The following is a 121,896-nucleotide window of genomic DNA, read 5'->3' as shown; positions in this document are numbered from 1 at the left end:
TGAAATATATGTATGAAATTCCTCAATGAAACAGTAACTTTTATGCCAACTAAAAAATATACCCCATCAGGGGACTAGGGAAAGGGCATAGAAGGAGAAGAGGGAGGGTAGGTGGGACTGGGAGGAGACAAGGAAGGGGGCTGCAGTGAGGCTACAAAGTGAGTAGATAGATAGATAGATAGATAGATAGATAGATAGATAGATAGATAGATAAAAAAAAATACAATAAAAACTTAAGGCAGATTCTGAAGGACATTTTTTTTCTTTTTTTCCAGAGCTGAGGACTGAAACCAGGGCCTTGCACTTGCTAGGTGAGTGCTCTGCTGGATTTCCAAATCTTGATGGACTGGGAACCCACTGCCCCAACTGTTGGGTTTATGCACATAGTATCTTATATAATGACACATGTTCCTCCCTTGTGCTGCTATCAGAATATTGAAGGCAATAAGAGGAGGAGGGGGAAAAGATAAGGAGGAGGAGGGGGGAGAAGAAGAGGAAGGAGAGGAGAATCTTGTGACCTCTGTCCTTGGGAGTGTTACACATTCTGCAGTGAAAACGGTGTACCTACACAGTGAATCTATCTAGGAATCCTCCTCTCTACTCATTCACAGAGAGGCAGCATGGTGCAGTGGTTTTAAGAAACCAAAGGCTGGGGGCTTGGGCTTGGGTTCTGCATGGCTGAACATACCAAGAAGGTCGGGTCGTCGGGAAATATGGGACCAGCTATAGTATCTCCCTCCGGAAGACAGTGAAGAAGACTAAAAGCAGCCAGCACGCCAAGTACACTTGCTCTGTCTATGGCAAGACCAAGATGAAGAGGCAAGCTGTTGGCATCTGGCACTGTGGATCCTGCATGAAAACAGTGGCTGGTGGGGCCTGGACCTACAACACCAATTCTGCAGTCACAGTGAAGTCTCCATCAGAAGACTCAAGGGACTGAAAGACCAGTAGAAGCGTTACAGTTTGAGACTTGCCTAGCCTGCAATAAATGCGTTAATTTGTGTTTAAAAAAAATAGAAAAGAGAAGGAAGGAAGGAAGGAAGGAAGGAAGGAAGGAAGGAAGGAAGGAAGGAAAGAAACCAGAGGTCCACACCCAGTGTTCAAGTTCTAGCTCTCTATGCTGTCTAGGATTAAGTCAGGCATAAGCCTAAATCTTTATGCACCCCAGTTTTCTCATCTGAAAAAGACATGAACAGTGGTATATTTGGTTTTTGCCCTAAGGCAACAAAATGTTATGGGCTGAGTGACAAATTTAAGAAATTCATTTTCTTACCACTGGGGCATCTTGAAACCTGAGCTCATCAAAGAGTGATCACAGTGGGTTTTGTCCAGTCTGGCCTAATGGTGGCCATCTCCCTGTGTTACACCGTGTTGTCTCTGTGTGCCCATGTCAAGTGTTCTAGATGTGTAAGAACCCCAAACAGATGAAATCAGTACTCTTCCTATGGACCCCATTTGACCTCTTTAAAGGCTCTGTCTCCAAACACAGTCAGCCCTGAGTCACTGTGGCCCAAAGTAAAAATTTTCAACTTAACAACAGTGTCCAATTAACATGTATTCAATAGAAATCGTATGTTGAATTGCTGTGCTTTTCCAAGCTAGCAATATGTGACTTGATTCTCTCTCATAGAGCAGACAGCAACAATGAGCCAAAACTTCCAGACATCCTGGAGATCAGGCACGTGACCAGCCCACACTCCACCATGCGCTGGGTTGCTGTGTATAACGTTGGTAGATTAAGGGTACTACACCCATATTTGACTGACAGTATTTTCAACTTGAGATTGTTACATAACCTCGTCATAAGTCAAAAGGCATCTGCACTGTCACATTCTGAGTTATTGATAGTCAGGATTGCAACACGTGAATGGAGGAGGGGCACCTCAGGCACGAAACAAATGGTGTGATCCAACAGAGTTATAGAAAGACATAATATAGGTGATTGACACACAGTAAGTGTTTAACAAATAGCTAATGTTAGCCAGTCAGTCAAACCAGGCAGCTGTTACATGTGATGCGGTGAAGCTTATACACAGAGATTTGGAGTACAACAAGCTGTAAGGTCTCTGCCCTCTGAAGACTTAGTTCTAATGGGCACAGGCAAAACAACTCAATGAAAATGAAGACAGCAGAAAGTGCAACATGATGGAGCAGAAGTGGGCATGCTTAGGTTTTCGGTTCAATAGGCTGCCGCTAGTCAACAATGCCACTTTATGAAGAGCAGTCAGAGACACTGCACAAGCCATTAAGCATGGTTATCCTCCAATAAACCTTTATTTAAGTTTTGTGTAATTTTATTTCTTTAACCATCTCTGAAAGGGAAAATCGTTCTGAGCTCATAGGCCACAGAAAAATACGTCCTAGTTTATGAGCCCTTGCTCTAGAAAGCTGATGCTGTCACGGATGAAAACTTTTCCCTTCTGCCCATTTAGGGTTAGTGCTCGGGGACTGTGAATTAAACTGACAAAGGAAATTCTAATGAGAAAGCAGATAAAATTTTCATTAATATATGTGTGTTGGAGCATAGAAAGGAAAACGAAGAAGAGAGGAGAATGGGTAATGACCATGGGAGAAAATGTTGAGTAGTCCTTAAAATAGATGGTCCATTGGATAGCGTGTGACAATGCCATGAGATCTTTCGTCCTGGTGCTGACTTCTCAGTGGCTGGAACAAGAGTCAGTCTTCTCTGTTTCAGAAGCATCTGAAGAAGTGTACAGTGACAGAGCTCCTTTTGGAGGCCCTACGTTTAAACAGCTAGGGAAGTCCTGGCCTCTGTTGATTCTCCAATGTCTTCAGTTCCAATAAAACCTCTGCTGCGGTGCTACGTCTTCTGCCCCTTCAGCACTAGAGATAAGATGATGCCATCCTCCAGATCCCGGACTCATCTGGAGAGCCTCAAGGGGCAGGTACCAATAATCTGTGTCCTGAGCTTGTATGTGGCTTCCAGGTAGGCTAATCGCTGCATCAGGAACCATGGAATACATGTGATATTTAAAATATGACCCTTCCCTCCGACCCTCACACTGCACCACCTACACACAAGTCTGGAAGGCTCCTACAGTTTAAAAAATGAGAAGAATGTAATGTTTTCAATCTAAACTGTACCCACCATAGACTGTGGTTTGGAACACTTCTTCCCCAGGTGATGGTACTACTTTGAAGGTTGTGTAGCCATTAGAAGGGGTGGGGTGGGGGGAGTAGCTGGCAGAAATAGCTCACTAGGGTCAGGCCTTTGAAAGTTATATCCTAGCCCCATACCCCCAATTCTGTCACCCAGAATTTGAGGAAACTCTCCCATACAGTCATCTGCCATAAACACTGTCAGACCTTCCACACCGTGATAAACTGAAATTCTGAACTAGAATAAACCTTTCCCCTATTCCTCCTTTCAAGTACTTTGGTCACAAAATACACACACACACACACACACACACACACACACACACACAAAGCAACTAGTACTGAGAGGACTAGGTATACATGCTACTGATGGTTGAATGGCCCCTTTACAGCTGCTTTGACTCCCAGGGGTGGGACACACAGCTTTGATCTGTCAAGCTTCTCCTGACTAGGAATATATAGGCTGTATAGTCACAAGGTGACCTCCATTGGCATGCCAGGTAGAGCTTGGACATGTCACCCACATATTGCAGTGTGTTACCCAGACTCATAAAGACCCTCTGGATAAGCATGTCAGGTCAGGAAATCACCACACCCAGCATTTGTTGAAGATGATGGGCAGTTTTCAAAAAGGTGAATCCTTGTGCAAGCAAGGGAGGTTAGGGCCGGGCAGGAAAAAGGAAACGGGCAAGGAACTACCGGATGTCCAGATTCCACGTGAGGCTCCTGTCACGGGTCTGAGAATCTGCTGTTCTGCACATGTGGTTCACCTGTCTTTGCAGATTTTTTCCAAGAAGAAAATTTTAACCTGCCATTCAGATTACTGAATGAAATTTTGATTGTCTCCAGCTTGTATGGACTATCCCTCCTTTCTGTGGTGCCACATATAATTGATTTAGCCAAGCCTAGACTATTGAGAAATCTGTGACCGGCAGGTCAGGACTCACTCAAAAATAGGGAGAGTCAATCAACACAGTCAGGACCCAAATAACGTGAACCCCAGTCTTGAGGGGGAAGAGTACCATCGCATACATTCTTGACAAATGCAGTAGAAAACAATAAACTTCTTTTCGGTAAAGTTTTGTTAGAGTCTCCTGCCTTTCACCTACCTTGATTTTGGTGCCATTCTGTGATAGCTCTTGATTTAAAGACTGGCCTTTGTACTTAGTATCATATATTCCGTGTTGTGAAATAAGTTAAACAATGGAGAAATGATCTGTTAAAGCAACAGTTGCTTCCCTTCAGAACAGATAATGAATCTAAGTGTCAAGAAATGGTCAACATACAAGCAGAGGCTCAAAACAGCTTTTATCTTATAAGAATTGAAATGTGTGTCCATTTCATTCATTCAGTCAGTCACAACAGAGTTATCAAAGCCAATTGTGTTGCAAGCATTGTGTTAGCGGGGTGCATTGGTAAACAACACCAATCATGAGGAAAGAGACTAGGTTACCACAGGGAAAGAGGAGAGGGATTCCTTGGGTTTTGTTTTTTAATTAGTTGAAAGCTGGCTCTGGTAATCAAGAATGACCTCTGTGAGGTTTTCTATGACATTTAAGCCGAAACCTGAAACAAATGCAAAGTCCTCAACTGACAAAGGGTAAGAAAAAGGACAACAGCATCACAGCATCATGATGCAGGAAGAGGAAGCAGGTCATGGACGGAGATGCAGACAGCTTTCGAGGGGTGACAGTGGTCAGAGTGATTTGAAATGGAGTTCATAGGGCTTGAAAATATCTTGATATAGGAATGGGATTGAGGGTAAGATGGAACTTTCAAGCACTCCTATACATTGTTAGTCTATTTTGGGGGCACTTATCGTAATTGAAGCAATTTAAACTATTACATTGTTACATCATTTATTATTTATTTATCACTCTGCCCATCGACACTAGTGTTGATTAATAGAAAAGCAATTCAAGCTTATATTTATAATTTAAATAGGCCGATAGCCATATTTAAAAGGCTATTTTTTTTTTTTTAATGGATGAACCTAAATGTGAACTGTGTTCTGGGAGCAAATCTCAGCTCAGACAGACCATACACCAATCCATAACCACCTGGGACTATGCCTGCATCCTACACAAAGCAGGGCCAGAACTGGGGAATCACTTGGAGTGAGAGAGCCTCTCGAGGGGGGGGGGGGAGATGCTGAGGGTAGTGAACCGTTTAGGGTAGGGCTACTCCGTCTGGCTCATTGTCCTACCTCTAGGACTTAAAGCAATGGTTTGGGGAGTCAAAACAACCCGGAGAGAAGTGGATCAAAGCTTTCATTTTGGACTAGCTAAGACTGAGGTCTCTAGGAGACATCTAATATGAACATGTCAGGAAAGGAAGCGGGTGAGCCCAGGACTATGAAGGAAGGTGGAGGAGGTCAGACAGTGAGCTGTAAACTTGGCGCATTGCTGATATCAAAACCCAAGAAAATCATGGAGTCACTGAGAAAGGATGCAAAGTAACAGAAAAGGAAGGAGCTTGGGAGTCTCCTTCCGAGACAGCAAGTCATGGCTGCATTTAAGATTTATTTGCATTACTTTAAAGCCAAGAGAGATCATTTTTAATACCAAGAAACATGATCCTCAAAGATGACGAAGCCCAACTAGCTTATGGATGAACTGGATGTAGAACCCCAAACTCCCAGAGACTTTGTAAAGAACATGGTTTAAGGTATGGAGACTAAAAAAAAAAGGTATGGAGACTATCAAGGAACGTGGTTTGTAGAAAGCACGTGGCCATTCCTGATTTCTCCCAGCCTGAGTGGAGCAAGGGTATGCCTCCAGCTGGCAACAGCTTTCAGAACTAGACCAGGACATGTGGGGTTTCATCCAAATACCCTGGCCCCTCTCTGCCCTTCCTTTATGACACTGGACTCCATTTCTCTACATATGTCGTTAACCTTAATATAAATGAACACCTTTATCCAAATATTTATTAGATGGATTGATACAAGCAAGTTAGGCTTTCTCTGCTGACCTTCCAAAACAGAGTTAACTGGGATTACACAGTCTGGACTCTGGTTAAGTAGCTGTGTAACCTTGGGCAAGCTTGCTCCTCCCATAAAGCTTCTCAGTTCTTATCATCAGAACCTACAAGGTGACCTCTGACTCTTAAGAGTAACTTCTGGCTCACAGGTTTTCTTAAGGCTCAATCCATCTCTGTATTTAACTTCAAATTCCTTCAGGATGAGAAAGCCATCCTACCGCACTTTTGAAAACAAATAAGTAAAACAAGAATGAGCTTCTTGTTCAGTACTGGAAAGCTAAGAATTGTGGAATAAGAAATCGCCTGGCTTCTCCGTCTTCTTCAGAGAGTGAAGGTGTCTATACGGAACGAAGAGAGGATGTTTTGAATACCAGATCTACCACTCCCCAGCCAAGACAGGCTGAGTCCCAGTCATGCGACATGGGAGTCTATGACCTATTGCATCTGGGCAGTAAATGGCCAGTTTGGGTTACGAGATCATATAGAAATGCACTGAAAAGAAAGTGGGAAGGAGGATGGAGGAAGGGTGTGTGAGGTGGTTGCTGGGAGGCAGGCGAGGGGGGCTGTGATCCGGATGTAAAGTGAATAAATGAGTAAGTGGAGGAAAAGAAAGAAAGAAAGTGGGAAGGAGAGGATTTTTAGGTAGAAGTGGAAGAAAGGGGACCAGGCAGTTAGGAAAACAAAAGGTGGGTTAAGTGGAATTACAAGGTGAGGAGGGGCAGTGGATATCTAAAAAGGAGTGACAGGAGCCAGTCAGACTGGGGGCGGAGGTGGCTGGCTGCTGACTAGCGAAGCAGGCACCAGGTGGAGGAGGGGAGCTGGAGGGAGGGACTTGGCGAAGGGCAAAGGCAGGCAACACTTAAAAAGGGAGTGACTCTAGATGGTTAACGCCACCAGTGACCCGCAACGCCCAAAGCAGGAGGCTTTAGGAGGGAAAAAAAAAATCTTTAGTGTCCCAGGCTCGGAAGGGAAGCACACAGACCACCATGTGTGAGCTGTACAGCAAGCAGGACACCCTGGCGCTGCGGGGAAAACACATCGGGTAAGCGCCCGAGGGCAGAAAGGGACGGAGGGCAAACAGCTGGAGCCGGGTGGGAGAGATGGAGCGCCACATCCACCGGCTGCCTGTGGGGACCAGCGAGCACCTGGAAGCCCTGCGGCCGGAGGAGATGGCTCCTGAGCTCTGTGTCCCGCAAGAGAGTGTCCGGCCGTGGGAAATGAGCACCGGGAGAGAGATGAGGAGCGTGCCCTCTATGCCCATCAACTCCACAGCTGAACCTCTGGGTTCTGAATCATTTGCATGACGGCTCCGAACAAACTCATCCGGACAACTTTTGTTGAAAGTGAACTTTTTCCCTTTTGTGCCTCCCGGTGAGGCTATCGAGGGTTTAAGGAGCTAGTGGGAAAACTTTATAAACAGCTGTGTAAGAGGCAGGGGTTTTCAGGGACAGTTAAACTTCGTTGCTGTGGTTTCCCAAGCTATGTTCTCAGGTCGATTTTTAAATGCTGTGCGCTCCTCGTGTTTGTTTGGTCCGTGTGGTGTGTTAGTAATAGAACACTGTATATAACAGACTGGCCTGAACTCTGGTCCTATTTAGGAATCATGTTACCTATGTCACTCCTGTCAAATCATATTAATAACATCCTAGGAACAAATAAGAATGAGTGAGTTAATATTTTGTTTGTGTCTGGGTTTTTAAAAGACAGAATAAACGTTGCATGAAAAATGACTGTGCCCTAACCCTGAAGAGCAGCTGCTGTCTACAGTGGGCGCATACAGCCCAAGGGATAAGGGAAAGAACAGCACAGGCAGAAACGCTGAGCAGGTTCTAGTTTGGAAGGTCTGCACATGCACCAGGAAGGTTCTAGAAGGTTGAGGAGACTAAGACCTCTCTCACAGTGGCCCAAATTCCTCCCAGCCACTGACCACCACCTTTACTGACTGGATTGCTTTGGAAACGTAACCTTTGAGGGAAAAGTGGCAATGTTTGTGAAGGGAGCAATGTAGTCTGGATGGACCATCGGGATGAGGGAGAAAGTCTGATAGCCAAAGTGGAGAGTAAAGTCTGGTAGCTAAAGTTGACAGCATGTTTAAAAGTCAAGGAGCCTTCTGTAGCCTGCAGCTGACAGTCAGACCCCAGGGTTGCTGTGTGGCTCTTAACTTGTAGCTACGAACTAACTGTTGAGTTTCAGCCAACAAGAAATTCTCATAATGTGTTGTTTTGGTTTTTTAGCTAAGGCTTAAAAACTACAAACTAGGAAATAGGTATAGCTCTCTGGTGGAATGCTTGTGTAACAAGCCCTGGGAGCCAATCCTTCAAACTGCACAAAAACCTCTATCAGCCTATACCATAAGCCATAAGTCTCTTTAAACTTTGAGGTCACTGACTGCTCTCAATAATCAGAGCGCTTTCTAAATAGTTACATATCACCTTAATAAGTAAGTATTAAATCTCCACAAACCCCTTCGAGCAGTGTCTCTCAACCTTCCTAATGCTGTGACCCTTTAATACAGGTCCTCATGTTGCGGTCACCCCCAACCATAACCTTATTTTCATTGCTACTTCATAACTGTAATTGTACTACTGTTATGAATAATTTGTAAATATCTGATACAGGGTATCTGATATGTGACCTCTGTGAAAGGGTTGTTCAGCCCCAAAGGAGTGGAAACACACAAGTAGAGAACCATTGTTCTAGAAATGTATGAAGAATTTTTTTTTTTAATATATGCAACAACAGCAAAATAAAAGCCTACCTTTAGCCAGGGAGTGGTAGCTCATGCCTTTAATCCCAGTACTCCAGGCAGCAGTAGGCAGATCTCTGTAAATTCGAATCCAGCCTGGTCTACAGAGCAAGTTCTAGGACAGCCAAGGCTACACAGACAAATCCAAGAAATGAAAATACAAAGAAACAAACAAACAAACAAACAAAAATACACATTGTTTTAGTTTTGGGCCTTAAACGTCCATTGAGCCAAGATCAGTAACCTCGGTAATATTTGTGCGTTGCTAAATTTCATGCCATAAATGTTCATGGAAATAACCAAAAATAACAGGAATTTCTTATTTTGCTTACCGAAGAACTCCGTAACCAATGAATTTTGAACTGAATTTAAATATTAGGGTAAGCAGGGAGTGGTGGCACACACCTGTAATCCCAGCCCTCAGGGAGGCAAAGATAGGCTGGTTACTGTGAGTTTGAGGCCAGGTTAGTCTACAAAGTGAGTGTAGGACGTCCTAGCCAAGGCTACACAGAGAAACCCTGTCTTGAAAAACCAAATAGAGAGAGAGAGAGAGAGACTAAGGTAATACAGGACAAGTGCTACACAAAATACATGAAAATCCCTTTTGTAACTAACCTCTAAGTTAGTTATTATTAACTATTAATTTTCTTATAAAGTAATTTGGAGAGAGGAGGAGGGGAAAATACATGAGAGAATAATAATTAAAATATATAGCAGTTTCTGACATATCGGAAACCCCATATCGGTGGTCATTTTTTTTTCCAGTAGAATAAAATTTCCCAAAGGGGAGAAAAATGAGTTTTAAGTAAACTGATTCATGTGACTCTAAACAGAGCTGTGGAACTGTGAAAAGTTTAACATAGCAATGTGAGCAGTGACGTCAACCTTGGATTAAGATGAAGGAATCCAAGCTAATATAAAATGAAAAAATAACGCGGTCACGAGGGCTGTGTTTTCCCTTTCCCTTATGAAATTGTGATTTTCCCCTGACAGTTGCCCTCCATTGGGAAGGAAAAATACGGAGCTGTCTGACCAAACCAAAGTATTTCCTTTGTCTGTTTCTAGGCCCTCGTGCAAAGTTTTCTTTGCTGCGGATCCCATCAAAATAATACGAGCCCAGGGGCAGTACATGTTTGATGAGAAAGGAGAACGGTACTTGGACTGCATCAACAACGTGGCTCACGGTAAGAGCCCCGAGCGCAGCGCGTTGCAGGAAACGACTTGCAGAGCCCAGTTCATCATGACCTCTGTCCCTCTGCCCTTAGGTAGAAGTGGGGAGAAAGGAGCCCAAGCCCTTTTCTTTCGCTTCAGAACTTCCCTCTCCTCCAACGCTCTTAGAATTGTAACTTACTCCTTTCTCTGCTGCGTTTCAGTGGGACACTGCCACCCACAAGTGGTCAAGGCCGCCGCGAAACAGATGGAATTACTAAATACGAATTCTCGCTTCCTCCATGACAACATCGTAGAGTTTGCCAGGCGCCTTTCAGCCACCCTGCCTCAGAAGCTCTCCGTCTGCTACTTTACGAACTCCGGGTATGTGGAAAGATTTAAGGAAATTCTTGAACACTCACTAAGTTGCCTTCATTTAGGAGCAAACCTTTCTGTATCTTCTACTTTATTCCATGACTCTGAGCCTGGTGGGATCCTGCCATCTTATCACACAGTAAAGTGTGTAATGAAAACAGAGAGCTCACATAGTACTTTTTTAATTCGTAAATACAGATTTCAGCAAACAAATGACCCCACTATTCAAGCTGTGGTTTCACAAAAATTCTTGCTGACATGCTTTTCTACAAAAATTGAGCATATTTTCCCAACACAAACACAAGAAAAATCCAAGTGAAGATACATTCCAACTTTTAAATTCCGTGAGCACAAATGGCAATGTATCCATTCATTCTGTGGACAACTATACAGATATTGAAAAGTGTGATTTGCAAATGCATGCCCAAAGATGTGTGAAGCTGAAAGTGTGATGTTATGTTTGGGGAAAGCTGTGTGCTGCTTTCCTATTTTTAAAGTGATGTATGTGTTGAATTTGATATTTAGAAAGCTATAATGTCTGCTCAAATGACTTTCTGTGACTCACTTTTCCACAAGGTATCCTATAATGAGCGCGTCATTGTTTTGTTTTGTTTTGTATAGAACTAAGGAGGTATTTGAGGGTCCTCCCTGTGTCGTTACAAATCATCCTTCTTGCCTTTTAGACATGAAATAGAACATCTAACTTTCATTTCTAGAGAATTCTACTCTACCAAAGAGGGACGAGTTAAAAGCAGCTCTGTCTTTAGAGAATGGATGATCACATACCTATTGCAAAAAAAAAAAAAAAAAAAAATAGTAGTCTCAAAGTCTGTCTAAATCCAGGCTAAGTCTCCAATTAACTGTAAATCTTGCTTAGCCTCTCTGAGGTTGCTGTCATGCCCATAGAAAAGGAGATGGCAATAATTACCTTGCAACATCCCCATGACAATAAATAGGCAAACACATCACAAGGATCCCTAGAGTGATCTATCGCTGTCTCCATTTAAGGAGAGTGGATTTAGACTCTCTGAGCTAGGGAGGAAAACATATGATCTTAATCTTACGGATAACGAAACCAAGAATTGAGTCAATACAAAATGATTTGGAAGCTAGGTTAAAGGGCGGTCATCCCTCCTGAGATAGGGTTAGGTGGGTTTCTTAGTGTGCCTAAAGTTAGTCGTCACTGATGCAGCTGTGTGAACAGGGGAGCACAGCTGTCGTTCTTTTGTTGGTTTGTTTGTTTGTTTGTTTATCTCACTCCCTAACGGCCGTGTCCTGTGTGTTAGAAAGTGACACTGACAGTTTAGGTGGGGCAAGGTGGAGCGGGAAAGAGGGCCTCAATTCTACATCATGCATTTCTGAATACATGTCAACTTACAGTTTCTGTAACTAACCCTGAGCCATTTCAAAAAGAGATTGTCACTTTGTCCCCTCTCCGTGTCATATCTACAGATCTGAAGCCAACGACTTAGCCTTACGCCTGGCACGGCAGTTCCGAGGTCACCAAGACGTGATCACTCTTGACCAGTAAGTCTTAGCACAAGGTTTCTGAGGGAGAAGCCCCTTCAGACTGAAAAGTGTATCAGTCTACACCAAACTCATCTGTTCTAAGACTACAGGCACTTAACAGAAGAGGGTGGACACGTGGAACAGTATTTTGAAATTACACAATAAGATGTCAAGTCTAGCTTAAATCCAGTGGCTAATTCACTCTTTCTAAGCACCTGAACACGGGGGGTGACTTTCCTGGGTGCCTTGACGGCTGCAGCCTATGGGCTTTATGTGAATCCTGGCTGACATCTTACTCAGTAACTCCACTTTGTACCTACTGCTGTCTGTACATAACTCAGTTGTTTCCAACATGTATAACAACATATTTTTAAAATCCAAACATTTGCTTCACAGTTGCAATTATCTACTGTACTAATATTAAATATAGCAATTTTAGCAAATTTAAAACCTTAGTACTTTTTGACTATGAATGGTCACATTCATTGACTCTTACCTCCCAAACATGATTTTATTAATTTTCAACAAGAAATTTACCTTCAAAGTCAGCCATCACCTTCTAGAGCATTTTCTTCTCTCCTCACGCCTCCATCTTTGCTTAGCAGGCTCCTGCCTCCTGCTCTTGTTTTTAGGACATTTTTATGACTATATTGGATCCACCCAAGCACTTCAGAATAATCCCTTTATTGAATGGTCCTAAATTTAATATACCTGAAAAAAAAAATCACCTTTGCTCTGAAACATATTCTTAGGTTCTGAATGTTAGGAAGTAAACATACATAGTTGAGGTGGGGCATTTTCTTTTTAAATTCTCATCCTCCATCACCTACGGACAACTATAATAATGTATTTGCATATATTTTATGGACCTATGGACAACTTAATAATATATTTAATATATTATACATACTTAGATGCTCTTTATCCTATTTGAAATGTTTAACTAGTATGTATTAATTGTATATAATAACTGATTTAATTGACATTTTCATCTACATGCACAACGTTTTCTGATTGTATTTACCACCGTTGTCCTGGCTTTTGTACCTCCCACTTCTGCTAATCCCTTCCTTCCTCCTGACTAACTTTGAATTTACTTTTATGTCATTTTACTTTTTATATCATGTAAAATGTGCATTGTCTTATGTGCATCTGCTTTACCAAAGTTACTGTAGATCTCTTTGTTTTCATATTTCATCCCACACAGAATTCTTGAAATGTGTTCCATTTCTCTAACTCACTTCTGACCAGCAGAAACATAATGTGAGCCATATATGGGATTTTAAATGTTCCATGGTTTAGGGTAGCCAACAAGTTGTCGTCTTAATATTTAGTCAACATGAAATATTTTGACAGATCTTACATTCCTTTTTCTTTTCACTGAGTATCAGAAGTTCCACGTCTGTTTGGACATTATCAGATGAGACTAATAAATGCCCATAGCTCCAAGTGGGGAGTTGCTGCCATATTGGATTACAGGGTTGTTCTCTCTGTACAACATTCCCCCCAGTGACAGGCACTGACTACATCTGTTCTTAGCACAGGCAGAGATCCTTCTGCATAGTCCTCCATAGGACATTCTAAAAATCCCTCAGGGATAAATTCCAGAAACAAGATGGATGGGCAGCAGAGTATACTAAGGTGCTGCTAATTTAACTCAGTGCAGCCAAATTTGTCTCCAGTGTGATTGCTAACACCAGACACAGCACATCAAAGGGCCCCTGCCATAGCCTGACCAAATTTAATACTAGCGAGCTTTCTGCTTTCTTCTAATTGCTGTTAATCTGTTGGGTATAACATATTTTAATTTGCATTGTTTAATTGGCATTGCTGAACGGAGAACCTTCTCACATAAACCTTACGCTTTTGTCATCTCTTAGGGTTGTCTTTGCATATCCTTTACCATTTTTTCAGTTAGAATTCTCATCCTTCTGTTGCTGGTTTGTAGTGTCCTGTACCATCTAGGCCAAAGAACCTCTATTTGGGATCATCTGCGGATGGGCCTTTTAGACTTTTCTCTCCACCGCTGCTGATTACATTTCTGGGCAAGAAATAGAAAGAGGAATATCATCACCCTTTATGTGTTCAGTGAGAGAAAAGAATTTTAATTCTGTAGCTACTCAAGTCATCTCTCAGTCCAAGTTTTTCTTCCAGAACAATTTAGTGTTACTGAATGTCTCCACCCTGGCATCCTTTAGACAGCACCCCAATCAGAAACCCATGTCTATAAAATTGTTTTACAGACTTTTACTACTCAGGCTTGGTGGCACACGCCTGTAGTCCCAGCTGAGGCAGAAGAATCATGGGAGGCCAGGAATTTAAGGCCAGACAGAGCAGTACGTGAGGCCAATTTTTGCAAATTTAGGTTGTTAAGATGGCTCGGCAGGTACTTGCTTGCCAAGCTGGCAGCCTGAGTCTGATGCCCCGGAACCACATGGCAGAAGAAGAGCTCCAGCTCCTGGCAGGTGTGCCATGCTGCCCATGCGCACACGCAGTCAATAAATCGATGTAAGAAATGTTTGAGAACGTAGAAAACTCAACTCCCAGGATTGCAGGAATATATAAAAATGGTCGCATTGAGAGAGTCTGATTTGGCAACATGACTCAAAGAAATAACGTTTGCTTTTCCTACTGTAATAAAAACTGTGGGGACTTTTCAGGTACTTCATTACATGTGTCAGGGGAAATAGACAAATCAAATGCCAGTGCTCTCATGAAAAGACTAGATCTGGTTTTACAGCTCAGTGTGGTACCAGCACTGAATTCTCCCCAGACGACTAATACTGAACGGTATACAACACTGCTTTTTCACATCCTGGAAAAACACCTTTCTCGGAACTATTGGTGTAATTTTTCTTTTTCATTTCAGTGCTTACCATGGTCACCTGTCGTCATTAATTGAGATAAGCCCTTACAAGTTTCAGAAGGGCACGGATGTCAAGAAGGAATTTGTACATGTGGTAAGTATCTCTGAGTCCTATAATCTGAATGGTGGGGCTAGAAGAATGTCTATCATAATCCAGCCCAACCATCAAAGCAGAGTGGAATCATGGGAAAGAAACTAAGATTTAGAGCAGTGATATGAGGTGCTGAGCTCAGAGGGCCACACACTGGGAGCATGTGGCTCAAGGTGAGAACTGTGGAAGGAGAGTTTAGTGGGTAGAGCTGGTAGTTTTTAATAGCTATCATTTCATTCTTGTGCCTACTCATCTTCAGTTGCTTTTCCGATCACTAGTACTAGATCAATACTCAGAGCTCAATGAGCTCCTGTGAGTATGACAAAAGTGATTTACATAAAACATAATTATGTAAATCATGTGAGTTACATCAAATGCAGGAGCCAGGCAAGTTGTTGAAACTATGAAATTCATTTCATATGGTTGTGTTAACTGAGGGTTGTGCTAACTTAGTCCTCACTGCTTTATTGCAAGACTTTAAGCTCTAAAGCACTTGCGTTTCCTAAGTGACATAACTGTGATATAATTAATAGTATGAGATTGTTTTATACATGGTCATTAATGCAGTCTCCACTTGTTATTTTTATATAACGTAATTGTACTTGTCCTTCTGAATTTGCTTTCTGTGTGAATAAGGAGGGAGCTTGATTTAGTGGGGCTGGCATTTCTGAGCTGCAGCTCACAGTTCACAGGTCTTCAGAGCATTCAAAAATGGATGGGAAGATAAAAAGCACTGGGGATATTTGGGCCATCAGGACTACCATCCAACATGCTCTGTGGGGTGGGGAAAAGGGGGATAGATGTTCCCTTGGTTTTCTAAGTGTGGCCAAGAGGCAAATAATGAGAAACTGTATCATCTGATGTGTTAGGCTCCAGCTCCAGATACGTACAGAGGGAAATACAGAGAGGACCATGAAGACCCAGCCACAGCATATGCGGACGAAGTGAAGAAAATCATTGAAGAAGCTCACAGCAATGGAAGAAAGGTTGGCATTGTAGAAAATACTTTCAAAGTCTTTTATGGAAATAGTTACAACAGTTGGAAATCTCTACAGAGAAGAAAACTGATTTAATCTGAAATTCCTTTCTGTTCTTTGCTGATTACATTTTCAATTCTTTTTTTTGTTTGTTTGTTTGTTTCAAAAGTACATTGTCATAGTAAGTTTGTATTTATCTTAGAAATATAATCACTACACCTCTTCAGTGCTGGTTTCTCAGGTACTGCGCAGGGTCTGGCCCAGGTGGTCAGACTCTTGCAACTGTGAGCATCATAGGGGAAGCAAAGAGGCAGAGAGGTTCCAGTGTCAGGACCAGTCAAAGCTCTCAAATCCTTAGGAGAGCTGTGGTGCTGCCCAGAGCTATTGGGCCTCCTGGAAGCACAGAGCTGAGGCTCAGCTTCTCACTAAGCGACGGCAGAAAAACAGCCTTTCGACCTGGGCCTTGATTATCATGAGCAGGAAAGAGGCTCATGTTTTCAGTCTTCACTCTACTGTCCTCAGATTCGCCTCCACCCATCACAGGGTTACTCAGGTGCAGATTAAATGCAACCTGACAACACTCAGCCTTTAAACTGGTTTGTGGCACAGGCGTGACAATACAAATAGTTCATTAAATAAAAACTATTTGCCTTTTCCAGTAAATTACAGTGTTTTTTGCCCTCATGACAGGAGAGCCAGTCTTGTTTCTAGAGTGTCTCTCCCAGGCCCTACCCCTATTTCCACTCCCACTCCAACCCCTGCTTTGCCTCTGTGTCCTCTATAACATGTCTGGGCAGATAAGCCTAAAGCTCAATCTGTTTTAAGATTTTTGAAGCCTCCCTTCTGCAGTTTCAGATGGTAAAATAGTACTTTCAGAAAATATTCTTTACCTTAACAAGATTGTATGGACTCTGTTGCTAATGGATGGTCCAGGTGATTTTTTTTTTAACATTATCAACACTTAACAGTTTGGGGATTGATGCCACCATGTTATCCACACTGAAAGCTGTGAAGAAATAAATATGGGGCAGGCGCTTCTAAATGTCAGTTGTGCTTACAAAGTCATGGAAGATTAGAACAGGAATCCCAGGTCCAGTGGGATTTTATAGCTAGGACACAAAATAACTCTGGGGTGAAGAATTTAACTCAGGTTAAGGCAGCTGCTAAGAAGTCTGGAGCCAGACTTGACTCTCTGGATTGCTTTTCTCATGACTTTCATGAGCTTTCTCTTCTTCCTTCAATGGTTGCCATTTTGAACTTCTTCTCCCATTGTCTCTGGCTTGTTTCCCCTATAGTTTCTGTTGAGATGCCTCCCTTTGAGGAAAGCATGTTCTGATGCCAGACCTAGACGTACAGCAATGTAGCCCTCAGGTGTGGCCACAGCTGCCCACCTACTTCTGTGGGCTGACTCTAGGCTCAAGCATTCTTATTTTATTAACTTGGGAATGGGCATCAAGGTTAAGTCTTTTGAACCTAGTTCAATTTTCAGAGGTTCATATCACCAACGTCAACCCATTGCTTTTACACAACACAACCTGACAAAAAAGATTGCTCGTTAATTATGAAGTCCCCTTCTCGTAACCTCCATTCCCCTTGGTGGCTTTTCTGGCATCCCAGGACTTCATTTAGATTGGTGCTCTTTTGGCACAGACAGCTTTTATTTTTAACCAACAGCCCATTTAGCACTTACCATGGGTCTGTTTCTAGCCATTTTAAACCTACTCTAAGGGCTGAGAAGATGGCTCAGCAGTCAAAAACACAATGCTGCTCTTGCAGTATTGGCTCCCAGCACCGATGTCAGGTGGCTCACAATGATTTATAACTCCAGCTCGAGGGGTCCATGCCTTCACACATGGACACATACGTGCAGAGGGAGGTACACACACACATAAAATTAAAAATAAAGGTAAATCTTCTTTAAAGTGGCATGCTCTTGAGGCTGGAGAAATAGCTTAGCTGTTAAGAGCAGTTGTTTTCACAGTGTTCGCTTCCCAGCACCTACATGTCAGCTGAGAACCATCTGTGAGTCCAGTGGCAGTGGATCCAATGCCCTCTTCCAGCCTCCTTGGGCACTGAATGTACGTGGTGCAGAGACGGGCATGCACACAAAACATGCTGTATGCAAAGTTCTCCTTCTCAGGGGTAGGAGGGGAGGCTACCGTGTACGGATTTTGACCCCATCTTCTCTTGTATAGATTGCTGCCTTTATTGCTGAATCCATGCAGAGTTGTGGTGGACAAATTATTCCTCCAGCAGGCTACTTCCAGAAAGTGGCTGAGTATGTACTTGACTTGGGTATCCTTGGTCAAGCTGAGGGCACTATGACAAGTCTATAAGGTCATACTTCCAGATTAGCTGGTTAAAAATAATAATAATGATGATGATGATAAGAATAAAAAGCTGAAGCTGCTCCTGACTGTCTGCAACCTCAGGACTCTGGGATATGGCCTGATCTTTCCTGTCCAGCCAATAAAGGGTTTAACCCTTTATGGTCCAGCCTCCAGAAATGTACTCCAGCTCCTGCTGGGCATCCTGTCTCTTGTTCCGTCCCTACACCTTGCCAATCAGTAACCATGTAAAGATCAACCCTGGTAAGAGCCACCTGTCCAGCTCTCTTCCCAGGTGAAATGTTACAGTACAATTTACTCTAAGCAACACACACACCTCCAGGCAGCATGGGGTAAATCTCATCTAGAAATCCTATGATTACCCTGTGACAGCTCTACAAGGTTTTGAGTCCTAGAATGTTTTTTAATACAAATGGAGGCTTCAAGTTAACATTTTTTTTTCTGACTTCAGTAGTCTTTTCGGGTAATTCTGGGGACACTCGGTGGTCCGAGGGCATCAGCACAGATCCTTGCTTTTCAGACACGTTCGAAGAGCAGGGGGCGTGTTCATTGCTGACGAAGTTCAAGTGGGCTTTGGCAGAGTTGGGAGGCATTTCTGGAGTTTCCAGATGCACGGAGAAGACTTCGTTCCGGACATCGTCACCATGGGGAAACCTATGGGCAACGGTCACCCAGTATCCTGTGTGGTGACAACCAAAGACATTGCAGAAGCTTTCAGCAGCTCAGGCATGGAGTATTTCAATACTGTAAGTTTTGCTTCACAGATTTAATCCTAAGGGGAAAATAATGCACGTTCTTAGACTTTTTTTTTTCAACACAGTAAAGAAAAGGGGTCTGTGTTAGAGGCAAACCACTCTAATGTTCTTGTCATGCTCTACTCAGTCCAGGCTTTATTCTTCTTATATTTTTCTTCCGTTTTTCCTCTTCCTGTAACAGTCTTGCTAGGTTTTCCTAAACTTTAGTGCTCATTTTATTAGCAGTGTGATCTGCTTTGTTTCCCCAAACATTTAAAAGCATTTAGTTGCTTTGGTACCATGAATGTTAGTCAACTCCTATAAGAGAAACTAGATGTTTGTCTTTAAAAAGCTTTATTTCTTGGCTTTATTCCCCAAGCTAATAAGCTTTGGCCCTAGAAGAGTTCCCATAGTGTGCGCAGCAGCGGCAAGTGTTGCGGACAAAAGCAAGAGTCAAATCTCAATGTATTTTCAGAGAAACTATTGCTTGGCTCTTATCACTTGGGTCTTTAAGGTCAGAAACACTTATTTCCCTTGCTGAACCAACACTTCAGAATCTCACCATATAGTACTTGCTTCTGTTGTTTAGATGAACAAGTAAGTTCCTTATAATCCCTGATAGTAGCTGCACATCCTGGAGAATATAACCAGGAGTGAATTTTCACTCAATCCCAAGAAATAAAGCCATCTGTCTTCTAAGTCTGAAAAGATTTGTATTACAAAAAAAAAAAAAATCATACTTTTTACATATGTGTTAGACATATCTTTGATAACATATACTTTTGTGGGGACTAGTGAAGATATTAAAATATTTTTTGGTCTTCCAGACCTATGTTGAGTGCCAAATTTCTCATGAATGAGCAATACCACTAATTCCATCGTTGTTTTCTCATCTCTGTCTGTAGTATGGAGGAAATCCCGTGTCTTGTGCTGTTGGTTTAGCTGTGCTGGATATAATCGAGAATGAAAACCTTCAAGGAAATGCTGTCAGAGTGGGAGATTATCTCACTGAGTTGCTGAATGAGCAGAAGGCCAAGCATCCTTTGATAGGTGATGTCAGGTGTGTTGACCGAGCATCAGGTACTCATTTGTTTTTCCCCCCGAGCAAAACAGCTCGTATTTCACCTTGCAAACTTGAACCAAAATACGCAAAACACTGAGAAGTAGAGAGAGCAAAGATCACTTTTAGTCCAGGACTCAGGAACTACCCTAGTAACATTTGTCCCGTTTGTAGGTTTTCTTCTGCAGGATCGTTTTAAGTCCAAGAGATAGAAAGAAGGAAAATAAGATGACTCTCAATGACTTGCGGATAATGTGGGAAAATGATATCTCAACAGCGGGTATTTTTCATAGACAGTTATTGAAAACTTGCAGTCATGAATACCCTGATAGATTAAATGGTATCAAGCGTTGTTTGGAGAGCTGGGGAGATTGCTCAGCGGGGAAAGAGTTTTTGTCGAGGGAGCACAAAGACCTGACTTGGTCTTTGGAACCTGCATGAAGCCAGGAGCAGCGGTGCTCACGTGCAGTCACTGCACTGGGCAGATCGCCCCAACCAGCAAGTTTCAGGCCAGGGAGAGGCGCTGGGTGAACATAAGAGGGATGACGCCTGACCAACACCACTGAGGTTGGTCTCTTCCCGCCAGGGGCGCATGTCCACATGTGCCTGTGCACATATGTGTTTCCTACTCACACATACATGCGTGTGACCGCGTTAAAGTACTATTCTCTTATAAAATCAAGTGACGGGGGAGGAATCCTTGATGAAAAAGCCTGTTTCAAACATTTAATGCAACTGGCTTGACATCCTGACTTAGTTAAAAATCAGTAGCGTTTCCACTCAAACGACGTCACACTCAGCTTCCTGTTAAATGTCGTTTGGTGACAGTGCCAGGCACAGAGCGTACATGTGGACTCTCTCCTCTTCCTCAGGGGTGCTGGCCTCTTCATCGGCATTGATTTGGTGAAGGACCAGGAGAAAAGAACACCTGCAACAGCTGAAGCACAGCACATCATCTACAAGTAAGCTCACCTCACCTGTCTTCGCCGCCCTGGCCCCTCGAGCACCTGATTCGCACCCTCTCATCCTCTCTGAAATGGACACCCTAAGACTTTTCCTGGCCTTTTCTGGTGCAGACACATGAGTGTGCTATGTGTTCACAGCCCTTTGTGTGTGCTCATGGCCTTTCATTTCCTGCACTGATTAGGATGAAAGATAAAGGAGTACTTCTCAGCGCCGACGGCCCTCATAGGAATGTGCTAAAAATAAAACCACCCATGTGCTTCACAGAAGAAGACGCCAAGTTCATGGTGGGCCACCTTGATGCCATTTTAACAGGTTGGTCCACAATCTCAAAGATGCCTCTCCCTTTTCTCCCAAGCTCCCCCCATGTCATTCCCTGGCACCCTATTCACCAGGGACATGGAGCACGGGGGGAAAAAATGGATAACTTTCCCTTCTTTTTCAGAGAGCTGCAAAAATAAACTACATGAACTCTTAGTTAAATCAAAATTTTTTATTTATATTCACACAACACCAAACATAAGTTTTTAGTAAATTAGCACATTGCTGTTATTGCTTAGTTGGCAAGGGGTGTTTGTTGTTTGTTTTGCTTTTTAGACAAGGTCTTGCTGTGTAGCCAAGACTTGCCTTACATTCAAGAGCTGCTTCATCCTTGCAAATACTGAGATTACAGATGTATACCATCACACCTATTTCACCCTGCTTGGTTAGTCACCTCTCTGCCCTTTAGACAATAACTAGGGTTTTTAAAAAAACTGTATGTCTATACTGTGCCTCCCACCACTAACTCTACATAATTTCAGCCTTGAGCCATTCAGATAATGTGTCAACCTGCTCTGGGAGTGTACAGCCATGAGCCTAGCTACTGTTCAGGTGACAAAGCATAAGAACAGATTCAATGTCAGCCTGCGCTTCACAGCAAGACCTTGACTCAAACAAAACAAAACCAAGGAGACAAAAGATATCTGAAATGTTTTTTTAATAAAAACTTCAAGATACAGATGAATAGTTTTTGATCATATGCTGAAATATTTCACTTTGGATTTTTTTCCTTTACATTTTCAAGAGCACATCAAATATTAAAGTGGTTTCTTTTCTTTTCTTTTTTCAAGACTAGGTTTCTCTGTGTAGTTTTGACTGTCCTGGACTTATTTTGTAGACTAGGCTGGCCTTCAACTCACAGAGATCCACCCGCGTCTGCCACCCAGAGTGCTGGGATTACAGGCTTGCGCCACCGTGTCAGGTTTATTAATGTATTTATTATCTATTTATGTAACTGACTATGTGAACCAGACACAATTAACACAGGCTTGGTGCCACGAACAAATGTAAACTACAGCTGGGGAGATGGCTCAGCAGTAAAGAGCACCAACCTCTTTTCCAAGGGATCAGGGTTCAATTCCCAGCACCTACACAGTAGCTTATAACCATCTGTAACTCCAGTTCCACCATCACCCTCTGGCCTCTGAGGACACCAGGCATGCACATGGTACAAAGACATACATGCAAGAAAAACACCCACACACATAAATGGTAATAAACAAATTCTGGAAAAATGCAAGTTCACAGTAATATTTGTTAAAGACATTACACGCCGTTTTTTTTCCTAGTCCTTATGAAGGATATTCCTAGACACTATTTTTTTTTAATTATGTTGGTCTAACTTCTCTATATCTTCTTTGATTTAGTTTTAGAAGTCTTGGAATCCAAGAGTGACAGTCTGATCTCTGAGAACCCAGCTTGCAGAACAAAGGTGAGAGGGGGCGACTTAGCATGTAGGGGAAAAGCGTCAAGCATTGGGGATTACATTGTTTTAATGTACAGTGACCTTTAGAACAAAAGCAGCTTGTGCTAAGGTTGGATTATCATCACAATTTTGAGTTTACAATTAAATTTCCAGAGCTGGTAGCATATCATTTGCAAGAAATAAAACCAAATATACATTCTCACTGGTTTATGCTCATAAAAATATAAATAAGAGCAAAGGGTTTCTCTCTGAGTGTAAAGACAGCATTCAAATATGGGAGAGACTAAGAAATGACCTAAGCTTTCTCTTGTTGGCTCAGAAAGCCATCTGCAGTCACTTCTGGTTCCCACAATGCACTTCAGCTCCCACTATGCTCTTCACCATCTATAGAAGCCTTAGCAACATGATTCTCTGAAACATCAAAAATTGTTTCTGAAATGAGCTAACATGGAAGCTTCCACAGCAGCCAGTGGCCTGGGGAATCACTGCAGTGAGTGGCCTAGTTTCTATTCTTGATGCCCTTCCAGCAGAGGGCTTTTCCATTCTCTTCCTGAGCCTCCCATGGTGTGAGAAAGAGCACCCTGGCCTGGAAATAGAAAAGTAAAACCTTGTTGCATAATTCGGTATTTGTTTCTAGCTTAGATGGCAAGGGAACATTCAGTGCCCAGAGCCTGCTGAACACCCAGTGCAGTCAGCAAAGTCCTTTTCAGGGTTTAAAACAAAATAAAACCAAAAACAACAACAATAAAAAAAAGGGGGGGTGTTTGAATAAGAACAAATTATTTCTAACAAGATGCCCTCTGTCTCTTCACACAACACAATCCAGTCATAGGGATCCATTATTATCAAAAGGGCAGGAATAGTTTATCAAATCTGGGTCAGAATCACAGCTACAACAAAATGGAGTCACACAGCACTGACCAGGATCTTGCAAAACCAAGAGTTCACTGCAGGGAATCACCATCCTGACATTGGTTGAGTTGTTACACAGGTATAAAATTTTGCCCCGGAGTCTCAGAGCTCATATTGACATCACGTTTCAAATGCCTGGTGTTTTCTTGGGGGTGGGGTGTCCTATTGGGTCAGAACGAGGTTGGGTGATTAAAAAGGTGGACATCCACGGGAGTTTTGTGACCCTGTCTTTGCAGATGTCTAAGGAAGTTCACATGGACTTACCCAACCATAGCGCCACGGAGTCTAGAGAAAGCCACAGCAGAAAGAGAAATGGTGTATGCTCAGATCAGCATGCGCTGCTCAGCAAACGACTCAAGACATGAAAGATGAATGTTAGACAGCAGAAAAATACCCAGGGATAAAAAGAGCGAGTGGACGCATCTCACCTCTTAGTGATCCTTTAAATTAGAATTATTTCATCTGCCCAACTTGTACATTAAAAGTTAGATTAGTAATATCGTTAAACTATGTCAACATTATTAATTCAACCTCTTGCCTAGTAATTCCTTGCCTGCGATTCTGAGGTTATTTATTCTACCATCACTGAGTTTTCAAATGCAAGAATGAAGCTGTGTGCTTCACTTCTCATGTTGTAATGTTTGAAATTAGAGAAGCAAGTGAAGCCTGTGCCTTAACTTCAGGGAGCTAGCATATTAAAGTATTTTTAATCATAAGAAATATTCTAAAATGGTTAAATATATAAACTTTATTTATGGATTTTAATAAAAGATGATATAAACAAAAAATGATGACTATAAAATGCAGAGAGCGTTGTAGGTTATTGTGGTGAACTCTAAGTCATTCCAAAAGGAAATCACTGAGCGCAAAGGCAAAGGTGAAAGAGTGGGGTTGGGTAGAAGCCTGGTTACTTCCTGCCCTGTGGGATCTGAAAGAGAACGTGTATACACAGAAACACTTGCATGACAATGTCTCTAGAACAGCATCAACAGCCAAAGCCCAGCTTTCAGAGTCAGAAACTTCAGTTCTGGCTACCCACAGGCCATGCCACCTCAACCAAGTTGCTTATCTACCTGGTAAAATGATCTCTTCCCTACCATCTTATCTTCCCAAAGTTCATTATCACCAGCACCCCAAATATACTAAATTACCTTTGTTTGACCTGCATCTCTCCTTTTCCCTTCTAATCGTTATTAAATTCGCCATAAATAAGAAACAGTAACTTTTTCTATGCCTGTTTACTGTTAACTAAGAGAGATTTCTTCATGGGAGCATGAGCCTGTTCTTTGAATGATAGTATTTTATGGCACCTTTGCCTATGTGTTGCACATGCAGTGTGGTGCTGAGGGTCTAGTTTTTTGTTGTTGTTTGGTTGTTTTTGTTTTTTAAAAATGCAAACGGAACAACCATAAGGTCTCTATTCCTAAAGGAATAAACCCACAAGGGTGGAATAAAAGGGGCCTTTGAAGTCAGCTTTCCATAAAGTAGATGATTGGTTTCTTAAAGGAATAGGGTCATATCAGGGGCTCAACACTGGATTCTGCTTCAATCAGCCTGGGTATCAACCAGGGCATTATGAAATTGGCCATGATCAGTAGAAACCTAGGCTTCTGGCCCACATGTTGCCTTCATCACCACCATTGTGTACCCTCTGCTCATGGCTCCATTATTATTTGCTTGCTTGGATGGCCAGTGTTGCCTCTGTTGTAGATGCTTTTGGTAGGCACTAAAAGCATGTACAAAAAATCTTAACATGAAGTATTTACATAATATAGCCATTTATATGCTTGTACCCCATATCTCTCTTGTTCTAGAATGTTCAAATTTCTGGACAACTAGCTAGACCATTTCCAGCTACTTAGGCACTCCCATCATTTCTTCCATGCAAGGTAGATACCCAGGCATGGCACACAGAGATCTGCCTCAGAAAACTTCCACTGCCACTCTTTCAAGACCCCATTGAGAACATCTATAAAACAGCCAACAGCTGGTGTACAGAAATAGTGGGTTTTTGAATCCTCGTGGAGCTTATCCCCTGTCCTCTTGAGCACATGCATCTTTTCAATGTTCCAAGATCCAAGGAGCATCTCTGGCACCTCCAGCTACAGCATCTTAGGGTCATCAGTGCAGTGGATCACAGGATTTCTGCGAGGTACTCAGATGTTAAAAAAAAAAAATGGTTCCATTATACACCTGTGATCCGTTAGATGAAGAGGTAGACACAGAAAAACTCCTGGGGCTCACTGGCTAGCAAGTCTAGCTGAATTGGTGAACTCGAGATTCAGTCAGAGACTCAGGTTTGGTTTTCAGCAACCACGTAAGAGCTCACAACAACCTGTAACTTCAGTTCCAGGAATGCAATGCCTTCTGGCCTCCAAGGGCGTTCCATGCTTGTAGTGCATTTGTATATATGCAAGTATGTACACACACACACATAAAATAAAAATAAACAAATCTTTGACAAAAACTAAGGTGAGGAACAAATGGAAAAGATACTTGGCATCAAATTCTGTCCTACTCTTTCTCTCCTTTGGATTTTTAAGAAGAACATTAATTGCTGCCACCCTGCCCTAGAATGGACATTATCTTTCTTTTCTTTCTTTTTCTTTTTAATGTTGGCTCAGTAAAGGAAGAATGTTTGTAAAGGGAAGGCCTCAGGGGCTCCCCACTGGCCTTCTGCACTATAGACACTTGTATTCCACAAGTCAAGAAAATCATGGTCAACACACACACAAACTGTCAGGTAAGATAAAATTTACTATATAGCCACTTGTACTTCTCTGTAGCAAGGCCTTACATTATAAAGTCAACCAATTTTTCACTATAATGTGCTCTGCATGCTATTACTCTTTGAAATTTTTAAAGCATGATATATGGCCCAGTTTATGCTCTGTTTTATTTTTTTAATGCTACATAAATTTTAAAAATATGTAAATTCTGAGCTACTCTAAATAAAACATAGAAGCCAAGTTTTATAAACAAGTTTGTAGTTTGTCAGGTTTATAGTGAAGGTTTTGATCATGTTTAAATCTTGTTTTTCTATTGAAAAATATTTGCTTGTTCTATCAATTATTGAGCTGTGAATAAAATATTCCCACAATACATGTGAGTTTCCTATTTCTTTATAAGTGTATCAGTGTCTAATTTCCATAAATCAAAGTACATTATAAAGTGTATGAAAATCTACGATGATAAAAATATTCCTGAGAGGGCCGGAGAGATGGCTCAGTGGATAAGAGCACTGTCTGCTTCCCCAGAGGTCCTGAGTTCAATTCCCAGCAATCACATGGTGGCTCACAACCATCTATACTGAAATCTGATGTCCTCTTCAGATAGAACACTGATACATAAAATAAATAAATAAAATATTAAAAAAAATATTCCTGAGAAAGCCTTTGTCAATCTTATTTCTAATCTTCTGTTCCATAATTTTTGGATGTTCCTCTTGTAAACACATAGAGCTATTATTCAGTCTGAAAGTCTTTGCCTTCTCATTAGAGCACTTATTGTACCTCTGATGTATAGTTTTAAATATATATTTTTCTATTAATGATCCTTTCTTCCTTTCTTCATTCTTGCTTTCTTTAAAATATATTTGAGTAGTGCTTTGTTATGCCATACACTCACTCCAAACACACAAACTTACAAGTCACATGCATCTTCTCTTCTTTTAGGAGCTTCCCTGCAAATTACAAGACCCTTTTTCTGGTCAGTGCAAAAAGTTCAGAATACTTTTGTTTCCTTTGCCGTATCCCATTTAGAATATCATAGTTGTATATAGCTGTATCTGACAGTTATTTTATATAATCAGTGTTAAATTATGACTACATATATTATAATTGCTTTTATGTTTGTTTCCATTACTCTTCATTTCTTCTTTCCATCTGGAATTACTTTCGTTTTATCTTGAAGAATGTCCTTTCTTCACTGTAGGTCACTGCCCAAGTTCTTACTGGACAGATGGGTAAGCTGGAGACTTGTAGACATTAAAAGGCTGACTGTAGTGTCCCATGTCCTCAGAAGCAAGGCAAGGACTGGTGCCTAGTGACTGTGACTTCTGGCCAGTGCCTTTTCTTCTATAACCTTTAAAAATGTCAGAATCATCAGAGAATGAGCAATTGACATGGGTCATCAAAACTATTAATGAAATAGCATAATATTATAATACTTGGATTTTAACCACCAAAAAGCAAAACATCAGTGACACTAAAATATTAATTTTAAAAAATGAGATAAAATAGTAAAAAACACATAACAATTCCCTTAAATAACGTTGACCTGAACATATAAAGCATGGTCCCCAACTTCTGACTTAAGCATCCTTGTTTCTTTTTCTGTCAACAGGATTATCATCTATGACCTGAAATAAATAGCTACTCAAGTAGAAATTCAGAATTCATTTTTCATACTTAGGAGAAAAGAAAATAGCAATAACTGCATAGGTTTGTAGCAGAAAGCAAGAATGGATTATAAACATCTGTAGTTCTTTAATCCTGCGGGACCTCTTATATGCCTCACCCAAATGTGCTTTCAGTATGGTAGAAACTTTTCAAAGAAGATAGAGATTTGAAGGGTAAAAGTAACTCATGTTTTCATTCAAGAACATGAACATGATAATTTGCTTTTTTTTTTCATGGTCCCTCAAATAGTATTCTGTTCTGTTACTGAGATTCTTAACCTAGTATTTCTTAAAATATCCAAAATTTCTTCTCTTTTTCACACTGCTTGAGCCACTGTCTTACTCAAGTTCTCTTTAAAAAGAATTTCTGCCCAATAGTGGTGGCACAGGGAAGTTAGAGGCAGGCAGATGTCTTGTGAGTTCAAGCTCAGCCTAGTCTACTGAGTGAGTTATAGGACAGCCAGGGCCACACAACCAAACCATAACAACAACCAATAATAATTAGAATTGTTATTATAATAATTATTATGAAAAACCAAACAACAACAGTAATAATTTCCTGTTTTAAAAACAAAATCCCAATCATTTGATTTTACCAATGAAGACTCAGTAGCCATATACAGACATGAAAATTTGCTAGCTCAGAAAGACAATGAAAGCACTCAGTTGACACTCCAGAAGGAAAAATTTCATTTTCCTTCTGCATGCCCTCTTAGAAACACTTCAAACTGAACATCCCTCCTTTCTACTTCCTGTGTTTCTCTCCTTCGGACTTCCTCTCATTCTCTGGTTTTTAGGGGGTTTTTTTGTTTTGTTTTCCTCATGTTCATTTCCTATCAACTGGTTGCTTCCCTCTTGACTTAAGGTTAACTTTATTCAATCGTGTTTACAGAAAGTCCTTAGATTAAAGGTGGTGCAGCCAAGACTACACAGAGAAACCCCGTCTCAAAAAACAAAACAAAATAAATCAAAACAAACAAAAAAATAAATAAAGGTGTGTGCTAGGTCTGAGCCACAACACAACCGTTTGTTTATTTACAATAAACAGAAAATTTTTGGATTAAAGGTGTGTGCTAGGGCTGAGCCACAACACAAGAAATAGGCTTGTCCAGCTCATAATCCCTGGCTTTACAATGGGATCAAATATCCTAAACAATTTCCAAACCTAATACTGTTATTCTACTAAAGGAATATAACGATAAAATTACTCCTACACCCATGTATAGATCAATGCCTTGCTTAACCCACATCAGAGAAGTTTCTTGTGGTGGAAGGGAATTAATACAGAGACTCACAACTGAACAATATACAGAGAGTGTTGGAGCACTCAGTCCTAAATGTCTTCACCAAATCACTACCCTGAAGGCTCAGGGATCTATGGAGAAGAGGAGGCAGAAAGACTATAAAAGCGAGTGGTGGTGGATAACTCTAAGGAAACAAGGTCTTCCAGATACAGGAGCCACTGATGCACATATGAGCTCATAAAGATTGTGGCAGCATGTACAAGACCTGCACAGTTTCAAGCCAGAAAGTTCACTGAGGAGGGAAATAGACACAGGATCCCATCCCTAACCAAGAAGCTATCTGCAATTGATAACCACTAGAAAAGGGGACATCAGTTTCTTCCTGCAGAGTGTCATTGGTATTAATCACAATATCACTGTCTAGGGCAGGCCCATGCCCAGGAGTAGCTGACCAAACACAAAATGAACTTAGTGGTACTTGAGGCCCTTTTGTTTCATTTTGCTTTGTTTTGGATTTTTCCCCCTTATTGATCTCTTGCTAGTTTATTTTGATTTTCATATTTGTTGGGAGGGGATATGGTTGTTTGTTTTTGTTTATTGTATTTATTTCCTGTATGGGAGGGAGAGAGAGAAAAATATAGAAAGTTGTATGGTAAGGAATGTGAGGAGGATCTGAGGGGAGTTGGGAGGGGGAAAAACATGAACAAAATATAAGTAAAATAATTTTAATTAAAAATATTTTTAAAGAATTTTCACCATATGGACTGCTTTTCTAGACACAAGAGTTTTTCGGTGTTCCAAACCAGTAATTTGGGCACTCTTAACTCTTATCATTGCCCAGTAGATTCATGAACATAGTAATTACAGGGTTGAAGGATATATGTGGACTAAGCATTATGGATTTTTACTCACTAAAGTCAACACTGCTATAGCTAGCAATGTTAAGAGTTTAATGCTAAGCCCCTGTCTGACATAGTTCCCAGAGTGCTAGACAGATCCCTAGTAGTGGGTTGATTTAGTAGGTTCACTCCTCCAATTGAAGCAAGAGTAGTATTTTGTTTTATTTAAGGAGACAGTTACTCTAGCTATGACCTTTCTTTCCCTGCCTGCAAATCTTCCACTATAACTATCATTCATAGATACCACTGGCATGGCCTCTCTGTACTATTTATAGCTAAGGAGTTACTTGGTCACAGCAAGTGACCTGTCTTCCCTTGTTCCCCATCACTCAGAAATACCAGCTTGAAAGTACAATGAAAGGGACTTTTGAAGATTCCCTTGTAGTGTCAGCTAGAGGACAACAACTTTCAAAGCAGAGGAAATACCTTCTAGGACTTAGAGTATGACCTAACTCAGTAACCAGTATATGGTGTCTTGATTCCTCCTCTATGATTCATGGAGGTGGGTATCAAGAGGTCAAAGTACAATGGCTCTTCTCACTATTAACCCCAGTGATCAACTAGAAAACATCTGTATTCTATCACTACAACTTTGGGCTCTGCTAATACAGAAGTCTCGGTCCCCAGGTAATAAATAGCATTCCTACTGTGGGGAAGGCAGGGCACAACAATGGTTCCATTGAACGGAAAGTTGGGATTGCTAAGTAGCCACCTAAGGACTTCTGTCACTGAATTAACAGGGAAAATTTTGTTGATTCAATGGCTAAAGAATTAATTTATTTTCTTGATATCCCCACATCCCTCCCTTTCAGAACGAGAACGTTTACTTCATGCTAACACACATCAGTAGGATGTAACTAACTGATTTTATTTGACAAGTTGCTCATAGCTAAGGTATTGATCAAAGCTCAGAAGAGATTTTTGGGTCTGTGTTTTTAAACAGTGCTAGCTAGAACTGTTAAGAATTTTGGGAGTTTTAGAGATGAGCTAAATGTGTTTTGCTATATGGGTAGATGTGTGAGCTAAATGTGTTTTGCTATATGGGTAGATGTGAGGTGTTAGGGCCCAGGTATGGAATTTTAAAATTTAAAGTGATATATTTGAGTGTTTAATCTTTATTTTCAGCTTGAATGTGTCTAGAATCACCTAGGAGACACATCAATAAGTATGTCTAGAAGGGTATTTCTAGAGAAATTTAACTGTGGAAAAGATATACCCTGAGTATGGGCAAAAATGAGTTCTCAAAGGGAATTAAAATGTAGAGGCAGGAAAGAGCCAACTGAATTCCAGCATTCATCTCCTTGTATGTCCTGTGACCAGCTGCCTCACAATACACTGCCATGACTTTACCAGCATGCCAGACTGTGTCACCTTAAACCATAAGCCAAAAAATTTATTTTTTTCTGTAAGTAGCTTTTGTTGAATATTTTTTGGTTTCAGTTACTGTAAAAGCAACTAACACATTAGGTGTCTGAACCAACAAGATTCTTACTCAGCATTTCAAAAGTAAAGAGAAAAGAGGAGAAAAACCTAACTAGAAACAAGGACTTACCTCTAGCCACTAACAGTGTATCGCCCTACCACAAGGGTAGACCAGTACACCAGTGGGATAGGATAAAGAGCTCAGCAGTAGATTCATATTCATGTCAGTAATTGGATCTGTGAGAAATAAAAAATTATTGGTTGAGGGGAGATGGTATTTATTTATTTTTTACAGAAGCTATAGTAAAAACAAATGTTCTTTACATCTGAATTCCTGAGTATCTCTTAGGTTTACTTTTGACATTCAAGTATCTGGATCCTTAACCATCACCCTGTATAACTTGCTTGATATTTTTATAAATGCCAGGTTAAAGACATAGAAAAAGAGGATTGTTTGTGTGTCAAAGGAAGCTGCCAGGAAAGGATAGTGGTTTGGTTGCCCAGTTTTTTTTGTAGCAGAGTAAACCTTAGAATTATGAGCCATTGGGAAAGTTACTCTTTTTTGTATATTTAGTCTATATTACTTCCAAGAATGTATGTTTACCCTTAGGAAATAGATATGATTGTGTGTGAATATGTGCTTATTTTCTAGTGTGCATCGACTGCTCACTTAAACGAATAAACACACATTTCTGCAAAAGTCAGTCTGGAGTTTTGAAAAAGACTAGACTTGGGCAGACCAACAACCTCCTTCAGGAATTATGCCAAAACGCTTTGCACACCAACCCACACTCAAGTAAATGCCTCAAGGTTGGGCCTATTTCCTCCCCTCCCCCATACCAAATGCAAAGATACAAACCAACTATAAAGGATGGGTAAGAAATGGACATTTGGATTTAAAGCATGAAGCTACTTCTACCTTTGTCTTTCTAAATTAGATAAACCCAACAATTTCAGGATTTTCTTGCGAAAATTACTTCCCAAACACTGATCTTTTTTTTTTTTTTCATTTATCCAGGTTTATTGAAGTGTAAATTATATAGAAGAAAACCTACTCTCTTTGGGGTTTGACAGTTATATATATATATATAAATTTGGGAAGCAACCCAAACCTTTTCATGCTGGTCTGTTGTCCCTACATGTTTGATTCCAATAAGTATGTCAGGAGAATTATAAGTCAGAAAGATCCAAGGGTAAAGTAAAGAGTCCTTTGCCTACTCTAGTAGTACCTGCGTGTTGGCTCGGGCTGCCAAAATACCACAGGCTGGGAGCCCAATTACCAACAGTTAATTGGCTCACAGTTCTGAGTTGCTAGAAGTTTAAGATCAGTATGTGCCAGAAAGATCTGCTTCCGGTGGAGGACCTCTCCTCTGCCCTGTGCTCATTCAAACAGTGTCAGCAAGCTCTGCTACGAGGGTACTGATCTCTTCATAGGGGCCCCACATTCCTGATGCTATCTAGACCCACCTATCTCCTAGAGTTCTCACAAATACTGTAACTTTAGAAACTGGGGCTCTATATAAAATCAGATGTGGACTCCTGTCATGACAGGAGTCTACTGAGTGCATCTGAAAGACTCTAACTAGCAGTGTTTTCAAAGCAAAGACTCATGACCAAACCTTTGGCAGAGTACAGGGAATCATAAGAAAGAAGGGGAGTTAGTCTGATGGGGAAAGGATAGGAGCTCCACAAGGACCAAATATATCTGGGCACAGGGTCTTTTCTGAGACTGACATTCAACCAAGGACCATGTATGGATATAACCTAGAACCTCCACTCAGATGTAGCCTGTGGTAGCTCAGTAACCAATTGGTTTCCCAAAGTGAGGGGAACAGGGACTATTTCTAACAGGAACTCAATGACTGGCTCTTTGGTCTCCCCACCCCCGAAGGGAGGAGCAGTCCTGTTAGGCCACAGAGGAGGGCTTTGCAGCCAGTCCTGAAGATACCTGATAAAATAGGATCAGATGAATGGGGAGGAGGTCCCCCCTATCAGTGGACTTGTAAAGGGGCATGGTGGAGATGAGGGAGGGAGGGAGGGAGGGACTGGGAGAGAATGAGGGATCGGGACACGGCTGGGATACAGAGTTAATAAAATGTAACTGATAAAAAAAAATCAGATGTGATGCTTAATTCAGTCCATTATGTTCACAAAATGTATTTCTGCCTCAAACCTTCAGACCTCTGCATAGGCTATGAAGGGTTGAGGCAGTGGATCCTCCCCCCCCCCACCCCCATTAGCACAGAAGCATTCAGGAGCTTCTCCTCATAATTGTTCCTCACAGGAGCCATTCTCTGGCAATTCGAAGCTGGGTGTTCTTTTTCATCCTGTTCAGGCCAAAGGAAGCCACTGGAGAGTCCAAGTTTTTCTTCAGTCCCATCCTTCATGAGCCAAAAGTCAAAGTTCTATCCTTTAGGGAGGTCAGGCCATCCCAGCATTTCAAGTTCACAGTCTGCCTGATAACTCAAGGCTAATTTAATCTCTACATTCTAACCAATGAGGTCCTGCCAAAGCTAATTTGAAAGGAAGGTCAGGTTAATGAATTTTCTCTGATAATCAAAGTTAAAAACAAAAACATAGAAAAGACAAGACCAGGCTGGTGGATTAAAAGAAAGCCTAAACTGTTGGTAGTGGGTAATGTACTTGAGGTCTGTCTCGAGGTCTGTCTCGACAGCAAAATATGAAAACTCACCATTGTTAACAAGAACTGCTGTGGAGATCCTTGGACAAAAGAATTAATCTGTGTTTTCAGTAGGAAAAAATGTCCTGTGAAAGATACAAAATTCTAACTGAACCCTCAAACTAGGTCATTCTGTTTCTGTCCAAAACTATACAATATAATAAATCTATAGCTTTGAAAATGAAACTCAAGATTTTTTTCCTAAAATCCTCTATTATGATGGGATCCAACTATAATTTGAATAAATATGCATTGCTCAAAAAGACATAAAGTCTTTCTCTTTCAATTGTTTCCATGTGTCTTTCGAAAGTTTCACCAGTTGATCCAAGAGTGAAATAAAATAATCTCCCCCTCCCCCTGCCTATAGCATGCTTGTATCACATCGTCCCAAACTGTTCTGTCTGATCTTGAGTCTCTGGGAGTGCAGACAATGGAAATGGTCCCTGGAGAGGGAGAGGCTGCCAGTCAGGGGGAAAAGAAGCAAGGATATCCAGGTGATTAAGACAGACTGTGAGACTCCAAATGATGGTAGAGCAGAAACCTTTCTTCTCTGTGTCCTATAATCAAGTTGCAAAAGTATTGATTTTCCTTAACGAGCAGCCATGTGTTTTAAACTGTCTAGGCTGACTCAAAAGCCTATCCTGAGGCCAAGACCTGGGGCAGAGGGTTTGCTTTGGATATAATCCTAGGAAACAGAAGTTTGGAAGTAAAGAGAGTGAGGCGGGGAAGGAAGGGACTTATGGGGGGAGAAGACCACTTGGGCACTGAGGCTCTCTAAGGAATTTTGTGGAGTTGAGCCACTACGGGAGAGAGAAAGTAGAGAATGCCTTTACTCCCCAAACCCCACCTCCAGACTCTTCCCCTCCACTCCCTCATCTCCCTTAACTGATTGAGAGTTGCCTTGAGGATGTCTAGCCCTTCCCCCCCCACACACCTCCTCACTGGATCTTCTTGCATTGGAGCAGGCTCCCAAGGCCCACATGTGCAGTCCTGGGTCATACATTGCCAACCAGATAAAAGGAACGTCTTTGATGAAACCAAGTCTGCTTCTGTAGGTGAGACTGATACTGTTGTCACAGCCATGCCTCCTGGAGGCCTGAAACTCAACCATATTTGTAACTTTTATGAGAACAGAAGCCTCTGCAGTGTCCTTAACAGCCAGGTAGGGATCCAGACAGTATCACGGACACTGCCAATAGTGGAAACCCATTTGAGCTCCTGCCCTGGGGCTAGGGCTAAAGAAAGATGGAAGATAGAAAGAGTTGTGTGTAGTCATTCTGGGACCTGCACAAGAAGTAAATAAAGCTTGAGCCTTGAAACCTGCTGCCCAGGCCTTGTTCAGTGTATCACAATAAAACTAGCAAGTTTTCTCTCTCTTCTGATGTCCATCCCCTTTGCCTTTATGAGTGAGGATTGATCATCTTACCCTGAGTCCTCCTTCCTGCTTAGCTTCTTTAGGTGTACAGATTTTAGGATATTTATCCTATATCATATGTCTAATATCCACTTATAAGTGAGTATATACCATGTGTGTCTTTCTGCTTCTGGGATACCTCACTCAGGATGACCTTTTCTAGTTCCCACCATTTGCCTGCAAAGTTCATGATTTCCTTGCATTTAATTGTTGAGTAGTATTCCATTGTATAAATGTACCACAATTTCTGCATCTTTTCCTCAGTTGAGGGGCGTCTGGGTTGTTCCCAGGTTCTGGCTATATCAAATAAAGCTGCTATGAACATCGTTGAACAAATGTCCTTGAAACGGGATGGACATCGGAAAAGGGAGAAAACAGGAAACAGGACAGGTGCCTACCACAGAGGGCCTCTGAAAGACTCTACCCAGCAGAGTATCAAAGCAGATGCTGAGGCTCATAGCCAAAGTTTGGGCAGAGTACAGAGAATCTTATGAAAGAACGGGGAGATAGAAAGACCTGGAGGGGACAGGAACTCCACAAGGAGAGCAACAGAACCAAGAAATCTGGGCCCAGGGGTCTTTTCTGAGACTGATACTCCAACCAAGGACCATGAATAGAGATAACCTAGAACCCCTGCTCAGATGTAGCTCATGGCAGCTTAGAATCCAAGTGTATTCCCTAGTAAGGAGAACAGGGACAGGAACTCAGTAGCTGGCTCTTTTATCACCTCCCCCTGAGGGGGATGCTACCTTGCCAGGTCACAGAGGAAGACAGTGCAGCCACTCCTGATGAGACCTGATAGGCTATGGTAGATGGAAGAGGAGGAGGACCTCCCCTATCAGTGGACTTGGAGAAGGGCATGGGAGGAGATGAAGGAGGGAGGGTGTGGATGGGAGGAGATGAGGGAGGGGGTTACTGCTGGGATACAAAGTGAATACACTATAATTAATATAAAAAAATAAAAATAAACCCAGCAAGTAAGAGTTTTTATAAAGTTTTTCCTCAAAGACTGTGTAAGTTTAACATTGACAAACCTGGATGTGTAATGAAGCACCTGCTTGCATGATTTGGAAACCCATCATGATAAATAGTCTTTCATTTAATAATGTTCCCTTTTGTTGTTAGAGTTCTCTACTCCAGGCTTGCCTCAACGCCCTCTACAGGTACAGATGTTCTTGAACTTCTGTTCCTACTGACTCCATCCCCCAGTCCTGGAATTACACATGCCCTCACACACCTAGTTTCCTGTGGGGTTAGGGACAGAAGCCAGGGCTTTGAGCAGGCTAGGCAGGGACTCTGACAACTGAGCTATATCCCAGCACAGACTTTTCCCTTTTGATGATGGGCTGGACGTAAAGATGGCTGAGACAAAAGAGTGATGACAGAGACAATCCCTATGGCCAGAGTAAAGAAAAAGGGGGTTGGAGTCTTGAAAATTAAAATCATGATGATGATAAAAACTAAATGTTCACTTTGACTTTTATGCTTTGAAATGCTCGTATCTTCACTGTTAAAACTCTTAACAAGTGAGCAAGTGCTGTGCTTACAACCAGTGCCTGCCTGAGTCTCCTGAGATACCCTTGGAGCCTATTCTCTAGATGTAAATGTGAGACTGAGATGCGGGCCAGTTTAGTGAAAGGCAACCCTGAGAAACATTTCAAAGCCCAACTCCATAATGTTAGAGGCGGAGAGGAAGAATGGTGTGGCTTTCTAGAAACCTGGAGACAAGATGGGGTGACATGGGATGATGATCCAAACCTTCAACAAATACTGATTGGACCCTTGCAGAGTCGCAGCTCCTGCCAGGAGAAACAGATGGACACAGCATGGTGGCAGCACAGAGTGGCACACGCCATCAAGATGTTATATAAACTTTGAAAAGGGAACAAGTAACTCCATCCAGGACAGAGCTGAAGTCTTCATAGTCCAGGAGAAGTCGGGAATAAGAGAATTTAACCAAATAGAAAGAATAAGCACCCCTTCTAGACCAGAATAGTGGTTACACAAAGCTCAAGGTCTTGAATGTGAATCAAAGGAAGGATAACAGGAAAAAAAGGGGGGTGGGAAGCAGGCTAAGAGAGGATAAGAGTTAGAGAGAAAAGGCCATTTGTGGCAGCTTTTGGACAGGTTAGGGACTTGTGAGGGGCTTTGAGTAGACACATGTGCATTGTGGACAGATTGCTCTGCTGCAGTTGCCGAGCACAGAGCCAAATCCTGAGCCCAGAAGTGGCACAGTGATTCTGTTAGTGCCCTGTGCTCCTGTCACAAATGACCACAAGCTTGGGAGCTTAAAAACAACACAGATTCATTCTGTGAGCATTCATGAGGTCAGAAGTCTGCAGGGGATCCTACAGGGTTAAGAAAGCAAGGAATTACCAGGACTGCTGACGTGTGGAGGCCCAAAGGGAGAATTGGTTTCCTGGTCTTTTCCAGAATTGAGAGACCACCTGAGTAGCTTGGCTTATGGTCCACTCCCTCCATCTCCAAAGGTCATTGCTCCAGTTCCCTGTCCATCATTCCAGCTCCTCCTTTTGGCCTTCCTGCCTCACCTTAAAAAAAGGTCCCTGACTACACTGGCCCTAGGTGTTTAATCCAAGATAATCTCAAGACCCTTAATTGAGTCACATCTGCAAATACCTTTGCCTTATAATGTAATATTCACAGTTTGGGGGTTCCAAACAATGATGTCTCTGGGGAAGCATTATCCAGCCTACCACAATGATAACGTCCAACTAACAGACAAGTCAAATGAATGCCCCTCCCCCTCAAAAAAATAAAACACAAATAACTCGCTTGAAATAAGAGAACCCTAGGAAGGGAGAATATATTTCTTTTGGTTTTTCTACATGCAGCATGAGAAGCTTGTCAGGAATGAAGTTAACAAATACTCTCTGGTAAAAGGAATTAGCATTCCGGATGCTTTGGGGGTTTTCTCTGCTTTAACCAATGCTTTGGTACATTTATTGTGTTCCTTCCCCCCCCCATTACATAAGTGCTGTCATTCCAAGGTTGCAGTGGCCATGGAGTTCTTTAGAGCACAACAATGCTCTCTTTCATGAAGCTTTGATTACAGCATCGAAGTTAGGTAATGCTGGAGGGCATGCACTGTTGTCCGGGCACTCGGGGAATCTCAAACTTTCTGTTTGAGGCTTTAGGAACAGGAGGTGCTCTGAGTCACGTTTTTATCTCTCCTACAGAAGAAGCCACATTCTCCAGGGCTGTTTGCTGTCTGCTGACCCAGTACGCCTTCCTCCTTCCACTTCCTGAAAGTGTTAGACCTCACCATCAAGACCTTCCAGCCCTTTCCCTCCCTCCCTCCCTTTCCTCGCTCAGCACTTTCCATTCCTTGCAACATAGTGCACAGGCCACTGACCTCACCTGGTCCAAGCCAAGAGAGCGAGGCACAATAAGAGCTCCCATGATTGGGGGACTGGGAGAGGTATCTGTCACTTCCACAGACAGAGAACAAGAAGACTAAGACAATGCTTCTACAAAGAAAAGCGCATTGCTGAAAAAAATTCAATCCTAAAACCTGCCCTTTGTCTGGACTTTGCAGTTACATGAGCCAATGAGTGTCGTATTTGCTAAGCCAGTAGCAAATGGATTCTTCATGTTTACACAGCAGGAATTCCTAATAGGTGCCCACTTGGCTGTCACTGTGTGAATGTGAGTGAAGAAATGAATAAGAAGCACATTATAATATTATTTTCTTAATGTTTCTTGGAACATTCTTGAAGTAACAATTTTAACCTCATCCAGGTATCTGCTTTTCTTTGCTGAACTTTGGCATAAGTTAGGAAAATCTGGTAGCAATCTTAAGGTTATCAGTATCAAATAGAGATATTAGGGAAGTGATCTTTTATGTGGAAGGCTGACAGGACAGGACTCTGCTCATCAGATTGTGAGACTCAGGTCTTGGTCTTCGGCAAATATAGCCTCTTTTTTACTTTAGCTTTTATGTGTTTGAAGATTGGCTTTGGGGGTACTGATAAAGCTACAGCCACTTTCAGTATCTTCCTTGGTTCATAAATTGACTTAAAATTGTTTGATATAAGTAAGCGAAAAGTGGTTGGATCAGTTGTAGAATTCAAAATTCCCAATCTCACTTCATAATTCTGTTAGTAGTCAAAGGGAGGCATCTTTAAAGAAAGAAAGTGTGGAGGCAGTCTGTCCATTTCTGTACCCAACACCCCCTCACAGCACTAAGCCAGTGAGATTCCATCACCTGCAAAACAACAGCCATGGACTAAGCCACCTGCACAATGACCTAAGAAAGTCTCTACAAAAGTCCTGAAGATTTAAATTATTTGCTAATTTATTCTTAGTTCCCCTCTGCATTTCCTCATCAGAAGCATAATTTCATAACTCTAAATATACCAAGAATGTTAGAAAGCTGCTTCCCAAATATTTAATACGCTGCACATATAAACCTGACTTTGACTCTCATTGGGACAATTAAAATCGAGCATCCAAAATCCCAGCATGGATGAGGCCCCACCCCTAGCTGAGACACTCTGGGCACAGGATGGTTTCTGGGGGACGGAGAGTCAGTTCTCTACAGAGGTGTGGCCTGTAAGAGTCTACCTGTGGCCAGGACATGGCCCTGTACACATGCAGGCATCATGAAGTGAACTCAGTGGGTTCAAAAATGAAACACATGAATTTAGGATGGAAGGTGGGGGGGGCATGGAGGAGGTATTAGAGAGGAGGGAGTGAGGGGTGGATCTGATCAAAGCACATTGTATGCGTGTATGAAATTCTTAATGAAAAGGAACAAAGGGGGGGCTGGAGAGATGGGAGCTAGAAAGATGATTCAGCAGTTAAGAGCACGGGCTGCTCTTGTAGAGGACCTGGGATTCATTCCCAGCACCCACATGGCAGCTCACAACCATCTGTAACTCCATTTCCTGGGGATCTGATGCCCTCTTCTCTCTTTTAAAAGAGCAAACTGCAAGATAATTAAGTAAATAAATATAAATATATGCAAAAAAGATTACAAATAGGGCTTGCTCATCTAGCTTTCAAACTGCTCAGAATTGTTATATTGTTTCTTCATGGTGTTGAGAGAACTTCAAAGTCTCCTGGAGAAAAATAAAAGAAGATATTCAGGCCACGCCTTATACCAGATGAAATTCCCTTACATAAAAATTAAATGTTTGAGGGAAACGAAAGAAAGAAAAGAGAAAAAGAAACAGACAAAGAAAAAAACAAACAGACGTGTTTATGTGTTTTCAGTGTTAGAGATTGAACTTTGGGTCTTGTGTGACAGGCAAGTGCTCTGATAGGAAGCTATATCCCATCTGAAAACTCTTCCCAAATGTGATCATAATTGCAGATAATTAGAAGCCAGAAAGGAAAAGTGTGAGAAATTTACAATGTGAAAATTCACTTGTGAAAACTCTTAGATACTATTCTGAATAATTATTAGTAAGCGATGATTATTGTGACATCATTTACATATTAAATATTTTATGTATTTGCATACCCATTAGGGTGTGGATGGTCCTCGGAGCAAGTCCTTTCTTTCTGCAGCCTCGTCCTGGTTTTCATCCTGACTTTCTGAGAAGTCTCACTCCCCTCCTCTATGAGGGGTCAGCAGGAAAAACATCTAAGGGGCTGACCCATAAAGAGAGAGCAGGGTGTGCGTGAAAGCTCTCTGCCGTGGGAATCTAGAGAACTGACAGCCTCGCTGTAACCTAGCCAGACACCTGCAGCTCTCTTCATGAGCCCTCAGATAAAGGTCTTCATACACAAAAGCCCTACTGCATCTGATGGCTTGAGAAGATGGGAAGACAGTTGTAAAAATAGAAAGTGTTCTGAAAGCATGGCGTTTTTAGTCTTAACAATTACTATCAGATGAGGCTTGTAAAATGGGTGTTTGTCCAGTCATGTCAAGATAGATTCTCTGTCTCCCAGGGGATCTTGGGATAATTCTGAGATATTGCAGTGTTTGACTTTCTGATGTCAAAGGCCAGTTTGTTCTGCTGAAAAAAAAAAAAATCCTTTGGCAGTAGCGGGAGAAGCTGGAAGTGACCCCAGAGCCCTGAGAAGTTGGAGCCATCTAGATTCCTCAATCTACATGCAGCTTCAAAGCCCTGCTTATTCTCTGGACACAGCTAAGGTGTGTAAGCAGCCCCAGAGAGAAGTGACCTTGACCACATACCACAACAACCTAAGGCACGCTAGGGCATGAAAGTGGGGAAAAGGGTGGAACTCAGATCATTTATTCATTCTCTGCCTGTTTCTATCACCGAAGGTGAAGTTCATCAGTAAAGCAAATGAGCCGTCTATCGCTGGCAGGTAAAGTATGCACACAGCCAGGGAGGGAAACGGGTCTATTCTTCTCTGGTCGTGTGCCTCCCTTCTGTAGGGCTTCAGCAATTTCTCCCTTGTATGGAGGTTGAAAGAGACAGAGTGGCTCAAACTGGGCCCCCTGGGCCACTCTGCCACCTCCCTGACCCCCTGGGCAGTGCCTGTTTTCCAGGATCCATACAGGCCAAGTCAACTGGAGAGGGAAGAGTCTTAGAAACACCGCAGCAGTTCTGCAAAATGCCCAACCAGAGATGCAGTTGGGCTCTACTAATGCCACAGAATGTGAAAAGGAGGAAAACTGGGCTCAGAAAGGTTCAAACTGAAGCAGTAGTTGACCAATTTTTTTTTTTTTAGTCCTAACCGTAGGAGACAGAGGAAACAAGTAGAGATCCAGGGAAGCAAAGTGGCATTCCCAAGGTCATAGGTTCCCCTTTGAAGGTCACACCGTTTTCGTGATCTGTAACACACTAACTACTTTGCCTTAACCTTCTGTGAACTCTTTCCTTGTCTCAGTTGCACCTGCGTTTTAAGACATAATCAGATGTGAAATAGTCAAGGGACAGGTCACACGCAGGGTCCCAGAGCCCTGCCTCCAACAGTGGCAAGCTCCAGAGTGCTAACAAAGGCCTGAGCATGTGCGTTCAGCTTGAACAATCGAACTGCATGTGTCTCCTTGTGATTTCAGAGTCAGAAAATAAGACTTTGTGGTCATAATGCCAAGGGTACTCATTTTTAAGAAACAGACTTGTTTTAAATTAAGTTTCTGTTTTCTCCACAACCGTTAATGAAGCCGCAAAGAATGTCACAGGTCAGAGATATCTTCTATTAAAGCATGTTGGAGTCAAAACAGCAGACTTTGGAATCAAACAAATCTAGATTTAACCGTATGTTTTTTCTCTTGTATTTAATCTCAGATTGTGACATGACATTCAGTATCAAAAGGAGGGTCTTCCAATATCTGAAGATAGGTATGCCCCTTGTATTGTTGTTGTTGTTGATTGTTTTGGTTTTTTGACACAAGATTTCTCTGTGTATTCTTGGCAATCCTGAAACCCTCTCTGTAGAGCAGGCTGGCCTCAAACTGAAAGATCCGCCTGCCTCTGCAGACTCCAGAGTGCTAGGATTAAAGGCATGCACCATCACACCTGCCCTTTGTACTTATATGTAACCTACATATGTCCTATTGCTTACTGAAAACCATCTCAAGATTATTTGTGACTCCTAATATAATGTAAAACTATACTTACATATAACTAAGTAGCTAGTTGTTACATTGCATTGTTTAGGAAATCTGTCAGGAGCAAAGTTTAAACATGCTCAGCGCAGACCCAGTCTTTTCTAAATTGTGTTCCATCTATGATCAGTTGAATCCATGGGTGTGAAACCTGTAGGTAGAGAGGACCACCTGTACACACATACCTAGATGTAGGGAGCCATTGGAATCCTGAATGAATGTGTATTGTTTGACAGGGGCATAGCCATGTCAAGGACCCCCAGTGCCATAGATCCACGGGAAACAGCAAGGCCTTCCTCTGGTCTATGTGCAAACGTTGATAGTGTGTGCAGAAAATGTCCACTGAAGTTTTCTTCTCCCAGATGTTTAAGGCCTGAACACTGCTCCCTAGAAAGTCTGCTCCCACAGAGAGCAGCTAACCCTGCCTCCTTGTTCAGTTGTATGCTATAACGCCATCTCCTCATTCAATAAACACTCTGAGCTTTCCAGGGTGCTGTGGCTTCTCCATCAGACCACTGATTCCAGCTTTTTGAGGGTGTGGGGGGGATGGCACAGGGTTTTGGTACCCAAGCCCTGCAAGGACACAGCACCTAGACACATGAACACATACATACAAGTCTATCTGTGAAAGCTGGTGTCTGAGATCAAACTCTGTAAGCAAGCGTGCTGCCATGGAGCTACACCCACAGCCTTTCCAGTGTATTTTCTAAAAATCTTACAGCATTTCACATTCAGATATGTATAACATCTAAAACTGACTTTTGCACATTGGGTTTTTTTTTTCCCATGTGAGTTGTCCAAGCAACATTTATGACAAGTCCTCTTCTCTCTGGTGTTCTGCAGTGTCATGTCAAACATGAATATTAGTAGGTCTGCTTTGGACCCTACCCTGTTGCACTGGGCTCTTTGCACAGCCCTAAGGCAATGCCACACATTCTTGGTAATTCTTGTAATTTTCTACATCACCTAACCAATTCTCTGCCCTTTGCATCTTCGTAAACATTTTACAGTCACCTTGTCAACATGCCTATCATTGGGGTTTTTGCTTTGAATGTATAAAACTGCTTTCAGAAAAACAGAAAATGTGCATGCATGAGTGTGTGTTCATATACAGTATGAGCCTATTTATATAAGGGTGACAAAACTAATCTATTTATATTTAGGGGTTCACTGCATCCAGCATGGCTTAGGCCTGAAAACCTGACTTGTGTAGCAAAGGAATGAAGACAAAACAGACACACGGACACAGAAAAGCTGGTCTGCGATTACCTACTGTCCAACAACAGCCTGGAACCTCGGTGTGTTTAAGTACCACACAAGGAGAGGGAGTTAGCTATTCTTGGTAGGGACTCCATCTCTGCCTCCTGGAATGGGCTGCCACCATGCCTACCTGGCTCTTATGTGGGTTTGGATTGCAGTTATCTGTGTGGAAGACACTGCAGTTTACTCGTTTCTGCATACACTGGTCAATTGTCCTTCATAAACACTCATACTTAGACCAGAGGAAATGCTTTGCTGTCCCCATGAGTCCAAGGCATTGGTCCTTGACATGGCCGTACCCATATCAACCATACACATTCACTCAGGATTTCATCTGCTCCTTACACATCTGCTCAGAGCTTCCTTGGCTTCTCACAGGGGTTCATAAATTTTAATGCAGTAAGGAATTGGCAGCTACAAGGCAAAGGGGTGGTCACCTCTAAGGGGAGGTAAGAAATCATAATTTGGAGGACTACAAAGGAGATAAAGAGCCTTTGCTTAATTTCTTTGTCTGGTTGTAGTTAGGTGGCTGTCTGCTAGGAATTATTTATTAGGATGTAGATTGACATTTTATATGATTTCAAGGATTTGTTTTCATGTGTGTGCATATTTATTTTCATGTATGTGCACATGAGTGTTTACATGTGTGTTTGTGCAGACATGTGGAGGCCCCAAGTTCACATTGGGTGTCTTTGTCAATCACTCCCCACCAAATTTATTGAGACAAGACCTCTCAGTTGAACTAGAACTGGCCCACCAGCCAGTCTAGCTGGCTACCTTGTTCCAGGAATTCTGTTTCTGCCTCCTGAATGCTGGAAATACAGGCTGCCACCATGCCTACCTGGCTGCCACCAGGCCTACCTGGCTCTTACACTGGTTCTGTTGATCTGAAGTCACTGAGTTTGCCCAGTGAGCGCTTCATCCACTGAACTATCTCCCTAACCCCTTATCTAAGGTTTGTATGTACTTGTTACGTTAGTCAGTCTCTCCCTGAGCCAAGCTTCAACTTTCCCACGTGGAACTGGAGCTGATGCCTGCGTTATAGACACGGATTTGTCTCCTACACAACTTGGCAAACAGCACATGATTCAGTGTTTGCCTGTGATAGATGATCAGAAAATGCTGATTTCTTTCCTCCTCTCCAATAGCCGGAGCCAGAGGAGACAGACAACGCCTAGGACAGTTGTTTGTGTACTCACACTCTGTCCTGTACAAAAGCAATATTGACCATCAGAGGGGTTATGTCCTGCCATCTGTTGGTTTCATCACTGTAGGTGTAGGGCAAAGTGAAGTTTTTTCAGTGCTTATCTCCTAACCAGCCTGCTACCAGAGTCACACACCGGCAAAGGGCTTTCTCGCCTTCCTTGTCCTTGAGTCTAAAGAAAGTGAACCTGTAGCCTGTGGCTTCAGTGTGCCCTGCCAGATGGTAATAAATGAAGAAAAAAGCTTTGAAAAAAAGAAAGAATTCATCCTCAATAGGAGATCCCTTTATAAAAAGGCCATAAGAAAGCCTTTGTCAAAGCTAACATTGGGGACCAAGTTGGCTAAAACTAAAAGAGAAAAGCAAAGATATCTTTGAGTATTTGTGAACTCTCCTGGGCATCTTTCTAAGTACTTCAGGGTTATTGGTTTTTTGTACTCAAATGATACGCATTATATTATCCACATTTAGGTTGTGATGTTCCTTACTCCAATTAGTAAACCATGGAAATATCTACAGTATCTAAACTTGTATAGGTCCACAGTACGGATTTAAAATGTGAGTAGATGCAGTGGTGGCACACGCCTGCACTCAGGAGGCAGAAGCAGGTGACTCTCTGAGTTTAGGACCAGCCTGGTCTACAGAGTGAGTTTCGGGGCAGCCAGAGCTACACAGAGAAACCCTGTCTCAAAAAACAAAACAAAACAAAAATGTGAATAGACATGTGTTCATGCATACACAGGCTTGTACACCATGCCTTATAGCTAGGTCATGAATGTTACAATAGAAGGCCATCCAGTCTGAGAAATTTATCTATGGCTGAAAGGTACCTTTCAGAATGGACAAGTAATGATTCCCCAATTGATGGGCATTAATTTATCACCACAAAAGTGAGACGTTGGAATTGGAGAGATGGCTCAGTGGTCAAGAGCACTTGTTCTTGCAGAGGACCCAGATTTGATTCCCAGCAGCCACTTGACAGCTCACACCTCTCTATAACTCTAGTCCCAGGGGACCTTACAACCTCTTCTGGACTCTGTGGTGCCAGGCATAAGTCATGTGCACAGACACACATGCAGGCAAAACACCCATACACATAAAATGAAAATGGCATGTTGGAGGAAAGAGAGCACATAACGCATAACACAGGCTGTCACATGAACATTTTATAGCCCACGGGTCCCACCATCTGAAGGAAATGAAACAACACCCTGGAGCTGGTTAGACCTTAGAGAGACCTACCAATGGCTGCAAGAGATGCCTGGCCTGAGGCTCTTAAGATCTTCTGTCGAAAAACTTGAAAAGGAACATGGAGTAGTTTGAGGAGCTTGAATCTCTTTGTATAATGGGAAATTTAGTGCTTGGGAGCTCTGAAGAAGCAGCAACCTGTGCTGTGCCCAAGGAGCCTGTTTAGCAAAGGAACGGCAGAAGGACGAAATGCGAAGCCCAGGAGAAAAGAGCTACGAGGCTTCACTCTGCCTCCGGGGGTTCACGATGACTGCCCTGAAGTCTCTGTCACCTCCTCAAACTACAGTATAGATGAGGGAGTAAAAGGCAAGCCTCCTCCTCTCCCAGAGGTAAGTCAGTATTTGCTTGCCAGTCCTACAGCAAAGGCTTCTCCACCCTGGGCACATTCACCCCACTCTGTGTAGGCCCCCCCCCAGCGTCCATCCTTACCAAATGCCGCTCTGTCACAGGTCTCCCCAGGTCTTTCAGCAGCCTCATACGCAGGTGCGCTAGTGCCTGTTTTATAATCAACAGGGTGCACACTAGACTCGTCCTCTTTAAAAACAAAGGATAAGTGGGTGCGTTGGTGCACACCTGTCATTCCAGCACTCAGGAGGCTGACTGAGGCAGGAGGATTGTTGGGAGTTAAAGGTCAGCCTGGGATGTGCATGGAGTAGCAGGCCAGCCAGAGCTACATCTAAAGACCCCATCTTAATGAAAACAAAAGCATACAAAAAGCAAGAGGGAAGACCACCTTTGGAATGGCTAGAGTAGCTGCATGCTCTCTTCCTCTGAGAGGAAACCAAAAACCAAAACCAAAACAAAACAAAATAAAAACCATAAACACTGATACACAACCATGTTATTCGATATACAGAGACACAGAGAGGCACAAAATGAATGCTTTGAGTGGGTCTTCCCTCCTGGATGAATCTTCTCTGGAAACTCTCAGCTGTATCTCCTAGGGGATGCCAATCCCGACACATTAATAATGAAGATAAACTATCACCCACACAAAATCACAGAGGATCAAGTCTCCAGTTAGCCAGCGTTCAGCTGTGGTTAACAATGGCACAATCCAAAAAGAAGGGTCCACACACTAAGATCAGGTCATAAGTAGAGTGGCAAGGGCAAACGAGTTCTGAAGACGAAGCGAGTCTCCCCACAGAGGGAGGAGGCTAGCAGTAGAAATTAGATATTCCTTAAATTGCACACTTCAGGTCACCGTGACAACACAAGAGTGATGACTCAGACTCAAAAGAGGAGCCCCCGATTTGGGGAGTTCCACCTGTTGCCCACGGGCATGTAGTGGCTAGGAAGCAAAAGGAAAAAGTAATGAAGGGACCTTATTCCCAAAGCTGCCTTCAAAGACACGCATCTTTCACAATGACCCCAGGTAAAATTTCTACATCTTCCCACCAGTACATGAGCTGGTAAAATGAGCCTTTAATGTGTGATCATTGGGGAGATACAAACTGTAGCACTATCCAAAATAAGAGTCATACATGAAACAGTTGTAAGTTCTAAGACCCAGTACAGTACACCACACTTTGTCCAACCACACGGAGGGCCAGTGATGGGATCTGAACAGTCCCTCAGAGCTTGTTTACCACCAAGGGCAGAATTGTATCGGAATATTGACAAGGGGCCAAGGCTCACCTCTTCCTGCTTCTCCTTCCTCCCTAGTTCTCCACCATCAACATAAATTGCTTGTCATGCTGAGTGAAAACAGCTGACCAGAGATCCAAAGCTATAATAGCAGGGAACGCTCCCTCAGACAGCCAAAAACCTACATAGATCAACTGGCCCGTCATAAATGTTTAATAGGTGTTTGTTGAGTGGATGAACAAACAAATAAATGAGTAAATGAAAGAAGCATTAACCTAAAGATTGCCTGAAAACAATATAAGTAATGTGATACAGAGGTCTGGGGGACGGAGAATGCTTGGCATCACCTCAGAAATACTTCAGTAGTTGCTCAATAAAAGACCATCTTCCCACAGGAGGATGTACTAAAGTGGATTTATTCCAACCCCTGGGGCCTCATTTCCAAGATCTCCCTCCTACTAGAAACGTCTGGAGTTCTTTTGGCCCTGAAACAGAACTCTCGAGCTGTGATTGACAGCTGAGGCATTGGCACTGGCAGCACAGTCCCCTCCCCCCCTCCCTCCTCCCCCCCCCGCCCCACCCCAACCCACCATGGCTGAGTACCTCTCTCGCCAAGTCCTCACAAGCACATTTCCCGGGCTTGATGCTGAGTTTTCTGCAGTTGTTATGGTGCTCCAGAGAACTTGGGAGCTTTTCATCCCCAGTTTTGGTGAAAACTGAAAATAAACCCCTTTCTCTTTACCAATTCCTGTCTCCTGGTTTTCCTTTGACAAGGCAGGGAGCAGGGACCTTGGGACCTCCAGTCCTTTGGGTTCGATTGATATTAAAAATAACCCCTACTATCCTAGCTAGGGATGAGACACTGTGACCATGAGCAAGTTGGGGAGGAAAGGGTTTCTTCGGCTTATTTATGCTTCCATATCACTGCTCATCACTGAAGAAAGTCAGGACAGGAACTCAAACAGGACAGAAACCTTGGTGCTGATGGATTGGCACAGATGGATGCCGTTTACTAGTTTGCTCCCTATGGTTTGCTCAGTCTGCTCTCTGATATAAAACCCAGGACCACCAGCCCAGGGATATCACCACCTACAATATCCTGGGCCCTCCCCCACTGATCACTAATTAAGGAAATGCCCTACATGCTTGCTTACAGCCCATTCATATGGAACCATCTTCACACATTCATAGCGACATGACATTACAAGCATTCAAGGTTTCAAAAGTGCCACAGTCATTAAGAATTCAGTCTCTTTAAAACATCCAGTCTCACTTAAAATCCAAAGTCTCTGGGCTGGAGAGACAGCTCAGTGGTTAAGGGCATTTGGCTGCTTGCCCTGAGTTCAAGTCCCTACATCCACCGAGTGGCTCCCAACCATCTGTAACTGTAGTACCATGGGATCCAATGCCCTCTTCTGGTATGCACATGTACATTCAAACAAAACACCCATTTACATAAAAATATACATTTTTAAAGATTTTCTAAATAAATAAATAATAAATAAAATCCAAGCTGGATGTAATGGCACATGCCTTTAATCCTAGCATTTGGGAGGCCAGAGGCAGGCAGATCTGAGTTTGAAAGCAGAGCGAGTTCCAAGACAGCCAGGGCTACACAGAAAAACCCTGTCTCAAAAAACCGAACCTAAATAAATAAATAAATAAATAAAATCCAAAGTCTTTTAAAATACGATGTCTCTCAACTATGGGTTTGTATAAAATAAAAAAAATAAGCTAAATACTTTCTTACTTGAAGCGGGAAGAACCAGAGCATAGTCACAATCAAATCAAATCAAAACCAAACTCCAAACTGTAAGTTTTTCACCATCTAATGTCTGAGGTCTACTCACCCTCTTCTCTCAGGTTCCTCCAAAGGGCTTGGGTCACTTCTCTGGTTCCTCCCTCTGCTGCACATACAGACTGTCTCCACGCCACACCTGTTGCTGTCCTTGGTGGTCATCCCATCGTACTCCCATTTCAAAAATGCCATGATCTTCTGCAACAACTTTGCTGCACTTTCACCAGTAGCCTCTCCTGGGCTCTATTCAGGACTCTGCCCCCGCCACACAGTGCCAAGCCTCAGCTGCTCTCCATGGTCCCTTTATGCCTTCAAAACCAGTATCACCTAGGTGATTCTTATACTACCAAGTTCAGCTGTCAGCACAAGGTACACCCTCGGCCTTTCCGAAACACAGCTTCTGTGTGCTGACCCTGGGGAAACACTTCCCAGACTATCTCATTTCAATGATGCTGGCTTCTTCTTAATCAGAGCTGATTCTTCAGGCCCAGCTGACGAACATCCATTGTCCCAGCAAAACAATTTTTCTTTACTGCTTCTGCGCTCTTGTCAGTCAAAGCTGATTCTTCAGCTCCAGCTGACCAGACATCACAGACTCTTCACACAAAAGGCCTGGCAGAGTCTTTGCTTCCCTCTGAAACTTACAAGACAAGCCTCCATCACCTGCACTGCTCTCCAAGTTTCTACAGAACATCCCACTGAGGCCTCAACACTCGATGGCTTTTCTATCCCCAAAGTTCCAAAGTCCTTTCACAATCCTCCCGAAACCAACTTGGTCAGGTCTGTCACAGCAATACCCCTCTATCCTGGTACCAACGTCTACCTAGTTAGAGTTATCATTGCATGACCAAAACAAATTGGCGAGAAAAGGGTTTATTCATCTTACACTTTCACACTGTAGTCTATCACTGAAGGAAGTCAGGACAGGAACTCAAATGGGACAGGAACATGGAAGCAGAAACTGATGCAGAGGCCATGAAGGAACGTTGTTTACTGGCTTGCTTTTCAGGGCTTGCTCATCCTGCTTTCTTAGAGCACCTAAGACCAGCAGCCTAGGAGTGGTGTTGTTGAATATTAATATTCACTATTGATTAACTTTTAGTTGAGCAGCGGTCATTCCTAAGCCAGCTGTATACCCCAATCACCACACAGAGACTAGGATTTATTTAATTAACTTAGAGCACAGTGCTGGACAATAGTCACTCCATCCTAAACCTCCAAGCCCGCATAGTTTCCTCCCATTCAGATTTCCCACATTATACTTGCTTTTGTCATATCTTAGGTCCGGTTCATCTCTCCTCATGGTTTGAAGTCCCCTCCTGCTGATCTCACTCTCCTCCTTCCCCTCAAGTCCTTCTCCTCCCTTCCGACCAGGATGTCCCATCCTAATCTCTCCATGGCTCAGCATTGCGGATAGTTGTTTTATTAACAATACAGAGAACAAATGGTGGCATGTTTACACAAACCTGAGACAGGTGATACTTAGAATAAGCATCACAATGCAATGTCTGGATGAAATCAGAGAGTAGGGTAAAGAAATTAGCATTTGAATGAACAAGGGTAAATTGTATACATTCCAAAAAAACATTATACCAACAGAGTGACCCCACCCACAATAGGCTGAGCCCTTCCCCATGGATCAGTAGTTAAGAAAATGCCCTACATGCTCTCCTACACCCAATCTTAAGGAGACATTTTCTCAACTAAGCCTCCCCCCTCTCCAATGATTCTGGCTTGTATCAAGTTTAAATAAAACTAACTAACCCCTGACGTGAACACTCTGTTATCAAGATCTGTGGCAAAGTCTAAAAAAAATCTATATTTGCAAACATATACATATGTGTATATTCCCATATCTATACATAGATACAGATACAGATATAAATATATTCCCATACATATATTTCCAAATACACCACAGCCAAGGTGGTAAGGCCCTTTCCTGTTTTTCCTGTTTGATGACACCTGACCTGTTCTTCCTTTCAACAGATACCAAGCTTCTTTCTGCTCACTCTGTATTAGTCACAGAGTTAGATGCTGGCCAACCAACATGACCAGGAAAGTCAATGTCTCTGTTCCTTGCGGCTGGACCTGGGGAAATTTGAAAGGTATTTGCTCGTGACTGAAACCTACCTTTATGAGGCAGGAGGCCACGGTTAGAATTCAGAGAGGTGTCAGGATGTGAGCCAATGCCTGTTTTCACCCCAGCACTGAGTGTGGGGGTGGAGGCGTGGACTGAAAAGGGTAGATTCTCTGGTTTGTCAGCACATGGAAGTCTTGAGGGGTCCAGAGTACTTCTCCCTCCTGACCTCCACAACTGAAATGAGTCTTGCCCCAGGGCCTGTGGGACTCAATTTGCTGAAGACTTTCCAGGAAATAAAAGTTGTAATTACTGCAATGGGTGAGTGAGGCTTTCATTGCTGTCAGAATAGCATTTGCTGTGAAAGCCTCCCCCCGGGGGAGAATGGGGGAGCTGGGGGCGAGTGTTTCCATCTTTCTCACTAGAAGAAAGTGAATGGTTACTGGCTGGAGTGCAAAAGGCACCAGTGTTGGATTTATGGAGAAATCATTGGAATCTCTCCTTCTCCGCTTATTGCACTAGTCAAAGGAAATCCTTGGTTTTGGATTTCTTGTCTATCAGGCTCACTGGAGGCATTAAATGACCAAAAAAAAAAGTCAAGTGATCAGCAGAATCTTACTAGACCATAGTAGGCAGAGATCAATAAGTCATTGCTATTAATCGCATTGATACACCAAAAAAAAAAAAAAAAAAAAGTAGCAAAGATATATTTCTACCTAAATCTATAGATAGTCATTTGCATGGCCAATATCTTGACAAGATTTCTACCACAGAATCCTAGGATTTGTACTCTGTCTGTATTTTCTTTTTTAAAATTATTTTTATTATTTATGTGTGTATGAGTATATACACACGAATATGTATGCACGTGCCCTTCGAGGCCAGAAAAGGGCTTTGGATACTTTGAAGCTGAAATTATAGGCGTTTGTGAACCAGTGAACATAGGTGCCAGGATCCAAACCCCAGTTCTCAGAATAAAGAAACAATCACTCTTAACTGCTGGACTATCTGTCTAGCCCATACCATATATATATATATATATTTTTTTTTTTTTTACTTTTAAATTCATTTATCTAGTTGTTCACCTGACATCCCAGTTGTAGTCCCCATCCTCCTCTTTTCCTGATTTCATCCTTCCTTCCCTTTTTCTCCCTTCCCCCATCCCCTACTCCTCTGAAAGGCCCCCACTCCCACCACCCCCTGCCACTAACCCACCCAGTCACACTAGGACTGAGCACACCCTCTTCCATGGTAGCCTGACAAGGCAGCCCCACCAGGACGAAGTGATCAAAGAGCATGCAACAGGAGACCAGTTCAGAAACAGCGCTCCCATCCTCACCCTGCACACATGCGCCTGCCTGCTTTTTTCCCTTATGGAGACCCACAAGAAGACCAAGTTGCCTATCAAGTATATATGTTTAGGGGGTCTAGATCCAGTCTATGCATGGTCCTTGGTTGGTACTTCAGTCTCTGCAAGGACCCATGGGCCCAGGTTGGTTAGCTCCCTTAGCTAATTCTTTAAAGCTTTCTTCATGAGCTAGGAATGTGGCTCAGTGCCTTGGCAGGCAGGAGTTCTGTGATTCTCTCCCAACACCCGAAGAACAAACAAACACACACACATAAACAGACAATCAAAAACACCTTTTCTCATTCAAAGGCTGTAATAGAGAAGGCCAACTGGGTAAGACGTCAACAAACAAGAAGGATCTCCTAGAAACATGGCTTCCATGCCCTGTTTGCTGCAAAAAAAGAAAATAATGAATCCTTTTTATTTTCTTTTTGCACCTGAGCCTTGGTGGGAATAATTGTTTTGGTATGCAGGCTTGGGGGGGCGGTTCTAGGGGGCTAAAGAACAGACCATTAATAGTTTTGATTCTTTAGGCAACAAGAGAATAGAAAGACTGAGGGCTGGTGAGTCGAGAGGACAAACTTAAAGATGCTTTAGTGACTGGAGAGCACCTCTCATGAGCCGGGGCCATGGGGAAAGTGGTGGGAGAATGGCCAAGGAAAGTCCAGGAGGAAGAAAAGGTGATGAAAGTGAAAGTAGAACATTTCGTCAGGTCCTGCAGCACTGTTTTGGTTACTTTCTCACTGCTGTGACCAAATGCCTGACAGCACAACTTAAGGGAGGAAGGGTTTATTTTGGCTCCCCATTTCAGGGGATCCCATCTCTTCATGTCCCAGAGGTCACAGGAGCTGGGCCACCTCCATCTCTAGATTCGGAAGCATGCAGCAGCAACTCCTCACATCCCGGTAGATTAGAAAGTAGAGAGCACCAGCCAGAGCCAGAAGCCGACATCACCACCAAGGGCCCAGCCCCACAGATCCACTCCTGTTAGCTAAGCCAAAGTCACAAACACTTAACTTCCCCAAACAGTGCTGCCAGCTGGGGAACACAGGCTCAAACTCATGAGCCTGGAGGTGAATGTTTCAGACTCAGCCATTAAAAAACAAAACAAAACAACAACAACAAAAAAAAAAAAAACAAAACACTTCAAGCATTGCCTACATCTCATCTCTGCGTTGCATCATGCCAGGCTGTTTAGTTATTGGTTCATTCATTTATTGATTCAGCAGAGATTTTGCTTCTCTTGTGTGTCTTCTCATTTCTATATGAATGAATGATCTGAAATATTAGACCAACTTTGGGCATGCTGCTTTAGCTCCATGCCTTCATTCATTAATTGGCACCAGAGAGTGGGGGTTCTTACGTCATAGGCAGGAGGACTGAATGACCACATGGAGAGAGTGCCTGGAAAACAATAAATTCTTAGTCAATGTTAGCTGCTGTTTTTTAATGAACAGTGATTTGTGTGTCAAACTATGAGTAGGGTTTTGGGGGATTTTGGGGGGGACTGGTTTGATTTTGGGTTTTTGGTTTGTTTGGGATTTTGTTTGTTTTGGTTTGTGGAAGTTGTTTTTGATTGATGATTGATTGATTGAAGATAGGTTTTCTCCATGTAGCCCTGGCTGTCTTAGTACTCATTCTATAGTCCAGACTGGCCTTGAACTCACAGAGATCCACCTGTCTCTGCCTCTGGAGGGCTGGGATTAAAGGTGGGCACCACCACTGGCTGGCCTGAGTGGGGTTTTTAGAAAGTTATCATTTCTCTCCAAGCCTCCTCTTTCCAACACAAACTCGCTCCAATTCAAGGCCACATGATTTCCAGTGAGCACAAGCTTTCCCGGAGTCCATGATATCTGAGTTCCGTACTTCCTTTGTGTAAGATCCTCCTCCGGCCTTGCCTCATTTTGACTCCTTTCTTTCATTTTAACCACCAAAGAATTCTAACCTCGTTCATCATCTGCATATCGTTCTTCTGATTCTTGCCCTCACTACAGGAATGAGTCCTGGATTCTCCAATACCTATACATAGACAATTTTTAAAGCCCTAACAGAAAGCGCTCTCTAGATTTTATTTTCCTTTCCCTTCATTCTCACCATTTCTTCTCACATGATTTTCTGGTTTTGAACTCTCTGATACAGGTTAAAAACGGCTGGTTCATCTTGAGGTGATTAATAAACTTGAATTCATTCTTATATTCCAAGCTGATGGCTCTCACAGGATTCAACACAAGATTTATTTATATTTGAGCTATGTCTACAATTTCCCTCAAATCTCCCTGTCTCCATTTGCCTACTGTAGAGAATGGAAATCTCATCAAATTCTTGCCGACCCCACAAGGGTAATATAAAGGTTAATGAGGCAATTTCCCAGCAGTTCCTGGAGTGCTGAGAGTGTATGAATACTGTTATTGCATGATTACCGAGGACTTTCTGTGCAGACATTTCCCTGTAGATAAGAACTCTTAGTTTTGATTTCTCAGATCAAAATTGTTGAATTTAGTTCCTTTCAACTTCACCATTTTTGGTAAGCATTTTGTTGATTCTGATGAATGGAATTCTGAAAGACTCATGTAAGTTAGAATAAACACAACTATTTATATACATGTAAGGGGTTATTTTATTTACCACAACAAGGATTCTATATTCATTTCTAAAAGTGCTTTCTAGACACAAGTTTCTAGAAATTTTCAAAAATTTGATAGCAGAACGCTTAGCTATTCCTCCATCCTCATTCCTGTATTTGGGTACCATCTAAGATATCCTCAGCAACTGTTACTCCATCTCTACCTGCATTTCCTCTTGTTCATTCCTAAATCCTTAGCAACTGTTACTCCATCTCTATCTGCATTTCCTCTTGTTCATTCCTAAATCCTCATAACCAGTAGGAAAAGGCTCTGTGATGTCAACTCCTTCCGTCTGTGATTCCGGTCTTCCTTCATTCTTCGGAGCAGACACACTCACTTCCTGCTTTCCTGAAGAAATACAAGTAGTCAAAGGGGACCTCCATGATCTCCCACCACCATGAACTCTGCCCCTATTCCTCCTTCTGTTGACAGATGAGCCATTTGTGCTTTCCTGTCCCATGCCTTAAGACACTGGGCCAGCCTTCTTATTGTCACCTGTCTCATCTGACCATCCCCTCACACATGCATGTTGCTTGGTTTTCCACCCATAAGTAATCCTTTAAATCCCACTTGTTCCTCAAACTGACACTCATTTCTCTGAATCATTTTGCAGAAGTCCTTGACAGCGTTTTGTAGAGCCATGGATCCAGGCTCTCCTCCCATTCCATCACTCCGTGCATTACATCCACGCCCAAGCCTCCATGATTCCTCTGGAACTGCCCGTTTTAAGGTCATCATTGATTGCATCTTTGATAAGCCTCGTGATTTCTCAGAATTTATGGTGCTCCACCTGGCAGGAGAGGTGACACAAGTGGCTTGCTCCATCCTCCCTACACACTTTCTTCACTTGGCTTCCAAAACAATACAATTACCTAGGTGTCCTCCAGATTTTCTAGCTATTTAATCTCGGTCTCTTTTATTGCTTCTTTTCTTTCTACTATAGATCACTTCCATTCTGCCTCACCACCTCCAGCCTTGTCTTGGTTCCTATCAGCTTTCACCTCTGTTATTGCCACCATTCTTCCAGGATATTCTCAGCACAGCAGTCTATTCAGTGCTATGAGGCTGTAAGCTGAGTTGTTCTGCTCAAACATTCCCAGGCTCCCCTCACACTTGAAGCAAGAACCAGTCATTGCTGTATTCTGCCAGGCCACTCTGACAGAGCCTGGGTTCCCTCTCCTGTTACTCACCACCTTGTTCTCCAGCCATGCTGACCTCCTCACAGCTCCTTGGCTTGTTCCTACCAGGCCGCATTGATTCCAGGAAATTTATCCTTGTTCCTCCTTCTGCTTCACTCCCGAATAGCTCCAAGCCAAGCTAGCTCCCTTGTTTGTCCACTCCCTTACACTGGACAACCCTCCTCAGTAAGGCTGCCATGGACATTATCATAAGCCCAACCCTTCCTCAAGCCCTTTTCTACTTTATTCCATAGCACTTATCATACCTGCTCAAGGTTAATTCTTTTATTGTTTGTCTTTGCACTAGAATGTAAGTTTCATGAAAACAGCATTTTTTTTCTGTGTGTGCACACACATGTGTGCATGTATGAAGAAAACCAGGTATCATCTTCAAGAATGTCATCAGCAGCTGGGCATGGTGGTGAACACCAGTAATCCCAGCACTTGGGGAGGCAAAGGCAGGTAGATTTCTGTGAGTTTGAGGCCAGATTGGTCTACAGAGTGAGTCCAGGGCAGCCAAGGCTACACAGAGAAACCCTGTCTCAAAAAACAAAAAACAAACAAACAAAAAGAATCTGCTTCTTTTGGAACAGAATCTCTCATTGGCCTAGAGATCAGCAATTAGGCTAGTCTGGCTGGCCAGGGAGTCTTGGAGGCCATCTGTCTGTCTCCACAGCACTGATAGAGGTGTGCACCACACATGGCCTCTTTACCTTGGCTCTGGAGGTTGAACTCCACGTCCTCATGCTTGCAGTGTAAGCAGTTTATGAACTGAGCTGTCTCTCCAGCCCAATAACAGTAAACACTCAGTATGCATGTCTGCTAAATAAGTGAGTGACTACGGGGAATTGTATAATAATTGTTTTGTATAGAAATCTCATGTTGGCATTGAAGTCTGTCTTTGCTGTGGGTTAGGTCACCTCCGAGGCCTGCAGGTTTACAGTGTTGCTGAAACTAGGTGTCCCTCTGTCCAGCCTCGTGTGCTGACAATATCTTCTCTGCAGAAGCCTCGGATGTGCTCAGGGAAGCCTGGCTCTCCACCAGTTGTGTGCCAATCTCACTGTTAACTAATTGACAGAAGCAAATAGGATTTTGTCCTTTTTTGACACTCAACAACATCGTCAGATGTCAGTTCAATTGGCTTTTGCCTCTTTGTTTTGTACCCAAATCCAGTTGATCAACAACTGGTCATTTCAATTTAGAGTTCATCAAATCTTAAGAAACCAGCTGTTCCATGAATCTCTGTTCTCACAGTTTGTCTCTTAGGGTCAGCGTGAGCATAACCATTTAAGTTACATATCATTCAACAATCAATAAACATTTAGAAAACTACATGGTCCCATGCACAGTGTGATAGGTACACGCCTTGTACAAGGCCCAGGCTTTGTCTCTGAAGACATCAAAGTCTAGAAGGGTACACAGACTTGCCGATTGACCCAACACGATATCGCAAGCCCACTGACGGGCAAGCAGTAATGAGAACACCGAGCAGAGAGTAATGAGATGGGTGGGGAGAAACGTGTTTTTAAGAACGACAAACTGCTTTCTGAAGTTGTGGTCCAGGATCCTCAAAACGGCTGCACAGCTGCTTCTGCTTCCAGGGTCCTTAGTCACCAACCCAACTGGGAGCTGTTCATCGATTGCCTTGAACTTGAGCAATGTTCCAAAGCTCTGGTGAAGACTTGGCTTTTTTTTTTTTTATATATAAACTTTATATAATGCTCCCCTACGGTAGTCCCTGGCTGGGCTACAGTAACTCAGCATACCTTGTTGTTAGGTTTTTCTTCTAGATGGTTGTCACTGGGGCTTCAGAGTGTACACTTGATCTTCTACATCGCTGAGGAGGCCACAGGCCTGGGAACATGGCTGCCCTTCCTAGGTGTGCTGGCTGACTCAGGTCACCCTGTCTTTCAACAGGTCCTAATTGGAAAACATATCAAGCAAATGCATCAGTCTCTACAGTTCATTCCTTGCAGAACACAAGCCAGTCTTACTTTCCTCCAGGCTAGAACTGGGCAACACAGCTCTATTGTGGCCCATCCTCCTCCCTTGTGAGTTCAATTACAAAGGGTCTATGCATCCAGGAGAAACCAGTGCCAGGACCCTGAGCTGGACACTCTTGTGGAAAGCAGTCTTGGAGACAGCCTTAAGCCTTTCGTTTAAAGAGGCTCCAGCGCAGCTTCCCGGGCTCTGAATCAAACCTGAAACCTAAATCTGCGGGAGTGCTCAATGGTAGTAACCTCTCATCCCTGGGGGCTACTACAATCCTCCAGGCTAGTCCTCTCTGAACCAGGTTCGGTGTTTGTCCTGACCTAGAACAAAGGACATAGAAATAACGACACATTCTCTGCTCTGCTCTTGTCCTTGACCTGACCTGACTGTGAGGACATGTTCAGTCAGGTGTAGACCATCTTCATCCACACCGGATGATTTGGCTCTTTCATTCTCCATGATCAAGTTACCTTGATTACATTGCCAAGGGGAGGGGAGGAAGTGTTCTTAGCAGCCAACTCTGTCAGCCCTGAGCAGTGTCTTGGGATGGTCATGGTAGGCTGGTCCTTTAGCCATTTCTGCTGTCACCTCCTCTGTCCCTCCTCTGAACCTGTAGCTTCTGTGAACAGTATCTCTGCCCCTCTCACTGCTGCTGCCAGTTGCCACTAAAAACATGCACGGTTGAATTGTTTTTCACAGCTGAATGTGTTCTGTTTCTGGCAGCCTTGATAAACGCTGCCTGCCTGCAGAGCTGCCCTGGGCCAAGACAGCCTCTGCAGATGGATTCAGAGAATAGCAGCCGAGCTACAGGATTCAGAGCATGGAGACTCAGCTCTGATCGCTTCCCTCAGAAGGCAGCATGTCAGTGAAAGCCCAAACAATTTATCTAGGACACAGCTCCAAACTCTTTGGTCTCTTTGAATCTTTCCATGAGGAACAACATTCCTGAGAAACATCACGTAGAGAACAAGGGTTCTGGACAGGTGTAACGTAAGCAAAGCTCCCCTCTTTTCAAGATCTCTTTTTACACCCTGGGTTTAAAATATTTGACCTGAGGAATCCTTTGAAGGATTTAAAAGCGCTCCACCTAAGTGTGACATCAAATCACAACTTGACATAAATGTTCCTTAATGTCCTGTGAAATAGATCATCACTGATACCAAGCTTGCCAGGGAGGTACTCCTCCTAAGGAGTAGCCAAGGGTGGACACTCCTTGGTCTCAGACAAACCAGAACAGTGCCCTGTCACAAGCGTTGTCACAAGCTTTACCTGTAGGGGGCCTGTGACCGCCATTTCCTCACCCCGGTTCGTTTTTTTCTTCATGTTTTTCTGCGTCACATTATATACCAATTTGAGAGACATCCCCCCTTCTCGAATATGATCTCTATAAAGACAAGGATTTATATTTTTACAGTCCTATCACCAGCGTCTGAAGGATACTTCACAGTGAATAGAAGTCTTTTCAAGAGATAAACTTACTCCCCTGAGCACTCTGACACATGCGCTACAAAGCATCCCTCATCGCACGGAGGGAAGCAATGTGGGTGCTCAAGTAAACTGCCCAGAAAACAGAGCAAGTCAGTGGTGAGGGGCACGATAAAACTCAGTAACCTCAGGCTCTCCGTACGCATTGTAGTTATTCGTTTATCCCAAACCAATCAGTGTATATTGATTGCATATGTGGTATATCTTATGCTGATCAAAGGGATAGGTGTCACCATTATAAAAAAAAGAGAAAATGGAAGGGAATGGAGGTGATTTACTTAAATTCCCACATTAGAAAAAGGACGCGGGCAGGGACTTGAGCCTGCCTGGGCTGGTTTCTAAGAGTGAACTAGTGTCAAGGCTAATTATCTGAACATAATAAGGAAAGACAACAGCTGTGGGCTCCGAGTAGCCCTGCGCTTTCTCGCCAGGAGTGTGAAGCCATGGCTGCTCTTTTCCCACCCAGGCCATGTCTCAGGGTTGTGTTTGCAGCCTACCACGCTGAGGAATGCAATAACATCCCCTTGCTGACAAAGGGCAGGTTTGCCCCCTCGCCTTCCGTTCACTCTAAAACAGCGCATCACAAATTTCAGCGCTCTGCAGCTGTGACCCAGCCTCCCATGTGCGCAGCATCTACCTCAACCTTGTAGGGCTAGGAGGGTGCTGTTTCCAAGAAACCCATGCTGCTCATTCCACGGTAACAAAGTCCTTTGTCTTTGACCCACAAGTCTCAACTTTTCTGCCAATGTCCATGAAACAGTAACAGGCCAGCTTATTAACTGGCAAGCAGGGTGCAGGTCCAGAGCCTGCCTCTGTTAGCTTTCAGAAGTTACCCAGGTTACAAAACAGAACAAACCACAGATGGTGACCAAAATCACCGTGTCAATCAATTCACTAAAAGTTCATGGAACTCGAGTGACATAGAAGATGGTCAGTTAGCCGGAAACTTGTTTAATGCGAAATAAAACTTTATGTGACACAGCATTTTGGATGAAGAATGAAGGCCTTGCCCAGTGATGTGTGTGTATTGCCATGGCCTTTCTACCGATTGTACTCGTCCAAATAGAGCAAACGGCGAAAACACATGAGAGCACCTAGAGAAAAATCAGAAGAATGACGTGGGCAGATCAAATCAAGGATGTCCGTACTCAGAGTCAGTTCAGGAATTTATGTGTAAACTGGCTGAGCACCCTCCTAGCATGTCGGGTCCCAGGTTCAACCGCCAGCATTCAATGAGGTAGGTGCTAACTTCAAGTAAGAAATTCATCAATGAGGAAAGTAGAAATGATGCCAACTAGCCTGAGCATCACTCAACAAATTAACCAGTTCTTGTGTGTGTTTTCCAGGGGAGTTTTATGTAGCCATGCACTGAATAGTTTCTGTGCTGTGTCCCACACAGTAGGCTGCACCTTTGATTTCATGTAGTTCAGGTTCTAATCTAGACAAACAGGATAAATAAGTCAATTGCGTAGTGAATTAAAGAGTCGCAAATGCTCTGGAGAGAAACAGTGTCGTCTTCATTTTCTTTCTTTTTTTTTAAAGATTGATTGATTGATTTTATATAAGTGCTCTATCTGTATGTACACTTGCATTCCAGAAGAGGGCATCAGATCCCATTACAGATGGTTGGGAGCCACCATGTGGTTGTTAGGAATTGAACTCAGGACCTCTGAAAGAGCAGACAGTGTGCTTAACCACTGAGCCACGAGCCAGCCTTGAGTCTTGATTTTCTTTTTTTTTTTTTTTTTTTTGTTTTTTTGTTTTTTGTTTTTAATAATTTTTTTTATTTTTTTTATCAGTTACATTTTATTAACTGTATCCCAGCCGTGTCCCGATCCCTCATTCTCTCCCAGTCCCTCCCTCCCTCCCTCATCTCCACCATGCCCCTTTACAAGTCCACTGATAGGGGGGACCTCCTCCCCATTCATCTGATCCTATTTTATCAGGTATCTTCAGGACTGGCTGCAAAGCCCTCCTCTGTGGCCTAACAGGACTGCTCCTCCCTTCGGGGGTGGGGAGACCAAAGAGCCAGTCATTGAGTTCCTGTTAGAAATAGTCCCTGTTCCCCTCACTTTGGGAAACCAATTGGTTACTGAGCTACCACAGGCTACATCTGAGTGGAGGTTCTAGGTTATATCCATACATGGTCCTTGGTTGAATGTCAGTCTCAGAAAAGACCCTGTGCCCAGATATATTTGGTCCTTGTGGAGCTCCTATCCTTTCCCCATCAGACTAACTCCCCTTCTTTCTTATGATTCCCTGTACTCTGCCAAAGGTTTGGTCATGAGTCTTTGCTTTGAAAACACTGCTAGTTAGAGTCTTTCAGATGAGCTCAGTAGACTCCTGTCATACGTTCAATGCACATCCCATCTGTCTTTCTAAATGAGGATTGATCATCTTACCCCATGTCCGCTCAATTGATTATCTTTTTTAGGTGTATAGATTTCATTATGTTTATCATATCTTATAGGTCTATATAAGTGAGTATATCCCATGTTTGTCTTTCTCCTTCTGGGATATTTCACTCAGAATGATCTTTTCTAGATCCCACCATTTGCCTGCAAATTTCATGATTTCCTCCTTTTTGATTGGAGTCTTGATTTTCAATAAGAGATAAAGGAAGGCCTCGTTGAGAAACTACTTTTTTGAACAAATATTTGAAAGAGGAAAGGGAATGAGCCAACCAGGTAGAGAGAACAAGGCCCCCAAACTGAGACTGTGAGCATCTTGACCAGAGGACAGCGGTGTTGGGTGAATGGAGCAAACCCAGTGGACCAGGAGGTGAGGTCAACACTAAAAGAGGACAGAGGGGCTCTTCAAAGGGGCCACATAGGTCCCCGTGGGACCACCACGAGAACTTGGGCTTGTATCCCGTGGTTTATCTGAAGAATTTTAACCAGAGGTATGAAATCTTAACCAGTCAAATGCAATATCCTTGGTGAGTCCAGTTGAAAGGCTGGGAGTTGGATGAGTCTATCGGTGTTTGAGATTTGTTTTTCCTTCCCTGAAAACACCTTACCAAGCAGGTCTTCTGGCTACTTGCCCTGCAAGGGTGGAATCCTTGGCCTGAGAGATTTTTATTTTTTCTCACAGTCCAAGAAGACCCGCCCCATCTAGTTCTGGTTCACCTGTGGACCACCTGCCATCGGCATAAACACATCTCCCGAGCTCACACCCAAGCAGAGCTGGGCGTTCCCAAACAGATCATTAGAGCTTTGGCCTATCATCTAAAGTGGTGATGATCTCAGTGGCAGGGCTCTCATTATTTAATGAAAAGGTTCTCATTTTTAGGTTCACAGCAACTTCTTGGCTGAAGACATGAACTGCCTCTGTGAACATACTGTTTTATTTGTGTCTCTACTTATTAAAATCAATATAGATGCTACATTATGTAAAGGAAGCCAAGTATGTAAATGTAATCTTCTATACACAATTCAGGTAGAATCAAAGAAATGTGCTTTCAGAAGAAAATCGTATGGAAACATTTTTCTAAATTTCAATGAGATAAAGCCCGTGTTAAATATAACTGGTTCTGAGGACTCATGGGCATACACTTTGTTAATTCTGTGACCTTCTGCATTAGCTATTCTACTCAAATGCCCAAATGCCCATTAAGGTGCAGGAGATATGTGCATCACACTCTACATTAAGCCTTGTGTGTGTGTTTAGAAGGCAAAGATGAGTAAGACCAAAATGATAAAATACAGTAACAACTACAGTGTGTAAACGTGAAAATGTAGCTACAAGTGAGCTGTGAGAAATGTCGTAAAAATGTAAATGAAAAACAAAGTCAGACACTGAACTTTCCATCCTAGTGGTCTTTTAAAAAAATCAGTAGTGGCCAAGCAGTGGTAGTGTATGCCTTTAATCCCAGCCCTTGTGAGGCAGAGGCAGGTGGATCTGAGTTCGAGGCCAGCCTGGACCACAGAATGAGTTCCAGAACAGCCAGGGCTACACAAAGAAACTCTGTCTTGAAAAACCAATATAAGTAAGTAAGTAAATAAATAAATAAATAAATAAATATCAGTACTGAAGCCATCGTGGCAGCTCACACCTTTAGTCCCAGCACTTGGGAGGCAGAGCACTGGTGAGTTCAAGGCCTGGTCTACACAGCAAGTTCCAGGCTAGCCAAGGCTACATAAAGAGACCCTATTAAAAAAAAACAACTAACAATAAATAAAAATAAGAATTAGTATAGAAAGATGCCTCATCCCTTGAGGCCAAGTGAAGGCCACCACTTTCGGTGAATAGCAAGGACTCTGGATTCAGACTGTGGCTGGCCACCTGGTACCACAAAGCCTGTCTGCACCTCACTTCCTCATCTGTGAAATGGGATAAGAACCCTTCAGAAAGGTTCTGGAAGAGTGATTTGAGGTGATACATGAGAGGATGCCTGGAACACTGTCTAACACACAATATCCTCTCAATAAACTTTAGCTATTCGATTACCAGCGCTTCCTTAGAGTCTGTGCCGGGTAGTTTTACGTCAACTCGACACAAGCTAGAATAATCAGAGAGGACAGAACCTCAATTGAAAAAAATGCCTCTGTAAGATTGGGCTGTAGGCAAGGCTGTAGGGCATTTTCTTAATTAGCCATTGAGGGGGGACGCCCCTGCCCATTGTGGGTTGCTGTCACCCTGGAGTAAGGGGTCCAGGTTCTATAAGAAAGCAGGCTGAACAAGCCTTGAGAGACTGACCAATAAGCTGCATGCCTCCATGGCCTCTGTATCAGCTCCTGCCTCCAGGTTCCTGCCCTGTTTGAGTTCCTGTCCTGACTTCCTTTGATGATTAAATATGATGTGGAAGCCAAATAACCCCTCTCCTTCCCAAGTTTCTTTGATTGTGGCATTCCCACCACAGCAATTGTAACCCTAACTAAGATGGAGTTCAAAGCTTTTCAGCAAGAAAGCCTTTGAAAGAGAAGATTTAGGCATTTAGTGTGTTGAAAGTTCCACCAGACAGAAGACTGGTGGCTTTGCTCTCTGGTCACCCCTGTGGTTCAGAAACCCTCATTAACATACCCCAGGAAAGAAGTCCCACACAAATTTGACTGAGGAAAGCAATCAGCCTTCTTGAGGATGTTTGCTTATTAAAGTTTTACTTTTGTAACAACTGGATATGTGGCATTTTCTCAGAGGACCCCACAGAGCGTGGAGAAAGAAAATGCAAGCCTGCCCGTACAGATAGACATTCAGTCTTTGCTGACACCGTAAGCCCTTCGCCTCAAAGCACTGACCGGGTGCACGGCTCAACTATGGACATGAAGCCACTGGGTCCAGACATGATGAGTGTGTTGAAACGACCTGCACAGGTTACTTTCGACCTCTGGACACCACAGTGAGACACAGACATCCTGGGAAACCTGATGTGTCCAAGTTGGGAAAGTCGGACCCATAGTTAGTCCATGCCCTGGCTCTGAGGGGAACCTTAAGTATTTGACTTGGCTTTCATTTGGTTGTTGAAACACTGTGATGTGGTTCTGGAAGCATCAGTGCAGTTTTTGGGGCACTTATTAGTGATCCTAAACAGAAATACAGCCCACATCTTATAACTGAAGGTCGCCGTCTGTGACGAATAACGATCAACACTGGAGAGCCACAGGGAACACTGAGAAAAGCCGAGGAAATGGAGTTCGAGGATTGTTAAACACCTGTTTTGAAGCAGTCTATAATGTACCTGTGGAGAGGGTGATTAGAATCCATTTAAGATAAAAATCTGTAAGTATTTTAATTTTACATGTGATTTTACAGTGTGCCGGCTTTCCATGGCTCCTGTATCCTGTTTATGATCATTATAGCCTTAATAAGATGTATTTTCCAGGCCTTAAGCTCTCCAGATCAGAAAAATGAGCTCCTTCTCTTGGGATATCTTGGAATGCAAGAGCCAGTAAATCAGATTGACAGTTAGCACTGGGACATATCTCCGTCACTGTCGGCTTTGCTCACCACAGGGAGGCGTTTCTGCTAACAGTGTCACTGAAATCCTCCCAAAATCAATCATTCGACATGGGCCTAAGAACATAATTACATAAATATAAACCCGCTGAAGGATCATGCCTAGGCCAAAGTCTAATTAATGTGAACAATAAGCAATCAGTAACCGCCTCTTCTAACTAAGAAACCATTGATGTGTCCATAGAGCTCAAATCCTGTTTGGATGTCAAGAGCCCCATCTGCTGGTGGAATGTGACTGAGCCGCAGCCTCCAGACTGATGGAAAAACAGATGCATCAGAAGAGTAGAAAATGAACCACAGTTTCTGTATCCATTCCTCTGTTAAGGGACATCGGGATTGTTTCCAGGTTCTGGCTATTATGAATAAAGCTGCTACAAACATGGTTGAGCAAATGTCCTTGTTGTGTACTTGAGCATATTTTGAATATATGCCTAGGAGTGGTATAGCTGGATCTCGAGGAAGTGCAATTCCTAAATGTCTGAGAAAGTGCTAGATTGATTTCCAAACTGGTTATACAAGTTTACATTCCCACCAGCAAAGGAGGAGGGTTGCTCTTTCTCCACAATCTTTCCAGCATGTATTGTCACTTGAGTTTTTAATCTTAGCCATTTTGATGGGTCATTTTGATTTGCATCTCCCTGAAGGCTAAGGATGTTGAGTATTTCTTTAAATGTTTCTCTACCATTCTGTATTCCTCTATTGAGAATTCTCTGTTTAGCTCTGTACCCCATTTTAATTGGATTATTTGATTTTGTTGCTTTAACTTCTTTAGTTCTTTATATATTCTGGATATCAGCCCTCTGTCAGATATAGGGTTGGTGAAGATCCTTTCCCAGTCTCTAGACACAATGGAATACTAGTCAGCAATTAAAAAGCAAGGAAATCATGAAATTTTCAGGCAAATGGGGATCTAGAAAAGATCATCCTGAGTGAAGTATCCCAGAAGCAGAAAGACACACACAGCATATACTCACTTATAAGTGGACACTAGACTTATAATATAGGATAAACATTCTAAAATCTGTACACCTAAAGAAGCTAAACAAGAATGAGGACCCTGGGTAAGATGTTCAATCCTTACTCAGAAAGACAAACGAGAAGGACTTTGTAATTAGGAGAAAACAGGAAACAGAACAGGAGCCTATCATAAAAGGCCTCTGAAAGACTCTACCCAGCAAGGTATCAAAGCAGATGCTGAGACTCATACCCAAACTTTGGGCAGAGTGCAGGAAATCATATGAAAGAAGGGGGAATTAGTAAGACCTAGAGGGGACAGGAGCTCCACAAGGACCAAATATATCTGGGCACAGGGGTCTTTTCTGAGACTGATTCTCCAACCAAGGACCATGCATGGAGATAACCTAAAACCCCTGCTCATGTAGCCCATGGCAGCTCAGTATCCAAGTGTGTTCCCTAATAATGGTAACAGAGATTGTCTCTGACATGAAATCAGTGGCTGGCTCTTTGATCACCTCTCCCTGATGTGGGAGCAGCCTTGCCAGGCCACAGAGGGTGACATTGCAGCCAGTCCTGATTAGACCTGGTAAGCTAGGGTCAGATGGAAGGGGAGGAGGACCTCCCCTATCAGTGGACTTGGAGAGGGACATGGGTGGAGATGAGGGAGGAAGGGTGGGATTGGGGGGGAATGAGGAAAGGGCTACAGCTGGGATACAAAGCAAATAAAATATAAATCATGTAAAAAAATAAAAATTTAATTAAAAAAAGAAGAGTAGAAAAGATTATAAGGTTTGGGAGGGGATGAGGAAGGGGAATACAAAGTGAAAAAACTGTAATTTATAAAAAAGTAAATAAAATTTTAAAAAAGGACTATAAAAGACAAATGGGGCATTAGACACTGTCCAAGCCAATACACTGATTTCACAAGTGAACAAAATTATTACAGTACTTGCATATTCCCAGCACAAAGAATGAAGAAACTCAGTTTATCAAGAGGCAAGAGGCAGAAGACACCAGATCTGATATATATATATATATATATATATATATATATATATATATTCTCCAGCACTGACAGTTTCACTTCTGTTACCTTCTACTGATCAAATGTTACATATCAGCCTGGTATCACACCTCTAGTCTTGAAAATATTGATATAATACAGATAATGGCCTTGAAATTTTGTAAGATGAAAGAAAGTATCAGCTTATGAAAGATGTTTTTCGGGTTTAAAATTGCTGTCTCCTCTTGCTAAAATGCTCAGTCCCTATCCAGAAAAGCAAAGAAGAAGGAGAAAAGAAGGAACAAGTCAGGAGCCTGCCACAGAGGACCTCTGAAAGGCTCTGCCCTGCAGACTACCAGTGCAGATGCTGAGACTTATGGCAAACTTTGGGCAGAGTGCAGGGAATCTTATGAAAGAAGTGGGAAATAATAAGACCTGGAGACAACAGGAGCTCCACAAGGAGAGCAACAGAACCAAAAAAATCTGAGCACAGGGGTCTTTCCTGAGACTGATACTCCAACCAAGGACCATGCATGGAGATAACCTAGGACCCCTGCACAGATGTAGCCCGTGGCAGTTCAGTGTCCAAGTGGGTTCCCTAGTAATGGGAACAGGGACTGTCTCTGACATGAACTGATTGGCCTGCTCTTTGATCACCTCCCCCTGAGAGTGGAACAGCCTTACCAGGCCACAGAGGAAGACAATGCAGCCACTCCTGATGAGACCTGATAGACTAGGATCAGAAGGAAGGAAAAGAAGACCTCCCCTATCAGTGGACTTGGGGAGGGGCATGCGTGCAGAGAGGGGAGGAAGGGAGGGATTGGAACGGGAGGAGGGAGGGAACCACAGGGGGGGATACAAAGTGAATAAAGTGTAATTAATAAAGAATTTTTAAAAATTGGTGTCTCCTTAGAGCAAAGGGTGATGTAAAGTTTGGACAAGGAGTGACAGGAAGGATTCAATGGTGTCTTCACCATGGCTAACATTTGTGTCTCTGGCTTCACACACTCCTTTTCACAGTTGTGATATTTCACCGTGCAGAGGGGAGAAGCCACTGAAAGCATGAAGCCAGGCAATGATAGGAATCCTAAAACTGGAGAGGAAGGAAGGATGTGTTCAATATCGTGAACCAACAATGTCTCTCCTACTATACCAGGATGAAAAGAACTGAGCCAACATATAGCTAAGTTCTTCATAAACTGAAAAAGACTAAGAAACTAGAACTCAAGAGCTGTCCTGAGCTGGACACATGATGGTCCAGCTCATGTGCCAAACCAACAGTTACAGCAAAATTTAACAAGAAAGTCTTTTTTTAAAAGAGTAAGAAAATGTTCTCAGGTAAGCTAATTTCAAAATTAGCATGAATGTTAGTGCAGCTAAAAAATAGCTGAAAGAATGTTCTCTACTATTTCCTCTACATTCGGGAATCGGGCAATCCTTCCTTTAACTCATCTCTCTCCTCAAATTCCACCAGATTCAACTATGAGAAAGTTAACCTTCATGCTTTCGGCCAGAGAATCTCCTCTATTGGGCCCATGAGTTCATTCTGATCTGTGTTCTACACTGGCAAAGCATTAGCAAAACATTCACCCTTACACAACAAGGGTCTCGGCTTCCAGCCTCCAAGGTCATTTCCTTTAGGGTCTTCAAGCCTTGTGCTCCCTCTAGGTCTTCCCATGTAGCTGCTGGTATCCTGGAAACCCTTCCCATTCACTTTTCACCTCCATCACAAGATCCTGCCACTTGATAGCCACCGCTTGGTCCCAAAGCCAAAGCAGAGTTTTCATCTTATCTTTCACTACGTAAGAGCCTTCCCCAAACCTAGCAGTGCAGGGAAACAAGTTTAGCCCTAGCTCCCAAGCACTGTAAGCCCGCTGGGCTCCACTAGGCATTCCTCCCTTGGGTATTCTCACAGAGCTACAGTTGGAGGGCAGCGGGATCTGGGCACCCCAGCCCAGCAGCTGATATAGTGGTAAGCTCCAAGTTCAGCTGGTGTTGACAGGAGCAGCTACAGATGGCTTCTCATGTGGTTTGGGATTCGTATGATCTTGAAGCTGGGTTTTCAGAGGGCACATCCCAAGAGCCAGCTTTCTAAGAGACAGGAAGCAGAAGCTGCCAGGCCCGCTAAACTATCCAGGACTGGCACCCTGGCACCGTGACACTTCTGCCATCTTCTGATCAAACAGTCACAGGGTGAGCACATGTCACTAGCTAGGGAAACGATGCCCATTTCTTGATGGGGAGTGAGACAGTTGCTTTGCAGAAAACACACGGGTAAGAGCTATTGTGAACGTCCTGTTTGGAAACAATAATCATCTGGTCAAAATAAAACTGAGTTACAGCTTCCCCGGATGCACTTATGGGGTCATACCCTGAGTGCTGTTCAGACTGGTACACACACACACACACACACACTAAGACTACGATCTGCAGTGGACCAGTGGCGCAAGCACTTACTGGCATTTGTGAAGGTTCATCCTTGACAGAGGGCTCTGAAGACAGACTCTGTGAAGAGAGCTGCCATCCGTTACAGCAGGCCGCTCCTTGGCCTTCAGCCAAGTGGTGCCGCACTGCTTAGAAAATCCTCCCACCCTGTGCAAATCTCAAAAACATTGTTAAGTGGACATCAAAATAAGAGCAGGCATTGCGTAGTCCATCATGTTTATCACACATGCCTGCCTGCGCACATTTCCATCACCCCTCCCCCCCAGAGGAGAACGTATAACCACATATTAAATAAAAGGATGGCCATTAGGGGAAGCCTAACTCAGAAGAAGCTCAGAACCCACCTACCGCAGAGCATCGAAAGCACTGGCTCCCAACCTTCCTAGTGCTGTGACCCTTTAATGCAGCTCCTCATATGGTGACCCCCAACCATAAAATTACTTTTGCTCCTACTCCATGGCTGTAATCTTGTTGCTGTTACGCATCGTAATGTAAATATCTGATGTGTAAGATATGTGATAGAGGACCCCCGTGAAAGGGATCAGGGCCCAGAGGTTGAGAACCCCTGATCAAAAGCAACCAGGAACCGTGGGCTGCTTCATCGAATTCTTAGAGCACCCAATGAAATAGGCATTGCTGCCTTCAGTTTCCTAAGAGGAAACGAGGCTTGGGGGACAGAAGAATCTTGCTGAAGGTGGCACAGCTGGTCCCTGGAAGAGCTGAGATACAGGGCCACTGACTAAGAACTTGTAATGAAGAGTCTAAGTACATAAGAAAAGCAAGTAGCTTTTGGCAATTGTTTTAATACTCAGAACTTCAGGGCTGGAGAGATAGTTCAGTGGTTAAGACCACTGGCTGCTCTATCCAGAGGAACCGGGTCAACTCCCAGTCCATACATGGCAGCTCACCACTGTGACTGTCTGTAACTCCAGTTCCAGAGGGTCTGATACCCTCACACAGACATACATGTAGGCCAAACACCAAATGTACATAAATTAATGAATTGATTGATTAATTAAAAACCCTCCAAACTTTAAGTCAGAGACTGTGAAGTCTGCTGAGCAGGTGACTGAAGTGCTAACCGAGCAGGCACCCACGTCATAGACTTTTTTGACTCAATAAGCGTATAGTTCTTGCTTCTCTGTGCAGATTGATCTCCTGCACTAGGACAGTTACAGCATGCCACAGAAACGACCATCCTGCTACTTAGAGCAGCTCCACTGCCATCTGAACAAATCTTCCAACTTCGCCCTTCAGTCACAAGCAGTTAAGGGAACACCTGAGTTACTTCGCATTTTATAACTCAAACAAACACCAACAGTGATCGCAACCGTCTTCTTTTTCTCACTTCTTGTTTTTGTTTTTCTAGTTTTTTGTTGCCTTGGGGAGGAGGAGGGTGTCTGTTGTTTTGAGACAGGGGCTTGCTAAGTTACCCAGGCTGGTCTTGAACTTGCTTCAGTCCTTCTGCCTCCATGTCCTGCGTGCTGAGATGACAGGCACAAGCCACGCCTGGCTCTCGTGTATAATCCTGCAGAGAGGGCATCTTTTTGATAAATCTGAACTAGTTAACCTCAATTGTCAGTTTGAGGAGATCTCAAACTGCCTAGGTGTGCCTAGGCGAGATTATCTCGATTATGTGAGGTTGGGAGAGCTGCCGCAGTGTGGCACAACTCTGTGGGCGGGTCCCGGACCACACAGAAAGAAGAAAGCTGGCTGAGCAGGGGAAAGCTGGCTGAGCAGCCACAGCCGCGGGAACTCAACGCTCTCTGCTTTGTTCCTGCGATGTGACTGCTTCAAGCTTCCACTGGCCTGACTTCCCCACCATAGCGTGCCACTGAACTGTGAACCAGAGTACGTTCCTTTTCCTGCCAACCAACAAGAGAGATACGACAAATCATTCCAAAGCAGCCTGCATGTGTCCCTCAGCCCTCCCTTGAAAGGCCTCTCTGCAGAGTGTGGCAAGTTGGCAACTCCAGTTGTGAGCTTTCATCAGGTTGAGCCCAACTTCACACACAAACTATGCCAATCTTGAGGTGGCCTCCAACCCATGATGTCACAACATGGCAGACCAGCGTCTAGCCACTTCCATACTACCCTGACAGGCAAGCTTTGTTCTGGAGCCAAGGCCTGACAGCTCGTGGTGGCTCGGCGTGACCTGCCAGCTGATCCTTCCTTTTCCTTTCAGACGAGTTATGCTTCACCAGACCACTTTATACTTTTCGGCACCCTCTCCCAGGAGAGCCATGTGATGAATCAAAGAGGAGTTTGTATCCCATCGACAGGCAAGTCATTTTACACTCAGCTACCTAGTGAATAATGCTTTGCTGTTTTCCTGTGCACTGTGATATTGGTTCATGCCCCCGAAGACCCTAGAATGGGTAATCTTTTCCTCACATAAACATTGCACTTTTTACCAACAAAATATTTTATATAATTGATCATATAGTTCAAAATATTATTGATTTAAATATTAAACTAATTAATATTTCACTGATTGAACTGGGTAAAGAAATGATTGACCAAAAAAAGTGCTTAAAGTTTTCTGCAATAAAAACATACCATTAGTGTAGCACCACCTAGTGGTACATAGTAGGAACTAACACCACCCCATCAGAAGAGGAAAGGGGAACCTTGCTGTATTGCTGTTGCTTTTGTCCACGGAGCTTATGCTCCTGAACCAGGTGTGGTGGTGCACACTTTTAATCCCAGCACTCAGGGAGGCAGAGGCAGGTGGATTTCTGTGAGTTTGAGGGCAGCCTGGTCCACAAAGTGAATCCAGGACAGCCAAGGCTACACAGAGAAATCCTGTCACACATACACACACACACGCAAAGATGCTCCAAAGTCAAACAGAAACTATTTGTACTGAATCGGGCCTTGAATTCTGATGGATAGCTATGGGCCATCTCTCCTTTTCAGAGATTAAAGCGCAGCCACCCCTTTCCTGTGGGTCACTGGTACACATTGCTCATTTTGCTGCTGCATCTGAGTATCTGACAGCTTATGAACATTTTGATCTAGTGACGACTGAATGCCGGCTCTGGAGGACAAAGCCTTTGTTCATCCTATTCATCCAGTGCTCAAAGCTCTCTGTGTAAATGAATGAGCCTTTACTGAGGAGCCACTAATGATCACCCTTGGAAGTGAAGGCATAGGAGATGCAACCGAGGGAGGAGTCATACTGTAAACATAAATTTCATGATTAGACTTAGTTGATCTATGAAAGGCCCTGGCCTTCAGAGAACAGAAAGGCCTAACCAGAACTTTACAACCAGACTGATCTAGAAATGTGTTCAGAACATGTTGTTCCTGAAAACAAACCTACCAGTCACAGCTCAAGCACACAACATGCACTATGCTTGCATTTTCTACAGGAATGTTTCCTAGGGAAGCACCCTAATGCTCGTATTCGAGGGCCACAGTAAAGAAACTGACTTGACCACTCATGTATGGTTAAGGTCTTGATTGTGAATAAGAGAAAATGTCCAGAGGCATCTGGAGGCGACCAGGGCAAAGAGAAGAGAAACAGACTGGACATCGTGAGGGCTAGGGAAGCAGACAGAGGGAGAGAATAGTGAAGACAGCAAGAGACAGAATAGAACATAGCAAGAGAGAATTGAGATGATGAGAATGGGGGAGATTAGGGTGAGAACTTTTGAAATGTGTAACAAGTACTAGTGAATAGAGACCAAGAGAGCCTGGAGGCCAGCATGGGCTTTGAAATGCAGCCACAAGTATATGTCAATGGCTCTGTATGTCCTTCTGCCACAGGTAACAGAAATGGCTCCTTTTGACAGGTGGGAACACATTTCCTGACTTCCTGAGGAATGCTGGCTTTTATCTAACTGCCAGAAATCATTGTATAGTCCAGATTGATCTGAGCTTAAATGAATTTTGGACAAGTCAGTGGGCCTGCCCATTTGGTAGAGAGAAGGATACTCTTTGGACTGAGACACCTAACAATGTAGTTGGAGATCTTGGTGTGCCTACGAAATGTCACAAGATGGGACTCACTGACTTCACAGATCAAAAAGTTAATTCAGTTAAGCTGGTTCTGGTGGCACACACCTTTGATCCCATCACTCAGGAAGCAGAGGCAGGTGGATCTCTTGAGAGTTCAAGACCAGCCTGGTCTACACAGTAAATTCCAGGTGAGACAGAACAGAGTAAAATCCTGTCTCAAAAACAAAATAAGACCCCCACACTATAAAATGTTACTTAGAAAAATCATTTATTTCTGCTCCTTTCATACATCACGTTGTATAGGAAACGGTCTCCTATATGTGTCTGAAGTTGCAGAGTCCCACACACACCACTTAAAGACAAAGCACCGCGGCAGGGACTGGCCAGTCGTCCAAATGTCTCAGCTCTCAAAATATACTTCCCGATTTGCATTAACTTCTGAAAATCAGAAATATCATGTCCAAAAAATGATGAGGGGACTGTAAAAAATAATCACTTTATTCAATACCAAAGTTTTAGAAGTGGAGTATGTTTTCGTTAAGAAATAAAAAACTAAGAAGAAAATGCCATTTGACATAGCTGGTAAACTGGACTAGATCATCAGGAAAAATACTGTAATGAACATGTCTCTGATACCATGAATTCCAGTCCTAGCTTTCATATGCTTGCTAGGGTGTCACTCAATGCTGCTTTTATGCTGCTTTTCATTCGTTTCCACATTGCACATGGGAGTGGTTCAGCCTTCAAAGCTTTATTAATGGGAGCAGATCGGGATCCACTGATTTCTCCTCAAGACGCACTAGCCCATCAGGTAGCCCCTGTAGAGACAGAATTCATAAACACAAACCATTAACAGAAGCCACAGTTCAAAAGTGCCCACTTACCATGAATCAAATGACAATCCCAGGCGTTACTGCTATTGCTCATCACCCTTGGTTCATGCCGATAAATCACGAGGCTTCCTGTTCCGCTTCCCTCTCAAAGTAGAACATCACAAAGCAATATGCAGACTAGCATACAATTACACACTAAGAGGCAGAAAAATGAAAAGGCTATTCTAAACTAACGTTAACAGAATCAATCTTTGGACTAAGTTATAACAAAAATCAGAGCTTTTTATGGAGACTAGCTTGGATTCCTACGAACCTCATCAACAGTAGAGGAGGCACTGGCAGAGTGAGGAATAGCATGCTGAGCCTCTGAGGCCCCAAACTGCAGAGGTGTCTGCTCCTGAGAGAATGTTCAGAAAGCTGTTCCAGACTTCCGCTGCGCTCATGGATGACACCAAAGTTTAAGCTGCTCAGATAATAGTTCCTATCAATGAAGGTGTAACCAGGCCCTAAAGCCCCTTTAAGGACCTGAATGTGGTACTCAGGGCCCAACCCTTCTCTCCTGAAATGAGCACCTGAGCTCTACACCAAGAGATGTACAGGATCAGAACAAAACTCTAAAAAATGTCGTACAACTCACACCACCAAGTGAAAACCCCTTGGCCTCAAAAACATAGCCCCTTTGTGACTCATTGAAAAAAAAAGAACTTTTTCAGCCTCTGAAACACAGTTTAATATGCTAACCCTTATTTGTTCTGAGCTCATAAATGGCTGGTTCAACTCAGCTGTTCTGGCTCAAACTCTTCCAGCTGACTTACTCAATCTGGCCTCTCTCTCAGCCCCTGAATTACTCTGCTTGGCTTCAAACTAACTCAAGCAATCTGCTTTAATCTTCTGGCTCCTTCTCCTTCTCTGGCTCACTCGGTCGGTCTTCACCTGAATCTAGCTTGTTCTCTCTCTGCAACCTGTCTCTCTATCACTGTCCTGGTAAAACTGCCTCCTCTCTTCCTCTGCATTGCCCCTTAAATAACTTCCCTTTCCTCTCTCTCCTCGTGAGAGTTGGGTGTATCCTATTCTGTCAAATCTTTCTCTGATACATCAGTTTTTCTGCCGCTCAATTAGACATCACTTTCAAACATGGGTGCTTCCTTCTACAAACTTACTTAACCTCCATTGTTTAGGAATAAAGACGTGGACCACCACACCTGGACCTACACTTATCTTTACCTGAAACTTGCTCTATGCCAGGCTGGCCTTAAACTCAGATCTGCTGGACTCCGTCTCCTAGATTAAAGGCATGTTTTTATTCCAGCCAGATCACACAGACCTAGAAGATCTTTGGATGTGAACTCTTGTCAGAACAGCCACATCCTGAATTAAAATTCCTCTACAACATGCCCTTACCACCCACTGAGTTAGCCTGGGCAAACCTCACTCCATTTCCTCACTTATAAAGTGGAGTTACTGCATGAGGCCTGAGGATTCTCTCACAATGCTCTTATACAGCACACGTTATTCCTGGTAACAGGCTGCTAGAAACAAGCACATGAAGATTTTTCACCAGTAAAGTGGGAATTAGATCTCACCAGGGCTTACTACAATGGAACACAACCAACACTTAAGGGTTTGATTTTCCTCCTTTCCAGCTTCTAGACCCTTGATGACTGAAACTCAATGTGTAGCCTGCAAGTTGCCCACACTTCACCCTTTCCTCCTGTGGTATCTGCCCAGCAATCTACTCTGAGAACTTTGTTCTGACTCCAGCTGCCCTCCCCACACATGCTCAGGCTGAACACATAAAAATAGCCCTAAGTATGTACACACACTGACTTAGAAGATCCCAAAGAAATCCACTACCATAAGATCTGATGTACTCAAACAAAAACAAAACAAAAAAGTAATTTTCACAGCACAAAAAAGGCTCCAGATGATCTTCAGCATGAGTCCACATCAGGACCAAGGCACTTGGCACCTGCTTACAGTAGGAGGGCTCTTTAGAGACTGGTTCCTGTCATCCCACTGTGTGATATGAACACGCACTTCAAAGCCCCATCTGACAACAGTTAAACGTTGTGATATTCCTTCCTGAAATCAGTGTGTGACCCACACTTAGAGACTAAGAAACACTGTGGTGTGGGGACTGGACTGGAGAGATGTCTCAGCAGTGAAGAGCACTGACTGCTCTTGTAGATGACCTGAGTTTGATTTCTAGCACCTACAAGGTGGTTCACAACTGCCACAGAACTCCAGTTTCAGGTAATCAAATGCCTTACTCTGGCCTCACAGGCATCAGGCATATGGTGCAGATACATCCGTACACATAAAATAAAATAATACATTTTTAATTAAAAAAAAAAACCACAAATACCTTACAATGCATTTATTATGGCCAATGTTAGAATCATTGGGCCCTTTCTTATAGACCAAATTTATAATCCATAGATATTTATTTAGGCTAATGAGAATTCTATAGATAACTACAATCAAAGTAAACTAACTACTCAAAAACACCTAGGGACAGCAAAATAGTAGGTAAGACTGCTTGCTGCCCTGAGTGCATCTGAGTTCAATCCCAGAGACCAACATGGTAGAAGAGGAGAACCGACTCCACAAACTATCTTCTGACCTACACACGTGCCATGGCACATGCTCCCCTACACACACACACACACACACAGATTTAATTTTAAAAAACAAAATCCTACAGATAGAAGCCATGACGTATTGTTTGTCTCTTCAGGTAGCCATTACTTGACAATCACTAGGCCCCTTCTACGTATATTAAGGCTGGCACTGTGCTTGGGTAGCACTATCAGGAGTTTCTTAAGAGTATGACCTAATTACATTCAATCCTTGCAATAGTCATAATGGGGTGTTGGGCTTGGGGTGTCGACCAGTGGATAGTGTCTACATGAGTGAGGTTTTGCGCTCCAGTCCAACACTGCCAAAAAGAAGACAAAAGCATGTGTGAAATAACCATGGTCCTAGAAACAACCCCACTTCTCTTTAGAAGCAGTAACAGTTTATTTCTCTCTTTTGACACTGTGGTCAAGCTCCCACTTGAAAACAACTTTTAGGGTTGTTCCCAAACACAAAACATTTTATACTCGGTGGCACATAAACACTTTCTCCCTTAACCTGCCAGTACAGTACTAACTTACTAAGTAGATCTAAATCTTAAACAAGTTCATAGACTGATCGAAGTCTGAGTGCAACTGGATGCTAATTCTCCAGCCTCGCACGCCCTCTACTTTACATAGTCCCAAAAAGCTATGCAAATGTTGTCACTGGTGTCTCTCTCATTTGAAAAACAGCACTGGACTCAAGAGTCTACCCCCTGAAATGGCCGCCACCTGGCAGGCTCTTTATAGCTTTAGTCTTTTGGAACATAGCTCTAATTGTGGAAGCAAATGAAACGGACCCTCAAATACCCAAAAGGCTGGCTACAGAACCATCAAGCTATCTTTAGTCCAGGACTAAACTGAAAGGCATTCTGAATGGTGTGGGTGATGAATTGTTGGGGAATACAGCTAGTAAGCACAAAGGGGCAACTGGACAACTCCTAACAATCCTCAGCACATATGTGTGTATGTGTTTGTCACTGTGTTCTATATATGTAAAACTACTATATCTCAATTAAAATAAAGCTTTTAGGTGAGCCAGTGGAGGCACAGTCCTTTAATTCCAGAGGCAGAAGCAGGTAGATCTCTGAGTACAAGGCCTCTGGTCTCCAGAGTGAGTTCCAGGATAGCCAGATAGCCAGGGCTACACAGAGAAACCCTGTCTCAAAAAACAAAAACAAAAATAAAATAAAATAAAATAGTACTTTTATTTTAAAGGGGTTATCTATTTCCTCAAATTACAGAATAACCATCCAAGCTGAAAGAGGAAAAACAAAGTCTAAAATTAAAATAGGCATACACTGATAACCAAGAGAGGTGACAGTTACATTGAAGCCAAAAGAAAAGAAAAAAAAAAAAAAACCTTAAAAAGTAATGCTATGTATAAATACAAATAGAAATCACCCTAAGGGGCACAAAGGCAAAGTTATACTTCATGCTCACACTGTCCTGTTGCTAACAGGTATAAACTGGGCATGGTAGCAGGTGCCAGTCCTCTGGGTAAGTCAGAACCCTAAGGCAGGAGGACCACTTAAGCTCACGAGCTTATAACCAACTTGGTTAACACACTGAGATTATAGCCCAGAAATGAAAAAATATATATATTTGCTGAGTGTAAATGTTTATGGTGACAATAAAATTTAAGTACTTTAGAGAGGACTTTAAGGGATTTTGCCGTTTTTTTGAAACATGGTCCCAGGTAGCCCAGGTGATCCTCAAACTTGCTATAGCAGACGCTTCCAGGCTTTGGCGAATTAGTAATTTCTAGAATTAATTATTTCTAACAGGAGCAGAGAAAAGAACAAAAAGCTGGAGTGCCCAGCTGTTCATACAAGGGTAGTGGCAAATGTTCCCTCCAAGAAGAGATAGAAGCCTGCAGGGACTACACAACTACACGAACACTTAGCTGACACCAGGCCCTCGTGAGACCTTCCTGCCATGCCAGGATTAAGATGGATAGAAGGCTTCAGGATCAGAAGCCTCACTAACAGGCATTTTCTAGGCAGTGCACAGATTAAGCCACAGGACAAGTGAGCACTAAGAAATTAGTATGGCTGATACATGATTCTGTGAAGGTTTGCATGACAAATGTCCCCCATAGTTTTGGGCATTTGAACACTTTGGTTCCCAAAAGATGTTTGGGACATGTGACCTTGTTGAAAGAGGGCTGGCTGTGAAAGTTTAGAGACCCATGCCATTTCAGGCTGCTCATTCTATTTTGTGCTTGTAGTTCAACATCTGTTTGAGCTCTGAGCTTCTCACTCCAGCCACCATGCTGTGCCATCATGGACTTTTAACACTCTGGCTACCTTGGTCATGGTGTTTTATCACAATAAAACAGGAACTAATACAGATGATTAATAGAGCTATTTTAAATAATAAATTACTACATTAATCTTTACATTTGGCTTGCCAAATAAAAAAAAAATTCTATCACCATCAAATTAAACTGGAACTACTTGTTTTTTTTTCTAGCAAACATTTCTAAATTTCAAGTTAACAACCTTAATTGGAACTATATATTTCTACAAAACCAATTTATCTTTCTTTTAAAAATATTTAAAATTTTGTTACAGTAATCTTTATGGCCTCCAGTTTACTGTTTTTGTGGGACTCTTGAGTGTGTGAGTCTGATTCTTGTGCCTTCTCTTGGGCTCTTTTCTTTCTGTTGATTTGTCCCGTACAACTTCAGAGTGATGATTTTTAATCTTACTATACTTTATTTTAATATTATCTCTTAGAAGTCTGTTCTTTTCTAATGAGAGGCAAAAGAAGGGTGGAGATCTGGATAGGAGGGAACTGGAGAGGAACTGAGAGAAACAGAGGGAGGGAAACTATTACCAGGATATATAACATGAGAAAAGAACCTATTTTCAACAAAAAGGAAAAAATCTTTAAATAATATTACATTAAAAAATACAATTCAAGTCAGGTATGGTAGTGCACACTTTTAATCTCAGCACTCAGGAGGCAGAGACAGGCAGATCTCTGTGACTGCAAGGTCAGCCTGGTCTACAGAGAGAGTTCCAGGATAGCCAGGGCTACAAAGAGCAGCTCTGTCTCAAAAACAAAAACAAAAAAGCAACAACAAAGAAAACAAAACCAAAATCTTTTCTTCTATGTTATGAGATAATACTTCTTTCCTATCTAAGGCTTAATGGGTTTTCTACATGGAGGCTGAAATCTGTATCCAAAATGCCTGGGATCAGAAGTGTTTGGTATTTTTTTCCTTTTGTTTGGTGTGTGTATGGCATGCGTGTACATCTGTTTGTGTGTGTGCATGCACATGTAACAGTGGATACACAACTCAGAAAGGCCGGCTGGCCAGTGAGCTCCAGGGATCAGCCCGTCTCTGCCTCTCTAGCATGAGAATTAGACATGCACCTTCATTTACATGGTGACTGGGACTATAAAATCAGGTCCCCACCCTTGTGCAGCAAGCACTTTACTTATTGAGCCACTTCCCCAGTAGAGATTTCATTATCTTCTAATATTTGTGTACATAATGAAACATCTTAGGGATAGAGCATATTTATATTTATAAAATTTGTATTTATAAAATTTATTTACTGAGGGTGTAGCTCGGTAGTAGTAAACTTGCTTGTTCTGACTAGCTTTATGTCAACTTGACACATCTTGAATAAATTAACTGAAAAAAGGGAACTTCAATTGAAAAAATGCTTCAATAAGGTTAGGCTATAGGGAAGCCTATATTTTCTTAATCACCATCTTAATTAATTAGTAACCAATTATTAATAATCATCTTAGTAACTAATGTGGGAGAGCACAGCCCACTGTGGGTGGGGCCATTTCTGGGTTGGTGGTCTTGGGTTCTATAAAAAAACAAGCTAAGCCACACCCCTCTGTGACCTCTGTATCAGCTCCTGCCTCTGGGCTCCTGCATAGTTTGAGTTAGTTTCCCTCAAAGAACTGTGAACCTTTCCTCTCTGTTGGGGGTTGGTCTGATGCTTGTGTATTAATGCTGGTCACTGGCCCTCAAGATCTAGTTACTGCCTGCATACACCTATCCTCACTGTGTAAACCTACCTGCCTGGCTGATTAAGCAGCCTATTCCTGGGCAGGGCAGAATGGGGTAGGTGTGGCTAAGGTTCCCAGGCTTCAGAGGACAGAAGAATCATGGGAAAGGGCTAGACTGGCAGAGAGGAGGAAGGAAGACACCACAATGGGTCTGCGGTGGAGCAGAAACCATGTGGGCCAGGAAGAATGACTCCATTTATGGTGTGGAAAGGCCCAAATGAAGAATACAATCAAGTATCTTGGGATTATGGATGGAAGGTAGCCCAGACAGGAATGATTAAGGCAGATGGCATTGGATGGGGGCTGGGAGATGGATGGTGAGATTATGAGACAGCATAGGTAGAATTATCTGCCCAGTCCCAGGTAATAAGGCAATTATAAAATCTAACAGGTGTCTACCTTACTATTTGTGATAGGCTGATAACAAACATGACATAGTCCAACACCATTTTTATTTGCTACAACACCTCTCCATGTTCTTTGGTCACGTTTCGTCACAGTCATAGTAACGATAAGACAATGTCTAACTTGAACAATGGCCCTGAATTTGATCTCTAGCACTGGAAAAATTTAAACCCAAACCAAACCAAACCAAACCAAACATTTATGTCTTATATATCATATCCATGTATCCCAAAGGTTAACTTCTTAAAAGAAATTGTTTTTAATTCTGTACATGAAACAAAGGTTTCATGGTATGGCATTTTCCACTGGTGGCATAATGCTAGCTGTCAAAAATTTTAGCTTTTCAGGTTAGGAATGAACAACTTATACCAAAAATGAAAGAGCAACAGCAGCCCATGGCTTGAAAACTCTTCTTTACTGTCACTATTATTACTGGAATCTCACATAGTAACCAAAAGGTGCATTACAAAAGACTAGCTACCTCCAGCCAGTGAGGCTGAGGCATCAGAACTAAACTCTCGAGAATGCATGGGGATAAAGCCAACAAGACCTACTTGTCTCAATTTTTTTATAATTATAGCAATAACTTGAGGCAAGTAAAGAATTTCTCCAGTTCTTATTTTTCACATTTAAATAAATGTTTAATTAAATCTATGAACTTATGTTGTCCAAGTAATTATTATACCAACTCATAACAAAAGTTAAATTGCTTATCATTAATTACTTTACTTACGGCAATTTCATTCTCATGAATACTCTAGCCATGAAGAAACTCAGTAGGACACAGACGAAGCCAATGAAAAGAAGAAGAAACCTATTGAGTTTTGGAATATTTGGTGCATTGGATCGGTCCAGGATTATGAAACCTAAGCCTCCCATTGTAAACAAAAAGCTAGATGCAAGTCCTTCCATAATATACTGTCCATTAACTCTGAAAAAGAAAAACACAGGAAAGCAAAGAAATGTTACTAGGAAATTAATGTTTTTCCCTTTAGGTTGAAATCCTTGTTTCTGCTTTATGATAAAACAGTTATGAAGACATTTTACTCTTACCCTTACAACTACTTATTATGCCTTTCGCTAGTCACCTTTTCATTAATTCAGCAGATATTTATTGAGAGGTTATATCACATATCAAGTATAAAAATACGGCAATGAACAAAAACAGATAAGAACTTATCTTGGCTGAGAATGTAGTTCAATGGCAGAACATGCACAAACACATTCAAGGTTTAGCCCAAGCGCCACAGAAAAAAATAAACAAGATAAAACAAAAACAAAAAACAAAGCTTGGTCAGCACATAGCTTACTTTAAAAAAAGTGTTAAAGCATCAACTAAAAAAAAAAAAAAAGTCTGAAAAATCAATACATGGTTATTTTAAAAGTCGAACATCTTGCCTGGCTTAGTGGTGCACCCCTTTAATCCCAGCACTAAAGAGGCAGAGGCAGACGAATCTCTGTGAGTTCAAGGCCAGCCTGGACTACAAAGTGGGTTCCAGGACAGCCAGGGCTGTTACACAGAAATCCTATCTCAAGAGGAAAAAAAAAAAAAAACAAAAAAAACACATCAACATCTTATACATATATGAATGTTAAAATTATGTTATTTAAATTTCTATCATAACTCTTTTTAAAAGACAAGGTCTCACTACGTAGCTCTACCTTGGAGCTCATTCTGTAGACCAAGAAGGCCTTGAACTCAAAAGATACGCAAGCCTCCACCTCCCAAGAACTGGGATTAAGGGGGACTAAGGTGTGCACAACTTTATCTGGCTCTATCATACCTCTAGTCCTCGCTCTTAGGAGGTAGAGGCTGGTGGGTCTCTGAATTTGAGGCCAGCCAGAGCTACATAGTGAGCCCTACCTATAAATAAATAAATAAACAATATTCTATCGGCTGCAAATAAATTTGAACTAGCTGTGTTTCTTGAAGTGATAATTAATACATTTCTCATTTCAAAGTGAAGTATTTTTAGAGCATGCATTCTTAACTAAGGGCCCAAGACCCCAATATCTCTAGTGATAAAACTGTATGTGCAAATTTATGTATATGCTTGTACCTGATTTTTCTTTTCTTTTAATCTTATTAATTTTTATTGTTTTATGTGTTTGGGGAGGCACATCTGCCATAGCATGCATATGGAATCAGAGGACAACTTGAAGTCAGTTCTCTCCTACCATCTGGGTCCTGGGGACTGAACTCAGGCTTTCAAGACTGGCAGCAAGTGCCTTTCCCTACTGAGCCATCTCAACAGCCCATGTCTGATTTTTCAGGAATACAGTATGTCGAATTCTTAGAGAAAGCAAACTTCTGTCAAAGAAATGGTTATCAACAGGTATTAATAAAGAAGGCATATGATATTCGCTGCCATGCCTGAAGACCTGAGTTCAATCCCCAGAATTCACAAGGTGGAAGGCAAGAACAAACTTGCAGGTTCTGACCTACACTGCATGGTGTACACACACATTAAATAAATAAATATAATTTTTAAATTTTTAAAGAAATGAAAAAGATATAAGAAGTTTCCCTAAGATCTGATTTGCCAGTTTAACTCCCATCCCAGAGAACCACAATAAATCTTCCCAGGAACATTCACGCATATAATAATCTAAGTATAAATACACCCTGGTCTAGGTGGCCACATATCAAGTGGACTCTAACCATGCTAGAATGCTGTTTTCTTGATGAAATTCAGAAGATCTCAAAATCGTTTCTTATTTAACAGAATATCAGGGGTCCATAATTTTTTTTCTAGAGTGTCCACATAGTTATCATAAACGAAATTTCCTGTCTACACATGAAGCCCCAGAGTTGATCTGCAGCACCTAAAGAAGCAAATACCTTAGGCCTGTAGAATATACTTACTCAGCTCAGCCCAAGAGCAGCTTAAGAGTAAATTAGGCACTCCAGTGGTGCAATAAATTAGTGGGTGCTCTTCATATGGTAATGTGAATGGAACTGCTAATTCCAATAAAATGTTACCAAAAATGACTGTAGTGTGCTGACCTCAGAAGAATCTGTCATCTTAATTTTAAATCAGCCATTAGATTGGGGATATTCCAATCACTAAAATATTCCTTACTGTCTAATGAATTTATAGTATAGTTCTACTTTTGGTATGTTCTTGCCTTGTTTTATCTTAAGAATTCCACATTTTGGGGCTGGAGAGATGGCTCAGAGGTAAAGGGCACTGGCTGCTCTTCCAGAGGTCCTGAGTTCAATTTCCAGCAACCACATGATGGCTCATAACCATCTATAATGAGATCTGATGCCCTCTTCTGGAGTACATGCTGACAGAACACTGTATACATAATAAATAAATAAATCTTAAAAAAAATTCCATATTTTAAAACATATGGTTCTAAACACAGAGAAGTCCCTCAGCATTTTTACTGCATTTCATTTACTTTTGTTTTTTGAGAGCTAGAGTCTCACTACTGGCCTCAAGATAACTATGTAGAGAAGACTGCCGGAAACCAGAGGCCCTCCTGCTGGAGTTGCAAGCATGTGCCACCTCGCTCAGCTTCCTAGCTTTGAATAACTAGGCATGATCCAACCTTCGTCCCCTTCACCAACTTGTACAAAACAGTATCTTTTACCTGTAAGCCAAGAAAGCTACTGGTCTCTGATGCCCATGTTCATCCGTCATTGAGCCAACACTTGGAGGTTCAACGATAACATCATAGATTATTCCTAAATAAAAGACAACAGTACAAATTAGGTGTCTCAGTTTGAAAAATAGAACTCCAGTTTCACTGCCTCTATTTACATTTAAACGGGACTTACTTACATATAAACAGGGCTGCTTTAATTATTATTATCAAATCAGAGCTAATCTTCTGATCTTTGCATAAACCACTTTAGAATGACATCTAAACAATATTATCTCTCATAGAGGTGCCATTTTCAAAGGAAACTTAGTAACAGAAGCCAACAGTCTAGAACAGTGGTTCTCAATATCAGATATCTTGCATATCAGATGTTTACACTTTGATTCATAGCAACAGCAAAGTTATGAAGTAGTAGTAAAATAATTTTATGGTGGGGGGCCACCACAACATGAGGAACTATATTAAAGGGTCACAACATTAGGAAGATTGAGAGCCACTGTTTTAGAATGACTCCACAAGAGAAATTTAATACTAAAGATGTATTTTTAGCACACAAAATAAAGCCACTTATCCTTGACTCTATTGCTGAAAATTGAGAGAGGCCTAAGGAAATTGTCTTACTCTTTTTTTCTAGTTGGTTGAGAGGGGTTCTCACTCTGTAGCAGAAGCTGGCATAGAACTCACTATGTAGCCTGGGCTGCCTCAGCCTCCTGAGTGCTGGGATGATAGACCTCCTCAGCCAATAAAAACTAATGCTATCCCCATCATTGCACAATTTAATCACAATCATTTATGTCCAGCAATATTCTCAACTTTCACTGTGTGTATACAATATCTTACCTTCCCACTTTTTCTTTTTTCTAAGACAGGGTTTCTCTGTGTATCCCTGGCTGTCCTGGAACTCCCCATGTAGACCAGGCTGGCCTGGAACTCTGGCTCCAGAGTGCTGGGATTAAAGGCCACCACCACCTGGCTCCCCCTTAACTCCAGCTTTTCTTATTCAAGAGCAGGCCTGGCTCCTTCACTCTAGCCTGGCAAAAGAGTCAAAGAATTCCTTACCTTGTCCCTGCCAAATCCACCAAACCTGGCACCTACATTCACTTACCCCCTTCACTCAATTACAGGAGTCCAAGTTCCTCCTCTTGACTCTAGCCCAATTGCCTTCTCAGGAACCTCATTCCTTTGGAAAACTCTTCTCAGTCCTGTCTTTTCAAGCTCTTTTCCTGTACCAAACCTTCCTTCCTTCAGAGCCTAGCATTCTGTTTCTGCTTTTCTTAAACACATAGTCCTGGAAAGAATTGAGAAAACTAGCCCTGCATCCATCCCTAGCTTCTGCCACCCTCAGCAGTGCTAAGGCGACCCATGACCTCCAGGTTGCCAAAGTCAAAGGCTACTGTCCAGTCTGCCTTCCCAGAAACACCTGCTCCAGTTTACAACTTCATTTCCTAAAAAGCAAACAAAACAAACTAAACAGACAAAAGACTAATTGAAACGATTGCAACCCAGCCTAGCATTATAACCTAAGCCACGGCTTAAGTTGCAGACTGTAACGGGTCTGACACAATTAAGTGTGGAGACTGAGGAAAAAAATGCCACTAGCAAAAGGCTTACAAACATGCAAACTGGAAAATTAATTCTAAACTGTATGTGTGCTCCTCTATGATGCAATTCGAGGCTTTAATACAACCTGAACACAGCACACTCCCTTTACACTGAGCATATTCCACACTATGAAATGCCTGAAGCATCTGAGTTAGGTCTCCAGACTACTGTATACTATGAAATATGGTTGCTTTTACTATACATTACTATACACATGTATAGTGTATATATATATATATAGTATGTAGTATACTATATATAGTATTATATATAATACTTTTCAAATTGCTGTTTGAGTTTCTTTAAAATTTGTTATATGAATTTTAGCTTCGAATTAGGGCAGAATTTCTAACAATTTCTGAGATGGTCCTAAACATGTTTCCTGCTTCACACTATATGTATATATTATATATTATATATACGCGCACACACACATATATATATACACGTTCCGAAGACCCCGGTCAAACAATGTACATATACACATATATACACACATACATATATATGTATATATGTGTGTGGGAAGCAATGTTCTCAGTATTTGTAATTATAAACCCAAAAAACCAACTCTGAAGAACTGAGGAGCTCTTCATCCATCCTGTAGTATCAAATAGTCAACTGAGAATTCTATTCTTTATGAGAAGTAAATAGACACTTTTATTTCCTTAGTATGTGAATTTGCTTTCAGCTTTAAGAAATACTACAATTGTATGTCTACCAAATTATTGTTGTAAATTTATTAGTTACCAGAAGTGTGATATGTGTATCTATTTTATATACCTATTTACCCAGAGCTGTGTAAAAACTTCTCATGAAAAAACTGGGTCACAAAGGAGGAAACGTTTAAGAAGCCCTGATCTAAGAAAACAAAAACCACTTCACTGGTCTCCTGGTCCCACATTTGTCCAGACTTTTTTTTTTCTTTCTTTCTTTCCTAGTATAACCTTCTAACCATCAAACTCAGATTTACAGGTCATTTCTTTAGGAAACACACTGTAATGGAAACGATGCTTCCAACCCTTTCTTCTGTGTAGCAGAAAGCTATTATGTGGTATTTAACCTGTCTCTACCACTTTCTAAGGAAGGCAGAGTAATTATATTTTGTTTGATGTTATCCCAGCACTGAGTTAATAGAAACTCAGTAACGTTTGCCATTCTCAGCAACACTGCTTATGTATAAAGTTGGACTCCATTTTTAGAAGACTGTCCTTTCCAGGGACCAAACAGTAAATGTACAAGATGTGGCCTTCCACTTTGATCCAGTGGTTGGAGCAGAGAATTCCCCACAATGCCATTAAAAAAAAAAGATGGCCCAGTGGAAAGCTGAGGCTTCCAGCAAAAATTGTCTCCAAAGGAAGTAAAAGTTATGAAACAAATCGGCAAGAAAGGGCACTAACTTTTCAAAGACAAATGTGTTTTAAGTTTCATATTCATTCCTTAATGTGCTGAGCCCGGTTAATGTTAGTGCCACACCAGAAGTTTAAAGTGGCATTTTGCATTTCTGTTCATGTAAACTAGGTAGTGTCAACTCTACAGTTAACGACTCTTCTGCCTCTTCAAATAGGCCGAGTAGTCTCACAAAACATCTAGGCAACAGCAATAATAAGGCTACACGACCTCCCAAAAACTTGAACTACTCTTCCTAACGTAAGATCTTTTTAACTTTTTGAATTAAGCACACTACTTCCTAAATTCCAAAAGCACAATCCTGAGTAAACACTGGACCTGGCGCTCCCAAGGGTGCTCTCTTAAGAGTGCAGATGGCCTGCCAACTCACCAGTAGCGAGGCCACACCCCTTTGCATTTTCCACTTCGGAGGGGAATTCGGTGACAGATAAAAGAAAAGCACCGCTTTCCTTGTATTTTCTGAGTCCCACCTTCTGCCCTCTAAGACACGCCACCTTTTTGCAAGCCTCAACTCCAACCTCACGCACTTCTCAAAGACCGTGGTTTCGGGGAGTTCCTTTTTCATTCCTGTGATTGGACATAAAGCAACCCAAGACCCTGGGTCTGAGCTAACAAACTCAACGGTTGTCAGATCTCTTCCAAGGTTCCGGGGACCACAGAAACAAGTTTAACAGTCCCACACCCTCTCGACCAACCACAGAAACACAGCGAACAGAAAACGATGTTCCCGAGACCCCAGTCAAACAATGTACGGCAAGTAATAAGGACTAGCTGGGCTTGACAGGTCCATTCAGCTCGGCTCTCGAAGGCGAGGGCGGGCCGAGAGGGCGAGACCAGTTCTCTCCGGGGCAGGGCGTGAGCCGAGCTCCCTGCGGACCCACGCGGGCTCAGCGGCCGGGAGCCCCCGGAGCGAGCCGCCCGCGCGCCCACCCGACCCATCACAGCCGAGTTACCTCCGGTGATGAGGAAGTAAGACACCACCACCAAGGCGTACACCGTCATGGCCGACGGCATGTGCACCCAAGGCGGCTTCTTCAGCTTCAAGTTGGGGCACTCGAGCACTAAGAACGGGACCCGATACAGGTTCTCCATGTCGGCGGCGGTAGGGCCGGCCCTCTGGCCTCCGGCCTCCCGCGCCGCCCGGAAACACTCCCGCCTCCCCCAGCTCGCGCGCATGCGTGAGGCGAAGGCCGCAGGTCCGTAAGGGTCAGAAGTAGACAAGACATGCACTGAAGAAAAAGAGAAGCCACATTGCACTATTACAGGTTATCCTCAGGATATATACAATAAAAAGCATCTCTCAAGCTTTGCTGGAGATCACAGTTTCGATTTTCGTGCTGAGAAATAGATCTGATGTTATGCTCCTTCCAGGACCTGCACGGCGTCCTACGTGGCCAAGCCAGAGAAGCGGAGCGAGTAGCATCCCACTGCACCGCCCACTTGCTTACGCAACACACTTGGGGGCTGATTGGATGCTGGGAGCTCTAGGTTCGGAGAATGAATGGGAAAGTTTTAAAATATGCTCTATTTGAACATTGTTAAGTTTTCCCCCAGGACTTGAGAAGGCTCTAACTCGCTGAGCTTTGTCCTTACGCTGTGTAGCAGTGCTATCAACAGTAACAATTGTGAATAATTTCTAAAGTAATCTAAATCTATTAAAAAACAAACAAACAAACAAAACAGTCCTTGTCTGCCAGAAACCATGGCAGAACAAAATATTATTCTAAAAGATTTGTAGTTCTCTCAGCTTTGTCTCTTCTCAGTCACCTGTGTGTTGGTAAAAATCACTCAGGCCAAAAATCTTGAAGTTCTGGCTTCTCACCTTAATAACCTGCTTAGCAGGACGCTGGCTTCAGCAGCATAAATGCTAAAATTGGAAAGAAAACTACTGCTATCTGGCTACTTTGGGTGTCCTCCTGCCAGGAAATCAAATGTAAATAAGAGAGTATTTTACTAGCTAGAGGCAGTAATCCTGATCAATCGAGGAAAAAAAAAAAAAAAAAAAAACCCACCAGATTGCTTTTATAAAATAGCCAGGAGGAAAAATGTATTTGGAATACAGAAGCTCCACCGCGGTGCCTCTTGGGATTCTCATATTCTATGATAAAAAGCCTGAAGAACACAACAAGCCAACAGAGGCAGAAATGTTAGTAGCTGGGACAATTCAGATTTTAAGATTTGGGCCACAGCAGGGGCCAGAGAACTAAAAGCAGCTACTATTAGTTTTGCTATGATCAACAAGAGTATGAAGTGTGGACTGACAGATGTAGTAATAAATATTATCTGTAACCGTTGGCCAGCCAGAGAAACGAGCACCTCAAGAATTATAACTATTTCCTTATTTTAATGTGAATATTTTATGCTGCAGTTGTATTTTTCTCTGTCTCCTACAACTCTGCAACATGTAAAATAAAATTTACTAATAGCATTTAACCTTTCACTACTTGTTAGATAACAAAGAAGAAAAAGAAATGATTATCACCCAAAAAGTGACAGAAGGAGTTTGTTTCCACTTTAAGGGGAGAAAGCACATTTGCATTTTTTTAAAGGTGGGGGCTTGCATTTCTAGGCAAAGCATGATGTTGTTGTAAAAATTAAGTATTGTTCAAAAACATATATATGGATGCCAAGTCAGGCTGTATCATACTTGTATTTCATTAACTCACGAAGCTGGAATTACATTGCCTAGATCCTTTTCACCACATAATTATTTCTATTTTTCTTTCTCTTTTTTATTAGGTGCGGGATTGAACCTAACGCTTGCATATGTTAGGCTGAGTCAAAATGACAGCCCACCGAAAAGTTCTCCCCTTGACTGTTCTGAACTCACTTTGTAGACCAAGGGACCCTCGAACTCACAGAGATCTGCCTGCCTCTACCTCCCCAGTGCCGGGATTACAGGCATGTGCCCCAAAACTCAGCTCACTGAAAAGTTCTTAACTGGAAGAAACATCATTAGTTTTAAGAGACATTATTTTTTCAAGTAAGAAATAAACTCCAGTCGATCTTTATTTCTAAAACTTTAAAAATACTACATTGAAAATGGATGGATTTAATAAAATGAAACAAACCATCTCAGAAAATGGATGGATGAAAAACGTATATTGTGAAGCATGAATACAGTGAAGTGCTATAGAGTCTCTACACATGATGCCAGAGAAGTCTGTTTTTCCTGAAACGGATAGATTTGAATAGATTTGAAATGAATATAAGCAGGAATACAAAAGGTATGTGGAGAATAGGCTCATTTCATTGTGTGAATTTTCAGTCATTGTGCATTAAAAAAAAAAAAAAAAAAAAGCCTAAAGGAACATAAAAGCAAATGTGTGTGATGAAATTATAGATTATGCTTTTTTCCAATATTGCAAGTATTACCAGTTACATATAAGCAATATTTGTATGGAATATGGATGTGTACATATTTAATAATTTATTTTATTTTATTTTATGTGCCTTGGTGTGAAGGTGTCAGATCCCTTGGAATTGGCATTGCAGACAGTTGTGAGCTGCCATGTGCATGCTGGGAATTGAACCCAGGTCCTTTGGAAGAGCAGACAGCGCTCTTAACCACTCAGCCATCTCTCAGCCACTGTATATGCAAAATTTTATGACTAACTTTCTCAAATAGTTCCCTCCTATCACATGGCAGTTGCTTTCTGGTCTCAATACCAGCACATCTACCGGAGAGTACAGTGCCGTGTTCTATAAGGATTAGGTGGGCTCTTGTATAGATACAAGTGAAGGTGGAGACTTATCATGATTAGAAACTCAGTGTCATAAGTTTGGGGACATTGTCTACTTTATTACTGAATTCTCTGAACTTTTCACAGGCTGGCGCATAGTAGGACTTATTAACTATGTGTTGAATGGATCAGTGAGTGGGCCTCTTCTGTAACCTCTGACCCTTCAATGTGTCATCTAACAATTGTCTTTGGTTTGTTCCTTGCTCTGCATCTCTAGTCCAGAGACCTCATCTCCTGCCTCTGGATAACCCCATATTTTATCCAGGGTGCTGTTCCTAAGAAACTAAACAGATTTCATAGATACTCATTGAGAGACCATCGTTACTGCTAGCTTCAGAGAAGAAAGCAGCTAGAGGCAAACATTAAATTGCTTTGTGCTCATTCCTCTCCATTTCCTTATTCCTTCTTTTCTTATTTTGATGCTTGCTTTGTGTTAATTTGAGCATGCTCTGAAGATATCTGTCTGACCTCACACACTTTCCTGCCTATCCATGCAGACCCTGGGGTCATTGGGGTTCAGGGACGTGCTGGTATTCTTCACCACTTGCTCCTCCATCTTGTCCCCAAATATTTGTGGGGTCGGTAGCAGAGACATGCTCTCTCCTGTGTGTTGGTGGCTTCAAGATAAGCAATACATGACTCTCACTCTCAAGAGAGTTTTGCAGCCAGCTTCAGTTGCACAGGCCTCAGCTCTTGGCACTCCAGAGGCTCAAGCCTGAGAATCATGAGTCTGTGGGAGCTTTATACTAGCACAGGAAGAAATTCACATATAGTTGATGCATCTGAGTGTACTCTGGAGTCGGTGTGGGATGGAGCATTGTTTTGTTTTGTTCATTGAATTAATTTTCTTTTCTAGTTTTTTGTTTGTTTGTTTAGTTGTTTGTTTGTTTGGTTTGGGTTTTTTTTGTTTTTTTGTTTTTGTTGTTGTTGTTGTTCTTTTTAGACAGGGTTTCTCTGTGTAGCCCTGGCTGTCCTGGAACGCTGTGTAGACCAGAATGGCCTCGAACTCAGGGGATCTTCCTGTCTCCTCCTCTAGTGCTGGGACTAAAGGCACACACCACCACACTGAGCTGGGGGTGTTTGTTTGTTTTTAAGGGTCTTTTTTTTTTAATGTATGTATTTTGGTTTTTTGGAGGGTCATGGGACTCCTCTGTGAAGCTGGTTTAAAAAAAAATCAAACAACTATAAACTCTCTCCCCAGAAAAAAAAAAAATGCCCACATATATCCACCCAATGAAGAGCATAATTGTAGGAAGTTCACAGACCAAAGTTAAAAGAGAAGGAAGAGAGCCGCGGATGGATGCCTAGGGATTCACCCACACGTCGAGGAGGATACTACAAAGTAAATATAGAAGATCAAAGATGCAGACGGAGCAGACACAGAAATTGCAGAAGAGGGTATCCACATGTCAGATAAAGCATAAGAGGAAACCACTGCATTCGACAAATGGCCCTTGGTGATTGTTAGTCGTTGAACATGTCAAGTGCACAGTGTTGCAATGGTGAGAGAACAGATCTCAGTCCTCACTAGGCACCCTGTGCTCACAAATATTTGGTAAATTAATTCACAGCACAGATCACAAAAGGAGGAAAAGTGGAACTTTAAAAATAATGATAGCGAGCTGGTGACACACACCTTTAATCCCAGCACTTAAAAGGCGAAGACAGGCAGATCCCTGAGTTCGAGGCCAGCCTGGTCTACAAAGCAAGTTCCTGGACAGCCAGGTTACATAGAGAAACCCTGTCTAGAGAAAACAACACAGTAATAATGATGGTGGGATGGATGTGGGTGGCAAGTACCTGTACTCCCAGCACTTGCAAGGCTAAGACAGATCCACTCAAAAGTTCAAAGTCAGCCTGAGCTAGAAAAGAAGACCCTGTCTCAGAGACAAACAAAAATATAATCAATTAAAGATGGATTTTTTTCACTCATCGCAGTTGGAAATGTATATGTATATGAAATATATGTATGTATATATGAATAAATGAAGTGGTAGCAGAGATAGCTAAGGATGGAACGCTTGGGCATGTGTCTATAAAATTAAGGAAAAAGATCACAGGGGAAAAAAAAAACAAAACTAAAAGACTAAAAGATGCCAGGGGGAAGGAGGAAGGTTAAATAGCTGAACATTGCCAGGGCAATGGTCGGAGTGTGGGGTACAGTCCAGTAGAGGAATTTATCTTAGAAAAAGATTTTTTTCCCTTTTTCAGTAACATGGCCAGGGAACGTTATACACATGCTAGAGAGGGTCTCTACCACTGAGATTACATCTCTACAGTGGTGTGTGTGTGTGTGTGTGTGTGTGTGTGCATTCCGTGTGCCTTTACCCACTGCACCATCTTTCTGGTCCATCTTTAACATTTTAAAAAAAATATTTATTTTATGTGTATGTGTCTTTGTCCTGCCTATATGTGTGTGCCTTGGATCACAAGGCACAAGATATGGACAGTTGCCAGGACTGACCTTGAATTTTTGAACTACCTGCTAAGTAGCTGAGGTTCCAGATATGTGTTCCCTGCTGTGGATATAAACACGTTTTTGTTTCTGTCCCGGGTGTGGAATGTGGGGATGATTCAGATGGTCCACAGCAGCAGACTATTTGCCTTCTGCGGGCTCTGAGAGGAGCTCTTTGCCAGCTGCAGATAGTTTAGATCTGAGGACTCTGGAGAGAGAATAAATGCCAGAGCCCAGAGTGTGTGGAGCTCCGAGAAAGAACAAGGCTGCTCCTGGTCCTTCTTGCTGCTCCTGGTTGCTATTGTGAGACAAGAAGTTGGAGATCTCCTGAACCGAGGATTGCACTGGCTCCAAGGAACCGACGACCCTAACCAGCCGGAAGCATCTAAGAGAACTGCGCCCTCTTTCCCACTAACCCTTTCTGTCTCCAAACTGGTGTTAAAGTGCTGGAAGGGATTGAGGTGGAGTCGGGAGGAAAAGATATAAGAAATGTAAACAAGAGTTTTTTAAAAGTATGCCAACAGCTACCACATAGACCTGACTTAGAAAAAGAAAAAGCAAAAAAATCAGAGGTATTAGATTACCAGTATTTATGTCTACTGTCCATAAGAATGCTGCTGTGCCATCTTTTTGTTTTGTTCTTGTTGTCCAAGAAAGGATTTGTCTGTGTAAGCCTGGCTGTCCTGGAATTCGCTCTGTAGGCCAGACTGGCATCGAGCCCACAGACATCCGCCAGCCTCTGCCTCCGGAATGCTGGGACTGAAGGCGTACATCACCACCGCTTGTCCTGGTGTGTCTTCTTATCCCAGCCAGCCACTGATTCTCTGGAGTAGATGGTAACTTTACTTTTCAGATGCAAGATTTCTAACCTATTAAGACGGTCAAAAGGCTGACGCTGATGCGGCCAGAAAATGGCTGAAGCCGGGAGGCTGCGGAAGTACAGGGCTGAGTTTCTGTGTGTTCAAGTGTTAGGTGGCCGCTGAGAGTGAATGAGGAGCGGACTGTCAAGAGAGAAAAGGATTTGTACTTAGCATTGAGTCTAGATTAAAGTATACTCATACATAAACACAAACATATAGACATTTTTTTAATATAGAAAAACAACTATACGCATTTGAAATAAACTACTCCCTGCAAAGCTGTTGAACCTCCCCTTTGTACTTCCTCCCTGCGGCCACAGGGGGGCGGGCGTTCTCTTTTTCCAGTCCTTGGTCGAGCATAGTTTTTTACTCTGGCCAAAATGTATTTTTGATAACCTGAGATTTGTCAACTATGTTCACAAGGATAGTAAAAAGGCAAACTTGTTTTTTTAAAAAACTTGCCTCGATGCAATGATCAAATAAGTGCAATTAAATATAACATGAATCGAAAGGGCTGCTTCCTGGAGCACTCAAGCGGATCTTTAAAATGCAAATGGTTTACTCCTTTAAAGATGAAAGAAAAATCTCCTGAAAGCATCATTTTCAGATGAATAAAATATCAAACCCAGGGTTTTTTTTTTAATATATCTAGTTGCCTTAAAAACCATATAGATTTATAAAACTTTAAAAATGGGTTTGGCAAATTTTGTCCAACTGGATTTTTTTTTTTTACAAAGAATAATTCTATTAATCTTCTAACACAATACAGCCTTCTAATTAATGTACAGGACCCCATAGGGCAGAAGGAGGGAGCTGACTCCCACAAGTTGTCTTTTGACATCCATGCGTGTGCTGCGGCACGAAAGTGCTCGCAGGCACACACACAGACACACAATACATGTTCTTAAAAGTCAGCACACAGGATGAAAACCGGAAGAGCAAACGCCATCTCCTATCATCTGTTCCCCCTCTCTACGCCTTTTTATTTTTTCATGTAACTAATATTAATGGATTCTTTTGACTGAAGACTATCTTTCCCAGGCACACTTTACCCCAAGGGTAGGAACAGCATCTAAAAGAACAGACTTTAATCTTTTCAAAGGATCTGAACTGAAACCCAGATTGCTGTTTCCCCCGCACATGTGAAATATGGCAGCGACTTCAGAACTAAAAGGTCCTTGCACACGGGCGGCCGCGCCACAGCCATCCTCATCAACAGCTTTCAGAGCTGCTGGGAAATCAAAGAACCTCCTCACCCCCAGAAATCATCTTTCCAGAGGTAAGTATTTGGGGTACAGCTGAACAGCTGCCTATGCTGCCCAGGGCCAGAAGCCTCAAGGAAAGACCGTGTCTCCAGAGCTGTCAGCCAGGCCTTCCAGACACACCCAAGTCTGCGTGACAACACAGGGAAACAAAACAATACTCAGGCTGAAATGACAGAGGACCCTGTAAGGCATTGATTTGGCTGTATTTGTGCGCACTGAAAAGAAAAAGTATGTTTTATATATATTAAATGAAATATCTAAGTTTTTAAGAATGCTGTAAAATATTTCCATATGTACATTATATCAAAGTACTTTCCCTGAAGTTCAGTTGAAAGGAAATACGCAGAACATTAGGCCCATCAGAATAGATGTCTCCAGTTGTGGCTTTCAGATGCCCTAATGCGCTTCTGCCCAGAACTAATCAAATACAGCTTGGCACTTCAAAAGTGTGTGTGTGTGTGTGTGTGTGTGTGTGTGTGTGTGTGTGTGTGCGCGCGCGCGCAAGTGTGCATTTCCATAATTCCTGAAAAAGACACATACACACCAAAACAAAACAAAACAAAACAAAAAAACCATTTTGGATGGTATCAGTTGGCATGGTTTTTTGTTGTTTTTGTTTGTTTGTTTGTTTTGTTTTTGTTTTTGTTTTTTCTCATTTCTAACATGGTCACTTTTCTTTAATCATTCAAAGAGAACCGTTGACCACACAAACTCAGGCATGGACAGCAGAGGCCATTTCACTGAAATCCTCATTATCTTCTCCATATTAATAGGTCAGATGGCTGAGACCAGGAGAAGCTTTAAACAAAAACGTTTTCAGAACATCTAAGGATGACGAAAATCTTTTCCATCAAACAAATTGTACATTCTCTCTGTAAAAGGACAGTCTAGGATCCAGGTTGGTGAGAGTGGGTTTAAAATGTACATTTAGGGCCGAAATTTTAGAGATTCTGATTGAGGGGCCTTTACCTGAGCTCAGGAGTCTATTTTCCTTTTTTTTTTTTTTTTTTGAGACAGGGTTTCTTTGTGTAGCCCTGGCTGTCCTGGCACTTGCTCTGTAGACCATGCTGGCTTCGAACTCAGAGATCCACCTGCCTCTGCTTTCGAAGTGTTGGGGTTAAAAGTGTGTGCCACCATGCCCAGCTTGGAATGTGATTTCTTTTTAACTATGATTTTTTTTTTAATTGAGTTCGTTCTTTAGCAGTTTCATCAGTTTCATAGGTGTGTGTGATACCTTCTGGTCACTCTCACCATCAAGCTTCTGTTCCCTCCCACCACTGTCAATCTCCTCTTCCCTATCACCCCCCCTTCTTACATTCATGCATTTGTGTTGTGTTGTGACCCACCGAGTTGAACCAGGGCCTTCTATGGACTGTGGGTTTGACACTGTCCGTGGGTGCCTGATGGGCTTGCCTATGAATACATTGCTGAAGGCAATGACTGTCCGTCCTCCAGAATCCGCCAGTAGCCAACAGTTCAGCAGGGAGAGGTATGGCTGCACAAGCTCTTCTAAGACTAGTGGCTGGCTAGGCAAGGCCACCTCATGGGCTCTGGGCTCATGATCACAATGGCTACGTTATGCCACACATAGCTTTTCACAGCCTCCTTCCCCCCTCTTTCCATCCCCTCTTCCATGGTGCTCCCTGAGCCTTAGGGAGCCTGACATAGGTAAGTCCTGTTTGGGGCTACATGCTCACCCATCTTTTATGGAATAGTTTCCCCAGCAATTCCCTAAAGTGAATCTTAAGTGTGAGACCATGGACTATTGGTCAGGCTCATATTTTTGAAATAGAAAAGGGAGTTCAGGTGGTGGCCCTCCTGAACTTAGAATCCCAATGTCTACTTTTAAAAAAGATTTTTTTATTCCCATTTTTTTTATGTGTATGAGTATTTTGCCTGTATGTATATTTACCATAGAGACTAGGAAACCGGGTCAGATCCCCTGAAACCAGAGCCACAGACATGCATTTGGTCACTGTGTGAACGCTTTTATCTACTGGGCCCCTGCTGTTTATATTTAAAGAGTCCCGTCGTGGTCTTGAGTGCTCACCTCTCCTTTACATTGCGCTCCATTGAACAGGCGGTGAACAGGTTGATTTGAACCAGCCTCACCTGCTCTGCATTTCTTTAGCAGGAACTCATCTTCCACCTCACCATGAGAAATTCTGTAACTAGAAATATGAATAAGTCCTCAAGGAAACACATTGGCTCATACTCACACGCTTGATGGCAGGCGTGTTCTGCATTTAGGTTTTTGAAGAGAGATGAAAAGGGAACCAGAAGTAACATATATTAATTCTCAACTAAGTGGCAGGTATGTCTAGTCTTATGACAACCTTGAAAAAAAATTTATTTTCATTTAGGCTTTTCATCAAACACTAACTTGAAGTGACTTCTCAAGGCCTAACGAATAAGCAAAAAGAGTCTTCGCTCTATCCTCTGCACCATTCCCCACACCGTGTGTGTGGAAACAGAGCGCTATAGAGACCTGGGAGAGGTGGGAGCCTTCCTGTGCCTCAGAAATTCTCCTCAGAGGCAGCGTCAGCACAGTGCCTAGTACACACAGGGTATGCAGTCACTGTTTGCTGAATGAATGAATGTGGGTACTTCAAGGCATCAAAGGAGCTTTCTAAATCCTAATGGGCTTAAGCCCTTTGATGTTTTCCAGTTGCCAACGGTAGAGGTTCACAAACTTGTAAGAAAGCAAAGAACTCAGGAGGTCATGATGCTCTTGGCAGAACATGATAGACTTTTGTATAATGCTACAAACTAATTCATCATTAATCAGATTTTGTCCAAACAATATCTAGCAGCAAAGATTTTTTTAAAATGTAAATCAGCAAGCTTACGCACACATTTTTATTTTTATTTTATTTTATTTTACACTTGGGAATCTCAGATTACCTGGCAAGAGATCAAAGTTTTATGGACGATTACCCTTTTCCCCAAATGTTAGATTTCCCCCAATTAATGGTTAGAAGAAAATATAATCTCTCCTAGTTTAACATAGTGGCTGCATTCTTTGAAATGTAGGTATTTATTAAAGCCATTCTGAAAATGCTTTGTGTGTCTTTATTGACATGGAGTCTACCAAGGTCTGGATAATAAGCTACAAACAGAAGCTAATTGGATGTTGGAAAGTCATGGACTCAGGGCCATTTGGGTAGCAGGGCTGACCTGTACATTCTATAAGATGATATAAATTTCAATAATGTGTCACAGGTGCCATCCTAGCTTGAACCATGGCTAAGCTAATATGCCGAGAGCTAGACCAGAACTCCCAGGGGGCACTGGTGCTATCGTATCACCCCTTAGAGCCCCTTGTAGCACTTGGAACACAGCAGATGCCCAAATTCACCATCAAGGCAGCAAAATTAATCAGTGGATGCACAGATGGGAAATTTTGGAGATCACAAAGCCAAACTCCCAGGACAAGTGACTTACCCAAGCAGACAGAAACAGTGGCTGAACCAACACTGTATTCCAGGCCTTTCAGCAGGGAGTAAACACTATCTCTGTTCTACCTTTGCAAGGTTACCTAAGGATGGCCCAAGGGGCCTTAAAGGACTGTCAGTTTTAATGAAAGCGATTTCTAGATTTTCAAATTCCACATACTGTTTCTGAAATTTGATTTCCCCAAAGAAGATGTCACGTTAATTCTCCTTTCCATCCCATGGTTTACAAGTGTTCCACGTTTCTTCCATTTTACAGAAGAAAGGAAACCACAAACCCATCTGATGCTCCGTGGTGAATTGACTGGAGACACAGAGTTTGAAGGGAGTACATGAATAATTTTGCATCTAGGATCAGCACAGCTGCTTTCAAGCACTGTAGCTCTGATGGTTTCCCATCCACTCAGAAGCCAGAAACCCAGAATTGCCTTGACATTTGTAGGAATCAGAGCAAGGAAATACAGGACAACACTTTATGGCAAATGCTTACATAAATCATAGAAATCATGCCAACAAATAGTTCAGAAAGATATGTTCCATCCTACCGGTTGGACAAACATAGGTGTTTAAGGTGGGTCTGACATAACATTCCTAGAACTCTTCAGATTTCTTTGGCTAAACGCGTTGTTACAGGTATAGCTTCTTTCCTGGTTAGCCCTGAATTTTGCAGACCTCTGTCTCCCTATTTCTACCTCGAAGGGCCTCGTTTGCAGGTGTGTGGATAGTTTTACACACACCCACACTCTTCTAACCCCTCCAACGCCCACAGGCAGTCTTTGGAGGAAGCACAAAACTGACACAGTCCTCTCTTGAGAAATGCTCCAGAGAAGAGGGGTTCTAAGGCCCCAGGTTTTGGGAGCCCAGGGCAGGAGTTTCTGAGATAATGTCTAGACACAGTAACCTGAGGTATCCTGGATTCTGATGGTTGGATGAAATGTTTCCACGAGGAAGCTAGAGCAGTGCCCTCTAAAGCATGGGGCCCAGAGGAAAGGCGCTCTTGCCCAGGACTGGTGGCCATATACGTCCTAACAGGGAACCATAAGGACCAACACAATTCAACAGCCCATGAACTCTGTCACCTCAGAGTGTTCTCTCCCTCTGCTGCAGCCATCCTGTCCCTAACAGCTCTCTAGTTGGGAGAACTGGGGCTCCTCCTTCACAGCCAGCAGGTTGGATACACCTCTCTCAGGTAGACCCGCTTAAATTGCAACTGTATCCTTGCACCTTTTGTTTTCTGTCCTTTGGCTGCTTCATTTTTTGCCACAGCATTTGTTGCATGTTTTATTTATCCCATGTTTTCAGCCATTGTCACTTGTCAGTGGAATGAGATCTCTGCTGAGGAGATTTTTGTTTGTCTATGTGGTTAATCCTAGCACCTCCAAGGGGACCTTTACACCCACAATGAGTCTGAGCCTGAGGGACTGTGAAGAAAGAAAAATTGACTGGTAGAACTGTTTTTTTCCCTGTCCGACACAGAAGAGAAGCACGTGGCACTGCAGCAGGCCGTTCTGGCCCACACTGAGGATCCTTGGAGCTCAGAAGAGATTAGAATGGGGTAGAGGGATTATGATAATTTTCATTTAATATCCTCACTCTTCTCACCATCTCAAATTGCAAAGGAATTTATCATTCTGAGGAGTTCCTTGAGATTGAAGCAAACAGAATCCAATCCAAGAGGCAATGATTCGTTTATTCTGTCTGTGAGACCAGTGTGGACAAGGCTCTGTGATTCTCCTTTTGGCTCTTTCCTTCTCATAGGCCTGTGACAATTACTGACAAACACCATATCATGCCAGCTAACATGCCGTGGGGAAAATGCCACGGAGGTATGTGTGGGAAAAGGAAATGATACACAACTTTCAACTGTCCACTTCTCTCTTTTAAAATAGCCACTATGTAGCTCTAATCACTCTATTAAAAGTTTGGTGGGGTGGCTAGAGAGATGGCTCCGTGGTTAAGAGCACTGTCTGCTCTTCCAAAGGATCTGGGTTCGATTCCCAGAACCCACATGGCAGCTAACTCTGTAACCCCAATTCCAAAGGATCTGACACTTTCACATTAATGCACATAAAATGAAATAAATTAAAATTATATAAAAAAAAGTTTGGTGGGGTGGTTTATTTAAAAATTATTCAAACGTTCGCTCTGTTGGAAATGACGTTCTGCACGATGGTTTAAAATCCTAGTGAGACATTGTAAGGAATGCGCAAGCAAGAGGGAGTCCTGGTCACCGCACTGTCTGCCTGTTTTAGTGATGTGGTGTCCTGGAACTGATCGCCGCAAAATTAAGGGAAAACAAGAAGTCCTTTCATTTTCTTCTTACCATCCACACACTGACGAGATCCAACAACAAAACGAGTCACTGGTCTTACTTGAAATTACGCAGCTGCAATCAGATGGTAGCTGAGGCTAGAGGTAGAATCAGAGTACGGGGTCCAGATGCTACGACTAGAGGGCCAAATCTGACACTTTTGTTTTTTTTAATAAAGATTTATTGGAACACAGCTATGCCCGTTCATTGGTGCATTTATCTGTGGGTACTTCCACTCTTGGACGGAAGAGTTGGCAAGCGTGACAGACACCATATGTCCTACAGTCTTTGCTTGTCTAATACTCAGATGCAGTAAATATCTGAATTTTCTTCAAGACCATTTGTTCTTTGGGCATGTCAAGCTGTAAGCTTACTTTCAACCCTAGGGAGAGTTAAGAAAGCAGAGCCCTCGGGCTGTTTGCGCAGGCCACAGAATATAGAAGCAGGGTAAGTATCGGGGGAATTCAGTCAATACATTTGATCCTTTCCCTCCTTAATAGCATAGTAGGCCACTGTGTAAAGTACCTAGGGCTTTTTGTAATTTAAATATTCTGTAATGCAAGGGGTCTTTCATCCTTGCTGAAGTAAGCAGTATAGAAAGCTTTTCTTTCACTGATGTCCTTCAGATGGAAAAAGCATTACAGATGTGGGCCCTATATTAAAATCTGTATGGTGACAGGGATGTTCCTTAGTGACTGGGAATGTTCACATGTTCCAGGCTTGGGGGCTGTAAATACTGAGAGAGAAAGGCATTGCATTGAATTAACTGTATCTTTATGCAAGCTGTTTCTTGACTCCTGGTATCTGTCTAGGTCAGTTCCTTTGTCTGGAATGTTCTGCTTACCGAGTCTGGTTGGCTTTGCTTACTACTGTACCAGTATTTTACCCAGCAGCACTTCTTGGCACCGTTGTTATGTCAGTTGCATGAATAAATGAATGGATGAATGAATGAAAGCGAGCTCTAAGGTCACAACAAGAATGCAAATGAATGGGGAAACTGTGCAGTCTTTCTTGTTCACCAGAATAACACAGGAAAGCCCACTGATAACAGGCCACTGGGATGTGGGGGGCCAGAAGCATTTTTTGATACAGTATTGTAAATCTGAACTTGGGAAGACTATCGGCTGACGTATCTATGTGTCCTCACCATGGACTTCCAAAGGGAGGTCACAGGACCTAGGGCTTTGGCAGAGAAATACAGATAAGACTGATGATGAGGACAAGCCCGTGCCTCTATATAAAGAAAGAAATACGGCAAAAAGATGGCCACTAACAAACTAGAAAGACAGTGTCGCAAGACTCTGAATCTGCTGCCACCCTGGACTCCCTAGCCTCAACTGTAAATATTTGTTGTTTAAGCTGTCCAGTATAGTAAATGGTTACAGCAGCCTAAACAAGTAAGAAACAGAGACAAGGTGAACTTTTCTATTCCTGACTTTTAACACAAGACTGAACACACTGAATTTTCATTGTTTAAAGAGAAGTTTAAGACTTTTCAATGTGCCCTACATCTACACCTACAGAACTGGATTCAACAAATGGTTTATTTGGGACATTTCAAAATTAGCCAGGTGTGGTGGTGCACCCCTTTAATTCCAGCTCTTGGGAGGCAGAGGCAGGAGGATATCTGTGAGTTTGGGGTCAACCTGATCTATATAGCGAATTCCAGGATAGCTAGCCACATAGGGAGACCCTGTCTCAACAACAACAACAAAAAAAAACCTCTGCCTCTCTCCCCCCAAAAAAACACCCAACAGAAAACCCAAACCTAAACCTAGAGATTTACAGACTCTATTAGTAACTATTTATGATTTTTAAAAGTGCAGGCCTCTATCAAATAAGTGCCAAATAAACAGAGCTCCTGACACCCGTTGAACCCTGTGTAAACTCTGGTAACAGACACGTGACACATGACAGTGGGGTCCGCGGACGCTCTCCACCCAGCTCCATGGAGAAAAGGGCTGTTTTGTGTGCCATTCTCTAGGTCCAATACACTGCAGTTCAGCGCTGCACAGACACGGACAACTGCTTTCCCAAGCCAAGGTGAGGTAGCGGTGATGCCGTCATTATAAAATAATGATCGCCAGCACTGAGTAAAGAAGCCTAGAGAAAAACTAACATTCACAAACCAGGTACCATCTTAACCCACAGACCCACTTCAGTTGGAAAATGCATAGTTACGCCTGGAGGTAGCCATTTGCAGGCTAGTTATCAGGCTGGCAACGGTATGCTAATAATACTTAGCTGCTGAAAACAAACTTGATTTGCTTAAGCATATGGAGATTTTTCTGCCTTTATGGGAAAAAGACCCCCTTCAACATTCTGATGGAATTTATAAGAAATTCAATGGAAAGAGAAATACTAGACTTTAAAAAGAAAGCCACTGACTATATTCACAGGTCCCTTTAGGGACCTGTCAGGACTGCTTTGTCACACACAGAACTGGATTCAATAAAAACTTGATTTCCAACCCCCGCGCCCCTGTGAAATCGAAACAGCATTTACAGAACCCAGTTGGGTGACTTGGATAGAGCTGTTGCTACATTCACACCATGATATTGTATGTATGGTACTTCAAGCAGGAAAGCCAAATAAGGATTTTTAAGAGAGAAAACTGGAACTAGCTTGAATTTTCAAAGGAAAGGGAGTATTTAAATTAAAGCCCTACCAAGACACTAAACATGTATTTCAAAAAAGTTATCTCAGGGGTTCTGTGTGGGAAAGAACTGAAAAATTACAAATATACTATATTTTCAAATTTGTCATTATCTTCTTTGCCTTACAAACAAAATGGAGGGAAAATATCCACTATTAATATTCTAAGTAGTGAAATAAAGATTTTTTCCCATACTTTCCAAATTGTCTACAAAGACATTTTAAAGAAAAGTACACTTTTAACTTAGAAAAGTTTAAATGAATTACTTGTAAAATATGTCATTTTAATACAGTAGCTTTCTTAAAGCTCAGTTAAACTGTTTTTCAGGATCGACTAAGAGTTGGTACTGCTCTTTCAGAAGACCTAAGTTTGATTCCCAACACCCAACACCACCTGTGTTAACTCCTATGCTTGTGGCCTCTGAGGGCACCTGAACACATGTACATACCCCTGCCCTCACTGACATATCATTAAGAATAAAATATTTTTAAAAAGAGTAAACTACCTTTTCTTTGCCGGATGTAGTTGTCATCTTGAAGGATCCCTGAAGAATAAGCTTACCCTTTCTAGCGCGTTCTGAACTCAACTCAGCCGTTCTGGCAAGCTGACTGATTCAAACTGACTTCTCTCACTTCTGACTGAATTGCTCTGCTCAGCCTCAAACTCTAGCAATCAATTCCAGTCTTCTGGCTCATTCTCATTCTCTGGCTTGTTCTCTCCTCAACCTGTCTCTGTAAAATTGCCCCAGTAGAAACTGCCTCTGAATTCCGTAAACTGAGACTCAACTCCACTGCACAGCCTCTCAGCTGACTCCCAACTCTCTAAACTCTCTCACTGAGGTACTCTTAAACAGCTTTTTTCCTTACTGTTCTTATCTGAGTTGGACGTATCCCATCCTGTCAAATCTTTCTCTGATTTGTCTTTGTCTGTCCCTCAATTAGACATCATTGTTTTGGATTAAAAGTGTGTACTAAAGGGGTGTCTTTATTCCTGTCAGAGGGATTAATTAATCCACATTAATTAATACAGATCCTGTCTGTATTCCAGCAGGATCACACAGACCTAGATTTTTGGATGTGATCAGTGAGCAGCCATCTTCCTAGATTAAAATTCCTCCACAAAAAAAGCCTGTGTTCAGTCAAGTTGCTCAACCTAATATGGAATAGTGGGGCCTGGACAGCAGGAATTCATTAAAAGCTGCAAACTGAGGCTTTCCCTTATAGTGTTTATATACCTTTGGTTTCAAGCTTTTAAAAACTAGCCTGTGGATCAAGAGTAATCAAGTGTAAGTTAGAAACATTATTTGAGCACGTTACAGTACAACTTATTAACCTGTCATGGGAAGGAGCTAATTGAAGAAGCCAAGGCTAGTTGGTCATATTTTCATTTATGTTTTCTTGTGTGTACACTTTTAGGCCAGAGGTCATAGAAGACAGGATCACGTACGAAATGTGGAACCTGTTTTGACAACACTGGCTGGCCAGCATCTTTCTCTCCACGCCCTCCCACATTGACTACAACTGGGGCTGCAGAAATGTGTTGTCCGGCTTTTAGAGGTACTTAAGATTCTAACTCAATGCCAGGCTTGCAGTTCATTTCCTGACCTACCTTTCAGACTATGAAAATATTCTAATATTGTGGCAGCTATTAACTGCTTAACTCTCAGAAGTGGTTGGTATTTGAGGCATCTGATGGAGTTCAGTTGTTTCACTGATAGTGATAAACCTCTGTTATCATTCTTCAAGGCACCCAGAAGTAGCCCTTCCCCAAGCCTGGTTTAAGACAGGTCTTACTATGTAACTCAGGCTGTCCTCAAACTCACAATTCTCTCCCAAGTGCTGGGACAAAGTGACTGTGTGACTATACCCAGCCCATCAAATGTTAAATGAGACTCCAGCAACTGTACTGCCCTCATTTGAAATGGTGAGAATAAAGACTCCAGGGCAAACAGTGGTAGCTGTCAACAGGGAGACATGGCCAAGTATCTTCACTATGCTCATGAAACTCTTACTGTTCAAATGACAGCTTAGCCACTTTCTAGCATTCCTTTAACTTCTCAGCAAACCACCTATTGACTTTACCTAGCTGAGAAGAGCCCTCTCTGCTGACTCCTGATCTTCCTGACCTATCCGGGACACAGCTAGCAGAGCCAGCAGAGGGGAGCTATACATGGGCCTAACCCCCATCATGTGCCATCCTGAGGAGGCTTGTGGGAGACCCAAACAACACACAGCTTAGTGCCCTCTCCCCCTACTGCCTAACCCACCTCGGGCAGAGACCCCAGAGCCAGCAGGGGCCACACCCAGCATAGCTAGCAGAGGCCTTTGTGACCCCAGAAACATTGAGGTTCACCTGAGGCACATCTACCAAAGCCAACACCAAGGCCAGCCAGATGGCTAATGGGCAGCGTAAGAATACAGCCAACAAGAGCAAGGGCAAATGGCACCACCAGAGCCCAGCTATCTTGACACAGCAAGCCCTGGATATTCTAACACAGCTGAAGCACAAGAGAATGACCTTAAATCCAACCTCATGAAGATGAAAGAGGCCTTAAAGAGGAAATGCATAAATCCCTTAAAGAAATACAGGAAAACACAATTAAACAGGTGAAGGAAATGAATCAAACTGTCCAAGATCTGAAATGGAAGTAGAAGCAATAAGGAAACCCTGGAGATGGAAAACTTAGGGAAGAAAAGAGGAACTGCAGAGGTAAGCATCACCAACAGACTATGTTGACATACTTACAAAAACATTAAAAAAACGCTTTTATTTACATTTATCTTTTTCTCACTACTCCACCACAATTCCTTCCAATACCCCAACACAAAGTAGGAGACAGAAAGGGTTAGTGGGAGAGGAGGCACAGTTCTCTTAGCTGCTTCCTGCTAGTTAGGATAGTTGGGTTCCTTAGAGGGAGTCCAATCCTCATTTCAGGACATCTCCAACTTGTCTCACAACAAGGGGGAAGCAGGAGCAGCCTTGTTCTTTCTCCATGCTCCCACACTCTCTGAGCTCTGGCATTTATTCTCTCTCTAGAGTCCTCAGATCTAAACTCTGCAGCTGGCAAAAAGATCCCATAATAACAATTTAAAAGCACACCTGAAATTTCTAGAAGAAAAACAAGCAAACACACCCAAGAGTAGTAGTTGACAGGAAATAACCAAACTCAGGGCTGAAATCAATAAATTAAAACAAAGAGAATAATACAAAGAATCAACAAAACCAAGAACTGGTTCTTTGAGAAAATCAACAAGATTGACCGTTAGCCAAACTAACCAAAAGGCAGAGAGACAGTATCCAAATAAACAAAAGCAGAAAGGAAAAGGAGGACATAACAACAAACACTGATAAAATCCAGGGAATCATTAGGTCTTACTTCAAAAACCTGTACTCCACAACATTAGAAAGTCTAGTTGGAATAGATGATTTTCTTGATAGGTAACACCTCCGAACTTTAAATTAAGAGCAGGTGAACAACTTAAATAGACCTATAATGCCTAAAGAAGATACAGTCATTAAAAGTCTCCGAACCAAAAAAGGCCTTGGGCTAGATGGTTTTAGCACAGAATTCTACCAGACTTTCAAAGAAGAGCTAAAACCAATACTCCTCAAACTATTCCACAAAATAAAAACAGAAGGAACATTGCCAAACTCATTCTATGAGGCCACAGTCACCTTGATAGCTAAACCACACAAAGACCCAACAGAGAGTTTCAGACCAATCTCTCTCATGAACATTTATGCAAAAATACTCAATAAAATACTCACAAACTGAACCCAAGAATACATCAAAAACATCATCCACCATGACCAAGTAGGCTTCATCCCACGGATGCAGAGGTAGTTCAACATACAAAAATCCATCAATGTAATTTATCATATAAACAAACTGAAAAAAAAATAAAACACACACACACACACACAAAACCACAATCTCATTAGATGCTGAAAAAGCATTTGATAAAATCCAACACCCATCCATGTTAGAAGTCTCAGAGAGATCAGGGATACCTCCACACAATAAAGACAATACTCAGCAAGCCAATAGCCAACATCAAATTAAACAGAAATTTAAAGCAATTTCATTAAAATCAGAGCTAAAATGAATTCTCAACAGAGGAATCTCTAATGGCTGAGAGGCACTTAAATGTTCAATGTCCTAAGTCATCATGGAAATGCAAATCAAAATGACTCTGAAATTCCATCTCACACCTCTCAGAATGGTTAAGATCAAAATACCAAGTGACTGCACATGCTGGCAAGGATGTGGATAAAGAGGAACACTCCTTCACTGCTGGTGGGTGTGTAAACTTGTACAACCATTATGGAAACCAATCTGATGCTTTCTCAGAAAACTGGTAATATTTTCTACCTCAAGACCCAGCTATATCACTCCTGGGCATATACCCAAAAGATGCTCCACCATACAACGAGGACATTTGCTCAGCTATGCTCATAGCAACTTTTGTAATAGCCAGAAACTAGAAAATAACCTAGATGCCCCTCAACCAAAAAGTGGATAAAGAAAATGTGGTACATTTACACAATGGAATATTACTCAGCTACTAGAAACAAGGAAATCATGTAATTTGGAGGCAAATAGATGGAACTAGAAAAGTGAGCTAACCCCCAGACCCAGAAAGACACACATGGTATGTACTCACTTATAAGTGGATATTAGCCATATAGTATAGAAGACATAATATAATTCACAGATCCAAAGATGCCAAGTAACACAGAGGGCCTAAGGGAGGATACTTGAATCCCACTCAGAAAGGGAAATAGAATGGTTGTCAAAAGTGAATGAAGAGGGGGAACTCGTTGGGAGGGATTACAGGGAGGGGAAGGTGAGGTTCAGATGTGGGAGAGATGAGAGGGCTGGGAGAAGGGAAACAGGGAAGAGAGTGGGCTCCTGGGAGGATATGGGGTGACTCTAGCTGAGACTCCTAGCAGCGGGGAGTGTGGAAAATGGACACAGTTTATGGGGGGATGACATGGAGACTTAAGGGGCCACTTCCTAACCAGGCAGGACTTTCAACAGAGGGAGGGAGACACCAATCCACCCACAAAAATTACAACCCAAAATCTACCCTGCCTACAGGAGTGCAGGGATAAAGGTGGAGCAGAAAAAGAATGTCCAACCAATGATGCCCAACCTGAGACCCCACAGGAGAAAGTCAGTTCCTAACACTATTAATGACACTCTACTATGCTTGCAGGCAGGCCTAGCATGACTGTCCTGAGAGGCTGCAACCAGTAGCAGAAATATGCTGAGACCCACAGGCAAACATTAGGCGGACAGAGGACAGTCTTGTGGAGGAAAGCTGGGAGGCATAGAAGGTATGGGAGGACAAAAACCCTTAAAGACCACTAGTGTCAATTAACCCAGGCCCAAAGGGGCATACAGAGACCGAAACACCAAAGAGCATGCATGTACTGGACCTACGCCCATGGCAGTTTGGTCCTCATGTGGGGAGAGTGGGTTATATCCGACATGGACATGGTTGCCTGCTTTTGGATCACTTTCTCCTAGCTGGGCTGCCTTGCCTGGCCTCAACAGAAGAGGATATAGAAAGTCCTGATGTAACATGGCGGGTTTGTAAAGGTAGGGGGCTCCCCTATTGTGAGGAGGGGGAAGCGGGAGAGGAACGACTGGGAAGGAGCTGTTATCGGGATGTAAAGTGAATAATTTACTAAAAGCAAACAACCAAACCAAAAGACTTTAGCTGGGTGGTGGTGAGGCAGAGGCAGGCGGATCTCTGAGTTCCATGACAGTTTGATTTACAGTTCCAAGACAGCCAGGGCTAAAGCAGAGCAACCTTGAGAAAAACAAAACACTTTACATAGCCACCCACAGGGGAACACACAGAATCTTAGTACTGGGGAGGTTGGGGAGACATGGGGGGAGGGGAGGAAAGAGTTCTCTATTTCAAGTTCCAATTAGCCTGAGCCACACAGCTAGAATATGTCTCAAAACAAGTCAGAACAATGTTATTTTGCTTTTTAAATCTTTTGTGCATGAGTGTTTGCCTGAAAATATCTGTACCATGTAGGTAACTGGAACAGAACCCAGGTCCTCTGCAAGAGCATTAAGTGCTCTAAACTACCAAGAAATCTCTTCAGTCCCTCCTTTTTGGAACCAGAAGTATCTGGATAGAGAAAGTGTGGTACATTTACACAATGGAATACTACTCAGCAATTACAAACAAGGAAATCATCAAATTTGCAGGCAAATGGTGGAATATAGAAAAGATTATCCCGAGTGAGTTATCCCAGTAGAAAGACACACATGGTATATATTCACTTATAAGTGGATATTAAATATTATATAGGATAAACATACTAAAATCTGTACACTTAAAGAAGCTAAGCAAAAAGGAGGACCCTGGGTAAGATGATCAATCCTCACTCAGAAAGGCAAATGGGACGGACATTCTAAGAGGGAGGAAACAGGAAACAGGTTAAGAGCCTACGACAGAGGGCCTCTGAAAGACTACCTAGCAGTCTATCAAAGCAGGTGCTGAGGCTCAACCAAACTTTGGGCAGAGTGCAGGGAATCTTATGAAAGGGGGAGCTAGACCTGAAGAGGACAGGAGCTTCGTAAGATGAGCAACAAAACCAAAAAATCTGGGCCCAGAGGTCTTTCCTGAGACTGATACTACAATCAAGGACCATTCACGGATATAACCTAGCACCCCTGCTCATATGTAGCCCACAGCAGCTCGGTCTCCAAGTGGGTACCCTAGTAAGGTGAACAGGGACTGTCTTGACATGAACTCAAGTGGCTGGCTCTTTGATAACTCCCGAGGGGGGGAGCAGCCTGACCAGTCCAGAGGATGACAATGCACCCAGTCCCAATGATACCTGATAGGCTAGGCTAGGGAAGGACCTCCCCCATCAGTGGACTTGGAGAGGGGCATGGGAGATGAGGGAGGGTGATTGGGAGTGAATGAGGGGGCTACAGCTGGGATACAAAGTGAATATAAAAAAAAAAAAGGTGGGATACAAAGGCTGGAGGAAGTTACTCATACTATCTTAACTAAATGAGTAAGTGTGTGAATGGCTGCTGTTGCAGCACACATGCACGTCAATGGAAGCCAGAAGAGGGCCACACTCACTGAAACCCCAGAGGGTCCAGGAAGGTGCTGGGATTTAAATAACTGCAAGAACAGTAATTGCTCATAAATGCTGATCCACCTCTTCAGGGGTAGGTTTCTGCCTTCACCGTGTTACTATGAAAGCGGTCCTCTGCAGACATGACACATCACCAGTTTTTGGGGTAATGGCTCAATCTGGGGCATCAGGCAACACAAACACACTAGGAGATACATACAGGCTTTTATACAGGTCTTGGACCAGTGCGCGTGTTCTCTTAGCATTAAGGAGCTTCAGAAAACTTGTCCAAACCAACATTAACAATGCAAAAATAAAGTTCGTATTTTAATGTCCCAACCTGGAGTAAAAATCACAATCTGAAAGCCAACTCAGGATTTTTATAGCTGCTCTAGGACCCCAATTTGATCACCTTTACAAAAAGGATTTAAATAGAGTTTAAAAGACTATTCTCAACTGCCAAAAGCTGGAGGTTTCTGGTTTGGTGGTGTACTGTGAAATGGTCATCAAGGGTTTGAACAGAAGGACCATTCCCAAGCTACTCCCCTATCAGAGAAGAATTACCCAAGATCCCAGTAACCAGCGCCCTCCAGCTATTTCCTGCAACCAATTAAAAATTAGTCCTCAAATACCAAATCAAGTAACATCAACAGAACCACAGACCAAGTCTCGACTTTTATTACTTAAAAAAGCTGCATATTTATTTTGCTTTCTGACTCTGTGCTTGTGCCTTCAACACTTTCACAACAATTTTCTGCTCCTCAATAAGGAAAGCCCGCTTGATCCTAGGAAGAAAAACAAAAGTTATTTCTTTAACACGGGAAAGGCACCATTACAAGATGCAGCAAGCAATCAAAAGCCTAGAAAAAATGCACAGAAATCCACGCAGCTTATGAAATTACATTAACTTTTATGGAGGGCAATTCTCTATTCCCAACTAGTCTTGACAGCTTTGTGACCAGCTCTAAAATATAGGCTGTGCTGGCTAGTTTTGTCGACCTGAAACAAGCTAATTATCCTCAATCAAGAAAATTCCCCCAGCTGGGCCTGTGGGTAGTGAATGGGTGCCTTAAGAAAGAAGGCTGAGAGCCAGAGAGCGAGCCAGCAAGCAGTGTTCCTCCATGGCCTCTGCTTCAGTTCCTGCTACGTGTAGTGAAAATGAAATGACACCCAGCCCCACAAGCTGCCTTTAGTCATGGTTATCACTGCAACAGAAACCACACAATACTCCAGGGTGACAAGACTGGCACTTAAGATAGTTTCTGGCTAATATAGTTCCTATTATCAGGTTCCAGGACATATTATCTGAGAATGTTTTAATCATTTATGGTTTTTCATAAAACCCAGCTAGCTGCTGGAAACTAGAACTCAGGGGTGAAGAAAGGAGCCAAAGACACCATCTTAATTGACAGACCCAAATCTAGATTCCGTAGGTGATGAACCTAATACACCAAACATCAAACACTCACAGCCTGAAACCCACAACCCTAAACTGCCTTATCAGGTCAAACACCACACTCTGGAATCCTTTCTGTTTGCACCAGTCAGGTTTAGCCTCAAATGCCTACACAGGGTCTTCAGCTCCATGAAATTTCTCTTCTAACCTTTATTATTTGAAGTCTAGTTTGCCTAACTCATAGAATATTTGTCCTGTATGTGTACTAATGTATTAGGCTTTACCCCTAACAACTTCCACAAGTAGGGGAACAGATGGTTGTCAACAAAATTTGCTAAAAATTTGGTTAGAGCATTTTGTAAAACTCCCCAGTCCAAACTCCACCTCTGAATTTTCTCATCAATTCCATTCTTTCTATGGACACTTTGGGCACTGCCCCTTACTGTCTGAATTTAATGCAGGAAGTGCTGGTTTCTTCACTAAAACCCACCAACCCAGAAAATTTATCCAGTTGCACTTGAATGTTATCCAGAAATACCACTCTATGACCACCCTTACAATTCTTTCTAATATACAAAATATTTAGCCCCCTCCCCACCAACTCCTCTCCAAGCCAGGGTTGCAAGGCAAGCACAACGTTCTCTTCCTGTGTAAAAAGCTTCTGTATGTTCCAAACCCCTTCTCTTGTTCTATGAATGACTTCACCACTTATTGTTTCTGGTTTACTAAATGACTCTCAGCTTTGCTTAAAATTCACCTCTCCCTAAAATGTTCCTAACCTGTGAGACCCTTCATATAACCTCTTCTACCTTTGTTGTCTGATACCTCCTAATTCAGCCACCCAAACTGACCCTGTTCCTATACCTACAAGTGTCCCAGCTGCTTACTAGCAAACACTAACTCAGTCTTTTCTCTAAAAAACCAAAGCCATTTTAAAGATGGCCCCAAATTCTGACACAGCACGTATCTCCTACCAGCTGTCATGGGAAGACTCATGACGCTGGCATACAGTGTAACAGAAACACCATGCCTTAGATAGCTCACTCACCTGTCACGCACACACTTGGCACACATGGAACCACCGTAGGCCCTGCTGACGTGCTTCTTTGTCTTTGACAGTCTCATAAGGACTTTAGGCCTCACAGCGCGAACCTGTAGAATGAAGACCAGTTAGGGTGGCACTTAGGTAGAAACAGACATTTCCTAACAACTGGCTGACTGCTCCACCTGGGAGGCATCTGTCATTTCTCACAGTAGTTACTTTAAAAAATGGTTCACGTTCTTGGCAGATGTGGACCCCAGATAGTTAACAATTCCCAATCATCTCAGTAGTAGTAAGCCTACCTTCACTCATTTCCCTACTTAGGGATTATGATTATCAAAGGGATACTCACCCCTCGAAGTCTGCCGGGGCACACACCACAGGCAGATTTAGGTGCTTTCCCAACCTTCTTGGTGTACAGGTAAACAATCCTGTTGCCAGGAGTTCGAGACCTAGAGGAAGGGAGATTGTAAGCGGCTCAGCAGGTCATGAAGAAGGTAGTTATTTTCTGGAGACAGTATTTTAATTTGTGAATACTTACAGCCTAGTTTTGTTAGAGGCTGTATTGTAGGAGAGCCTACGACGGTATGTCAAGCGCTGCACCATTTTGAGTGCCTAAAATCAAAACAAGCACCTTTCACTGTAAAGGTAAAGCAAAGGTCAAAGCATCACCATGTATCTTACATTCATACAGCCATTCACACACAGCGCTCTTCCGAAGGCCCGTTCTAAACAACTCCACATTTAAAATTTCTCTGCACTTAGACATGACTAATAATAGGCAACGCTTTCTTACGGGAAAGTGGAGTTTGGTTACAAGTATGGAGAGTTTGGGGTCCTTCCTCAAAGAGACTGTTGTTTGGGGTTTAAACACTAGCCAGGAAAGCCGGAGAAACGCTGACTTAAAGGATGACAAACGAGACACTCGGGGTAAATCCTCAGCAGTGCTACTTGCTGGCAATACAGAACCAGCTGCTGGCGTCTTTTGAGACACTGGGATTAAAATACGTAACTCAGCCTCCACAGTGCTCGCACATGGTATCTGCCTAGGATCTAGGTCTCGTCCCCAAGAGGCATGGCCGAGAAGGAACTCTCTTAATGGGAGCCGGGTTTCCTTAGCAAATCAGCTACACTGCGTTATCAGCGACCCTCTAATTCGCAGCGGCGATGCGTTTGGAACCCAGACCCAAAACATGCCAGACAAGCGTCCTACCCATAAGCATCACACACACTCAGCCCATACATCTTCGTTTTAAAGTGGGCTACTTTTAGAAGTCTCGACCCTGGGACAATTGGCCAAGCTGCCGACTTAACCCTACCCCAAGGAACAGAAGCACAGGGCAGGTGCAACCAAGCTGACCTGTCTTCCGCACCTCACCAACACTCGCCCCACCGCCAGGCACCTACACCGACGCACAAGACCAGTGTTGACGACCTGAGCCGCCACTATTTGATTTGTATCTTCATAACCAAGGCGGACTCCGCCGCCGCCCCTGGTATCCCGTCCCGTTCGCTATTAGCCATCGGGACGGACATCAACGGGGAAGCAACCGGAGCCCACTGTCGCCAAGCGCTTTATTACCAGGAACACAGCGGCTCGCTCCCCGCGGCCGCGGCGCGGAGTTCCGGCTACTCACCGCCTCGGCAGCGCCGGAACGATCGAGGACTTTCCGTAGCTATGAGCCGAGGAGCCGCCCGCCACACACCTCTCCTCGCCCCGCACCCTCACGCCAGCCACGGCACCGTCCCCCGGGGCGTCCCGCCCGCCTAACTCCCCGGATGGCTGCGGATAGTAGACCGAACAAACACAGAGCAGAAACAAGGCGCCATACCTCTAAGCACCGTCCCCGGAAGAGGAAAAGGAAGAGGCAGGCGAGGTCAAGGGTCAAATCTGACTGCGCAGGAAAGGAAGTATGTCAGAGAAAGCGGCGATTAGGAGAGGGTGCCGCCATGTTGTACGGAAGCGGGTGCGCGGCGCTGTGTGGGCGGGGCCGCGTGGAGCCTTGGCTTTGCAGTGCGGCTTCCGTCCGCGGGCCAGGTCGTCACGGGGAGGGTCGTCACGCAAAGAATTAGGTGGAGGATGGCTGTGGAAGAAAAAGCCAATGACAGAGGGGCCCTCCCCAGGCCGAGAAAACAAGGACGCTACGACACCTTAGCCTAAAGTGGTTAGACCTGGCTCCTTCTGGGTTTCAACCTTCCCTTCTATCATTATGGATTTCTAAACGAGCATTTTGCTCATTGCTAGCTCTCTCACTTTGGGCAAGTCCGTGAATCTCTAAAAAGGAAGATATTATTAAGTACCCTTGCAGTGCTATGATCAAAGGCACCCTGGAGTGAAAGCGCCTAGCCCAGAAGTCTTTCAAAGAGCAAGTGTGCTATAATTAGTGGCTAATCTATGGTTTGGGGCAAACAGCTATTGGAGGCTTTACTTGGGTGGTAAAGTTTGGTCTACGAAATGAGGATGAGGACCAGAGGGGGCCAGCGACCTCCAAATGTCTGTGAACGTTTACATTATGGGTCCTTAGTTTTCATCATATTGTCAAAGGTAATGAACACTCTTTTTGGGCTTTAAGGAAGAGCCCTACATCACTGCCACCTTTGTCAAGACACTAGGTAAACCGCTCTGATTATCTTTCCCTCAGCTCTCTCTCAAATACCCTGTCCCTCTAGAGAGACTTTGGGTATTGTGGGAGATGGGAGCTCTCACTACAGAGTGTGCATTAGTACCTCTTTGTCCACGCTCCTCCATCCCGATAGAAAAGCGCTCTTGCTGTTGTAATTGCGCCAGGTTATAATTGACCCTATTACGTGAGTTTTCTTGTCTTCCAATCTGTATTTGTGTTTTTATCGACCAGTCTTGCTAGAAATTGATATATGGAATTGATATATGAAATTGATATATGGAAAGTTAGTTTCAACAAACAACCCACTCCATTTCACAAAAAAATCAGAAATAATGAAGGACTGGTGTGGCACTGCAAGTTTTTGTTTATACCTTCTTTTTAAGTTAATTTTTGTTAGCATTCAAAATAACGGGTTCATTATGCTATTTCATACGTATGTCATTGTACCTTGCTGATTTTTGTTCTAGCTATCTCCTTTTTTCCTCTCCCACCTCAGGCTGGCCTCTTCTTATCCCCTTATGCTTTTGTCACACACACACCTAAATCTAGATCTGCATATGAGAAGAAACATGTAATATTTTCTTTTCCTTTTATAACCTGTTTTTCCCCCTTCCCTTAGTTTCTGTCTACTTTCTTGTCATATATTTCGCATATAAGAGAAAACAATGTATTTGTCTTTCTGAGTCTGGCTTACGTTGCTTCATATAACTTCCAGTTCCATTTATTTCCCTGCAAGTACTATAATTTTATTCTTCCTTACAGCTGAATTGTGGAGAGCTACTTGTTTGTCAAGCTGCTTTGTTATTTATTGAAAAACACGTCTTCACGTTGGCCTTCACCTTGAGACAGAGAAAAGAGGAAGTTTTCACCAAGTTCCTTAAAACTTTTTCCAAGTTCCTTAAAACTTGTTTGTATTCCATATAATCCTCAAGGCCAAGAAATTATTGAGTGTGCCTGTGGATCTCTTAAGAACCAATTACAAAAAATAAAAAAGGGTGAGTTATATCACCAAGCATCACAGAATTATCTTTATCATGCTCTCTTTATTTTAAATTTTTTTGAATGTGGATCTACAAGGCTGTTCTGCAGCTGATCAATTGTGGCACCCTAATATCACAGAGAGAATTATGCCCAAGTGAAATGGAAAGATCCAGTTACTGGAATATGGCAGGGCCCTGACCCTGGATTAATATGGGGAAGAGGGCATGTTTGTGTTTTTCCACAGGATGCTGAAGGAGCCCAGTGGATCCCAGAAAGGTTGATGTGATTTTCGGGAGATGTTCCTGGAAGGAGGATGCTCATGCTGCTGACAATAATGAATTTTGTCCTGATGGTGAATGGAGAGCTGTGTTGGGCTTATGCTCCTGACCCACCTTTGTTTCATTCTGCTTCTGGGAGAAGATGTTATACAGAGAAACCTTTTAGATACAGTGTGACTGGACTTGATTTGTCTGGTGGGGAAGAATGGGAAAGAGGACTGACTATGGGACTTTGGTCTGATTCTGGTTTTCAGCAGACCTATATTTGGAAGCTTGCTTCCAAAACTTTCCAGAGTCCCTGTAACTGCCTGTGTAATTCCTCCTTATGCTTTGTTGTTTGGAAATATTAACATTTTTTATGCAAGATTCAAACTTTATTGTTTCTTGCTATCAGTGTAAACTATTTCTAAGCTTTCAAATAGACAGCAGGTTCTGGCTGTTTGACAGCCTTCTTTTATTATGGTTCCTGTGAATGTTTCTCAGACCTGATATTCTGATAAGGGATTATGAGTGCTAGAAGCAGACCTAAAAAAATGGTTGGATTAATTATTGTAGGTTTTATGGCCCTCATGGTCATCATTTTACATCACTTTTATAGGACTTGGCTTATTACTCTTATTAGGAGCATGTCTCCTACCAGGCATATTAAAAACCTTCATCAAGGCCTTCTGGAATCTTAAAGCTGATCTGCATAAGATTAAACTCCAGTGTCTACCCTAGTGGAGGTTGGTAGTCAGAGATGGGTAAGCTCTCTCTCTCTCTGAGGAGTAGTCAACCTAAGAGAGGGCATGATTGGTGGAATTCATGTACCAATGACAGGTAAGAATATATTTTTCAAGGGAGGCAACCTAAGACAGACATAATCTTCTGCTCCACAGCTCTTAAGCTATGGACTTTTAAAGTATAAAAAAGGGAGACCTGTGGAGAGCTGCTTGTTTGTCAAGCTGTTTTGTTATGTATTGAAAAACATGTTTTCACCCTGGCTTTCACCTTGAGACAGAGAAAAGAGGAAGTTTCACCAAGTTTCTTAAAACTTGTCCCAAGTTCCTTAAAACTTGTTTGTATGACCTTGGACCATATATGCTATAGGGAAGTAGTTTTACAAGAGAAGTTTGGCAGTTCCACGAACTTCTTTTTGTATTGATGTGACTTGTTTTTGCTTTGCCTATAAAAAAGGAATTGTGGAATAAACTTATGCTGCAGTCTTACTGACAGCCCTCTCAGGCCAATCCCGTGTGTAGTGTGACTTGCTTTAATTATTTCAGTCCTCACTCCCCACTCAGGAACTATTCGACTCTGCCGGCGGGCTCTGGCACTGAATAAAACTTGTGTGTGTGTGTTTTCATCTGTTGAGAGGAATCTGGCCTGTTTTCATATTGTGGCGATTGTTCAGCCCTAAACATGTATGTCACCTGTAACTTCAATAATGCCATGTAGAATCCAAGTATGGAGCCACACGCCTATAATCCCAGCACTTGTGGGGCTGAGGCAGGAGGCATGAATTTGAGGCCAGCCCAGTTCACAGATTCATTTAGAGTTCTCTCTTTCTGTATAGAGTGACTTAGGAATGTAATTTTTTCCACATGTATAAGTTTCCAACTTCAATTACTGCATTTTAACTGCAGCCAATCTAATCATTAAACTTTGTCTTCAACTAAAGATAAATACATCTTCTGATTTGTGATCTGGCCTTCTGTTCTGTTCAACTGGTCATGACATCTTTTCTAGAGTTCCACGTTTTACTTGTTTGTTTTGTTTGTCTGTGTAGGCCCGACTGTTCTGGACTCACTCTGTGACCAGGCTGGCCTCAAACTCAGAGCTCTGCCTGCCTCTGCCTCCTGAATGCTGGGATTAAAGGTGTGTGCCACTACTGCCTAGTTCCTCAGTTCCACATT

At 42.6% G+C, this 121,896-nt stretch overlaps 3 protein-coding genes, 2 long non-coding RNA genes and 1 pseudogene across 9 annotated transcripts; 3 read left to right on the top strand and 3 right to left on the bottom strand.

Moving 5' to 3' along the window:
* The first annotated feature begins 674 nt into the window (after nt 1-674).
* LOC110553157 (large ribosomal subunit protein eL43-like) lies at nt 675-951 on the top strand (annotated as a pseudogene). The gene has a single exon (XR_002476693.1). The product of XR_002476693.1 is annotated as a large ribosomal subunit protein eL43-like (transcript).
* A 6,031-nt stretch (nt 952-6,982) lies between these two features.
* On the top strand, nt 6,983-26,681 carry Etnppl (ethanolamine-phosphate phospho-lyase). Its single transcript, XM_021645143.2, has 13 exons — nt 6,983-7,144; nt 9,914-10,032; nt 10,222-10,381; nt 11,825-11,899; nt 14,751-14,841; nt 15,708-15,824; nt 18,011-18,093; nt 18,684-18,909; nt 19,803-19,957; nt 20,830-20,919; nt 21,105-21,235; nt 22,609-22,673; nt 23,816-26,681. The coding sequence occupies exons 1-13, from the start codon at nt 7,089-7,091 to the stop codon at nt 23,942-23,944; spliced, it is 1,497 nt and encodes a 498-aa protein (XP_021500818.1). The 5' UTR covers nt 6,983-7,088; the 3' UTR covers nt 23,945-26,681.
* LOC132656898 (uncharacterized) lies at nt 26,356-50,508 on the bottom strand. Its single transcript, XR_009594690.1, has 3 exons — nt 50,330-50,508; nt 31,674-31,780; nt 26,356-27,662 (listed from the first exon to the last, which is right to left on the bottom strand). It is a non-coding gene; the product is annotated as an uncharacterized LOC132656898 (long non-coding RNA).
* An 11,284-nt stretch (nt 50,509-61,792) lies between these two features.
* Nucleotides 61,793-67,331, top strand: LOC110553470 (uncharacterized). Of its 3 annotated transcripts, XR_009594689.1 has the most exons (4): nt 61,793-62,221; nt 63,529-63,886; nt 66,121-66,702; nt 67,124-67,331. It is a non-coding gene; the product is annotated as an uncharacterized LOC110553470 (long non-coding RNA). The 3 variants fall into 3 exon arrangements; XR_002476714.2 differs by lacking the exon at nt 63,529-63,886; XR_009594688.1 differs by lacking the exon at nt 63,529-63,886 and having other exon boundaries at nt 61,797-62,221; nt 66,543-66,702.
* Nucleotides 67,332-75,558: 8,227 nt separating this feature from the next.
* Ostc (oligosaccharyltransferase complex non-catalytic subunit) lies at nt 75,559-90,993 on the bottom strand. The gene is made up of 4 exons (XM_021645157.2): nt 90,779-90,993; nt 86,802-86,895; nt 83,935-84,132; nt 75,559-76,125 (listed from the first exon to the last, which is right to left on the bottom strand). The coding sequence occupies exons 1-4, from the start codon at nt 90,915-90,917 to the stop codon at nt 76,107-76,109; spliced, it is 450 nt and encodes a 149-aa protein (XP_021500832.1). The 5' UTR covers nt 90,918-90,993; the 3' UTR covers nt 75,559-76,106.
* A 23,343-nt stretch (nt 90,994-114,336) lies between these two features.
* On the bottom strand, nt 114,337-118,031 carry Rpl34 (ribosomal protein L34). Of its 2 annotated transcripts, none has more exons than XM_021645170.2 (5): nt 117,951-118,031; nt 116,660-116,733; nt 116,471-116,570; nt 116,125-116,228; nt 114,337-114,465 (listed from the first exon to the last, which is right to left on the bottom strand). In XM_021645170.2, the coding sequence occupies exons 2-5, from the start codon at nt 116,722-116,724 to the stop codon at nt 114,381-114,383; spliced, it is 354 nt and encodes a 117-aa protein (XP_021500845.1). In that variant the 5' UTR covers nt 116,725-116,733; nt 117,951-118,031; the 3' UTR covers nt 114,337-114,380. The 2 variants fall into 2 exon arrangements, with proteins under 2 accessions (XP_021500845.1, XP_021500853.1); XM_021645178.2 differs by having other exon boundaries at nt 117,756-117,969.
* Between the last annotated feature and the right edge of the window lie 3,865 nt (nt 118,032-121,896).

Source organism: Meriones unguiculatus, chromosome 10 (genome assembly GCF_030254825.1).
Source record: "Meriones unguiculatus strain TT.TT164.6M chromosome 10, Bangor_MerUng_6.1, whole genome shotgun sequence".
Taxonomy (NCBI): domain Eukaryota; kingdom Metazoa; phylum Chordata; class Mammalia; order Rodentia; family Muridae; genus Meriones; species Meriones unguiculatus.
Note: the sequence above shows the minus strand (reverse complement) of the source record. Positions and strands in the feature narration are given on the sequence as shown.

Coding starts and splice junctions, on each gene's coding strand:
- Etnppl (XM_021645143.2), top strand. CDS start 7,089: ATGTGTGAGCTGTACAGCAAGCAGGACACCCTGGCGCTGCGGGGAAAA. Junction 20,920..21,104: donor GCACAGCACATCATCTACAA/GTAAGCTCACCT, acceptor TGCACTGATTAG/GATGAAAGATAAAGGAGTAC. Junction 21,236..22,608: donor CCTTGATGCCATTTTAACAG/GTTGGTCCACAA, acceptor TCTTTGATTTAG/TTTTAGAAGTCTTGGAATCC.
- Ostc (XM_021645157.2), bottom strand. CDS start 90,917: ATGGAGAACCTGTATCGGGTCCCGTTCTTAGTGCTCGAGTGCCCCAAC. Junction 86,896..90,778: donor TTACTTCCTCATCACCGGAG/GTAACTCGGCTG, acceptor TCTTTTATTTAG/GAATAATCTATGATGTTATC. Junction 84,133..86,801: donor GTAGCTTTCTTGGCTTACAG/GTAAAAGATACT, acceptor TTTCTTTTTCAG/AGTTAATGGACAGTATATTA.
- Rpl34 (XM_021645170.2), bottom strand. CDS start 116,724: ATGGTGCAGCGCTTGACATACCGTCGTAGGCTCTCCTACAATACAGCC. Junction 116,571..116,659: donor GCCTCTAACAAAACTAGGCT/GTAAGTATTCAC, acceptor CCCTTCCTCTAG/GTCTCGAACTCCTGGCAACA. Junction 116,229..116,470: donor GCCCCGGCAGACTTCGAGGG/GTGAGTATCCCT, acceptor TTCATTCTACAG/GTTCGCGCTGTGAGGCCTAA.